Source organism: Anopheles nili, chromosome X (assembly GCF_943737925.1).
Source record: "Anopheles nili chromosome X, idAnoNiliSN_F5_01, whole genome shotgun sequence".
Classification (NCBI taxonomy): Eukaryota; Metazoa; Arthropoda; class Insecta; order Diptera; family Culicidae; genus Anopheles; species Anopheles nili.
Genome location: NC_071293.1, coordinates 6587218 through 6725477, shown reverse-complemented (window position 1 = coordinate 6725477; position 138260 = coordinate 6587218). Strand labels below are relative to the sequence as shown.

At 47.6% G+C, this 138260-nt stretch overlaps 9 protein-coding genes across 9 annotated transcripts; 4 read left to right on the top strand and 5 right to left on the bottom strand.

Moving 5' to 3' along the window:
• Window positions 1-17239: 17239 nt before the first annotated feature.
• Window positions 17240-54229, top strand: LOC128728580 (G-protein coupled receptor moody). Its single transcript, XM_053822208.1, has 7 exons — window positions 17240-17623; window positions 24670-24849; window positions 29698-29789; window positions 35824-35949; window positions 42551-42802; window positions 52233-52367; window positions 52801-54229. The coding sequence occupies exons 1-7, from the start codon at window positions 17240-17242 to the stop codon at window positions 54227-54229; spliced, it is 2598 nt and encodes an 865-aa protein (XP_053678183.1).
• Window positions 54230-64826: 10597 nt separating this feature from the next.
• LOC128728579 (probable basic-leucine zipper transcription factor Q) lies at window positions 64827-68093 on the bottom strand. Its single transcript, XM_053822207.1, has 3 exons — window positions 67875-68093; window positions 65161-65478; window positions 64827-65084 (listed from the first exon to the last, which is right to left on the bottom strand). The coding sequence occupies exons 1-3, from the start codon at window positions 68091-68093 to the stop codon at window positions 64827-64829; spliced, it is 795 nt and encodes a 264-aa protein (XP_053678182.1).
• A 6022-nt stretch (window positions 68094-74115) lies between these two features.
• LOC128728828 (pupal cuticle protein G1A) lies at window positions 74116-75444 on the bottom strand. The gene is made up of 4 exons (XM_053822477.1): window positions 75392-75444; window positions 74763-75024; window positions 74441-74672; window positions 74116-74368 (listed from the first exon to the last, which is right to left on the bottom strand). Exons 1-4 carry the CDS (start codon window positions 75401-75403, stop codon window positions 74284-74286), a joined length of 591 nt encoding a protein of 196 aa, XP_053678452.1. The 5' UTR covers window positions 75404-75444; the 3' UTR covers window positions 74116-74283.
• Window positions 75445-90041: 14597 nt separating this feature from the next.
• On the top strand, window positions 90042-96088 carry LOC128729281 (cytosolic purine 5'-nucleotidase). Its single transcript, XM_053822948.1, has 5 exons — window positions 90042-90220; window positions 93012-93299; window positions 93371-94640; window positions 94725-95158; window positions 95229-96088. The coding sequence occupies exons 1-4, from the start codon at window positions 90042-90044 to the stop codon at window positions 94938-94940; spliced, it is 1953 nt and encodes a 650-aa protein (XP_053678923.1). The 3' UTR covers window positions 94941-95158; window positions 95229-96088.
• A 158-nt stretch (window positions 96089-96246) lies between these two features.
• LOC128728578 (programmed cell death protein 4) lies at window positions 96247-104770 on the bottom strand. The gene is made up of 4 exons (XM_053822206.1): window positions 104032-104770; window positions 103582-103964; window positions 103229-103482; window positions 96247-98370 (listed from the first exon to the last, which is right to left on the bottom strand). Exons 1-4 carry the CDS (start codon window positions 104768-104770, stop codon window positions 98298-98300), a joined length of 1449 nt encoding a protein of 482 aa, XP_053678181.1. The 3' UTR covers window positions 96247-98297.
• A 6800-nt stretch (window positions 104771-111570) lies between these two features.
• Window positions 111571-113156, top strand: LOC128728577 (uncharacterized). The gene is made up of 2 exons (XM_053822205.1): window positions 111571-112491; window positions 112554-113156. Exons 1-2 carry the CDS (start codon window positions 111571-111573, stop codon window positions 113154-113156), a joined length of 1524 nt encoding a protein of 507 aa, XP_053678180.1.
• A 434-nt stretch (window positions 113157-113590) lies between these two features.
• LOC128729282 (transferrin) lies at window positions 113591-115309 on the bottom strand. Its single transcript, XM_053822949.1, has one exon. It carries the CDS (start codon window positions 115290-115292, stop codon window positions 113679-113681), a length of 1614 nt encoding a protein of 537 aa, XP_053678924.1. The 5' UTR covers window positions 115293-115309; the 3' UTR covers window positions 113591-113678.
• Window positions 115310-119825: 4516 nt separating this feature from the next.
• On the bottom strand, window positions 119826-121197 carry LOC128728703 (MICOS complex subunit mic25a). The gene is made up of 3 exons (XM_053822338.1): window positions 121001-121197; window positions 120398-120660; window positions 119826-120320 (listed from the first exon to the last, which is right to left on the bottom strand). Exons 1-3 carry the CDS (start codon window positions 121122-121124, stop codon window positions 120105-120107), a joined length of 603 nt encoding a protein of 200 aa, XP_053678313.1. The 5' UTR covers window positions 121125-121197; the 3' UTR covers window positions 119826-120104.
• A 562-nt stretch (window positions 121198-121759) lies between these two features.
• Window positions 121760-128417, top strand: LOC128728575 (anaphase-promoting complex subunit 1). Its single transcript, XM_053822204.1, has 5 exons — window positions 121760-121783; window positions 121868-123135; window positions 123200-127330; window positions 127402-127759; window positions 127848-128417. The coding sequence occupies exons 1-5, from the start codon at window positions 121760-121762 to the stop codon at window positions 128415-128417; spliced, it is 6351 nt and encodes a 2116-aa protein (XP_053678179.1).
• Window positions 128418-138260: the final 9843 nt, after the last annotated feature.

Sequence of the window (138260 nt, the reverse complement as noted above, 5' to 3'; positions counted from 1 at the left end):
ACTCACCGATCCACCTTTCTCCATTTCTCTACGTGTATCGATTGTGTGCAAACAAAACCGTAGATGTGGTGTTTGACTGTGTTGCCTGGTTTGTTCAATGGTACATGTGCAACTGGATGTCCTTTGTGTACTGGATATGGTATCACTCAACCTCCGAGGGAGTTTTTTGTTTGGCACATCTTGATTATGTTTTTTTCTGCCGATCTTTGGATGCAAGATTACAGAAGAAATTGAAAATTTTCCACGCTCACAACCAATTTTATTCACAATTGGATCTTTGGGACCGTAGAACGTTTGTTTGATTCATCTTTTGTTTTGGATAGTTTTGAGCAAGTGCTCAGGCGGTGCTTAACGCTCTGACCAAGATGGACGTATGATGCGTCTCGTAAAACATGATACACGATCTTAACTATAAACCCAAAAAGGGCAATTTCCATGCGCTATCGATCGTCCTGCATTCTTGCGCCCTCTTTCTGCTGTAAGCATTATATTTGAAACGGAATGTGAATTTAATTAGAATATGAAATTTATGGTGGTACTTTGGGATATTAAGTGGATAGTATTTAGCGGTTAGTTAGATCCGGAAGATTCTTCTCGCTGGCAGCTCTCATCCGTCATCTCAGCTCCTCTTATCGCTCTGTTCACTATTAATGTCTAAGACATCTCGAGTTCAATGGTTACTTCGGTTTACGCGTGTTATGCGTTTATATGAAGGCTATTTTCGTCATTCATACATTCACTCATTGACACAAACTCAATTTCCTTCCTTTAACCACCCATCCATAGTAATGAGCGAGAGTCGCTACTAATCGAAGTACATCGTTACAGTTTACTCTTGATTATCGTGCGGCTATAATAATGTATGATTATTACTATTATTATTAATATTATAATTATTATGACGAAAATTATGATTATTCTACCTTGCTAATTGTATTATCTCTGCGGAATGTGAATATTGAAGGAAGCGTATAATATATACATATATAACTGTAAAAAAATATGCATCGCAATCAAAGTGTGCACGTATTTTCCGTGTTCATTTGTGAGCAGTGCGGTTTACTTTGTATTACCTATATTTATATCCGAAACTTACTGTTACTTATATATTTTATACCGACGGGTCAATTAGTTTTTCAAATAAATAAAAATACAAATAAAGCGTCTGTTATTAAAATGGTGTAATATGGTAGGATTTCGACATAAGGCAATTTTTCTCAAACAGTCAAACTGTCTCTTTGATGATAGTGTTACCCTTCGGGGCAGTATTGAATTATAGGTTGGCTATAAAGTAAATAAAGCGTTTGTACTTAATATGGTTGATATGGCTTAATGTGGTGGGTTCAACTGGAATGTGCTCATTTGTATTTCGATTAGTAATACACGCCTTTTGTTAGCAATGATGGGAGGCATTGTATTGTAAATTTACCAAATACAGATAAAGCAGATGTAATCAATATGGTTTGGCTTTGTAGGTTATTGATGAAAGAAAACTGAATGTTTATCTCATAGTAAGACAGATTTTGGATCGTTGAGCCCTTTCTCAAAAGCCATCTTTTTGCATATTACATTAGTTACTTTTTGTGTGGAGCAAGTGTAGTTTATTATGGAGGGTTTTGTGTGTTAATAATTTAAATTCAAAAAAGTATTTTTAATGATGTAATTCAATCGGTTGGTAATTCGAATGACACACATAACATAACATTTTTGTTATGGATTGTAGATTGATATTTGAAAATCGTAGTTGAACTGAAACACGCGTAATAAATAATTAATAATACAATAAATTCAGCTATGTAAACCAAAAACTGACAAATGCGCAGATAAAGCGAAATTCCTTCAAAAGGCCACCGAAATTGATATGATTTTGAATATCGACCGAGCGCACGTATTTTAAAATTCGGAAAATAATAAGCTCGTGGCGCGTGACAGGATTTTTGCCGTCGGATTTTGTCTACCAAAAAGAATAACTTTGAATTCATAAGTAACAGGAGATCATGAGTCGAGGAGGCTACAGGTACCAGTACCAGTTATTAGCTTTCTCCTTCCAATGTTATCAGTTCATATTGTCGATCCTTTCGGCACATGATAATCAGCATTCCATCTCGTTTGCTTTCGATCGTATTGTTCTATGCGCACTGTAGGATCTTATTGTGCAAATACTAGCCGGTCATAATTGGACGTTATTGTATACATAACATTCATTTTTAATCCGAAATAAAGCAGAAAAATGTATGAGATAAATTTCCATGGCTTAAACAACTGTTTCCTATACCATTGAGCATCTTGTTAACACAAACCTATACGAAAATAGCGTGATGAACAAAAACGGTGTCCGGTCAGCACGCATTACTCCATAGTGCAAGCAAAGATCGACAGGGCCAATCACCACGCTCGAATAGAACAATGTTCTTTGTCCTTCTTGCTGCTGGGATTATTTGTATTTAAACCGTTATCCGAAATAATCATCTTCGAGCCCATGCCTCACACAATCTATCGCCAATGCTAAATGTGACGTCGTCGCGGGTGGTTAATGCGCACGTCAATTTCACGACATTATACCGATAAGCCACCACGAGCTGATGATGTGCAAGCAAATTGCAAGAAATTCGATCATTTCAGCTATTTAATCCATGTTAAATTGTATGGAATTGGAAAAATACTATCCAAAACTCATATAGACGCACGCAGATGACGTGAAATGGAATATCGACGGAGCGCACGTTGCTCCAAACTCGGAAAAGAAGGCACCTCGTGAAACGCGCCGCTAAGCGAAAAAATTACGTCGCCGGATTTTGGCTACGAAAGCGGATGATTAATTCGCAAGTAACAGGAGATCATGAGCCGAAGAGGCTGCAACTACCAGTCGGCTTTCGTTTCTAACATCACTTGGCATAGAAAGAGATACCGCACGTGCTGTTGCAGCACGTGTGCGCAAGAAGGACAAAGAACATTGTTCTATTCGAGCGTGGTGATTGGCCCTGTCGATCTTTGCTTGCACTATGGAGTAATGCGTGCTGACCGGACACCGTTTTTGTTCATCACGCTATTTTCGTATAGGTTTTGTTTTAACAAGATGCTCAATGATATAGGAAACAGTTGTTTAAGCCATGGAAATTTATCTCATACATTTTTCTGCTTTATTTCGGATTAAAAATGAATGTTATGTATACAATAACGTCGAATTATGACCGGCTAGTATTTGCACAATAAGATCGTACAGTGCGCATAGAACAATACGATCGAAAGTAAACGAGATAGAATGCTGATTATCATGCGCCGAAAGGATCGACAATATGCATTGATGACATCGCAAGGAGAAAGCCATTAAATGTGTTAACCTTTCGATGACAGGTGATGTTCGAAACGAGATCCGACTGGTACCTGTAGCCTCTTCAGCTCATGATGATCCTGTTACTTACGAATTCAAAATTATTCTTTTTGGTAGACAAAATCTGACGCCGAAATCCTCTCGCTTACGTCGCATGCCACGTGGTCTTGATTTTGTGAATCTGGTTAAACGCGAGCGGTGTGAACAAAAAGCATCGGACGGATGAAGTCGAGTTCTATTTGTGGGGAGTTTGCAGAGGTTTTGTTTTATGTGTATTTATATGTATAAATTATATAAATAGGTTTGATGCAACCTAAATATATCTGTATATCCATTTGTTTTTAGATTTCTCGTGATATTTCACTTCATAACAAGTTTTTGGGCAAATATTTCTTTTAATATAAGTTCGTGTAATTATTCATACAATTAGAACTCTTAAACAAATGCCTTTAGCTAATCAAAGTGATGAAATGGTCAACTATGCCCCTACCGAAAACAAGAATGAAGAGGAGAAGGACCTTTTCTACGGTCGCCTCGCAAAAACTATTTACCAGTGCCCTGAGCATGATTTAAAAGGCATCTTTGAGGACTTCAATGCAAAGGTCGGTAGAGAGCCAATGTACCGCCAATACATTTTTAATCACAGTGAGAGTGAGCACAGTAATGATAATGGTAAAAGATTAGTCCAGCTTGCAGCAGCAAGTAAACTGATTGCAGGGAGTATCCACAGAAGACCAACTTACATCCAGTTCGACCACATGTTGATAAACCGCCGAAGAGTGTCGAGCCTGCTAAACGTTAGAATTTATTAAGGAAGCCAACATTTCACTGCCACCTAGCATGGATGAAAAGTGAAAAGCTATCCGTCGGTTGAAGAACAATAAAGCACCCTGTAATAACGGAATATCGGCCGAAATGATAAAAAACGGAGGTGGTTGGATGCTTGGTATCATCTGTCCCATATACATGAAGGAATTCAGGCTACAGTGCAGGAACTACAGGGGTATTACGGTGTTGAATACCCCCTATAAGATATTATCATTGGTCTTGCAAGACATACTTGTCCAATTCGTAGAAGAATTAGTTGGAAACTATTAGAGAGTTATCAACTTAGTTGTTTTATGATCAACGTCATATGCCAGGTGATGGTAGATGAAAAACGATCTGCGTCAAGGCAAAGGACTTGTCTGTCTTCTTTTCAACCTAGCGCTAGAGAGGGCCAACCGAGAGTCAGCAGTGGAAACCTCGGAAAATATCTTCTACAAGTCAATCCAGATCCTGGCATACGCTGATGACATAGTCATCATTGATTTGTGACTCTACTATGTAGCAGAAGCTTACACACGGATTGTAGAGCCTGATTAACGCGATTATGTTGACAAATGTACAACCAGGTATCATATGTCTCCATTGGTGAAAAATGTCATGCATGCATAGGTTCAACCATCCAAAATCAAGAAAACCTGTTTGATAAAATTTGGTTTCTTCATTAAAAATGAAATTTCTAAATTTAGAGCACAATTTTTATGAATTAATTTTTTTTTGAATTCACGTGGTATTATTTCATTATATCAACACATGTACTACCAGGTACCATGCGTCTCCATTGATAAAAAATCTCATACATGTTGACATTGTTTTTCAAAAATGAAAAAAAACTTCTTTGATAAACTATGTTTTCTTTATTACAAATTGAATTTTTTAAATTTGAGTCCAAAATCTTCTCAAAATTTGAGTCAAAATTACTTCTCACGGCGGTCATATTTAACTATTTCACCAAATATACCATCAGGTACCATGCGTCTCCATTGGAAAAAATTAATCATGTACATGTGTCTTCATGTGTTAAAAGCGCACATGCAAAAAGCATCTTATAACAAGTTAGTGAAATTATCTTTGATGGAAATTTGGCAGAAGTAATGTAAGATACTTTTTTTTATTCATTACCTAAGTTCAAAAAACATTTATTTCTCACATTTCCATCTAAACATATGCAGGTTTCAGAATGTATACAAGACGATACGGATAATAGAAACATGATCTCGTGTAAGTTTTTCAACAACATTTATTTTTGTGCGATTGGCTTATTTCTCTAAAGCCACATGTATAAAAAATTAATTTAATTTGTTTCTTAATTGTGCCAGCTAAGTACGTAAAATTATTAAAACTACATACGGCTTTGTTGACGAGAGTAGAATACAAATAACGAGCACATCTTTGGCTAAGATAAAAGGATGAACTGCATAACGTGACATACTCATTGATGAATAAATGATCTAAAAAAAATCAAAAGTCGTTAGAGACCATCTTTCACAAGTCGTTTTAAATACTTACACGTGAGTTATCACGAACCACCCTTTTATTATCTATCTAGCAGTAATTTTTCAGTAAAGACCGAAATAGATTCTAACAGATTTACTCCTAAATAAGCACAATATGGGGTACTCAGTGATTCCGGCCAGCCGCGCCTCAGGTGATAAAGTTGCTCGTTCTCGTGTGCTAATGCAGTACCTCAGTTGTACCGATAACTTTTAATGCCAGAGCAGCATATTTATAAAGTGGAATGAGTGAGAGAGAAAGAGAAAAACATTTACAAGATCGGTTATCCTTATCACAAAGTACAGGTATCGTTTTGATAGCGATAACATGCATTATTTTTTTAGGCATATAAATCCACTCCAGTGCTCTACAGAGAAAGTGAGAAACATACATAAAGCAGAATAACGAGAGGGAACGAGAAATGATGGTTGGAAGAGCGAATGAGAGTGAGATAATCGTTTCGAAAGGAAGCGATAAGGGAGAGCTGGTTCGTCCGGTTTTCCCGCGTAATGTTCGTGGGAAAGTTTTTCTCCATCCTGCGCTCGGTTTTCTCTCTGAAACGAAATTTGCCGAAAGCGTTCCAGAAGCGTGTGGTCGTTACGCACTATGGGGTTTTAATTAGAAATAGCATCATGAAGTCTATGCTCATATGTAAATGTGATTCAAAGCACCCAAGCTACAATCTATAGTTTTCGTAGTCAAAATGACGTTTCCATAAAAATGAGATGGTTTATGGAAAGAAGTACGATAGGTTTACAAGCATGGATAAAAATAAAAACTAATACCAAACAGGTACTTACAAAAGCTTTGTTATGGCAATTTTAAGTTTAAAAATATTTTCAGATAGTGTTAGAAGTTACTATAAGTCTGAAGAGTAGCTAAAAGATGTTCAGAATTCATTGAACACCTTCTGACATTGAGTATCTGATCAGGAATAAAATCTGCTATTAAATCTAGACATCGGTCCGAGTAGAATGTTAAAACTCATATTGTACATTTGAGCTGCAGGGAGATCAAGGATGCTCAGAATAATAACCTGATTGGGTAGATAAGAAGTTTAATAAAAATTTGCATTACAAGCTTGATGAAATATAACTTACAAAGTGAATTTGGTGAAAGAGATTTTCATCTTTTAAACAATGCAACTCAACATTAATGTAATTTACTTTGAAAAAGTATATAATCTAACACCTTTCGCCCACTGTGCGCGCCTACACCCGAACAGCCGATCATACCACGAGAGCTTATGAGCGCTTACGAACCGGCACCGTACAGAAGGCGCACGAGCCTGATAGCAGAGGCCAGATAAAAAGCGTGCCCGTCACCACTGGGAAAGCTCAGTTGCTGTCAGGCGGCTGCCAAGTGTGCGTGTGCTTTCTTACTCACTCTTCCTGTATCCAGGTCGTGTGTTTCGACATCGCGCACATCCCCGTGTGGCTCGCAGCGAACCCATTTCGGCGCGCTTTTCCACTCGTGAACTTTCCGAACGTGCACGATCGCAACGCGACCGACGATCGCTCGATTGCTTAGTGCGTTTATGAGAGTGTACGCGAGTGTGTGAGTGTGTGAATCTGCGTGTGGACTGTGTTACTTTTGGAGATCCGTGACACGCTCCCACTGAAACGTCAAACGGCCGGCTCAAGGATTGACAATCAACCGCGTAACGGCGCTGCGCCTCTCGATTGCCCTACCAATCGAAGCAATCAAATAATCGAGCCTAAGTGAGAGTGCACAACGGAAAGGGGACATCCTGGTGGACATAACAAGGTGAGAACAGGCACGGGGGGGGGGGGATCTCCTCCACCATGATCGTCGTTGGATGTCGCATTTTGGTTGCTTTTTTTTTTAGTTTGCTAGATCCATTTTCCCACTTCCCACTCGCCGTTGAGCGGCCCGTTAATGTCCGGTGGGGAATCGATAGTCTGACTTTTGCGCCAACCATTCCCACGGGCCGGCGAGTTTGCCGATAAAAGCATTTTGTATGTTCTAAAGTTGATACTCAAACAGGGTAGCCCTGCAAGAGAGCTTGTGGGAGTAAAAAATGCACTTGTTACAAAAAAAAAAAACAAAATTGCTTCACGAAAACTTTCCACTGGGTGGTATTATATTTCCGTTTCCTTCCCTTCTGGTGAAGAAATGCCGGGAAGTTTATTTTCCGCTAAAGGCTTCATAAATGTTTTATCGCGCTATTCATTCGAGCGTTGGGAAGCTAGACGCAGCATAAGATTGAATTCACGATTTGACTTTTTTTTTCTGCCAGACGTTGAATCGCAGCAACCAGAACATTAAGCGAAGCAGTTGGCCCTAATTTATCTGTTGCTATTCTATTAGTGGCGAAATAGCGCCACTTTCTTGGAGCTTTTTCTTGGATACTTTTTCTTTGGAAGAAAATTATCAAAACGATTTCAATGGAAGGGCTTACTGCGATCTGCGTCTGTGAAGTTCAAAGGGCACGCCGCGGAACTTCGCCGTGGTGATGATGCTTTCCAAATGGTGTTTTAGGCAAAACGTGTTTTTGTGAGGGGCCTGCGGTTGGAATAGCGCCACGAAAGTGAGGCAGTGTAGCAGACCCGTTCCGCGTACGAAGAAAGGAAATTTTTCAATTAAACTTTTGTGAAACAAGCGAGCGAGCGAGCAAGCAAAAAAAAAGTACACTCACTCACTCGTTTAAATTCGGTGGGTGGGATCGTGTTTTATTTGACGCTAGCATTTTCTTCTTTCTTATTTTTGTTTCACTTCTTCTACCGAACTGCTCGACGGCAAGCGGCTAATCTTATTAAATTAAGGAGCGAGTTTTGCTATCTCGCTGATGGTGCGCGAAATCGGGAGGAGTTTGGCAGGCAAAGAAAAAAGAAGCAACGAAAAAAAAACTAGAGCATAAAATCATCCCTGGGTGCGAGTTGTTTAGCACCGGGAAGTATCTTTCCATCGCTTAAATTGATTGCCCGTGTCCTCGGCAGCAGCTGCAGCACTTTTTTCGACATTTTGGGATTGCGTTTGGGCGGGTCGTTTTGAATTTTTGCAATTTTTTGTCCAGCGTCTGTCCTCGGAAGGATAAAAATTTCATCAAACACTGCCGGAACAAATAACACCCGCGTTCCGGTGAAAACGAACATTGAAATATTGAGATGAAAGCCGCCCGCCTAAATGCGTGTCCAACACCGCACACTAGGTGTTTATCTTGTCCCCATCGCAATCCTTCTCACCTTTAGAGTGAGTGTGTGTGTGTGTGTGTGTTCAGGAGACGAGAAGGAGAGGAAAAGTAGGAGAGAAAAAAGAAACTGAACCGGCACCGAACACGAAAACAAAAGCACCACGTATAGCATATTTCTTCGATTGGCTAAATCGAATCACATCCGTCAGCAATTGGCACCCGGGCGCTTGTGGTAGGGACCCGAAAAAAAAGAGCCAAAGGATTAGGCTGGGGGTTGTGCGAAAAAACGGGATCCAAAATCAAAATCAAAACCAAACACCGGGGCTGCTGCGAAACGTGAGCTGCCTCCCAAAAAACTTTTGCCACCCGGGCAGCGTGTTCGCATAGTTTAGTTTCGGTCCGGTTTCGGTTCCCCAGCCCGACCAGCTCGCCCGTTTGCAGCGCTAAACGGGGTCTACCAAAAAGGGGCTTTGGGTGGAAAATATTCACGAATATTTAATCCGAACAAATTCCCCACACAAGGTCCCGTGAAGCGGACCCAGCTACACGGAGCGTGTGTTTTCGGCGATTTCGAAATGTAAAGCCCCCAAAACTCGTGCTGCATTCGGGCGACCTTGCGAGGGGAAAGTTATGATAATTTAGTGTTGCCTGCGATTTGGGGGCGATGGATCGGAAATGGGAAGATTATCGCAAGGGGTCAACAGTAATTTTGGGCAGCAGAACGAAAGAAATATCAGCACAAATAAACGAAACCGTGCACACGTTCGGTTGCCTGCGCCATTCAAACAGATCGTGCGCCCGTGTGCCGGCCAGTAAATGGCCAAATTGCAACCCAACGAACAACACCGAGAGCTTTTCGAGCGCACGATGGTTTGCTGCTTGGGTTCTCCTCAGCATGAGTGGGTGATTTATTTTTATGTGCTTGTTTGCACACCATCTCGCTGAGTGGTGAGCGGCCGAAGCTGGCCGATCGATCGGGCGGTGCTCACGATTGTGACCCGACGATTAACGATCGTCGGTTGTCGTGAAGATTAGCCCCAAAAAACAGCGCCCTCTACTGGGCGAGGGTTCGATAATCGTTAACGCTATGGAGCGGAAGTTAATTAAAAATAAAACACCAACAAAAGCCCGAACCCGAAGCGATTGGGCTGGGTGGATTTGCATCGGCCTCTTTGCCGATCGTTCTGACGATCCATCCGATTGTGGGGCGTTCCGATTCGCTTCGCTTCGACCTGTCTTGCCCGGCGGTGCAGGAACTAATCAAAGCGCCTGTCATCGGCAGCCTCCGAAGGAATGGGATACCGATGTCCTTGGGCGACCCAGACCTGGGTGCTGGGTATCGTGCGCTTTCTTCACCGCCCTGGGTTGTATCTGTTTACGAGCACTCCGGTGGTTCCGGTCTATCGGTTGCTGAAGCGGGGGAGGACTTTTTTAGAGGAACCCAGCACGAGAGATGGCAAAATAAGAACGGCCTCGGTGTGCTGCAAGGAGTCTTACCATTCGGCCAGGAGCCGACCGATGGTCGTCTTTTGTTCACTTGCAATTTGTGTTGACGCCAGCATGACGGCGGTGTCAGGAACGCCCGACGTGACCTGTTTGGAGCTCCATGGGGATGGCAAGATGATCCGGCTGGGAATAGCCATGCAGCCAGTGCAGCCGATGATGATGAGACAACGAAAACAAAAACAAAACTGATGGCTACATATTCTGGCGTCTTTCCTTCGCGCGACGTGACACCTCTCTCTATTTTGCTGTCCTTCACTATGCAGAACGTTAGACATTTTTCGTTTTTTTTTTCTCGACGAATTCACCTACTGGGAATCTTTCGCTCGCTATTTGACAGCTCTTTGTTTGCTGGCAAATTGAAGAAATGGGTAAATAATTGATGGGATGCAACAATATGTCTTTCGCTGGAAAACATTTCCAATAGGACCAGGAAGTGGGGTGTTCTGGATTGAAAGAAATTTGATAAACCAGTGCATGATTCATGATACTTTTTTGCTCTCTCTGAGCAACAGATCGATATTGTGCATTTCTACTCTAGGTTCTTGAGATGCCCGCCCTAATTTCTAAGAAAAAGCTGCTCGTAGAGAGTGATATTTATTTGTAGCCATTCTGAATCACCCTTGAATTTTAATCTGCTTGCCTTCTCAGCACTTCAGTACCAAGTCAGTTTTATTACAAAGCAGTTTACTGCTATATTGCTCTTGCCTCCACTAGGTGCCCTTCTCCGGTAGTTCTGCAATCAACTATCAACCTGCCCGGAAGTCGTTGACGATCGCAAAAGTGGTGCATGTTTCTAAGTGATATCGTCGATGTGATAAAGTTATGCTCTGAACAGTTTTGCCTGGCGTGCATTAGCCTGAGTGTGTTTGAACTTCTGCAAAGCGAGAACGAGAAAAAAACATTAGCCTCATATTAGTGCGCTAATAGCGAATGAACAACGTGTACCGGTGATTAGAGGTAAATTCTCAGCTGCTGTGTTATTTTTGCCATTCCATTAACATCTTCGGCAGTGGCCAAAAAGGCGTAATGTTGCTGAAAAAGTGATCATCTTACGAATGCGTTCTTTTGTACAGGCCCATTGGACGATAGCGTGTCTGTTTCTGTTTAAGGCCGACCTTTAGAGTGTACCGCTTGGCTTTTTCATGTTCGTGGGAAGCTCGGTGACCTTTCATAGGGTGTCGGTGGCTGCCTCCTACGAAGCTCCTCCGGAGTATCGGCCACCAGCGCGGATCTTTCGTGCCTTTCGGTGACTTTCATCAATCAATCTTGCCGCAAGGTTTGCGCACATGTACGCTCATATACGAGCATACCTGCCTGGTGGAGGTCGAAGCGGTTCAATCAAATCCAATCCGCTGGCATCCGGTTCGATTTTTCGCAACTGCTCGAATGGTAGCACAAGCGGCGTAGGCATGTTGGCGTGGGAGGGTGTTTTAGGTAAAATTCATCCGTGCCAGCTTGATGGAGCTACCCGAGCGGATAGATCGTGTAAAGGAACGTCGTGCGAGCGTTTCCGGTGCGAATGAAGGCATCGAGGCGTTCGGCGCTATTTGCTTTATTTTGTTTGTTCGCTTTGTCGGGTTATGTAATATACCCTCGAACCTACCGCAGGCGATGGAAAGAGGAAGCAAGGTGAAGGAGGTATATCGTCGATGTGAGCGAAAGAAAAAGGCGGAAAACCTTATTACCAAACAGTGGTAGAGTTTTGCTAAGCGCGGGTGATTGTGGGAAAATAAATCTTGCACAAGAAGCTGTAGGAAAGCCAGTCGCTCAAAATTCACTCATCGGATAATTGCATTACGTGTCGGAAAATGCTGCACGACGCCATAAAAGCGTGAATCCGCAAAGTAAGATTATGAATATAGAAAGAATGGATTTATCATTATCCGAGCTGACAACTGCATGGTATTCATCTTTACAGTAAAATATTTCCCCCCACCCCTCCTCCTCCCACTCCCCATTGCACACCACGTCCTCTGGTTGGAGTGCGCGAGTTTTCCAGAACAGTTTTCCCACCCAGAACCCCCGCCTGACATATCCGAGTGCAAAATTTTTCCAACGCAAATCCGTCGTCCGCATCCGTACAAGTGATGTGGGAATATTTTTATCCCTTCACCGCCACTATTCCTCCATCACACGTGCGCTCACACACAACCAGGCGTCTCCATGTGGTCCCCGGGGGCGATGAAGCGAGATGCAAAACGCCACCTTCCGGATTATTGTGCGTTTTTTTTTACCTGGGTCTGCAGGGGAAAATTTCCTTGAATTAAATTGCAACAGTTGCGGCACGGCTCGGTCATGGGGTGGTTTTGTTTTTATTCCTGACCAGCGCGGTTTGAATGCAAATCGAAACAATGGCCCGTGCACCAATGGAGACGCCCAGTCGCTCACGGTGAGCCGCGCCTGTATAGGATAATGTTTCCATATGGGCGTGCGGTTGCACTGGGAAAAGTTGATTTCCTTGTTTTTCAGCAGCGCAAAAAAAACAACTTTGTTCAGAAGCGACGCCCCCGAGGTGCGACAAAAACGTCGCTTGAGTTTGAGCGAGCTGCAGAAAAAAAACAAACAAACAAACAAGAAGCAGAAAAATGAGCAAAAAATGTCCCCTTAACGCTCGGGGATTGGGAATTGATCCCGTAATAACATTCGACAGTTTATACGGCCGTTTGCGGTGCCGCTCGAAAGATTGAGCAACGGAAAATAAATGCGCCCTTCGGAAAGCGAGAACAACACACACACACACTCATACGGCGCCCGCGCGCGTAAGTGAGAGAGAACGAACGAGCCGCGAAAGGACCTCGCATCGGGTTGGCGGTATCTTTTATCCTTTATCGGGCGGTTTTACGGCCAGTGGGTGGCCGGTCCGTGTCGTGGTTCGTTACGGTAATTGCTTTCCCAGCCAGGGCTCGAGGAAAACTGCTCCCGAGGACCGATCGACGGGCAGATGTGCGGGAGTTTATGATGCCGGGATCGAGCGCTGCAGTTCGGATTCGGCATTAGGATGAATGCCTCCCGAGCGTCTGGTGGAGGTGTGTGTGCTTTTTTTTCTCTTTTTTCTTCACTTCTGCTTCTTCATTTGCACGCGTGCGTGCTTGCGTGGCGGAGTGCAGCTCGTGAATCCCCGATAACGTTTTGGGGAAAGCACATTGCCTTCAAAAAAGGGGGCATTACCATGAGACCGCACGGAGGGCCATAAGGAGGGCGTTATTTATTGACTCGGTCGATTGAACCGATTCCGAGGTTGCTAGTTCGAACGAAATCCAAGGTTAAAAAGGGCTACAGAAGAGAGAGAGAGAGAGAGAGAGAGAGAGAGGCAGCAACCCGAGCATGGGTGGGAAAATTTGATATTAATTAAATCCTTGCGGTGAAGGTGTTCCGTATCGTATTGTTTCCATTTCATCCGAACCCCTTTACGGATCCATCATAACACAGATAGGCGGAGAGACGTTCCCTGCAGACGTGTGACCCCATCACTCACTAATTAACATCACCATCAGCTGGTGCAAAACGTGAAACTGCAACCACCTGGCCAAAAAGAGTGCCTTGGTCGGAAAAGTGCCCTTCAAACCGAAGCTCGACCGGAGAGTTGCCGCTTGTGGGTGTTAAAATGTCGATAATATTAGGCAAAGGGTGTTGGGTTACAGAGGAGGGGAGGGGGGGGGGGGAGAGGTGGTGGAAAAATCAACACACACGCGCCACATACGCCTTTGGGCTCGTTCGGTCAGATTGGCTTACTATTAGCCGGATATTGTTAACAAGACATCCGGCCGAGCAACTCCTTCTAAATTGGATGCTCATATGAGCGGAACGGCATCGGAAGTGACAAAGGGCTGCAGGTGAAGGGCGGTACTGTGGGGGAGATGGGTGGCATGTGAAATGTTACCTATTGTCCTGCCCGGTGGCCAACGAAGAAGCTGTCTTGAGAGCCCTGGTGAGATGCGAAGATGCTGTTAATGTTTAACAAATTTCGACAGCATAGCACCGCCATTTTGCGTACATGATTATCTAGTTAGTGATATTTGTGTAGGTGTTCCATTGGTACCTCGAACTTGAGCTCAAATGCATCAGTTTATAACAAAATGTATATATTGAGTGCTTATTACCTGGAACACAAATAAAATACAATGCCGTTTTATGTGACAGCTGTCAAAAAAGTTTTTTTTTAAATACATAATTCTGGTTTAAATTTGTTTTAATTACGTACTCTTTTAAACCTGTACTGTTTCTTGGCCATTTACTTACTTTTTGTGCTATAATTCTCTACTTTATTTCAACTTACTTAACTTTAGGCTAATTATTTGTTTCTTTGTTATTTTATTTCATTTGTTATTGAGCTAGTTGTCTTTGAGTATTTGATCAGTTCTTCATTAAATGTCAGTAATAAGTGATGATTAATTAGATTTTTGTTGAGTTATTTATCTTTGGAGCATAGTTTGACAATATAACAAATCACCTGCTTGAAGTATTTCAAAAAACCTTCTTTTCCTGATGCGGACTTATTTTCCTGTTGATAAATGTGATTACTATCGTGAAAGCTATTCACCCGCATGAACTATCACTTTTCATGTTCATAAAATGGCCGTTGCTTGGAGAATTTCCACGAATGGACTCCGATGTAGCCTGATGCGTTCGGTTGCGTGGGAAATTATGAAAAAAAGCACCCACTGAAGGCTTGTTGCGAATTCAGCCTGCCAAGGGCCTCCTATCCACCCTCCCCCAACTCTCTGTTCCACCTCGTATCGCTCGAGCCCATTATGTGCACGTAGCTACGGCTGGAAAGGAGAATGTTTTTTTTTGTTCCTCCTGTAACGACCACAAAGTCGATAAAAGCCACTCCGCGCCGAGGCGCAATTGATAGAGAAGAAAAAGAGAGAGAGAGAGTGGGAGAGCTGGCCGCTGGAGGGTGTGAAGAAAAGGGACAGGAAGTGGGTTGCGTGGGTGGAAATAGCAAACACACGTACCTTTCCATGCAAACATGATTGAATCTGACCGGGAAGTCGATTAATGTCGCCGATAAATAGCGCCAACTTGAGGCAATAAATGAAGATCGACTGATGGCTTGCTTTATCTCTCGCTCACGCAACATGGAGTGCTACTTGAGCCGCGTTGACTGGCTAACCAATACCACCACAATGTGTGCCTTCAGTGAGGCGAAATGTCCCAAAAGTAATGCGTTTTTTTGTTGTTAAACATGAATCTACGTGCTTCAACACCGACACTTAGCACCTACGATAACTCACCTGCAAGGATACGCACGAGCGGGCAAGGATGCGCAAATACAGCGGCCGTGTTGGTTTTCCCGCGTGCTGAAATTGCATTTACTGTAGCCGCTTTTCGCCGCTCGGCACGAAGAAATAATTGAAAACGCTCCTCCCGAAGGGGAATCGATAATGAAGACACTCAACCTCGTGCGGATCCGCTTTCAAACGGATCGCACGTTCTCGAGCGTTTGATTTTTCTTTTCCTTTGTCCTGTTCTTTTTTTTTTTTGCTCGCCAGCGAAACTGCTCACAACAAACTATGCAAGTGAGGCGGCGGCACACCGGCGGAATAAAAAGATCACTTTCGGAAACTAAAAACCCTCACGCTCAAAGTGGACGCTTTTATTGCTGCTTAAGTTGTCGGGTTGCTTTACGGGTTATGGTGTTCTGTTTTGTTTTTGGGGGGTGGGGAAAAACGCGTGTCGAAAGGAAACACCCGACTGCCCACCTCTCTTACCCTCCCCCCCCCCCACTCCCCGCACTCCATTTATCCACCATTCCAGGGCGAACCGGTGTTGGCAGCTTTCCACCGGAGTTTGCTTTTTCATCTCACTGTTCTACCATGCGATGGGTGAAGTGAACCAAAGAGGTATGGTTGGAGGGAGGAAGAGAGGGTGATCTCGTGAGCAGGGGGTTATATTTATTTTCCCACCCTTCCACCCATGGCCCAGGTGTGGACGTAAGCTCACATAGGTGAGTGGATTTGCGTGTTCACCTGCGGCGTACGCGAGACGTCAGGGTGTTGGAGTCGATCCAACCTCCGAGGGTGAAGTGCACCCCTAAGCTCAACCCTGGCCAACTTCGCCAATTAAGAGTGGTTGCTATTTTTCTTCCCCCACCCAGCGTGGGTGGAACTGCGAATGTGTGTGTGTGTCTTTGTGCCGCAGGTAAGCTAATGTAAGACGCGAGCGAAAAAGTTCACCCGCCGCGGGAGAATGGATTTGGCAACAACGCGCAGGTATCGAGGCTCAGGTTCGTAATCAATTTTCGCCCGCCCCAAATGCCCGAGCTCGGTGGCAAATAATGCAATCAAACTGTTCGCCCCTCGCGTGAAGGCGTGAGATAATTACGTTCGGTGGTGCCGAATTCTTGTAGGTTTTTGTGGGAGTCCTCCGTGAGGGACACGAGAGCTCAGGTCGAGGATCTGGTCGAGGGAACATGGTGAGAAATTGCCTTTCGGAACACACGGGCCCGTTCGCGAAGGTAAATCGGTGATCGGGGCGATAGCTCGGCAGTGTGCGAGGTTTCAGCAAGCCAAAAATCCCGATTTATTGGCAGGGTGGGAAAATTTTTGCCAAACCGTTGCACGAGTCCGCTTTTATCTGGATGTGTTTTTGCAGCACGTGAACCCCTCTGAGATGCGTATCTGGAGGGTGTTTTGCGAGTGAGACCTCGTGGGAGTACGATCGAGTAGCGTGTGGCCATAAATAAGCCTGAAAAAAGCAAGCTTCCCCAAGTTAAAGAGCCGTTTTGTGGATCCGGTTTCATTACGCCTGCTTCATTCGAGTACATCGTCGAAAGAGGGTCGAAAAAAGTCCCCAACTCGACCCTCGAGCCGCCTAACGTATGCAAACCGTGCACTAAATTCACGCTACACCTCACCAAACCTTTCTCTACCCTCGTTTCTCGTGCAGCCAGGCTGGCAGGCGGCGGACAGCCCCTGGCTTCAGCCATGCGGTCGCCGGCCCTCGCCGACGGGAAGGTCATCCCGGACGAGTTCCTGTCGGCGATGATGCAGGTGCTCGGCGTGAAGAACTACAGCGCGAACGGCGACTACAGCGGCCCCTATCTGAAGCCGGTCGTCGCCCGCATCTACCCGCTGTTCATACTGCTGTACGCGATACCGGCCGCCCTGGGGCTGACACTCAACGTGCTGATCATCGTCTACATCACCAAGTACAAGCTGTACCGGGACGTGACGCACGCGTTCCTGGTCAACCTGGCCGTCTGCCACTGCGTTCAGTGTGCGTTCGTGCTGCCAATCACGCTCATGGTGATGCTCATCCACAACTGGGTGTTCGGCCAGTTTCTGTGCTTCTTCCTTCCACTGCTGCAGGTAAGTACGTGCCTTTAAACAGCTCCTCTTCTGTTATGCGTTGAATCACGTTCTTTTTGTGTTTTTGCGAACACTGGTTTGGTTGTTCTTTATTTTTTGTGGCACACCTTTACCGAATCGCTCCAAGAGCGCAATCCGAACAAACAATCCTAACAATCCCCAACCGTGTTGGGGGAGAAAAATCGCATTAATGCGAAATGAAAACGATTCTCGCCGTGAGGAAAAACTCGCACCATCTGCAGCTGTTTGACGTTGGGCTGCGGAAGGATTGTCGAATGAACTTTCAGGGTAGTGAGCGTTACCTGTGCCCATTATGGATTTTATATATGTGTGGTATTGCTCTCTCTCTCCCTCTCTCTTATTCTCTCTATGATCCCCAACAAGCTTTCATGGCAACGTGGCACGCTGGCTGGCGGACAAGAAACTCATTAACCTCGACCAGCAGACCCACGTATGGGAATTGAAGCCGCACGTGTTCGCTTATCGTTTGCACAGAGCCTAAACCCAAACCGGCCATCGATTAGGCCACCGAAGCCGCTGGAAGGTGATCGGTTCGGTTCGATTCCACGCGGTCTAGAGATGGCACGAGAGCTATTACTCAAGTGCACGCGGCCCGGGTGGAGCTTATTAATTTATATTCATTGTATTTCCGAACACATCTTCATCCCGCGTTTTGCAGCCCACTCGCAGCTGCACCACCATCCATCATGGGCCGAAACTGCTGCGTGAAGAAAAACCAGCCCGCGGGGAAACCAGTGGGCCTTTTTTTTTTGGGGGCAGTAGAATTGAAACCTCACGAGTAAACGCCCGCGAACATCAGAGAACGAAATGAAGGACGAGAGAGAAGCGAAAAAAACAGCCAACCTCGACCATTTCTTGCTCGCTGGGGAAACCCTCTGGCAGGAATACGATATTTACGCGTTGCGAGCCTCGAAGCCTTCCGCTTCTACGCATTCCAAGGGGTTTTTTTTGTTGTTGTTGCGTCCACTTTTACCCTTCGCTTCTATAGGGCCGTTTAATGAAAGGTCTCGCGTATGCGCTACACCATCAATCATCGGCACATTTACGGCTTCGAAAAAGGGAGAACGGAACCTTCCATGGCTCGGAAATGGACGAATGTGGGCGAAGGTGTTTTGGTCTTTTTGCAATGTGCGGGAGAATTCCGCAAGAGCCAGGCGCGCTGGTACTTATTTTTTTTGAGGTTAGGCTGCACATCAGTTCCGCGGGCGTCCAAGTGCGGGTTTGTAAGCCCTAAACAAATCGCACTGACCTTACTCGGGGCCATGTAAACAGGTTCGTAAACATGAGTTTGCAAACAAAGTAACCACTCCCTGTTTTCTTTGTCTCGCTTACCTATTTTCCCGTGGGGTGTTGCGGACTTATGGGACTTGCGGAGTTTGATTTATTTGATACACTTGCACGCACTATACTAGCACGCAGAATGACTAAATGGAGACTGAAGCTATCTAGAAGCATCAACCATGTGGGTGTGTATTTCTATTAACCATCATAAACGACAGTGAGATTTGAACATGCGCCATTGCGAGTCTGAAATAGCCACATTATCGGCCATATTTAATCTTGGGGTCTGAAAAACAATAGTCAAATTCATACTGCTTTAAAGTCGTTGGCAATGAGTTCTGATACATTCCAGAATTTTCACTTTTAAAGGAGCTCAAAATATGTTTTTGATTTTGTTGATTGAAATCATTTTGCTCTCAATCTTAAAATATATCAAAAATGTTATAAAATTTGCATCAACATTCTCGATGCTGATTCCTGGCCCCATAGGTTATTTGACTCTATCTTTGAGCAGTTTAAAATCTTTTTGGACATAAACCGCCACCTTCTGAAATCGTTCTCTTCATGGATGAAATAGAATTTCAAGGTTTCCAATTTATCTTTGAAGGATAATGATGCAATAGGATCTGACTTTAGTTTTGGTTTGAAGTTAAGAAGAAACCAAGAATGCAAGAAAGGCACTCTTCATTATTAAAATCTAGATCCAGAGTCACAATTGCATCCACGTGCATCAGATCCGTAGAAGAACACTGTAACCACTTTTCTGCTTCAGAACTTCTAGCTGAAAGTGCGACAAACGTGCGACAAACTCTCATAATACCGCTCCATGTACCCGGCCAAAGGTTTCGAGGTTCTGGAGCAATGGTTCCCTCGCCGCACCAAGGACGTGCTGCTGCTAATTTACAACGACTTGGTCGTAGAACATCGCCACAATGACACACTTCAACGGCTCCAACGTCAGCAGTTTGTTTGTCGTGTCTCTTTTTTTTTTATTTTCATTTCTCACCCTTCTTAAGGACACCTCAACTCACGGCCCTTTGCCAGCTTCCTGGGAGCGTCCTCCCAAGATGGCCTTCGTGCGAGATGGCTCATTTCATTGGCACCATTCCAAACGAACCCAGTCAGCATTGGGTGGGTGGCCACCAACCGCCGTTTGGCGGCGATGTTAATTGATCCAATCGTGCAAATATTTAACCGCAGCGCTCGCACACCGCGAGGCGATCGATTTTCGCACCCCTCGGCCGGTGCCCTTTCACCACCCACACGTGGCCACCGAGGGGAAGAGTGGGCGAGAGGGGGAAGGGTGAGGGGGTGAATCAAGAGCCGTTGGGGTGGAAAAAGTTAAAATCATTAAATCTTCGCCCCCACCGACCGCTCTTCACCAGCAGGAGCTGAAGATAATGCGCCACGAAGGGTGTTGAGGGAAGAAAGGGAGGAAGGGAAGTATGAGAGAGGCAGCGAGGGGAAGGAGGGAAGCAAAATGGTGGGTGATTAGCGTGTGGCTTCGGCGCTGTCGATCGACGGCGCCGAGGCGATGTGATTATTTGCAAATCATAAATTATCGGCCCGTTCGGGAAGTGGGGCGAATTTTCCGCTATTTTTAGTTCTATGGGAAGGGTAAGGGGAGCTGGAGGTGATTGCCAGAATTTCGATAGCCCTGCCCAACCGCGGTCAATGGTAGCTTCCCGCACGATTGATGGTCGAATTATGCGTGACTTTTTTTTTGCAGGACTCCTCTTTCTGTTTGTCCCTGCACGCTAATATCCCAGCGTATTAGATTCGGAAATTGAATTTGACCGCCAGTAGAGGGCGCTTTAGGTCAGGTTTTGTTAGGCGAAGTCAACTACTGCTATCAGTGAGGTTTTGGGGTGCTCATTTCTATTCGTTGGCCTGCAGTAGCTCTCAATTTCACGTGAATATGCACCAAAAGTCGCGTGGAGGACGTGAATTGATCATTCGCGACACGTGCTGGGTGGAAATTCGCGCAAAAAAAAGCACTACTAAGTTAAGAATAGCTCAGAAATGAAGGTGTACAACCCCTCGGAGAAGGCAATCTGTGGAACCAACACTCTTTTCGGGCCATTTCCATACACCCAAGTGCAACCAGCGGAACCAAAGGTTCTCACCCCAAAACCGGCGATGTTCGAACACCCTCTGATTGGCGCAATTGATGCCGGCACGTTCCCGGGCTCGGCGGACGTCAAATCAAGCGAGTGCTAACTTTAAACAGCGCCAAAATAACTTCATTAGACATGCTAATTCAGCCGGACCGTTTCGTCCGGCAGGTGGCAAGAGTCGACGTTCCGGACCGGACTTGGGCTCGCTTTTTTCCCCATTTTTGCTCTCTTTCTCTCTCTCTCTCTCTCTCCTGTCGCACTCACCCAGCAGGCTCAAAAGCCACCGGACGCCTGCCTCCGGAAGGTCCTGGGATCCTCGCGAAAAAGGAAATGGAAGCTCCAGGCAGTTGGGAGGAAAGAGAAAGAGAGCGTGCAAAAGAAAAAAAAAATAAACCAGCGGGACAAAAATCACTCCATCATGGCGGGGTTTGGCGTTCGCTGTCGAGAATCTGTCTCGCAATGCCTTTGCGCGATATTTCACCAAGCGAGCAAGGCGAAAAAGGGCACGCGACGCGCGCGGTCGGTCGGAAATGGGTCCTGTAATTAAATTATTGCGTACGGCGACGATCAAAGGTGGAAAAAGTTTTCTCGGTCACCGGTGGCGGCCCATCTCGGTTCCCAGCGTGATGAAGTTCCACCGATTGGAGCCCGTTGGCTGCGCTAAGGACGATGCGGTCCTTACCAAATCGGCGCAGTTCCGGTTCTATGTGTGTGTGTTAGTGCGCTCGTAAGCAAAAAAGAGAACCATTGCTGTTTTTGGGTTTATTTTATTGCCATTTTTTTCCCGCTAGCCAAAAAAGCAATATTTATGCTCCCATAATTTATTCATTAATTAATTGCTCTTGACCGTTTTAAAGTGGCGTTAGACTGTTTTTTTTCTTCTTCTTCTGTTGCGTCTTCTGCCTCACTCTACGCGCCGCTTGTAACTGCTTGTTTCGGTTGATTTTAGCCGCAGTTCCGGGGAAAACTTTTTGGGACGAGTGCTTTTGGCGTACCTTTCGAAAAGGAAAAGGTGTCTCTCTCGCTGCCTTCGCCCAAGCCACTCCACGTTCCGCGGAAGGCAGTTAGCCATCCCTATGGGGAGGGCTTCCCGAGCTAAGGGTCCTTAAAAAAAAAACCCGCCAATTCGCGCAAGCAACGCACCCACCGAGCGCTTGCAATGAAACCCATCATTTGCCGTGCTGACGACCGCGGCTAATCGGATGATAAATGGAAGTTTCATGCAAATGAACAATTCGCTCGCAGGCCGCTTTCATGTCGGCGGATAATGGTGGGAAATGGTGGGAAATGGTGGGTTATTGTTGTTGAAGCGTTGCGTTGTGACCTTCGTGTGTCAGTCTTTTTTCTTTCTCCCGGCGCCATTTTCCCACTTAACGCGAAGGCCCATTTGATTCGTGCCGCTTATGAAGCGGCGAACTGAGCCGAAGCTCGACAAAGGATGCATTCGCGACACTGTAAAAAAAGAAATGGGGGAACTGATAGGGCTTGAAGGGTCTATGATGGGATGTGCTGAGTCAGCGCAATGAAGCTGCGCTCTTACGGTAGCGAATTCGGGCGATTATTTTCGCAATTAGTGCCGGTGTGATGATGCTGACGCTTATCCTAATCCCGAGAGAGAGAGAGAAAGAGAGAAGGAAAAATGAAAGAAAAACGTATATGAAAAGCAACACTACGAGTGTTACATTAACACAGCACGGCTGCAATCACCGGTGGCGAGATGCGATTAGAAATGAACACCAAATAGTAGCACGAGCGTTTATAGTGCCGCATCGTTGGCTTGAGGGCGTCTCTAGTTGCACCGCTCGCTTAGATCAATCCGTCCGGGTGTTTATTTACGATCCGACACCCGTTTATTGGTTCGTGCCAGCGAGAATAAATTGCTGTTGACTCGATACACAAAAAAACCTTCTCCTCTGAGCGTCCTTTCGAGTGGTGGGATTTAGCGGGTGATCCTTATGTTTTTTTTTTCAACGAGCATTAGATGCAAATTAGAAGCCTAACGAACGTAATCCATATTCAACAACACCGCTACGTGCTGCCGATGCACGATGCCGGCATGATCGAAGTCTGAGTAAAGGATCTAACAACCTTCTGCTAGCCGCGATTGGGGGGGTGCATCCACCTGTCAAATTGCCACAATCGTTCAGCACCTCCATCCAAGTGCCAAATAGGCCACACCCGTGCCGCTGTGCGAAAGGTCAAACTGTCAAGCCGCTTCACGCGACACCCGACAGATTGCGAACATTCATTAGGGCGCCAGCTGCCTCGCCACATCTGCGAGCGGTTTCCACGCCTCAACAGGTTGCAAATTGGAAGCTTCTCAGGAACGCTTCCCGGTTTTCGGTTACGCGCTTGCTATGGCACCCGCTTCGTGCATAAATAATTATTCCCCGAAACCAATCGACGCTCGCGCTCCCAAGGTCGGGGCCTGCTGGCATCGGAATGGCAGCCATCGTCACGATGGTATCGAGCTGGCGTCCCGGGTCGCGGAATAAAACAATAGCCTTCTTCTGCTCCTGTTTCTGGCAGGCAGGGGAGATCTGGTTTTGCTTAAAAGTTTCCAACAACGCAAGGACCCGCGCCCCGTGGATCGAAAATCGATTCCCATCGCCATGGTTGCGGCCTGTGCGGAAGGGGGTGAGTTGGAGGAGGAGGAGGGTGGGGGGGGAGGGGAGAATACCACTTCGGTCCGCCAGGGGGCGCGCTAATCTGCGGGGCGTCTTGCGAACGCGAGCGGCAACTGTTGCGGGTGTACGAAATTAGTTATGCTTTTCTCCAGCAGCAGTTGCTTCATTATGGCGGCTCACGTGAGAATGGGTGGTTTTGAAGGGGCAAGAGGGAAGGGAGGGTCGATTTCGGTGAAGATTGTCGAATCAGGCGGGGTGAGTTAAAAGGCGCACCGTGAAGCAACGAGCGAGAAGTTGTTAAAATCCTCAAGCACGTAATTATTCCCGGATGGAAAGCACCCGGGTGGGAAAGATAATATTGATGCTCAGCGTTGGGGCCACCGGTTCGACGTCAGGAGCAGAATGGATTAACATAAGAATAATATTTATAAAAATCCTGCAACGAAGGATGAGCTTGCTAAATTGCACGGACAGCGTCCTCCAGCGGATCCACGTCATTAACTTCATTACGGTGCGAGCTAACTGCTCAGGGGTTGCTCAGGACACCGTTCTCGAGCGTTGGAGAGCAATTTGTGGAGCCTGATTCGAAAGGCGCCGTTTTTTTTAGTTCTTTTTTCTCCTTCAACCCTTCAAACCGGCTGATAAATGAGCTGGAAATCGAACTCAGCAGGAAGCTGTTTGGGCGTTTGTCCTACTTTCGATCCGTCAACTCCGCACCCGGAAGCTGCCCGGGACGACCACTATCCAATTTGTCGCGTAGCCCGAAACCAAGATGGCTAGATGGTGCCCATGTGAGCACGCCCTGTTGCTCAGCGGGTGTTGCATGTGCGCTACGTGCAGCCTTCGGGGGAAACTTATTAAGATTAATCGCGTAACATACGATCCCGTCAATGTCTGGGTTCGGGATTGTACGTCACCCTGCCGCAGAGTTGGAATTCGAAAGGAACGTGTTGCGCTGGGGATTCATGCTGAGCTTTTCCCATCTTTCGTCTCTCAACAGGACATTCCGCTGCACGTGGCCATGCTGTCGCATCTGCTCATCGCTTGGGATCGCAAGCGTTGGCTCACCGATCCGCTGAAGGTACGTCTGCCGGCGTTCGTGTGCAGTTGCGCGTCGTGGCTCGCCGGTCTGGTCATCGCTCTACCGTACCCGATCTACACGACGTATCTAGACCTTGAGGTGAGTTTGGGATAAAAGATCTTCGTCTAGATAAACATCAAACACCCAAAAAAAATGACTTTCGAGTCATCAGGCGTTCGAGCTGACCAGGAAACCAACGGGACTACACACAAAACCCAGCGAATATGTTTGTTACGGATGTTTTCTCAAGCTAGATTTCCTTCCCCAACAACTTCCCGGAACCGGGGGTTCCAGAGCCAGCCGTAGATAGGATAAGAATTCCAGTAATTTCAGTAATTTAATTTTGCTGGCGAATAATTCGTCGGGCGACATTTTGACACAGTACAGATTAGATGCAAGCCCGATGGTCCCCACACCAGCAATAGTAAACGACCATTGATTGGATCTATGCTGGTGCATTCAAAACGAGCGACTGGGCTGGCCCTTACATGGAATGTAAAATTTCGGCAAAATTCAATGGAATGTATCCCGGCATTCTGCTGACCAGCAGCATCCCCAGCTCGCTGATTGTCTCCTGATTGTGCCTGTTCCCGGCTCCCGGTAGTTCCTTTTTTTTATTATTTTCGCCGACTTCTGACAACGCCACCCCTGAGCTGCTTACATCGAGCCTGTCAGCATGAACGACCACGATGATAATGGCTGATGATGGTGGTGTCCCCGTCAGATTCCCCCAATACACCCAATACATCACGCCTACCATCGCTTTCCAGTGCCAAATATTCGCTTCCATTATCCGCCATTCCTTCGGTGGGCGGATGTTTGAACGGGTGTCCTTTTTTTTCGCTTTTTTCTCTTGATTCTGGTTTTTTTGTTCGTTTCCCGCTCCGTTTACAGCTTCCCTCGCAAATGAATTTTCCACCCAACCGAGGGTGCCCGAAACGCGCTTTCCTTTTCTAACCGCTCGCTCGCTGTTTCACTTCCATCTTTTTTTTTTTTTTGATAACTCTATACAAAGTTTTCCCCGGCGCTCATGTGTTTGGCTCGAGCACCATAAATCAGCTCGCCCGGGACGTGCTGGTCGGTTGCGCGAAAATTTGTCCATCCCGTCCCGGGGCGCATTTATCTCGTCACCTCAAACTGCGCCAACGTATCCTTCGCTGCCGCTGTTTTACCCAATCGACAGGTGAAAATTCGGGGAAATCGAGCGCAACACCCAGCTCTACGGCAGGGAGGTCGTATTTGCTCTCGATTAGGGACATTCTTCGGGCGTTGGTGGGGCCGGATTTTCCCATTTTCACCTCGGAAGTGGCTCGTGTACGCTTCATCCGGCATGACAGGTTTATTCATTTGCTTTTTACATGCATTGGTTTTTACTGTCGAATTGAACGTGCGATTTTGGGAGCGGTTTCGTGAGCGGGCAATGAAACGTCAAGCTTGCTCAGGTGGTTTTATTTATTTATTTTTTTGGGGGAATGTTCGATTAAATCGCTCCCCAGTGGCAACACCCATTTCCAGCTGGACGATTTCCAACGAACTGACCGCTGGCATCGAAATCGAGGGCTTCCCTTCGCAGGCTCCTTATCGAAACGCTTTATCCTTCGCTTGGCTTCGATGCGCAGGATTCCCGTAAACGCGTGGGCTTCAAAGTGCGGCCTCACAAACCGGAAAATAAATAAAAACCCTACCGAAAAGGCCCTGCAGGGTGCCGATTGCTCAATCCTTTGCCGAAGCATTTCCACAAAAACCCCAACCGATCGGTCACCTTTCGCGCCCAATTAGGTTTGCCCGGCAAGCGAGCTTTTTTTTTATGTGAAGGAGCTTTTCTTCGTTTTGAAGGCCACACGCCCACATGCACGCAGCGTCACAGTTATTATCACACTTTCCAGCTGACTATCAACCGTAGGGTTAAAGGGTGTCCTGTCGCGCGCTGATGCTCATCCCTTCGGAGAATCACTGATTTGGCAGTAATATTGCGATGCTCTCGAAGCGTTCGACCGATCGCAGGCGCCGTTGTTTGGAACTAAAACCAGCGCTGCCGACCAAAATAGGTAGCAAATGGGGTTCGGGCAGACTTAATGTTTACCCAGGAAATGTAAAAGCGCAAACTAAAGCCTACCAAAGGACGGCTTATTCATTTGCTTTTCTATCATACCTATAACGTTGGGTGTCTTTTTTTCTTTTTTCGCCTCAAAAACAAAACCATTGACTAAAGCAACATGCTCCGGTGGGCGATGTTATGCGACTGGCGCGAGCTCTGGCAAGGGTAGAAACCCTTGAAGGCAAGTGTATGCGGAGAGTCGCACCGGTTGTATTCCGAGAAAAAGGTCCTCGAAACGAGGCGGTCTCGATTCTTGAGCAAATCAGCAGTCTTTGTAGCCATGGTGCGGGAAATGTGTCGTAGGTATTTCCCTATTTGCTCGAAAACAAACTTATTGCCTGGATGGCAGCGGCAAACAGCAATAGTGAGGTTAAGAGTGCATGGCGTGGTGATTGGAATTCTTTGTGCGTCGTTGGGTATGAAACACATCCGCACAGTGGCACCCTTTTCGGGGCCCTTAGTGACTGAGCGCTTGCAATGTTGTGATTTAACGCCAGACTGTGAAAAGAAACCCAGAACCTCCGAGGCAACCCTCGGTGCTGTGAAGCGCGATGAATTAATATTGCTCCCGGGGTTTGCTTTATTGCCCTAAACACATGCTGATGTCCTTAAGCAGCCCGCGGCAGGGCGTCCCTTGTCGACATCACCTAATTAGCAGCTGTTTCTGGTCCGCTGTTGAAGCTACGAAACGAGGAGCAGTTATTCGAGGGTGTAAGGGCTAGTCTTCGTTGCGGTTTACAAGTTGCTCCTCGATCGTAGCTAGTTTGTTGGGACTGGGACGTACTTAAAGATGCTAACCGGCTCATTAAAGCTGCTATGATGTCAAGGTCAACGCTTTAAAGGTTTTGTAAAGGGCCCATCGAAGTTTTGGCAAGAGCGAAAGTGAGACTGCAAGGTGGTTTTGAACCTCCAGACCGTATCCTTTCCCAAATGCACCACAACGGTAAGACTTCCCAGCGACTTTCTGGTAAGTTCACGACACTTCAATGTCTCTTTTTCTCACGAGACCAAAAAGGAGAAACCTTCAAAACCCCAAACACGCGCCTTTGCCCGAACTCGCTACTCTGTTTGCTAACCGTTCGAATCTCGAGCTCGAGGCGCAACAGTTAACGGCACCGAGGACACCGCCATTTTGTTGGCCCTTCGTACGCAGGATGGCCAAAACCCAAAACCTCAGTACGTGCATGTTTGATTTGAATTTGGAAATCAATGAACAAACAGCCAATCCCCGCCGGCAGAGCGCGCTAGAGATTGGTGGCCTTAACTTTTTTCTCTTTCTTCGGTTGGCTACTGGCAAACAAAATGAAAATTTATAGCATCCGCTTGCCTGCGGGACGTACCGCGACGTCACACCGCCCTGACTTGGTATGTGCGTGCGTGTGAGTTGGTTGCTCCCTTCTGGCGCCCTTTTTCGGGTGGCATCATCTTTCACGCTTCAGGGCACGGCCCGGCTAAGGCCGTTGCGTATCTTTTGCTCCCGATACGGCGCTGGAAAAACACACCCCCGTACGAGCCACCCAGCCAGGAGTTTGCCGGGTTTCCCGGGTTTGCCCTTTGGGCGAGCGTGAGCGTGTGTGGGGGTCGGAGCGAATCGCGAAGCATCCGTTGGGCGGAACAAACAGCGTGGCGAAGCGTGGGAAAAACCCAGTCACCCGGACGTTTTAGGGGTTTGATGTGTGCCCTGAAGGGGCCGGCTGGTGGGCGTTAGGTAAACAGGTAATGAATTTTGACCCCCTCCCACACAAAGGTTGGCCCGGGCACAACGGTCGGAGAAAACAAAAGCTGACCAGTCCGCCGGCCGTCGTTTGGAGTTGTTTTGATTCGAGCGTGCGAGCGATTCGGGAAACCACAAAACCCCAAATCCCGGGAAAACCCGGCCTTGAAGCTTGCATTCTTCGTCCACGGAAGGGTCTGAAGAGGTCCCAAGGTGGGTGGGGGCCGGTTTCGCGTAAAGCCGCGTAGCTTTCAGCCCTTTCGCGGGAACGCTCTTTAACGCGGCCACCTTCTGGAGGCTTGGAATTCGCCGGAGATGTCGCCGAAGGGCGTTTCATGGACCGAGATTTAAAGCTCGAGTGAAGCCGGCTTGTTCGGGTGAATCCAATTTCTGCGCCCCCGCAAGCAAGGACGCCACCGAAACCGGAAACCCCCGTCTGTGCGTCTTTGCGCCCTTTAGATGCCTCGTCGCCTCTGGACATTCGTACGTTTTATAGCGCGTTTTCCACGCCGCCCAGGCTCGCTTTGGTTGCGTGGAATTAAATGGGAAGTGAACAACAATGCCCCAAACCCGTGCCGGATTTGTGACCTCGGAAGATGCGATGGCGTTACGATGGTGAAAGGGGAAAAAAAGATGGGAAAAAAACGAAAAGAAAAACCCAGACAACCCTATCGCGCCGGGCGGAAGTTGACTAACCGATACGACTGCTCATTCACGGTGTGTTTTATTTCCAAGATTAGGATCTCGTCTCCTGTGGGGTTCCTTCGGGTGCTAGGTTCCTGGGCCCACGTGGATTCACGTGTTTCAAGCCAACGGACTCGCACTTCCGGGGAAATGGCCGCCCCGGGAAGTGACATCGAGCATGGATTTTTTTGCGATGCTGCACCGCTTGGTGCCTTTTTGAATTTTTTTTTCTGCAGCTTTATCACCACCGACCAGCGAAATTTATGAACCAACCTTCTCTGCCATTCTGGTGGCTTCCCTTTTCGGAATCTGCCGGGTATGTTTAATTTTTCCGAGCCTCGTACGGACGGCTCGCGCGCAGACACCCTGCGCCGGAACACCTCCACCGGAACGTGTGTATTAAATGCCGCTCTATTCATGCTATATTCTTTTCCCGGCTTTGTCTTTCCAGTACTATCTGCCGAACTTTGCCGGTGTCGGTATTTGTGCGGTCAACCTGGTGGACGACATGCAGGAGTACATGCGCGGACTGTTCGTGATCATGTAAGTGTGGTACTGCTGTTAGTATGCGTTATATTTTATTTTTTTAAGCGACTCCTCGACAACGCGAATTCATTTAGGTCACCGAATGATAAAAAAAAACGGTTGCACGATCTCGGAAGCTGGACGGAAGCTTTGTCAGTTTTCCGAGCGCAACGTTTAGGGATTTTAAGACATTCCAGGAACCAGCACAAGGGAGAAGTCTACGGTTTTCAAAATTCGCAAAATGCTCCACTGTCTGTCACGCCGGTTTGTCAAGAGTTCCAAGAAGCACAATGAGCATTGCAGACGTGCTGTCAAGCACAAGCAAGCAAATCTCTGTGGCGGTATTTGGATTTTTAGGGACGACGCCCAAGAAACTCCTAGTCACCCACACATAGTACAACATTATATCCAAGCCTTTCTCTCTACAAATTGCATATTAATCTGCGGCTCATAGCGGAAAATGGTTGCTATAAATTGAGCAGTTTAATTGCGCTAACAAACCGCTATACTAGTGCACAATGGACGTATTACTGCGCTTTTGGAGCCACCCTATGGGTGTCCCCGGAATTGGACGCTTTTTCCACCAATTGCAGGAGTATGAGAAAAAATTGTCATTTCGCGAATATCTCCCGGTAACCAGGCGTGCGATTGAGCGATAATTGGCTGGAATAATTAAATTCCATCCTCCTCGACCGAACCAGCCCAAGTGCATCCGTTGGGTGATTATTGAATTAATTCCACGAGCTGCAAGCCTTAGGGTCGCAATCAGCTAAATGATTATTATAACCGTGGATTTTTTTTTGCCCTCCCACTACGGCGCAGTAATTGACCGAATGGGAACAACCCTTTTTCGCAGGAAACAACCCCATTTGTTAGCTTCACGCTACGCTTTCCGTTTGATGGACGTCTAATTGAATGGATTGCTCGAAATGCGATCGCGGCTGAATGGGCGGGACGGATTTTTTTTTATTCCTTCCACTTTGGTCGTTTTTTTTTTGCCTCTCTCTCGGTTGTTATCGTCCTGCCGACGGCGCGCCATCAATGAATTAATGCCCACCCACCCGCCTGGGGGCTTGGATGGATGGATCCAGTTTCAAAAATCAAACAACACCGCGAGCGAGGCGTGCGACACCGAAAGGGTGATGTTATTTTCCACGCGCCCTAGCCTGGGCGAAGGATGGATCCTGGCCCACGCGTCCTGTGGATGCAAACGAGCACGCTTGACTGGGTGTTGAGGATGATGAGGATGATGGCTCGCTATGCTTGGCAATCATGCGGAACTGGTGGCCCCCCTGGAGGCCGTTGCCGGAAGCCCAAAGGCAAAAGGGACTCGAAAGGGAGCCACTTCGCACGCGCGCGCTCCGGTGGTGTCAACAACAGGGATACACGGAAGCCTTGTCCTGTCTCCTGGCACGATAAGGATGCTCGGGAGGATCGTGGATGTTGTGGCAATAGAGCGTGCACGATAAGCGTGCAAGTAATCAAATAAAAGGGTACCACTGGGGCTCTTGTTAGGGTACAGCTTTTTTTTTAAATAAAAGTAAAAACGATTCATCTCCTTGGCTCGGGGTTGTCGTTTCCAAGGACGACGCGTTCTTGAGATGCATTGCTTGGTCACTGTGAGGGAGACTTTCGAGCGGTGGATTTGGGGCTATAAACGATCAGCCCTTTTTCAAATATTTTCGTCTAGTTTTGACGCTACTATTTCAAACTACTCGGTTTTCTTTGAGTTCTGCTAGAGATAGTGAAGGTTTACTAAACAAAAAAATACCACACAGAAATATGGGATTGAGCGTGCTTTTGCCGTCGGTTTGATTCCCTTGTGGCTTTGTTTCGTACACCTTCGGGATACTCAAGCGTGTCTCTATTTTGAACGACCTTCTTACTATGGAACTGGTCAAAACGGGTTAGACATAGCTTTAATGTTTCATGAAAATAGCTCAATTCCATGGAAAATGTATCAACCATTTTCCGCTAGATCTACTAGAAAAAGTTTATTGAGGTTACAAACCAGTTTTCTGTTTTAAAAAGAAATTATTCAGACAAATATTTTAGGATATTCTGAGCAATGTGTAATGGACAATATTTTTTTCCTGGTTTTACTAGTTAGATCAATAAATAATAAACAAGTTTAACTTCCCAACAAACAAAAAATCTGTTATACTATGCACCATTATAGCATAGATAAATTTTACTAGTTATGCGATATAAAGGCATCTTGACATCGCGCCATTATAAGGACGATATATAAGGGCTTTAAGATAGCATGATAAACCAGAATGCAATTAGATGATAGCCGGAATCAAGAACGACGTTCGCCGTTTTTCGCATGAACGAACAGCACACTTGTTCCCATTAAAGGACAAAGAAATCTCGATACATTCCGCTCTGTTATCGATTCGCAGTCCTTGTTTACTTGTTATCCTCGTCTCAGACGTCGCATTAGTTGTAGAAAGGAACACTCCAAACAGCTGTTATTTGAAGCACTATCGAAAAAGCGAAATAAATTCGTGCTCACCGAGTGTTTGCAAAACGAGACGTCAACACGCACCACTGTTGCTGAGCAGGAAGATACTTAGCACGGTATCCATCTGACCACCTCCCGCAGGTGTTCGTTGCGAATGCGAGCAAACAATTTCCGCGACGTGTAAATGGTGTCGCAAGTTTATTGTTTTCGCATGTCGCCCACCACCCGAGCATTCCTGCAACCTGAAGCGATGTCCTTGCAGCAGGAAGGTGAAAGAATGAAGAAAAAACAAAAAAGAAACGCATCCGCATGTTTGTCCGTTTTCCAGCTGTACAGCTTTGGTGTCTCAGGTTTCTGCCGGCGTTTGTATTAGCTGTCCAAACGACCCGCATTCCATTGATCACCTGGCCTGCTCGGTGCGTGACTCGTGCGACGTGAGCGAATTAGACTCAAGTGGCAGAAAAGGACCAGGAAAATAGGTCTCGCAGTCGAACGAAGAAAAAACAACAGCCCTCCCGACGGTCCAAATCCCAACCTCCGCTCGAGCGACCTGTCTACAGTGTAGGCCAAACAAATGGCAGATAATCGACCACCGGCCATTGTGCCAGCGGCAGGATGTCAGCTCGCCTGCCGCAATGTGCCGTGCCCGTGCGCGATGGTGAGGAAAATCAATGGCCCGGTGCGTCGAGTGGTGCACCCGCGCACGCCCGAAGGGTAATTGATAAAATATGGACGAGTCGCCATTTATTACAATCGACCTCATTACGGTGCGAAGGGCTCGGAAATCGAGCACACGGGCGGGCGCTGCTCGCCGAAATATCAATGAAATGTGTACGCCTGATTGTGTCTGCTCTCGAGCAAGCTCTCAAGTGAGCACTCCGGATTGACCTCTGGTTCTCGAGCAGAGCGCACCGCGACAAACGATCTTAAAGGAGACGCTCCTAACTCGAGCGCCATTTTTGGGGCGCGCTTTAACTTTCGGTAAAACCGCGCAAACCCAGCTGTGACCCAGCTTCGATTTGCTTCGGCGGACAGTGTGATCGTTAAATTAATCCGCTTACCATCGCAAGGGTTTACCGGGGGGATAAATTATTCATGCCAGGGCAAAAGGCGCTCGGCGCGGTGGCCTTTCTTTGCTTTTTCCACGCCGCGGGTTTTAAACGCGCTGTTTACGCTGGCGGGTCCACTGGCCGAGTCGGTTGTGCAAGCTGGCCGTTAATCTCGCTATGAAGCTTTGGTCGATAAAATCGAAGCTTCAGCTTGTCAGCTGGCTCGAGCGAGACAAATTGCTCGTCGGTGGGTGAGTGTGGGTGTGTGGGTGTGTGTGGGTGTGTGGGGGTGGGTCGATAGGGGTCGAAGAATCGCTCCCGTGGGAACCATCACCACCGGCAGCGGTGTGGCTGGTGGCGAGCAGCGATTTGCTCGAATCGATGAGGCGGGTTTAGTTTCTTCGAAAGGGATTGTACGAACAATGTGCACATTAGCTGCCATATGTCGCTGCAGGCACTTGCACTTGAAAAAAAAAACCACTCCTATTGAAGTAAAGACAGTGTGGTGTCCTATCTGAAGGTTTGTGGCGAAGATGAGAAATTGTTTCTAAACTTTATGTCATCAAACAAATGCGTAAAAAACGGAAAAGTAACAAAAGCTTCTACCACCCGGACGTCACTTTCTGTTCCGTGGTGGAATTTATGATGCAAAAATTATTTGTACACTCTACCACACGAGCTGTACCTCACCGCGTCAGGTTTGACTCTTCCACCGCAACAGAGGTCGAGCATTGCATAGCAGAAGTCAATCGATGACACCACTCTGCAGATAAACTCATCAAACATCCATGATCCATCCATCCATCCATGGTTCAACACCCTTCCCCTAATGGTCCACCTGCACACGCATGCTGCCACGTGGTGTCAGCTGTCAGGGATGGGGATGCGAGCAGCTTTTTCGCATTTTTTCTTTCTCGCCTCCCTATCCCCAACCACCTGACATCCCGCTGCGGTGGCCTGCTGACGGACGTACATCGCCCAATGGACGCGGCACCCGGTACGGGCAATTTGTATGATTTATTTATCGCCTCCCGCTCGTGTCGGGTCTCGGTTCCGGATGTGGATTGGACATCAGGCACTGGGGTGTCCACGATGGAGCGCTGTCATCAGGACACCAAACGGCCATTGGATGGAGCGCATCGTCCCTGCGTTGGACGATGGAACGTGGACTAGGAACCTGTTGGTTTGGAACGACGAGTCTGCCTGCGATCGGTACCAATATCGCGGATACCGAGCTATCCCCGGCCACAAAAGAACCGCCCTCCTGCTGGGTTGGTGAGATTTATGAGGCTTGGTTCATGCGGGCTCAGGGACCTGGTCTATGGAACCTAGCGAAATGGAGCACTTCTGGTCGGTTTCATTGGCTGGGGCACACATTTCCGGACCAATTTCCCGCTCGGGCTGTCCGCTGCAGGTACTCCAGGTCCGGTGGTAGTGACAAGTACGCGCGGGTTCTTGGTGTGGCTTACGTAAATCAATGGTCAGGTTCTTGTGAAGCACGCCGATTTAACGGTTTTCCAGAACGTGCTGCTCGGAGCAAACTGCCGACACTAAAGTGTGGCTTGAGCCCTACTACGACATCTCCCGGCGTGTTAATTGCCACTCGTTGGAGGTTTCGCCTTCTTCCCGAGTTTGCTCATCTAGTTCAAGGTCACCCGGCCACGTGAACCTCAAGCACGGGGAGCAAAAATAATAATTGAAAGCGAAAGGAAATCTCGCAGAAACGGTGCACCCTAATTGAAATGCTGCCCGTTGCTAATTGTTCACCGAGTGCGGAAGCACCCGCAGAACCTCTGAAGCGTCCTCCTCAATGACCACGAAGAACGCAAGATGGCCGCCGGTGCGATGCAACTGTGCGGAACCGCAGCGCGCTCGAAAGACGGCGGAAGAGTCGGATTTAATTAGCAACCGTACAACACGGCCACTCCGCAGGGCTACCACGGTGGCAGGCTCTTTAGCTGTGCAAACGAAGCTGTTGGGTGCAATTACACCGCTTTACAACGCCGGTGGCTCGCCTGCCATGGTACGGTTGCGAAATGTAAACGTCAGGCTCTGCTTTGATCCAAAAACCGGCGCCTCGTGGCGATTTACGCCAGCGTGACTGCGGAGGCGTACGCCGACGGCTCGTTCCGATGCCTAATCAAAAATGAATTAATAATAATTTATTAACGGCATCGGATTGTCACCGCGCCTGGACGGTGGCCTGACAGAAGCGCTCCAGGGCTTCTTCGGTAGGAAAGCATCGACCCACGAGGAAAGCCCACCATTACGGACGCTGATGCGTAATAAATAAACGTTTACTATTATTTTCACATTTCTGCTAATCATCTACGCGACGTTCACGGTTCCACGGGTCGACGTCTTCCGTGGACTTTGGACGTCCAGGATCCGGTGGAACCCCGACGAAAGACGTCACGAATATTTTGTGCTTTCGCTTCGTTCACTAACGCACGTTCCTCTTTCTGCTCTCTCTCTCTCTCTCTCTGTCTCTCTTTCGCACGCTGCCCACGCAACACTGGGACGTGATTTACAACAGGTACTGCGCCCCGATGACCCTTCTTGGCTATCTCTACATCCGCACGTCGCGCGAACTCCGTCCGCCAGATGGGCCGCTCTCAATAATGATGTTCGAAGCCCGAGCCGAAGCCCGGAGTCGCCAAATGTAAGTATCCCTTGCGTTATCAGGTCCCACAGTTTGTGGGGTACGTCCATACGCCCTCTGCCGGCCCGTTGGTGAACTCCTAACCCCTTGACGGTTGCTATCGATGAGCACGGCCTTTTGCCGATGTGCAATAATTTATCGATTACCGGCGCGTATCTCGCTTCACCTCGCTACACCGACGGATCTTGGGGAGGTACTCCTACTCTAGCACGTCTCGCCTACTCCTCTTCCCTGTATTGGGGGCGTTTGATTTGCTGATTCGACGAAAGTACGCTAATAAGGTGGTTTCTGGTGCGGATCGTCCAACCGAGCAAACGATGGATTCTCGGTATCTCCTCCGTATCACCTGGGAAGGAATCCACTCGAGTGGTCTTCGTTTTTTTTTATGCTCTTTTCATTTTAACCTGTTCATTTTAACAGATGGAAGGAGATGAAATGGATAATAAGTTCGAAGTGAGAAACCGCACTATTTGCAGTGCATTCTTGGGACTCTTGCGATCGCCATCTTGCCATTACGCGCCAGTGAGTCCTCTTTCATGCATCCTTTTGACCGCCTGCTAGATAGGTTTATGTTCAATTAACGTGTGACCCAAGCTGCCATTTAACACCACCACCACACTCGAGATCTAACCTCAAAAATCTTATCACACAAGCGATGGTTTGCGTACTTCGTTTCTGATGTCACCACCAACACTCTCGGGCCGAACTTCTCCTGGAACCATCTGCTGTCAGCTAGGTTGGAAATTTTCCATATCTCATATCTACACGACCCGTGGCGCCTCCTCTAGCTCCAGTAAAAAGATAAAATGGCGCGAGGCGCACACCCGATAGCGGTTTTATGGTTTCGATTAGATTGGCCTGCCTCAGGAGCGAGTCCGAAATCGATCCGCGGACAGTCAGGCCATCTCCATCCCTTTTGCGGCAATGAGTTAGCGCGCCAGCTGGTGTGCTCATAACTAGACCCCATGTCCTTAATATATATCGCACTCTTTCGTTCTCTCTCTCTCTATCGTGGTTTTGTTTTGCGCACCTCGATAATGCTTTACTCTTCCCAACCATCCTGGAGGCCCTCCACAGCTCGAGCGCGCCAAATATTTCAATCACATTACACTCTCGCGCGTCACGAACACCTCCAGCTGGTGGACGTTTCCAAAACCAACGATACTGCCAGTACGGCTCGCGAATAAACCGTTCGTGCACGGAGTTTCGGTGGCAGGTCCTTTTGCGCGAGAATTCAACCTCATGCCTGGCGTATGTGTTGTTTTCCGATCGTGTTTTTTCCTTCCCACGTAGGCGGTGACTCGCCGGAAAAGCATTTACAAACCGAGGTTTACATCGAACGCGTCCCTACGCAAGGATACCGGGTGGTTCTAGGGTGGTGTTGCGAAAAACCACGCTTGAGTGGTAACCGATGCGAGGCTTTAACGCCACCAAAGGACGGCTTTCGATGCCGAAACCGTGACGATTTGTCAGCCAACCGGCGGTAGAATGAGGACCGTCAGGATAGCAGTCAATAACGCAAGAACGAACAGAGAGGCGTAGCGAACGTCCCCGGAGGTGGAAATGCTCTCTAGAGACATTAATTCTATCAAATAACTGCACGTGGCGTGGGTTTGCATGTGGGCTTGTTTTCCTATCATCCCACGGTTTGTGAAACTTATCAGAAGATCGTATCGACCCAATGGTGACCGATGTAAGCGATAGTTTCCAAGCCAGTTTTGGGTCCTTTTGGTATCACGAATCCTAAAGCGCGATTAATAGACAGTTAAAGTTCGCTAATGAGGAACCAACATCGACGACCCAATCGTTAATCGTTAACAGTTGAAACTCATGTTCGGAGTTTGAACAAAAAAATACTTCTCCTTTTGAGAGCGTCCCACGAATCTTTGTTCGTTTTCTTCTCAGCACTTGTACAACAAAACTCGTGGGAACGTGGGAGGAAGCAAAAATTAACAAAACGTCCTTTTTCTTCGGTACGAAACATTGACTCATTGAAACTGTAACGTGGCTCATAACGCTGAGTGGGCGTTTGAATAGAAAACGAGCAAAACAGTAACGAGAACTATGTAGAAAACCGTAGATCCTTGAGCAGATCCTTCTATCCTTCGGGGAACCATAAATTTCTCACAAATTTGGAGCGTCTCTTCTGTGGTTCTTTCTTAATTACTAACAGCTTATCCGGTAGGGTCGAACGTCCGACTGCATGCTCTTTAATGCTTGCTTTCTGCGCTTAGCTGGCATTTGGAGACTCGCCGTATCGTAACGGAAGTATTAAACGAAATGAGTGGTCCTGTTGTGGTGGCCACTGAGTACAACAAAAGCCCAACCTTGGTGTCAACGAATCTCGTTTGCCTTTCTGCACGTGCGAAACTACAAGTGATTCCCCCACCCACGGAGCCGTTGCTAGTTCATTGTGAAGAAACAAGGCACAAGATCGTTTCCGAAATCGGCGCCAAGTTCCAAGTTCTCGGAAGTTTCTATTCCCACTCGGACTTACGCTTTCATTCGGAAAACGGGCTCACCGTGGACTTCTCGGAAACCGCTCAACGTTACTCCAAGATGCTCGTTACTCAGGCAAGTCTCTAACTGACAGCCTACCAAATGGCAGCCATCTAGCGGTCAACGGAACCAAGCATTCCCACGAAGACCACTTTCCCAGCGTGTCCACGGTGAAAACATGAACGCAACAAAACAACCTAAAACTCGCGTATCTCTTTTGGCTCTCTTCAAACAAACACTCGCTTTTCCGACGAAAAAAAAAAGAACACGTAATCTTTTCGCAAACGGCCGCTGCTCTTTTTTCGGGCTAAAAATGACAATGCGATGAAACGCCACCACAAGGCCTCACAATTCTCACCACTGGTTCAGCTGGGCAGGTCCTTTCCGCAACAAGTCGCATGTTGTCCGGGCGCTAGGTTCGTTCGAAACAGGATTAAGGGATCGCGAGTAAAGGCGGCGCTCTAAAGCTGGCGCTTCGCTGGAAGCCAAGGCCCACCAGTGGTCTAGCTCGGCACAATGGGGGCCAAATTATGCCCGCAAAAGTTGCGTCCTCAGGGTTGCGACGGTGCCACGGTGAGGCTTAAAAGCGAACCGAGACGAAACCGACCGGTTCCGGTCTCACGAGAGTCCACGACGGTGGGAGGGATGAGGCCCTTTTAAAGATTAATCACATCAAAAAAGTTGGTCTCGCTCGGGAAGAACCCCGCTCGGGAAGAGGCCTTCGAAAGTGGACTTCGGTGGTGGAGTCTGGTGCGATTGCGCAACATCGCCAACTGCCGGTGGTGGTTGTGAGGGATAACTGGGCTTAATTTTAGAGGGTATCCTCGCGAGGGTGAAGCAAAAAAAAAAACGTGACTAGTTTATCAACCTCCTGAACCCACCGGGACCAAGGCTAATGGCGCCGGTATGATTGTGGCCGATTTCCATAGCGTTCTTTGGTCGACCGGGTTTATTGGTAGCGCTCGTTTGCCCGACATATTGCTTCTTTCACGACCGCGTAAGCCATGTCCGCGTGAAAAGATGCACAATGAAAAGAACCACAGTGCGTAATTATTGCGCCAACTGCTGGTTCTGGTGCCGACAAAGCGCCATCTAGCGAAGCGGGTTCGAACTACATCCCGAGAAGACGAAAACTGTGGCATCTGGCAGAAGGTTGCACAACTTTATGGGTGCTTAATTTCGTGCTGCATCCGGTACCAGTTTCGGCGCGATTGTGGACCAATCCCGGGGGCGTAAAGTGCTGGCGTAACGACAAGGCCACATGTTCATAAAATTGTCCCCTCAGAGAAAGACATATCTTCAATCGTACAGCTGGAACGGCACGTGGATCGCTGCTGGCCAGTGCCATAAATACCCTCACCACAAGGTCAAACGGTGACACCCGGGGAATTTCCTTTGTTGCACTTGCATCCACCGGAATGCCCGCAGCTGGATGGTCATTACATTCCGGTGTGAAAAAAGAAGTTCTTGCGATACTGACCTTCTGAGTGTATGCGTCCAATTGACGAGATGCACCACGATAAGCGGTACTAACCCTGGAGTTCCTGATGATGGGTTTACTGAGCACTGTTGAGACTTTATACACCGTGAGCTCCGTGGCACATCAGTCACACGAGCGGGGATGGGCCAGCCGAAGGGCGAACTTTTATTATTTCGCTTTACGGCGGACGTTATCGGTTAATAACCGTAGCGGATCTTCGCAAGCGGACATCTTCGGTGCAGTAGAGCAGGAAACCTGCGAGCTGTTAACAGACAGCACGTGCCGGAACGTTGACAACTGCTGGTGCCATCTGGTGGTAATGGAGGTGCGAACTGCGATGTTGGATGACGTCGTAAGTGACAATCGCAAGTTGGTTTGAACGATTGTGGAGCTTTCTTTACGATCTCGGAGATGATATTTTAATTTTATTCCATCGCCTTATGGCTATGCAACTACGTGGTTAATATAAAAGAGTTAGAAGAACAGCTACAGCTACAAAGCTGTCTGAGAAATTGTCACTGATAGAAACTAGATAAGTTTATATTTTATCATTTAAAAAATAAGAAGAGTTTAGGTGCCCAACATTTCATTCACTCTATGGATTAACGGATCTGCAGATTAGGCAAACAAATCCTCGGTTTCTTCATGGTTGCATCATCATAAAGGGGTTTGAAATAACGAATCAGGGAACGATAAAAAACAGACGCTCATAACCAATTAAATCGAATAAATTTCAAGGTGTCCTTACTATCGATAGACTCACTAAAATCTGGTCAAATAGAATCGATCTTCCTCCAACTAGCACGTTTTATGATCGCTTGGAAAAAAAATCATATCTACAAATTGTTTTCCAACCAACCAAGTGAACTGGAGAGGCGCAAAATATGTTGTCCACAACCCGAGCATAAGTACTGGATCCCATGAACTAAACGGACCATTAATTAGTTGTAAATCAATCCCCACTCAAAGGGCTAGTGTTTCGCTGGAATAGGTGTCCACGCAACAGGTTCCTATTTTTTGTCCATTTTCCCACCCCCCCCCCCCCAGTTCCGCTCCATTCCCCTTCCGTCCATCTACCTCACTTTGAAGGGTACAACGTACCCCGCGTAACTGATCTCAACCAACCAATGCGTGCGTATGGGCGTGATTTTCGAGATTGTTTCCACGAAACTGCTGCACCGTTGCAGCGCGAGCTGATGGGATTCGTTCCAGCGTGCTTTCATAATTGGTACACGAACGGGGGAAATTTTTTTGTTCGTTCATTTCCCATCGAGGAGCGCACACCAAAAAAAGGGATCTATTTCCACGGTGAAATTGAAGGTGCAGGTGAAAAAATGCAAATTACAAAACCAATATTGTTCGGCGAACGGTTTGATGTGCGTGTGGGCTGGAGTTTCATGCGAGAAGAACAATAAATTTACCCCGAAACACGCTCGCCAGCTCAGGGGTGCAATAAAGGGGTGCTCAGGGGTGCAAACAATACAAATAAAACCGAAACAAACCACCAGGAATGAAGCCACACGCTCAGCACGCTTGTTTCGCGTCCTACCGATGGGTTGCCTCTTTTCCGGCTCTACCCAACACATGCGCCAGGGGTGATTTTCTGAATAAATAAGCAGATAAAATCTACTAAAAAACCCCTTTTCGCCGGTGGGTGGGAAAAGTTTTTCGACTCGCCACCCAAATAAAAAACCCCTTCGCAAAGCGTAACGCTGACGAGAACGAGTTTGGAGGTGATGTTTATTCGCATCTCTCGACATACATTGTAGAGAGATTATTTAATAGTGCACGCTTGACTATGGACGCTCAAATAGAGCCCAATAAACAGCGCCTCTAAGAAGCTTTCGTACGCTTTTGTCGGACGAACTGTGTGCTATTGGGTGGTGCGTTTAAAAAGTATCCATCGTCCTGGCAGGATTCGGGTGCAGCCCTGCACAAGGCCCGAGTGCAGCGCACGAATGCACCGCAAAAAGCCTGAGGCAGGATGAGCAGAGACGAGCAGCAAGTTGCGCTATAACTCGCGTTGTTTATTGCCTTCCGTTAGGTGCCTACGGGCAGGCACAAAGTACTCGCACCATGGCTTGCTGCCAGAAGAAGGCCTGGCCCGTGTGGTGTAGTAAAATGCGAACACGAGCACCCTGCGAAGGCGGAACCAGAGTGGGCTTCACAAGTGGTCGTAAATAATGATGACACACACTCGTACACGCAACCGAACGTTGGCTCCATCACTGGGCTGAGGAGAGAACGAGAAGGAAGGAGCGTATAAAAAAAAGGGGACAAAAAAACCTAGAGCCACTCGTCACTCTCCAATGTCCTGCGAAGGACACTTCCGGACGGAGGAAATTATCGGCCCCCGGGACCGGGTTTCCACGGTCCGGCAAGTGCTTGTCACACAAATGATGACAAATGTACATACGAGACTAGAAAATAATGGATGGCGTGAAGGTTCGATAGTGCCGGAGTGTGCTGTTGGGAGGCTGAACTGACGTGTGAGGTGCTCTGCTCGAGTTACCATTAGCTCGCGATTAGTGGCAGCGTCCTCGCGGTGTCCTCTGCGCGGTCGATTTGCTTGATGGTTCTGATTTCCTTATGCCGTTTCCTTTCTTTGGTTCCCATTTCCAGACGTCTATCTACTGGAGGCCGTGGCGCAGCTACGAGCGAAGGAACGCGCGACGGCAACGGTGAACAGGGTGCAGGTACAGCGTCAACGACATCGGCAACTGCTGCAGCCCAAGCCAACCAGGCTGGTAACGCGCGAACGTATGATCTGTACGACGCCGAGGCGGATGTGAACCGCGAAAAGCGCACCCAGCGCCACCTGGGAGCGATGGCGTCCTCGCAGGTCCTGTGCGTCTGTCCGCTAATGATTTTGAGGTAGGTATTCTGAGGTAGGTTCGCTGACGGGCTCAAGGTGAGCAAGGAACTACGTCTTGCTGGTGTTTCTGGGGAGGTACAAAAGAGAAAAAAAACGCGCTCAGGAAGATATCGAGATGGTCGAGAGGCGAAAGGAACCTCTTCAGAGTGTTGAGTAGGTCGAGGAAGGAAGTCGACGATCCATTAAGAGTGACCACCCAACCAACTCTCCACCAACCGCGCGTGTGACGTAGAGTAGGACGTCCAGCATTCCCCGAGATCCGCCCAACAAGAAGGACTGCTATGGATGACAAACGGAAAGGACGAAACGAAAACCAGAAGAAGAGAGGACGCAGGATGTAAAATATTCATTATGAATCATTCACTTTTCCCACCCTACACCGTCCGGTCGCTCGCTCAAAGCTTGCGGACCTAAGCAGTAACGTTCCGGTCCGGAATGGGCAAAGAAGCGCACTCTCTCGTGCACCGTCACATCCGGCCAGCCTCTTTGCTTGTCGCCAGAATGCCTGAGGCTCAGCCAAACCACACACAATTCAATTGTGAGTCGTTCACCGCCTGAGCACCAGGCTGTATCACACGCCCGGCGTAATACGTGCGCTCTCCAAGTTGTCTTTATTTTACCACGACTCCATCGTACGCCGGCACCGTATTGTATCTTGTGTTCCAATTACGGGATTGCCTAGCGTCCGTGCGGGCTCTATTTGTCGGACGGAAATCCTCACAACTCCGGTGTGGGAAAGCGAGCCCGGATCTAGCAGTCACTAACCTTGACGGGCTCAGCGACCAGAGGATGCTTCAATTTTTAATCGAAACTCCATTCGCGAGGCACACTCCTTCGGCAGTTTGTGGTGGGAATTACGCACGCACCGGAACTTCCGCTTCTGCCTAAATTCGAACGTCCCAAGCTCACGATCGGAGCTAAATATTCACCTCCACCCGGGTGGCATTCCATTTCCATTTCCATTTTTCTTTTTGATTCGCTATCAAATATTTGATTACGAACGCTCCCGCAGCCGTACGGGTGCTCAGGAACCCAGATTAAGGTTTGCCGTGCGTTCGAGGCGGACGCCGGCGCACGCAAACTCATGAATCATGATGAGGTAAAACAAATATGATTATCTCTAAACCGGTGAAATTCTATTACCCCACCGGCTCGAGTACGGCTCGGGCGCCATTTTTATGGGTTTTCATTTTCCTGCCGGCTCGTTTTATTGTCCGGTCGGGGTCTTCTCGGGTGCCCTCAGATGAGCGCCTGGATAGTAGTTTAGCTGACCAGGTTTGTGGAAGGTTCAGCTTTGTGGGGCGGGAAAATAAAGCGGAAAGCCGATTCCGAAGAACGGCTGTACGGTTTCAACCTTCCATTCCCGTAGACCTATTGCGTGGTTTGGAATTCCACGTAAAACCTTCCCTACCCTTTGTTCAACCCTTGTTACATCCGCGCCAGTGGTTTTGGGAATCGAAATTTAATTAGGGTTTTCCGGGGAGAGGCCAGTGAACTATTTTTCAGCTCTACAGGCTATTGCCCGTCCCGGCGAATGCTAATCTGTTAGTTTGTTGTTCTGCAATCCGTCAAGTTCATCACTTCCGGCGAAAGATTTGCTCCACGTCACAAAGCAGGCATCCTAACCTCACTAAAGTGTTGCTGCAAGCGTGCCACTAAACTGCCGCTCGTAAAAGGCAAATATTAACGCGTAAACCCTGCCAAAATAAATCCATTTCCGTTTCGTGTCTGGCAACAATGCACCACAACAGCCACCATTACCGTTCGCTTTCATCCGGCGATGCGTAAATGTTTGCTCCATCGTCCTGGTTAGGGCATTTGTGCGAACTGCACGCAACTAGCGGTGATTGCACGCGAACGCGCACAGGGTAAAAACCTCCACGCAAGGAGGACCCGTGGGTGTGAGAGCTTTATGGATTTATAATCCACCTGCATCCCGCTATTTGCCGCAGGATCGCGAGCTTCACCATTGTAATCCTTGCGCTGCCCGTTGACGGGCGCGGATTCGCGTAATGCTCGGAAAAGCCGCTCATTTCACTGGCTGCGCTGGGTTGGAAGGGGCACGCGCCATGACATGGGGTGTGGGGGAGGCCGGAGGGAGGAGGGGAGAATCCTCACCCTCGCCCGCATGAAGCGCCATCTTTGATTCTAACCTCAAAAAATGGCTCCCACCGTCTGTCTTGTGCGATCAAAATCACACCGGTTTTGCCGCGTTTTTTTTTTCTCCATTTTCATGCCACACCCCGAAGGGACACTTGCTCGGTGGAATGGTGTGGTGCGTTTGCCAAAACCAGCCCACAGGGTTGGAAAAACAAACCGCCCGCAAAAGTTGGATTTGGAAAAGCCAAAAAAAAGGAGACAAGAAAAACAGGGGGCCCACAAAACACACCGCGAAATGGTCCCGTGAGTGTGTGAGCGCGAGAAAATTAGCCCGAGAGATTAATTAGCGCCGAGCGGCGATAAGGACGACGGGGAGGCCGCCGGCGCCGCCGAAGGACGATCCTTTGGCCCCTTCACCGCCCGTGTAATTGAGGACCCGCAAGTGACGGTGAGTTTATTTAGCTCACCTGGGCGACATTTAGCGGCAAGTGGCGTAGCACAAAACGAAAAAAAAAGAACGATCACAACGGATGCTGCGCGTCACAAGCCGGTTAAGGATATTATGTTAACCGGTCCCCCCTCGCCCCCCCCCCCTTGGGGGTGTATTTATTTATCATCTCCTGCTACCTGTGCTGCTGATTAGTGAGCATGAAACAGCTCGAAAAGGCTCGCTCGCGATTTGGTGGGTGTCCTTTTTTTCTCGTCCTTTTTGCGTCCTTTTTCCTGCCGCACAACGGCGGCACATTTCGTGGCGGCTTGATGCGAGATTTAACGAGTTCCCCGCATGGGCCGCACGGCGTGTTTCGGATCCGACTTTTGGCTTGCTTCGTGACACCTTGCGGGAAAGGTTTCATCAGGATCTGGGTGGAAAATTCGGCCACCCCGAGGGTGGATCGACGGTGGCCGGCGGACGGGTGGGTTTGAAATAATTTTCCGCTCCACCTTTGAAGTGCCGCGGCTCGCGCCGGTTTTGGATTACACTCGAGCTCGCCGGGAAATCGTGAAAAAGGAAAACCCTTCGAGCAAAAGGCCCGGGGAAGATTAGCTTAAATTTGTGGCATCCAATCACACACGCTGTACGAGCGGCCCACGAACGAACGCGTGACTCCGTCACGACGGGTGACGATGGGTGGAAAATGGTGGAAAATCAGGGGGAAAATAAAAGCAGCAAAAAATCCACACTCAATCTATGGTTGCTGGCTGATGGGAAAGCATTTTCGCGTCCTTCGCCTTCGCTTTTCCGTCGCGCGCATTCCACTTGACTTCAGATGCACGTCTGGCAAGGAGTCACCTCGTCCCCCTCCCCTTTCATGCCCATTCACCCTTCCAACCCTATCGCGTGGCAACATTTCTCTGCAACCGGCAATTTTCCTTTGGTGAAAGCGATGAAACCGCTCGCCTCCTAATAATGAGAATCCCGTTGGGGTTGGGCGTGTGAAAAGGAGGGCGTTGTGGTGGTGGCGGTGGTGGAGACAAAAAAACAACACAAACCATCCTTGTCCTCCTCCCACTCCTACTCGTCCTCGTTCGTGTGAAAATTCACCGGCCGAAAGCAAAAAAAAAACACACACAGTCCCAAACGTCGGACGACATGAAAGGCGGGTCCTTTCGGCTGGGAAGGCCCCTTTTTCCAGAGCAGATTGGAACCGAACCAAACCGAAGGGGCGGTACTTTGGGGGTTTGTATTACGGATCCAATTAATTAACCTTTTCGGTCATCGCGGCCCTGCGTCCTCTAGCGCTGAATGGTTTCACTGGGGGTTTTTGACTTCCCGACTCCCTATCCTTGTTTGCGAGGACCAGTTTGTCATCCGGATCGGAAGAAGGACCTGCCACAATTCGGGTGGCACTTCATTTGTCCTTCGCAGGATCTCCTTCAAGGATGCGTCCGGGCCTAGTTGCACCTTTCGCTCGGGCAGGTTTTTGTTTGGTTTCCCTTTTTCTTTTCCTTTGCTTTCGCACTCGTTGCGGTTGATGAGTGATCAGTAAAGAAACCGGAGATGGAGCAATCTTGCGCTCGAGCGTCAAGTGGTGCGACGCCATTTTGTTTCTCTTTTTTTGCAAACTCCCTCACAGGGCTGTCAGCAAACGAACAAATTCATTGTTTGACGTTTGGTAGCGTCGCATATTGGATGTGAAATTCAACGAATCACCTGGATAAATGTTTAAGCCTTTTTAGGTGAAGCCTTAGGGTGCTGAAAAAGCTGTTTGAACATATATTCCCTACCACGCTTAGTTAACGTTGCTTAAGCTGAAAATGTTGGCTTCGGTGCAATGAACATCAAATGCATGTTGCATTAATCCGTGGTTGTAAATGTAAAATTCATTTTTGAAATTAATGCAATTTTGCAATCCCTTTTTTCCTACGCGCCAAAGCCCACCAAGCATTCATTTAGTCCCTCGGCACAATAAGGGACTAAAATCACACAAAGCCTTTCTCGTATAGCGCCACAATCAGGCATTTCACCCCCTGATTAAACTGCACTGTTTTAGCATTAAATACCGAAGCGCGTTGTCCGGCTGGTGAGCATATTAAATGTGTGGATTAATTCGCAATCGGATCGCGCATTGTTCGAAGCCCGCTGGAGGCATCTTATCGTGCTATTTCAAACTCCCCACGAGCTTCCCATACGCTTACTTTGAAGCAAATGACGCCAGCAATTCTAGCAGCGGCCATTGTGTCGCGGATGTTGCTTTCATCGCAAAACTAATTGACCCACAATAAGATACGAGACACAATGCGGCCTTCCCGCGGGAAACGCGCTAGAAATTGGAAAACCCCCTTACGCGGGGCGCTTAAAGCCATGGGAAAAGCCGAACCGAAAACGGTGGCCATTCGCTTTAATGGCTCGCCCGCGTCGCGATTAAAACCCGCTCCAGTGCCGGCACGAAAACGCGCACCGGTCGGATGAATTTGGCAGATAATATTGGTCCTTCGCTGAAAACCGGGTGGGGGGTGCTCGAGCCAACGTGCGAGAAGGAAGATATTAAAATTTAATATTACCATTGAGTTCGGGTACTTACCGAGCCGGTTGGGTTGGGCGCCGTGGAAAAAAGCCGTGGAAAAGCTCCCAGGCACGAGACGGAAGCCGATATTCAATTATCATGTTCGTTATCAATTTTTTCCTTTTTTTTCTCCCTTTGCCGAAGCAAAACCCCCCGGTGGTTCCATTAGCCCATCCTGGGATGGGCTAAAAACGCCGCTACGTCGTGGAGCTGCGATTCGCTAATAGCAAAGCGATTTCGAGCCACGCGTCGACACGAATTAAAAGTCACCAATATCCGCGAGCTGATCGCACGGGGATGGCTTTTCCTGCACGCGATGCTAATGTTGTTTTCCATCCCGAGCGTCCTGAGACGCGTGGTTGCGTTTCCTTTTGGGCGTATTTGTTCATCTTCTATTTTCGCTTTCCGCTTTTCTACCGCGATTTATTTTTAACCCACACCCAGGCCAATGATGGCTCCAATGGTACGCAATTGAACCGACGGGAAAATTGCTACTTCCTCTTCCCGGTTAGCAAACCACACACACACATGCACTCACGCTCGTGTGCGTGCCGATAATAAAAAAAAGAGTAGCGAAAAACTCCCACTTGAGCCACTAATGGAAAACAGATGCGATGAATGAACGAACCACGGCACGGATCGAACCCGCCTGGAAGGGCTTGAAGAGGCCTGAAGAGAAGCCGGAGGTAGCCGGGGGAAGGTTGGCTGAGGAGAAAAAGCGAAAGGGAACATGAAACCGACCTGGCCGTAATGGAGGACGAGAAAAGCGTCGTGGAAACTCGCCACACAGGCTGCCATTCAAAAATATTTCCCGGGTGTTGGTTCTCTCTTTTTGCCATTCTTTTTCCTTCCTTGTTTCTTTCACCCATCGCCGCAAGGGTGAGCCCTTCACACGGGCGTGCTCTCAGCGCCACATGACAAACGGGCGCAGGTTGGGAATATTTTTACACCGAATTTTTATCTCGCATTTGTCGAGCCCAACCAAACGCGTGGCTCTCGGCACCTGCCGTTTTTTTTTTGTTGGGAAAACGGAAGAATGAGTGGAGTGGGTTGAGGGTGAATAAATCGGTACTTCGGCGTGTTTTATTTATTCCGATGTGATGCACGGTGCCGGGAAGCTTAACTCGTCACTAATTTTGGCTCAATAAAATCGAACAAAACTTCCATCCGAGCTGCAGTTCGAGTTTGGTGAAAAACAACCCCATCCCCTATGTGCCAGGAGGGTTGTTTTTGGCCGCCATCGGTCGCCAGAGACGCTGCACGAAACATTGTTTGCTATGTACAAACCCACACACATTCACGGAACACACTCACACCCAGTTCACGGAGCGCTATGGAATTTGCTTCGCAGTTTGCCTACCTTTCGGGGGCGTAATTGGCGCGCGTGATACGACTCCGGCGGCATTCGCGTGAAAACGCACCACCCAAAACTTTGGTGACAGCAGGAAAATCCCACCCCACCGGGGGGGGGGGGGCCGGAAAACTCCAGCACTGGATGCTGCACAAAACTTACAAATTTGAAGCTTCATCAAGGGCCCCCCCCCCAGCTTCCACGCTGGTCGCTTGCGAAAAAGAAGCCCGTCACCGCGGTGGCGCCGTTTGGTGGGGATTATTTGTCGGCGAGTAAAACCGATCGGAAGCTCAACTGGCGCCACCAGGTATGTGCAGGACCAGTCGATCGAAAAAGTGCGCGTGGAAAGCGCCACCGATGGAAAAGCGAACTGACACCGACCTGGCTGCCGGAGTTGATGAGTTTTCCACCCAATTTAGTTTTTGCCCCCCTGCCCCCGTCGTCGTTTTTCCACCCGCAACGCACACCCGAGACGTTTACGCGTAACGAGCGGGCCCGTTCCATTTAATTAAAATCCCATCCATCCCTGCACTCGCAAAATGGACCACTAATAGGCGTGCTAATTGTCCGGCGTTGCGGGAGGCTGAGGCGTTGCATGTTAATAATTTTGTCAGCATCACGAGGGGGAATGGGAGAAGGGAGAGAGAGAGACATGGGGAGAGGGAGAGGGAGCTGTCAATCGAGCACGGGACAAGGCAACCTCCCAACGTTCGATCGTTCGCCAAATCTCTTCGCAACAATTCGTCCGCGTATCGGAATTTGACGCAAACGCGCGGCGTGCTTCGCGGGTTTGCAAGGGCACCTGTTGGTGTGGGTGAAGGAAGATTGAGGAGAGGGGAGGGTGTTGCGCCAGGGAGGGTGTATAAATTATGCTGCATAAATTATACGCCACCCAGGCCGCGTAACGTTCACTTTATTTGTCATCAGCTCGAGATGGCTGGGATTAGGGATGGGGAAGGGGGCTGCACGCGGGGAGGGGGGGGGGGGAGGGGGAGTGAAAAATGAACGCCCTCTTCCACCAGCTTTGCCCACCCCCCACCCCCCTGCACCCCAGCTTTCGATTGGTGCCAATGTTCTGCCACCTGCGAGCGGTTCGATGGTGGCATATATTTGCACTTACTTTCGAGCTGGATTATTTCGCTTTTGTCGCTAGGCCGCGAAAATGCCTCCAAAATCCACAATGGTAGGGCCGGAGGGGGGGGTAAAGGAACAAGGAAGGTGGATGGGGGAGGGAGTTTCGGAATTTCGAGGCAGTCCGACCCCCCATCTCAAGCCGCGACATGATGAATGATCTCACACGAAAGCGCCCAGAAACGCGATCCATTTCCCTAGCGCGAGCTGCTGCGTGATTATTCATCCTGAATAATTTTGCCTCCGAGCAGCTCGGTGTCAGGTGCGATCTATTTGATAATTCGTCACCGCGCTCCACCAACCCCCCCATGCTGGTGCAGGACACTTTAGTTCGACAGCCGGACACCAGGGGGCGTCCGTTTGAAAGGCCGTTCGCGAGCCGTGAAATTTTGGCTATTTTCCGGCCGTCCCAAAAAGCAGCCTTTTCAAGGAAGTTCACCGTGCCTGGAGCACTCAACGTTGGATGTTAAACCTCCGTTTGGGTGCTGCAATTAAAGCCAGCGTTGCTCAGAATCAGAGGAAACGAAATATCATAACGCCGTTGGGAAAAGCCGTTGCTCGTAATTGACAGTCATTGGCGTGATGGAGGATGTCACTCACCGATCACAACTGGCTGCCTGCAGGCTGCGTGTTCAACCCTACTACTCATAAGCCAATCAAGATCATAAATCTGGAAATCCATATATTATTAAAAGAAAAAAATAAACAACATTTATATACACAAGGGCTTCTGCATCGGGGATGAGTTGTGTCAAACGCAACATTACCAGCTCGAAGCACGGGTTTCGATGCAATTTCTCGACCATTGGGTTTTTATTACCCTCCTCCCACCGGGTTTTCCAGCTCTACATCTCTCAGGGTGGGGGAACATTTCAAGGAAAACTTATTCCATCAGACACGGAAGCGTCAGCTGAAGAAAAGCGAACCAGAAAAGTGAATCAAACGCTGTCAATATCTACCGAACCCCACCGTCAGCCTCTTGCTTGCAACTTTGAAGGAAAATGAAGAAAAATGCTGCATCTGCTGGATTCCCGGTTCCCCGCAAAAGGGCCCCGTCAAAGATCCGAGCCGAATGCACACCGCATACACAATATTTCCCCAACGGGGCCCAGCTTCGTTCGCAAGAAAATGGAACTTCATCGGAAAAGTCAAACCCGGCTTTGGGATGCAAAATATTGCGAATTATATTTCGAAACGCAAACAAATCGGGCGCCGGGTTCGTTTTTTCCGGTAGACAAGAAGGGACTGAACGTGAGCAGGCTGGAGAGCGAGCTAAGAGACCGCATCGATTGCAGCACTTCTCGAGGAGGCGCTGTCCAAGCTACAGTGCCGCGCACATTAGTGGTTACACTTCGGTCAGCGTTCGTTACGGTGGAGATTAAAGAGGGCATCTCAAGCGTTTCGGTTGAATTCTTGCGTGCGGGTGAATCAACCGGATGAACTTGCCCGCTCTGCTGCCGGGAAGGTTCCTGCGAGAAAAGAAGAAGAAAAGAATACCCCCGGTTCGGAAATCACGAAGGACGCAACCGGAAGGCCTTTTCGAGGAAAAGTACACCGTTTTGGACGTTCGTGCAGGCAAGCTTTTTCTGGAGCTTCCCGGAATGGAGGGTCGCAAACTTTGAGCCAGCCGAGTGGGTAACTCGTGGACGTTTTCAGGGTTTCCCGGGAAGGCTTAGGGTTTTGTAGCGGACAATTTCGTTAACAAGACATAGTGTTCTTCGCGCGCTCTCGAGAGCCCTACCGTGTGCATGATACCGCCGTCTTCTGCTTTAACATTTCGAGATGCCACTCTGCTCTTTCTCTCTCACACACACTCTTGGTCTCTTTCTATTTCGCTGATAGACTCGCTCGGATGACGGTGGCGGAGACATACGAGAATCAGGCGCACTACGACATCACCTTCCTGATGTTTGTCTGGATTGCCTTCCTGCCGACCATCATCGTGCCGTGGATGTACGCCTCCTGGGTGCTCTCGAAGTAAGTACCACCTCAACAGAGCTCCCGCACCACCCGACCGACACCTGTCACCGCGCGCAACAATGTCAAGCAGTTCGTTAGGTTAGAAGGAATGCAGTTGGAGACTCTCCGAAAAGCCTCCTTGGGCGGGATTGATTGACCGATAGTTCAGTGCTTGGCCGAAACTCGAGTTCTTTAGAGACAGATGGGATTGATTTAACTGCTCTCTTTCTCTCTCGAAGTCAACGTTTTTGGAGCCGATTTCCTGTACGTTGAAAGATCCTATAAGAGCTCTTAAGGTGTTAACGACGGTCTCTCGAATCGGGGCCCTGCTTCTAAAGAAGTGCTGCACCACATTGCGTAACCGGTGGCAGGTGCATCGATGTTCTTCGTTTGGTTTCAATCGACTTGACCTAATGGTTCACTTCTCTTGTCTTTTCCTAACCACAACCAGGCCTACGAAGGAGCGACTGCGTGGCTATCTGCGGCTTTCGTCGCGTCGCAACACCAACGTTCGGTCGGAGCAGTCGTTGGATGAGTCAGGCGAGGTAATGTCAGGTTCGCACAGGAAGAAACCACTCACCTCGTCTGCGACCCCATTGGCTACCGTAATTCCACTAAAGCCCTCAGCTCTAGCTTCCCCTCACCGACGTACAGCTTCTGGCCGCTCTAGCCATCGACTTTCAGACGCAGCTAACTCCGGTAGTGGTACTGCTACGACCTCTATGAGCGAACCCACAAAGTCACCGGCTGGAAATAGTGCTCGAACCGTCGAAACCACCATTTCCCGGCAATCCTCCGTGGGACGTCCTCGTCGCCAGCTTCCACCACCTCTGCGTATCGAAGACAGCAACTTCCACAAAACACCCTCAGTGAAGTCATCCAGAACTCTCGCCTCATCAGCGCATAACTCCTCCATCCGTTCAACGACAAGCCGAACAAGTAGTGCTGCCCCGCTTTACGCTCGTCGCTATAGCGCGCATAGTCGACGTCCCTCTTATGCCTCCCAACCAGCTCGGGGGGAGGATGAAGATGACGTTGGTTCACTCGTTGGAAACAGCTCAGATATCACCTCGAGCACGTACTGTGGTACAGCAACTGAAGGTAGTTACCAGGATGATCCTCTGGGGGCTACTACGAGACGTCCACATGGTGGGCCTCTCCCAGGCCCGCTAGTGGTGCCTTTCCGGAGACGTGGATCTACTCTCACACAACCCACAACCCACCCGACTGGACCGGAGGTGGACGATGACGAGGAGTCAGAGATCTTTAGCTCAGTCTCACAACCATCAGCTCGCAAACGTCCAGTTGGCATCCTGAAAGCAACACCTTCGATCCTGTCGATCAGCGAGAGTGAGTACTCCTCTCGCAAGGGTTCCTTCAGCACGCTATCACGCGATCTTGAGATCATCGATCAGCTCGAGCGCGAGCGCAGCATGGACATCCAAGAGATGATCCAACGTGAGAAGTCGTACGAGCAGTACTTGGTGAGGCAAAACTCCAAGCACAAGTTCTCCACAAATTTTGACGAGTACTTCGAGGCGGCTGCGGCGGCCGCTTCTCTCGCCGATCCTGGTCCACCCTCGCACTTGGGTGGAGGAGCTCAGCTCCCACCACCACCACCTGGTGCAGGTCAGCTACCAGCACCTTCCCCGGAGACAGGCACACTGTCACCTCGACGCTCCCGTTCACCAATGCATCGACGTCCGAGTCAACTGCCGGCAATACCCATCACGCACTCACCTGGCGAGCGCCCTCTAGCGTTCGGTCCGCGACGCTCTATCGAACTTGACAAGCGTTTCCACCGGACGTACTCCACGAGTGGGTCAACACGCAGTTCGACCAAATCCCGCGAACGGATCACCTTCCAGGACGATGTCTGAGTGTTGGGTGTTGGGTCGGTGGCGAGGGTTCGCACCGACCGCGGCTCAAACCGCGACGTTCTGGTGTAGGTTGGAGGTGGCGCTCTGTTAATTAGATGCAACAGCGCGCCGAGGGACCCTCTTTGGAAGGTCCCGCGGGATAGAGAGAAGCTAGAGCTTCACTAGGCAGGTGATAAAGGGACACTTTCTCCCGGCTCGTGTGCGTGTGTAAGAGCGCTATTTGTGTGGCTTATCGTGTCGATGTCTCATCGCAAGGACCACCACATCCCGCGACTTCATCTGCGTGTTGTTCTGCGATAAAGCAGCCCACGGTGAAGGCGACACCACACCCGTGCGGTGAGTGAACACACCCTGTTGGCTGGCACGTGGGACGTGAGATGGCTCCTGACCTAGCCCAATGGTGCCTGTTCACTAGCCCCCTTTCGGGTGAGTGGGTGGCCGGTTCGTTAAGCTTATTGGTTTCAGGTTCCACCTCAACCAGGGTCTCGCGAACCGGAAGCCTCCCACCCGTATCCCCTGGAGGGTTAATGGGAGGGTAATTGTGCGAGCATAAAACACGCTCCTTCGCGTTGATGGCGGTGGCAGCCTGGCGCAGAGTGTGCCGTTTAATCCAGCCCGAACGAGGCGGCCAGCTTTTATCGGTCAATTCATCATGGGCGGTTTTCACTCTATTAACGTTTAAAGCTCATGTTCCGAGGGTGGCGTGTGACCTGTGTGGGATCTCGTGTCACGTGCCCTGGGATGGTTGGTTGCGCCCGAAAGGTAGGCAAGCCGCTGCGCAAATGTAAACACCCGCTCCACTTTTCATTTAATGCCCCCCAGCGTTCGGGCTCGCTTTGTAACACGTGCGAACTCATCTCGCTTACGGTGCAGCGTGCGTTACGCAATGCCATTTCGGTCGAAAAGGGGACGCCCATCGGTAGGGCGACCGAGAAACGGGAGTAATGATTCTCGAAACGGACCCGCTCTTGGGCTAATTATCGTCCGCCAATCGCAGGGAACAATAGCCGGTAGCCCTGCAGGAACGCTGAGCTCTACCAGCGGTGAACCAGAACAGGGAAAGCCTGCTTTAGTGGCGCACGTGCTGGCTGTAGCACGGTTCCGATGTTGCGCTGGGGTGGCTAATAACGAATGAATTGCGAACTTTTCCAACCACCTACCATTCAACCACCGCCCTGCCTTTGATCAGAATATTTGCGAGCACAATAGACCGCGCCCCGGAGGTTCATTCGATGGCAACTCCCCGTTGGCGATGCTTGCGGCTGCGTTCAGACCCGAGCCGGATGGACTGTTTCGATAATTTCGCACAATTATTGCCAATCATTACCACCGACAACGGGCGTATGCAAATTCGCTCGCACACCCGATCGGTAGTGGTGTTGCTTTATCGCGACACACGTTAGGGATGGCAGGAAAGCCACGGGCTGGTACGGAAGAATACCAGAAGTTGATAATACACGGTGTGATTTTCCTTACCCAAGCACTAGGCAGATGGAATCGTTTCGCAGGAATTAAAGGACTCCCTTAATGAGTAGCGTTAAGGAAGGCTTTTGTTCTCCCCCTTTTTTTATATAAGCAAGTACTCAGTCAGCTATGAATGTGGCCATTGTGGCGTACTCTCCCACAGACCGGATCGATTGCCGAAATGCATTTTTTTTTAAACCCTCTCCTGTCCAGCCAAAATGGAACAGGAAAGCAACCGGTCTGTGGATGAATGGATGCCATTGCAGGACTGGACGCGCATAAAACCGAAGCCATAACTCGTATCGATGTCAGTGCCAACCTCGCGGGCGAAATTTCCGCCCGAAAGGTAGGCAGCACGGTTAACGCCGACCAACTGCCGATAAAGGACGCCGTGCTCGGAAAATCGGAACGGAAAGCAGTGGCTACGTTTTTGCTCTTTTTTTTTTCTTTGGTTTTTGATGCAGGAACGGTGCATCGCTCTGTCCACTCTGTCCTCCCAGCGGGACCTCAGATTTGGTGTAACTTTGGCACACCGTTTTCAAATCGGTAAGCGAACGTCCGCGGATGAGACAGAGCGGCGGATTTAAGCTGCATCATTTCACCGTTGGTAGCAAGTAGTTTCTAGAACATGGCGCTAAGCACAATGGTGTCGATCGAGGGCGCAATAAGGGGATGATAGTAAGCGAGGGATAGGGCATTAAAAATGAATAAAAAACCACCGAGGGCGTGTGGATTAAAATGCACCCAGACGAGAGCGAAAATGGAGCACAAAAAGCGCACCACATCCACAATGTGCCAGCATTTGGCATTGTGTATGTGGTCATGTGCGCATATATGTGTGTATGTGTGTGGGAAGCGAAGAAGCTTCAAAACCTAGGTGTACTTAGAAACGTTGCTAGTGGATGCATGTTAACCTAACCCAGCTCGCTGGAACTTGTTGATGTTTTTTTTTCATTTTTCATACGAAAATGGAGTAGTTTATATTGTCCGATTCACCGGAAAAACACCACCGCGCTCGGGGTAGCAGGCCGAGTGCGCCGTGTAACGAAAAATTGACAACCTAAGCTCATTCTAGTCGTGTTGTTCAACGTTAGCATGTAACTGTACTTTCTCTTTCGAATGCAGAAGCGTCAAGAGGCAACGAATAATCCGCACACATTTACCCGCACAACCCCACTACACGCGCACAAACACGCAACAAGCACACACTCCCGCGCGTGCAGAGGTTACATCCTGCGTAATCTCCTCGAAAGCAAATCCCCTTTTGCGGTGATTTACGATCGGTAGCATTCCTATTCTCGATAGGCCGGCCGTGGAGGGAGAATCTGTCAGCACGCGGTGGCAGGACATTGTGATTGCGGTAAGCGGATGAAGGATGCTTTCTTTTGGGTATCCAATCCGCCTGCAGGCAGCAAATAGGGCACATGAACACACACACACACACACACCCTCACAGAATCTTACACACGTACACAGCCGTCTTCATATCCGTGGTTTCAATGAAATACTTATGTAACGGTTTATAGCATAAATGGGACTCGAAGCTTCCGTGGTAACCGCTCGGGTGATGTTTGATGTTTGGTGTTACTTGTGTTACCGGAGTTTAACGTAGCGTAACGAAGTACGGCAGCAAGTTTTCTATCGCAACCAGGCGGCTCCATTTTTCTCTACACGCGACTGGGCGCCTCCATTTGGGCAGAGTGCACAAAAGAGGTAATCAAAAATAAAATGGAAACGATGCCGATTACCCCCGGGGCCGGTTTTCAACCGGCACACATCTCGGTAGGCTTCTTGCAGGTGCAACCCACTGGACCTACTAAATGTGGGTGACGAGATTTAGCAGCATATTTGTAGTTGTAAGACATTTACAGTGCCGCAATGGCTACGCAGCGCTCACCAGGGCGAATTCTTTACACCTAAGACAATATGTTTCCAACTGAAAATCACACATACACACACAATCTCACACATACATTGACACACACATACGCACTGTATGAATAGAAGTCCATATTTTATCTCTAACAACAACAAAAAAAAAGCTAACAAACAAACATTCGAAACCGTAGATATAAACGCAACTGTACGCGGAATGCGCAGATATGGCAAAGCAAAACGAACCAAAATTGTGATCACTATTAACTTTAGAAAGCCGACGCCACTTTGGGCGGCATCTTTAGCGGACATAATTAGCTGGTAACTTAATCACACGCTAAAAGCGTGACGTTCAACGTCCGCTTCCGGTGATGTGCAACTGTATGTTATCGGTGTAACCATGACGCGGAAAGGAGAGCGGTGTGCCACACAGCAAAAGGCGTGAAAATGAACCGAAAAAGGAGTCCCACAGTCAGAGGGGGAGGCAGAAGTCAGTGTCAGAGTGGTTGTCTAGCGGGTGACGAACCGTTTCTTTTGGTCGAACCGCAACTACACGTTTTAATCAAGAACTTCAAATACGCGTGAAATGGGATTGCGCCGAGTGTTGAGCGCGTTGACACCAGGCCAGGCTGGTTTGGTATCCTGCTTTTTCCGGAAAATCCCACCCCCCCCCCCCCCTGGCTTACGTTAATCGATAGCTGTTGATGATTCCCGGCTGATGGTTGTCCCTAAATATGTTGCAACCGTCGGTGGGCGTGAATTGGGATGGAGAAGCAAAAAAAAATGGCAGGTGAAGCGAAATCCAACGAACTGTGAGGCACTTTTTTCGAAAGTAGCAAGGACTTGCGGAGAGATTGGGCAACAATACGTAATCGCATTTGAAGCAGAGAAGCAAACAAAAACCCGCATACAAAAGTAATCAACCATTTTCACATCGGTTTCATCGCCACTCAAAGCCGTGCCATTTTGGAGGGAGAGAGAGCGAGAGAGACAGAGAGAGAGAGAAAACACGTGCCGTGCCCGTTATTTTGGGACCGAATGTCAGCGCATCAATAGACCTAGCATAATTGTATTCTACCGTCAGTGTGCGTAATGTGGCCAAAAAGCATAGTAACCGGAAACTAACAAAATCCCGTGCCCGCTTCCGGCCGTGGAACCGAACCGATGCATATTAAATAGTAAATGAACTAATCCGTGGTAACTAGAACTTTGTGCAAAACTAGAGCAAAACTTGAATGTTCCTTCATCGCCCATCTTTTACCTATCCTATCCGTGCTTTCTAGCTGAGTATCGATTTCCCGTGCGAATGTCAAGAACAAAAAGCGGCAAACACGAGCGCACGTGTTCGTACTTCTCCAACGTGGCAGGCACTTGACCGAAACTAACCTTTCGGTTCGTTTCGGCCTTCTTTTTTATTTGTATTTAACTAGGAAACGATTCGAAGTTGAGATTGAGTCGAGAAGCGAACATAAGCCAAATTATATAAAATACTAGAGACATATAACCAAAATAAATTGTGAAGCAAAAGCCAGAAGTGGGCAGCTAAAGCTGGGTAGGAGCTTGATCGGATCTGAAAGAGGATAATAATTTAACTATTAGATAACCGGACGGTCAATGATCGATCAGCGAATGGCGAGCAGAAGGCATCCTATAAGCCCCAAATGGAAGGGTGTAGAAGAATGACAGCTAAATATTCAAATCTCTTTGTAACTGAGCAACACCTGCGGCGGGAATGTGGCTCGTAATCCCGTGACTCCACCGTGCAGTTCACGAACGGCCCGATGTCCTTCCCGCAATGGTGGACCCATCCTTTGGAAACATGTTTGAAGCAAATTAGTGAACCTTCGTGTGCGAAAGGCGCCATGACGCAGCTGGCACTCTTTGAATGTATCTGAACAAATAAAACCCGTGTCTGACCACTTTTTTTCGGCGATCATCAAATGCGATGTGTTTTATTTTTCTTCATTTTTCTTGATCTTTTGTGATGACGCTCTACCATATTGTTACTCTACACGTAAGTTGATGACTAGTTTATAGTAGTTTAGAACATTTTGTTTTGTAGCACCCATCATTTAAGTTTCTATCTATCTTTACAACTTCTGTAGAATGCCCTGCTTTATTCATAAATTGAAATCGAATAAAAACTAATATTGATTTTTATATGAAATCAGTCACTTTGAATAATTCTTCCAAATAATGTACTCCATATTTTCTGATTGTTCTCTCCTTCCCTATTGTTTTTTATCCTTTTTTTCGAAAAAGGAATTAATCATATTACTGTAAGGGTTTAATTGCGGCATCTTTTAAGTCGACAAAACGTTGTTCGAGTTAATATTCATTCTTTTGTTACTTCAGGTATGAACTTGTAATGCAGTTTTGGCTTATCATTATGCGTACGATAAACTATGAAAGCGTTCATTGGAGCGTATTTGATAAAACTGTCAAGTTTTTGCACCTTTTAATAGATTTTCTTAAACTGCTTCTTTAGAGGAAATATAACAATATGCTGAACATGTTCGGTTTCTGCCAGTAATATTCTTTAATAAGTATGCAATTTCACCATGGGATGCCCGAAACAATGCACGAAGCTCAGTGATAAACACTAATATAACCGACACGCTAGCCAAACAACAAAGAACACCTGCGAGAAAATGAAATGAACTTTATTACAAATCAGAATCATTATCTCTCGGATGTTGCCGGTTTTTTCGCCCTTCCTGCATCGAGCAGAATAGGTCCCCCCGGTCGCATTTATCAACATCCAGTTTCCAGCCTAGAATACGATCTATTAAACCTTTTTCCCGGGCCCACTTTTTCTTCAAGCCAACGGCCATTTTGTTATCATCCCACAATAGACCAGCTACAGTTCGCGAGCTTGGCAGAATCAAAGCCAGCCGTTGCATCATGAGCCACCAGCAGACGTCGGAAAATTCCCCATTTCGGTTGCATCCTGATCCCCGAATGGTTCGCGTTCACTCGCATCAACGTAGCGAAATGCGACTCTTAATAGCGCGCTTTTCCGGCATCGAGGGAAAACCGCCCTCACTTTGTCACCAGAAGGGGATCGCATAAAAACCGAGAATGGCAACAATAAAAACCGGCAATAAAGCACATTTTAACGGCAAAGCACGTACACCAGATGAAAATGCAATTAATGGCTCGGTTGTGTTCTGTTTCTCTTGTTTTTTTTTTTCATTTTGGATTTTGTTTCGTTTTATTTCTCCCTCCGTGCTCGTCCGTGGGGTTTCTTTTTCCCTCTCTCACAGGTGCAGCAGGAAGAAGGTAGGCGTACGGGGGCGAGCACAAAAAAGGCACAATTCCAGAATCCCGGAAAACTTCTAACCTAACAGGATACAACCGTTTGCCAGTGAAATCCCAAAACGCTAGCGAATACGCACGCACCAGCACCCACACTAACATGACCCATTTGAGGTAGACTAGAGGGTCGAGCTCTTCACCGGTTCCTCAGAAGAGCGCTAGGCGCTCGAGAGCTCCGGTGAATGATATTGCCTGATATTTTTAGAACTTCAGCGAAAGCCTCGCATTGGTCGCGATAATCCATCCCACGACTGGTTTCGTTCCCGTGTCGGGATTACCGTTTTGTTTCACTTCCATCATCCCTTTAGGACTAACTGCTTGCGATCTGGTCCCTGTTGTTGAAGCACCTGTTGGGAAAACTGAGCCGGAAAAAAGCCGGGAAATCAATTTTAACCGATGTTTTAATTTCGAACGCTTAGCAAGGGAACCGCCAAAAGCAGTCAGAAGATGGACTTTTTTTCTTTCTTTTGTTCAATGCCGTTAAGTCTAGAGGGAAATCGAAGACTCTACCCAGCAGTAGTTTTCTCCCTCGCATCCGTCGCTTGAACCGCCTAATTTTCTTCATCCGACAGCCGGAAACCCCTGCTGTGTGTTTTATTTCCCCACGTTTTATCCTGCCATCCGTTAGTTACTTTCTTAAATTTCCCTCATTCATTCTCGCTCCACGTCTGCGGCGCTTTACGAAAATAATTTAAAAACAGATGTTTGAAACCATCACCTAATCGCCCCCTGCAACGAATGTAAGAAAGCTGTCGGAATTAAGTGTGGAATCAGCGTTCAGTGCAGCACGAAGAAGTGATAGACAATTGAACAAAAGTCGAACACCAACCGGTTCTCGTACCAACGGAACGCAGCTGAGTTCATCGAAAGCGAAATGAACGAATCTGCTCACGAAATGACACACAATGGCCGGTCAATGGTCAGTGGAGAGCTGTCAGGTGCGAGCAACTCTCGGACAGTGGGACATTCAATTATTCAATCCACGGTCGCGCATTGGCACGGAACGGGTTAATCTGGCTGACGGGAACCATGGTACAGTGGAACGAGTGAACAGTGAAATCGAATGATTGGAGAGAGAGTGTTATTAGCCATGGGGAGCACATTCTTTTAGTGGCGCTTTTGCGAACACTCGCAGCAGAAAATGAATTTAACGAGGGCGAGTACTGCACCGTTTCGTTAGGTTGCGTCATGATAGTTTTTGTCTTTTAATGTAAGGTATTTTTTTATAAAACTAGCTTTAATTCTTGTATCTTGGTTAACAATTGACAAACTTTTCCATTGGCTTTTAATGATTCTTGATACAAATTAATAATGTACCTTTCACGATCCATAATAGAGCTTCGTATTCAGCGACCTCAGTAAAGTTAACTTTATAAGCATCCTTTCTAAATTATCTCTCTTATTATATTGCTGGTATTGCAGCAGCAGATCGATGCCTGATTTGTCTCGATCATAGTCTTGAAAATCGCTTTCCCTAGGGATCGGAGGAGGCACGACTCAATCATTCTCTGGTGTCTCTGCCCCAGATGAAGCCGATTGGCAAACTGCCTTAATTCATAACATTGCTCATATTATCATAAAGAGTTTCATTACAAACATATTGCTGCATGACCAACATAAAAAATATTTATAAAATAATGCAAATAAGATATGTGCTTGTTATAAATTAATGATTTTGTCGGTATCAAAATCGGTTTTTGGAACATTTCAAACAACTTTTTTGATTCTGGCGCTTTATATGTCGGTAACCAGATTTTAAAACATTTAAATTTTCTTTTTTATATGTTTTTTTTTTTTAATAACCAATGTTCGTTACAATCAGAGAGACTGTTAATGGTGGTTGAGGCACACCGTAAGGAAGCGCCTTCTATCATTGGATCGAAATAGTCTTGCCAATCACCCGGGATATAATCGGATCTTTGCTCTGTTGTATTTCTACGACTCGAGCAAACCAATCTCGAACACAAACATCGAGAGCCCAGGCTCAACAAGTGCCCCATCTTTGCATCAGCCCGAGGCTGTTTGTAAATAAAAATCTGAGCAGTCTACTTTTATATTGTTTAGTTAATGTTGGTTTGAAAGGTTGTTTAAATAATCATTCGATGGAAACTTGATTTTTGCAGCACTCATTGATGGTTCAGTATGTCATAACAAATTCGAAGCAATTTTAACTCACCTACTGAAACGAATGGTAATTTACATACATGCAATCGTTCCACTGCTTAATTATTTTGCTAGCCTTAGATGTTCTGTGATTTCCCCAGCGATTTATTATTGAAATTAATAGGACGACTCTCAATATGTAGCTTACTATTTACTTATTGAATTTTTGCAATAAAAAATATCGTATTGAACTTATCGCATAGAAAAATGAGAGGATAAAAATCATTTTCATCTATTCATTACATAAACAAAGAAAATCGTGAAAAATCTAAGTGAAAGATTGAGATTTATCTCGCATATAAAGTTAGATAAATATATAGATTTTCTAAATGTGTCTAAACGTTCTAAATGATTTGCTTTATTCTTTTCTAAATAAACTTCAATTAAACAGAGCGTAAATCAATCCCCCTGTTTAGCTTAAACCCCTCTTATCCTGTTAGACCTGTGTCCTGTGTCCTTCCTCTTAGAAAATGAAAATAATAAGAGTGTTTATTTGTTTTGCACTACAAACGAGGCCGCAATTTGAACACATACCAGGCGTTGATTTCTCTAAGTCCTAGATTTAGCAGTCAAAAAAGTGCCACTGCCAACCAAATTCCATCCCAGACTTTCCATCAACAACCATCACCACAACGACGACGACACCTCATCAACTGAGAGCGCCTCCATTTTGTGGCTGCTTTATTTGTCTGTAAGTTAAAAACTCAACACCGAAAAAAAAAACAACTCTCAATCCTCACCTCCCCAGCTGGTGGATGTCTCCGCTCAGGGACTCCCGGGCGTAATTAAAAGAGCAATTTAAGAGCCCTTAGGAAAAGCACCCCATCCGCGCGTACCCAGGGGCTCGATGCTTTTAACTAATAAAATGTGCCATTTGTTCCACCGGTGGGCCGCGTGGGACGCGAAATTCATTATCACCATCATCGCGCATTAAGGGCTCGACCAACCGGCTCGGGCGTAGCTCCGGGCGCTGATTGAGTTTGCCAATAATTGCTTCCCAGGCGCGGTCTTGCCATCTTTAGACTGCCAGAACCGCTTAACCCAACGCCGATTATCTGCTCGTGCCAGTGGAGAAAAAAAAACACCCTTAGAAACCGAAACCCCAAGCGGCCCGATTGGGTCGCTTCGGTGCATCGGAACCTGCTCTTATCGAGCTTCAGGATCTGCAGGACGTTCCAGACCGCAGGAACCGCGCTCAGCCACCGAGGGAGAAGACTTCGGAGATGCTGATGGGTGTTGACAGCTGCGGGGGTTGGGAAATGGTCGACCTTCGACGTGGGATGCTAATTAGATGTGACCGTTAGGGTCGGTTGGTTTACTAAAGCCCGGTCAATTGGGGCGCATAACCTGCTGTGTGTTACTGCGTCGTGCGGTTTTTCGGTTCCTTCGGGAATCCAATCAAATCTTCCTACTGACAGCTGCCCGACTCCTTCCTGGCGGCCGGATCGAGCTGATAGAAGGTGCTATCGTCAGTCCGCTTTACTTTAGGTCACGTCTAGAGCGACTCGAGCCTTGCAAACTTCAAACATACCTACGTAGACGAGCGAGATTCTTCAAACCAATCAAAGACCAATAGTTTGGGTACATTTAAACGTGTTAGAGTCTCTGAAGCTGATACGAACGAACTCCCCAATCAACGCAAGGACTGACCTCCATCATCCTAACCCAATACCAGACATTGATGTTTAATATAAAATGGCGTTTTATTGAACTGTTCGAGCTTCACACAAAGTAAAATACCACACTCCTATTTGCTACAAAAAAAAACCGGGACGTTTCAGAAGTTGTACTTAAGACCGGCACTGCTGAACTTTACTTGCGACACCTCGTTCGAGGGTGAAAAGGCAACACCGATTAACTTTGCAGCTGTTGAGGCATCTGTCGCTGAGTTTCCCTGATGCTGTTGCTGCTGGAAGTGACCTCGCTGTCCGTCTACAGGTTGGTACTGCTGCCCTTTAACCGGTTGTTCCTGTCCAAGATCAGCTTCTGCCCCGGTCGGTTGTTGAGTGTACTCGTACTGCGATTGTGGCTGTGGCTGCGGCAGAAGAATCAGGAGTAGGTAACCCTTTAGTACATTGAACACCTACATGAGATGTGGTCGAGTTACTCACCTGATTTCCGGCTGAGTAGACACTCGCATCCTGAGCGGTTGGGGCAGGCTGTGCACCAAGACCTTGATAGTTGTTCAACTGCTGCATCTGCTGCTGAAGAAGCCGCTGTTGTTGCTGCCGCAGGCGAATGTTCGGGTTGATGTAATTCTCCTGCACGGTGTAGTGTGGCTGGTCTGGGAACTGCGCCACATACCGGTTGAGACTGTCGGGTTGTGGCTGCTGTTGTGCTTGCTGCTGATAATATAGAGGCTGCTGTTGCTGCTGCTGTTGTCGCTGTTGATAAGCTTGTGCCTGGCTACCTATCAAAGATGGCTGCATCTGCTCATAGCGAGAGAGAGAGAAAAGAGTATGTAAGAATTTCATAAAAGTAACATTGAAAAGAACTAAAATAAGGCTCTAGGACAAAAATGGTCCACCTTCTGATCGGTTTGTGGCTTTAAAAAACGCTACAAAAAGTAATGCAAAATTAATTGCACAGAGTAATCGAAATTAAATCCCATTTCTGTGGCTTTATTGACCTTTCCATTGCTTTTCCAGCAATTTCCTCGCACCACTCACACTCGGATTGCAAACCTCGATTACTCGGCTGATTAACTTGACCAATTATGAAATTGCAGCTACAAATGAGCTGAAGGATAAATTAATGTTCACACACGCACACACAAACCAACAAGCATGGCTCCTCATTGGTGGGAGTTTTCATGAAATGCATGACGTATCAATGGGCGGAATGGCGCCCGAAACCGGAAGGAAAATCAACCCCTCGGAACGCAATGGCGCAATCCGACATGCACCAGGGGAAATACTCGAGCTCCAGGGGTTGCAGACATGCATGATATTATTGGAGCATAATTTTGGGTGCACACAACCGGGAAATCAACCAGAAACATTCCCGTAAAATGGAACGAACCGGGATCGTTCATTTCCTGGTCGAGGAAGCACCGTTACCCAACGCATGGAGCGGAAAAAAAAGGATTTTAAATAAACCAGAGCCAGAAGGGCGCGCTTGCAGCATGAAAGACCGAGAAAAAGAAATAGCGCTCCCTAGTGCTGGGGGACAGGCACCTGGCGAAGGGAATGTAGGAAAATCGACAATTTATGCACCGTTGCTAGAGCAACAGGACGCGCATCAGGCGACTGCCAGTTTCGGTTGCAGCAGAATAACGAGACACCCGGTGGTGCATTCCTATTTATTGTACCCGGTTCTCAGTTCCCACTGGCAGCAGCTTGCTACTGGTCTCGGAAAGCTACACTGGAAGCGACGCTAAATGAATGTGCATTTCATTACCGGCTGCAAGATGGCGCCCAACCGGCAGCTGTCAAGTAATGGTGGCGCCATCTTGCAACACAGACGACGCTAGAAGTCAACGAGCTGCAGCGTTCGAGCGGGCAGGATTCGGTAACAGGTGCGAGGAGAGAAAAATCACCGGAAGCTGCGGTACAGGTAGATAAAATTTAAGTAGACACAACCCGCATCCTTTCGCTTCTCTACCTGCTCGGTGAGAACGATCCAGGTTCTTGTTTTACGAGCAACATTCGTGTGGGTTTTTTTTTCTCTTCTCCCTCTCTTTTTTTATGACAATCGATGTTTACTCCTTTTCGTCCTGGCACGAGGAGACGAGATTCTTGAAATCACGCCCGGAACGGTGATGGTGATTTGCAGTGAAGCAGTCAGCAGAAGCTGCTGCACCTGCGGGATCCGCCATCATCGCGAATGCCAATCATTGCTGGTGAAAGGGCACGGGTTTATTTTAATTGAGCTCAAACGGAGCTCATCTGCGATACCGGTAGCAGGTAGTGTGTGATCTTCGGTAGGGCAATTCTACCAATGGTTGGTATTCCGACGCAGTGCCGGCTGTAAGTAATCATAAAATGGAAAGCGGCAAGAAGGATGGAACCGCGGACCTTTGTTCAGGTCAGCTTAGAAAGCATACACATAAAATCAAAAGCTGGATGAAGGACGAAAGCGAGGACTTTTGTGTAGGTCAGGTTAGAGGGATTCTAGGTATCATTAGAGAAAATTCCCCTAATGAAATTTAGACTGATTGCGCTCGCAGGAAAACAACTAGGCGCATCCAATTAGTTTACAAAAATTAAAGAAAATGAGGATCATGAGGATGAGTCTCCATTTAGTTTTATCTTCTAGGTTTTCAACTTGTTCAAATCCTCATACCATATATTCAAAGCCATCACCTGCATATCAAATCACAGATAGAAATGCTACCAACTTTTATTATGTAATTAGATTGATTTCTGGCATGCATTGAAATTTAAACAAATTAAATGCATATTGAAATTTTGCGCAATTATTTACGACAAAAAAATCTGAAACAATTTTCATTCAAATACGCAATATAAAGCTTTTTTAGTGCATGTCCTAAAAATCCCTATTTAATGGTTTTCATAATGCGAACTGCAACACATTTACTGGATTCGTCAACGCATCTTTGAAAGAATGTATCAAACGTCGTTCTAGTTGCGCATTAACTCATCCATCAATATCGAGACTTTCATTAAACATATCACGAACATTCGGTGAAGAAAAATCACACAGAAATAACGCGATTTACATGAATATCGAAGAAACTAATACCCCGTTTGAATAGGACGTAAGCCTGGCAAAGACATGCAGCATCCGTGACCGTCATGATTCGAGCACGTGAACGAACATTTGAATTCTCCACCAAACATACAGCAGCTGAGCAGCCTCTTACCAGCGTGTTCGGAAGCTGCTGTTGCTGCTGCAGCAGCGCCCCGTGTGGTTGATTGCCGAAATAGCGCGTAAACGTTTGCTGGAAGGCGGGCAGCTTGATCGAGAAGCTGTTCTGCGAGGGATCATTGTGAAATGACAGCTGACCGAGCGTTCCACCAGCCAGAGCCAACAACGCCACCAGCACTTGGTAGCGACATTGCCACACGTTGACAGTCGACATACTGCTGAGACACTACTACTGACAGCTACTAATACGAAACGCGGCGGGAAACGATGTCAACAGCACACCACGTGCGGCTAAAGAGACACCAAACGTCACTTGATCACTGCACCGAACTGAGCTTCGAGCCGGTACCGGTGGGTGATTAAATACAGACCAAACCTTTTTCCACCTCCATCGGGCAGTGCTACACCTAGAGAAGGGTAGCTAGCAGTTGGGAGCATCTTCACCCGGGCGGGTGAAAAGAAAAGCGAACCTACCTATCGTGGGCGTTTCAGAACCGGTGAAATGCCAAGGTGTGCACGTTCGGGTTCGTTCGACATGATTTCCGGCTCGTTAATACAATTTTAATTTGATTCGGTTCGATTCGGGCCTTCCAACATCGTCTCACGACCCTGCCGGACCGGAATCCTGGGATTGTTGATCTTTTTCTCTTTCTTCTTTTGGTCGTTTTCTTGCTTTCAGTTGCTGGGAACAAAATAAAAAGGCAAGAAAAAAACCCAAAAACCTCGACCAGAGCACATTGACGAAGGGGCGTTGTCGTTTGAGAAGGTTTAAAATTCACCACCCGACTCGTGCCGTGCGTGTGTGTGTGTGTGTGTGCTTTTTATTATTTTACTTTTTTTCTCTCCCTCACACTCACTTTTCCTCCTCCCCCACCGTTATGTTGCCACGCGCGAGTACGTGACTGAGTTTCGGCAATCGAAAATTTAACCGTCAACTCCATCGCCTGAGGATGGGCACTAAAAAGAAAAAATGCACACACACAAAAAAAAAGAAAAAAAAACCCCACCCAGCTGGGACCCGGGAGGTGTGCGGCCTAATCTGCCCTTCCGCTTTCCGTTCGGCCACCCAACCCCAGCCAAAGGCGATGATCGATCAGGCGAAACTTTCACCGGCACGGTGGCAAAAAATCATAAGCCAGGTCAGAGAAAGAAAAAAGAAACGAAAAGGGATTTATATTATTTTATTTTTTCGCCTCGGCCGGAAGCCCGGTCGGTGTGGCTCCCGCATGATGAATCCGTAATCGCTGCGCAATGTTGGCGCGAAACGGGGCGGCCACGGCGTAAAGATGCCAACCGAAAGGAGGCGCATTGGTTTGCATTTAAATTTGCACACACCAAACACCGCGAGGTTCTTGGTTCCTCGGTCAGCTGTGGCTACAGCAGCAGATGCTCTCGGAATTGGCAAACCCCGTACGGTTTCACTTTCACCCGCCAGGGGGCGCTCCCGGTGAGGTGGAGTGAAGTAATCCTTTGCAAATTTAATGCCCACCGAGAAGCGGGGATGAGAACAGCCATGTCGGGGGGTTCTTTTGCATAATTTACGCACCATCGGTGGAAGGACGAGCCCTTTTCCGTTGATGCAAAGGAGACGGCGTCCTTTAAAAGGGCGCCATCTGATGGGTGACGGTGGATGTTAGGGGTTTTTTTTTTGGGGGGGATGAATGGCAAGGACGATGATGTTTACCCCTGTACCAAAAAAAAGAGGGCGATAATTTGTTCATCATCCAGCAACAACCAACGCTGATCGCACACAGACTCGCTTCTCTACTCATACGTCGACGTCGGTCGTACGTTCAATAGATCGTTTGTAGATTTTGTGCACTTGACTACACGTCGTTTAATAAGGCTTTAGTCACGCGTGTTTGGGAAACAACTGCAGCAGGGATGGCTGGTGTCGATGGCAAAAACACATTTCATTTAAATTTCGAATGTAATCGAAAATGTTTGCAATAATGAGTACAAACACCAGGAAACGTAAATCGAAACCTTTCTTACAGTGGATTCAACTGAATATAATTTGTACTAATCAATAAAGTGAATGTATTATTTTATTGTCAAAAAACCAATTAAAATGCTTTAACGAAACGAAGCAATATTCTTGTCACTTTGAGGAACACGTGCGTAGATTTGAGACCATAAATCATACGGTATTTTATCATATAATTATATGACAGATAATCCGGATGTATGCAAAAGCTGGACACCGGAATAATGTAAAAACATTATCTTCTTCTTAAGTGGCTCAAAAACTTGTGTACGATCAAGATCTGTCTTGATAATTTAAGGCTTTCTATCTCTTGAAGTATTCTCGTAGCTGGATAGTCAGTCTTACGTGCAGGAGAGGCTCAGTTGAGATTCAAAAATAAATAAATATATAAATAAACTGTTCTAAAAAGCCATCCTCCTGATAACACTCATATCTAGGATGGGATATTGAAGCAAAGGCAACAATGATGTTACTCCACTTGTTTCTTTCCGTAGCAGCCATTTCATTCAATCAACGAACGTCTCCTCTGATGGAGTATCAGAAAATGATAAATGCACTTGCAAATTAGATCAATGCACTTCTTTTAAATCGAAAATATTACTCCGTACTTCGGTGGGAGCTTTAAATGGGGAGAGAAATTTAATAAGTTTCTTTTAAGATACCTGGATGTTACTTATCAACCTACATATTAAAAAAATGCTCAATTTTCTTATAAAACAAGACTCAAGCAGTCAGGAAAAACGATACTTCGAAATATAATTTTATTTGTTCTTTTACAGACATAGCGCAACCATCCTGACCAAGATCTGTTTTAAAGATTTTAATGGTTTTATATTCCATAGCCAAGCTACTCGCTACTTCGCTCTTATGCGTCCAATGTCAAGCTCATCATTCACATTTAAATTCAACATTGTCGTTCGTGCAGTGCAATGTTTGATAAGCATCTCTGGTGATGCTGCCGTGGCTGATGATACTGAGTAATATGATGTTTAATATGCATCATCAGTGCTCTCGGAAATTCTACGCTAGTAGTCTCTTGCTGACGTGTTATCTTCACCGGTGTTGTGCTATCACTGATAACTCTATAATTGCATACTTTGAAGGCAAACATCCGAGAATAAACACGATGTATTCCGATACAGGACAGATGCCTTTAGAAACCTGATCAACAAAATTATGCCGAGATATAAAATCATGCTTTACTACTTCGCTTTGTAGCTAATCGTTTTCGATCGTTTCAGGATTTTTCTTGCTTCAAACAACTATCCTTGAAATTATTCAATTTTCTCATGTGGCAGTTTTATGCAGGCGTAAAATATGAATCTTACTATCTGAATATAAATGACTACATTTATCAGAAATAAGACGATTTTTCGTGCAACATAGAGTCAAATCTGTTATGTCGAATATGTATGAAATAAATCTTGCGAAACTAAAAGCGATTGAGTGTGTGTTAGTATGTTTTAATAAAAAAATTCTCGAAAAGGAGGTTTCGTTCAGCTGGGAAAATGACATCAAAAATGTAATACAGTTTTTGTTGTTACACGTTTTCAAAAAATGTGTTACGTAACCGTGGAACATCTGTTAGCTGTAATTTGAAATTTATCGGCTGTTTTCTTACTTTTCCCACGATCAACTGTGAATAGAATCTACTATGTTCTATCCTGTAATTCATCCAATATTCAGTAGAAGATACCATAAACATCATCAAATGAAGTTTTCACGCTTCGTTCCGCATATTATTGTTTGCATTTTAAAAACTTTGTAGAAAAACAAGCTTCCATGAAGCAATGGCATCGATCAACCGTCGAAACTTTGTCATCTACCTTTCATTCACATTGACACTCTCATTGACTATGGATTAGTATAGTTTTTCCTCGAAATTCACATGTTGTAAAAAGCGCAGTGGTAATCATTTGTTGAATTGTAATAGTTTGATTTTAAAAAATGCATGCTTGTGTACTTACAGGACTGTGCTTAATACTGTAGCAAGTTAACGATATTAAATTTCAAATTGACTAAATTAACATAGCTTGCGTTGTACGATGAAATGATATTCTTAAGCTTTAAAAGTGATTTATTTTTTGCTGTACTTGTGAATGCATAATTGTGTATAAACATCAGTTCAGCATCACAAAAGTGTACATTTCTTGGTGCACATCATTGCATGCATCAGAATGAATAAATTGTTTTCGTTTGGCACCGATGGACAGCTTCCAACACACAACGCTGCCCAATGATATCAACTTTCAGGATGTAAGTCTGTCATGCAATTCTGCCAGTTAAATCATGTTCAATAATGAATCAGTTGGAAAGTGAGATGAAACCAACCTGTCTAAAAAAACATACCAAACTGGAATTTAAAACATTGAAACACACTGACAAAGAAACCTTTTTGTTTGGAAATTCCTAAAGGGTTCGTTAATATGATAATCGAGTTTCTATTGGAAGTACAACACGCCATTAACGTTGCATGTGTTACGATAAACAATAGGCTACGTTCCTCACAAAGTATCGCGCTCTACAGAAAGCGGTACTGTAAAATGAAATTTGAGAAATTATTTTTTTACCTCCCATTACCTGATAGTATCATGAGTCAATAAATTGCGGTAGTATCATGAGACAGTTTTACAATAATTCACGGTTTCGGAGCAAATCAGAATATTCAATACATTACTATGTTAAAATTACGAATATTTGCATTAACTTTCACCATAAAAATGGTAGCAAAATAAGAGAAGCCTATAGCTTATTGCAACAGCTCACTAAAATGAGGAAAAATTACGGGGAAAATTTAAAACTACAGGGAATATTTTAAAATCACGAGGTAAACGCCTGCACGGGGTTAACACTGATGTATCTGAACAAAAAAAGCTTTATATTCGGATAAATTAATAAAATATCGTAAATATCGATGGAAAGTAGTTCTCATGAGAAATATATTAACATTTTCTCATGCCAAATACCGAAAGCTATTGAGGCAGAAATTTAATCACACACCTGATGCTACTGCATTAACATAGCGGTCACCCTCTATCGGTTGATAGAACCGAAACCCTCACAGGACCCTTTTGCGAACCATCTGCGGTCAGTTGGCTCCCCACAATTGCGCACTTTTCCGATGCTTGGTCGTGAGCTCGAGCGTGTCCTTTCTTCCCCCCCAAACATTGAAGCGGCGCAGATGTCAACGATATTTTCACCGAATGTGATTAAATTTCAGCTCTCTCCCAAACGCTCGTGCACTGTTGGCGTTCGTTCAGCTTGTGCCGCGCATAAAATTAGCTTGAAGTGAACAACTTTCCCACGGGCACCCACGGACCAAATGGAATTAAACTGCTCTGCGTCGTTGGCCGCAGTCGCGCGGTTTTTGGTGGGTTTTCTCTAAATCGCAGAGGACCTTTTTTTCGTACTTTTGCTTGTTTCGAAGCTCTCATACCACCACTGGGTCGAATGTTCCATAACTGCAGCGTTTGTTGGTTGGGTGGGTGTAAATATGGGGTTGGAAGCGAACAAAAAAAAATATTTAAAAAAAAAAATCCACCCCATTACGAGCCGAACATTGCGGTTGCGAAGGTCAAGAGAGCAATTTTGGGTGCGGGATGTTCGTCTTTTTTGTGTTCTTCTTCTTCCCCACGCTCGACGGCCCCAGGCGTTTGGATCCTGATCTTGTAAAGGTCCCTTTTCCACCACACAGTGCTCTTTTTTTGTTGCTTTGCCTTACTTTCGTCCGCACCTTTACACATTATTGCGAGCTGTCAATGGAGATTTCGGTGTTCGGTTCGGTTGGTACCGGTGGCTTTCCACGGTGCCGTCAAAACGAGGCAAATTTCCCGTCCTTCATCGTTTGCGTTATTTAATCAGCGGTGTTCGAGTGTCAACGTTGCCCCACCACTTGCAAGCAGTTCCCAGAGCCTTCGTTTAGCGCGGTCAACGGTGGTTAAACTTGACTGACAGAGCGCTCCCAAGAGTGAGACCCCAATTCCGGTGCTGGACGTGTTCGGATGAGGATGAAAGCTTTCACTTTCCGTTCTGCTTGTCGGCAGGCTTTTCTTCCCCTCTATAGGCAGTGGGTGGAACGTTTCGGATTGGATGCTCCTGGCGAGAAATTCACGCCTACGCCTTCACCAATGAAAGCCCGCCAAAAAACGCGATTGAGAGATTCCTTACGCCCGTGGCGCCCTCTACCGGCGCGACTTGGCATTTATTCATGCTCGGCCCTTTTTCTCGTCGGCTCGTTCATATGCGGGGATCAAAGTACTTAGTATCTAAACTGCTGCTAGCTGCTGTGAGTGAGTGTGTGACTGTTGATGATAAACCTATCGTTACTGCCAGTGCCAGTGGCATCTCGTTGTTTCGGCTCAGTTCGGCATCAGTCCGGGGGGTTTGTGTCTGGATAGTACACACGAGGCATAGCCACTTACCAGGCGTAGCTGGCACCGAGTCCGGCGAACTGCACGACCGAACCTCCGTGCACAGCGGCTACAGGAGCGGCCAACGGAGCCCTTGGGAGTGCAGAAGTACAAAGAACGATGCGATAAGTCGACAGATGATGACACCCAACACCTAGTACTTACTTGTAGGCAAGCGGGGCAGCAAGACCAGCGGGGTAGGCGGCCTTAACGATCGGGGCGTGGGCAGCGTAGTGGACGGCCGGGGCGGCGTAGTGAGCGGCAGCTGGGTAGTGGACAGCTGGGGCGGCGTAGTGAGCGGCAGCTGGGTAGTGGACGGCCGGGGCGGCGTAGTGGGCAGCGGCAGGGTAGTGGACAGCCGGGGCGGCGTAGTGGGCAGCAGCCGGGTAGTGGGCAGCTGTTCAAACGACAAGGATACCGCGTTTACTGAAGAATACCTTCACAGCTCCAAACCCGATAGTACTGCTGCAGGTGTACTAGCACTTACCGTAGGCTGGGGCGGCGTACTTAACAGCTGGGGCGTAGGCGTAACCATCGTTGCTCAGGCGCGAGCTGTGCACACGCACCGACGAGTGTGCGGAGTCGACGGCCTTAGAGTACTGCGACAGGACATTCTGACCGTACAGACCCTTGACGGTGTGCTCGTGCGAGGCTCCAACCGAGTGGTAGTCGACGCTTGGGGCGGCGATGGAGTAGGCAGCTGGTCCACCGGCGCTGACGGCGGCGACGAGAGCGGCAAGGATGACGAACTGAGCAGAGAGGTGATCGGAGAAGGTTAGAATACCTCAGATGACAGGACATTGAAATTGCTGCCTGTAAGCTACTGAACACTTTGGATCTTATATCTTCTTCCATCTTCTTGGACCTAAGTTATTGCTTAGAACCATTACATCCAGGTACTTGGTAAACTTTAATATCTAACGAAATCCAAGACGTATTGCTAGAGCTCAAATACTTCGATAGCCTGGTAAACTACGTTGACACTTTGGATCTTGGACGTTGCGAGTCTCACACAATTTCCAAAATTAGCGGCAACACTTTGGTGGTTTAAAAAGTCAAGAACAACCGCCGCAATTCGCGCAATAGATCACCCAACGATCGTTCTGGATCGCTTACCTTGAATGCCATTGTTTGCTGTGGTGAGCAGTGCGTTGGTCGGAGTTGATTGGAGTTGATTGGAGGCTGCTAGCGTACTGATGCTGCCAAACCTCGCAGCCAGCCGCTTTTATACACCTCGACGATTCGCGGTACGGTCGCCTTCACGCCAGCCAATCCGCTAGATCTCATCGCCCGAAATCCCACCAACCTCCACCGGTTATCACAGACCTCGTCGCGCGACGAAACGCGTTCTCAGCCCTCGATGCCAGACGGAGAGCAAGAACTTATCTAAGCACTCGCACCAAACCACCCTAAACACGTTCACTTTCATTCCAGGCGACAACGCACCGACATCAGCAGAGGTTGTTAAGCCCGCAAGGCAACGCCTCTACGCAACGCACACGCAATGCGACCGTTGCTGAGGGCGTGCCGGAGCCCAGAGACCCGGCGTGTAGAGGTCAAACGGCGCGTGGCCAAAACCGGCTCCAAGCCGGCGCAATTGCACACACCGGTCCGAAATTGCACTCGAGCGCCGGTTGATGCACGTTCACTTTGCACACGAGGCGCGGGCCGCGAAAAGTGCACCGACAAAGTGCACGTGCAGCGGATACCGAAGGGGCCGCACCCTGGTTGGGCCAGAGCGTCCTAAGTAGGTCATCCCCGGTTTCGCTGGATCGTGGTACCGATTCACCGTATCAGGCTGGCACCCGTCACCGATTGCTTGAGTTGGTGGCACAAAAATGGGGAGAACAAAAAACAACACCTCCCCGAACATGCCCATTTTAGGACGTCGGCTGATAAGCGTGCGATGTGCTTCATGCTACTCACCGCAAGAGGGCGCCCTGCGGAAGGTCACATTCTAGGCCGCTTCTTGACCCAACTTGCCGGTATTAGCATCCGTCCATAAATCATGCGGCGTACTTTCACTTTTAAATGCCTGCCCTATCAACGTGTGGTCGGTTCTGATTGTTGATTTATTTATTTTCCACGCGGGGTTTCTTTTTTTTGCATCTTTCATTTTGAGCAGAAGTTTTTTCTTTTGTTGTTGTCGCTCGCCCTACGCCCGTTGAGTGTCATTTGTTTATTCATGGCTCATACATTCGCACCCGTTAGCGAATGATAAATCACGCCGAAATCCGACTGGCCATATAAATATTAAAATCACCCACCCACACACACCCACTGGTAATCGATGGTGAGCCGCAATCGCGAGAACCAAAAGTGGTATAAAGCGTCCCGTTCGAGCTTCCAATTCGAGGGCAGAAAAATATCCCCGACCAACTAGACAAGCCTCGTGGAAAGAGAGCACCCGGGAACGTTGCTGAACCGAAGCACAGCCAGATAAACACGTCGAGACGTCGAATCTGAAAGAAGCCGCCCGAAAACAGATGCAAAGTGGTTTGAGCGAGGGTGCCGTCGGTGAAACGAGCGCCAAAACACACAGTTGGGGTTAGGGACAGGGAATAGCACTGCGTTATGCACCACACCGATGTCCCTATTGCCGCAAGGAAGATGGATATCGTTTGGACGCTTTTCTTCATCTGCGAAATCGGAAGGGTCGACGACGGGATCGGTGGGTGGGGTTGCATATTTTCCAATCGCAGCCCTTCATCGCCTTCCCGACACCTAACCCCCTGCTACCGGCGTGAAGCAGAGCCATTAAATGTCAACCGGTGTTTGGCAGGCTCTGACTAACCGAACGCCACTTTGGGTTGGGTTTTTGCGCTTTGACTTTGTGCTCCTTTTTTTGTGTGGGTACTACGAACTTTTTAGATTTTTTATCCTATCCTCGGCTCGGCTGCTTGTTTTCTGTGGTTGTTTGGGTTTGGGTTCGTTTTTTTTTCGCCTTCACGCTACCACTTTTTGCCCCTTCAGCAGGTGTACTTTGCGTTTCAACGGTTCTGTTTTGGTGTGTTAGATTACACCCCATTTCGCATTCAAACGAACGCGTGCGGAGTGAACAGTTGGCCGCACTAAATTGCGTTGTTTTCGCGTTTAGAGAGAGCCACGACATGCGTAGAAATGTTTTGTACTTAGACCTGACTCCAATGTACGGTTGGCATACGCCATCTCAAGGTGGTTTGCATTTTAATGCATCGTACCAAAATCTGCTTCATTCCGGACACGCGGGCAATGGACGCGTTTGTTTGCGTTTGGTGACGAGATTAATTCAGAATTACGGTTTTTGGATCTCTTTTTTTACTAATGGTGTCTGTAACAATTGTTTAAGGTTTTTTCTCGTTTGTCAAATGCACTTTTTGCTGAAGTTTAGGCTGCAAAATAAGAAATGCATCTTATACAAGGATACGATTTTTCTTCAATGCACATGCATGTTACAATATCTACAAAAATTATAACAAAAAGGAAAAGTTAAAGAATTTAATCGAAATTTTGAATTTTTCTTTCTAGTTTTTCTTTGATTTTTTATCATTCAAACTATTTTTAAAATCACATGAGTGTATATGCCTTTAAATATTATCCATTAATAGCTGAACTAAGTATCTATTATAAACAATAAGTCTTGTAACATATTACTTACTATAACATCCCGACAGTCAGGCTTTAGCATTTATGATAAGAAAATGTATATTAAATATTCTACATCCCAAACCGATTCATAGCGTGTGCGTGATGAATATAATATCGAATAGCTGAAAAATTTGAGACACTAAGAATTGGAAAAGGCCGACAGAATAGAATGGTGTGTTTACTGTACGAGAATTACAAATACACAATGAAATAAACCTAGAAAAACCTAGACTGCTGCGATTGGCAATCGCTAGCCAAACGACTCGAGGCATATAATTGTATATTTCCCGATATTTGCACGCACAAAAAAACACCCTCTCCATACGCATGTGAGCTCATTTCCAACCGGAATCGGGCAGCCATTTATAAATTAAGAAAAAGAAAACCCCTCCAGCTAGAAAGGTACTATTGCCAACACCTGCCGCAAAGTTCGCGAACTCGCCGCTCGCCGCTAAAAGCTGGAGGAAAATCGGCAAATGAATGATTACGAGTAATTACGGTCCGCACAATTACGGCCGCCCTGCCCGCGATACCGAGCGACGTGAACGAGCCTAGAAAAGGGCCCTTCGCGCCCTTGCACAAAATGGAGACGACGGTTTTGCGGGCAGACCCCGCAAGGGCCGATAATGAGATAATAATGGAGTGCCAACCCGTGGCAGATGGCCACGTCCAAAGCTTCACCCAAGGGACCGAAGGGAACGGTCACTCTGAAACCTTCCCCCCACAGGTTGCCCTTTTGCGGGCTTTGATGCCGAAAATTAAACGCGCCCTTTTCCGCGAAACCATCCCAAAGCGCCTGGAAAAACCGTGGGAGGTAATTAGCGGGACCGGATGCGGTACACCTTCAACGCAAAACCCAAAACCGGAGCCATGGGAATGCAATTTTAATCATACACTGTTGTGTTTATTCTCAACTCACCTCTTGGTTGGTCAGAGAAACCGATCGAAGACCGATTGAAGCAGCTAAGCGAAGGTTTCGAGTGGTACAAAACAGGCTTTGCTAGAGGTAAGCGACTCTCGTGTGTTAGGGCGCAACAACTGCACGCTCCCACCAACCGATCGATGATGCAATTGCTCACACTTTAGCCCTTCGTCACACGCGCCACCGCAACGCAAGCTGCATTATTCATCACGCCACGTGCTTCGTCATCAAACGGCGGGAAACGGAAGCGGGTAAATTCAACCCCCTCCCACCATCCGGAGGTGTCGAAATAAAGCTTGCCATTTCCAACACCTCCCAGCGGGGTGTTGACAAATGATATGGTTTTTATTTCCGTGCTCTTAGACGATGCCAGCAAAGCGGCCACGTGTGCGGGAGTTCCTTGCGTACTGGAGCACTTTCCCGCCAACGAAGATGCGCCCATTACGTGATGGGTTTTACGAACCCGTCCTGATGTCGTGTGCTCAGCCACACCGAAAAGTCATCCTATTTTTTTTTTTGCGCCATCGAGAGCGAGAGAAAGTTCCTGCCCAATTGATAGCGGTGATCGATTACACATTGCACGGTGCTACCTAACCATGGAGCGTGACATAAGCGGGTCACAAAATTTACAACCCGTACGGGAATCGATTGCGTCACCACGTGCACGCACCGCGCACTTCATCGTAATGGAGTTTGTTGGGAGCGAGGGTTTGGAAAAAGGGGTAGTGGAAGGGAAATAAAGACCAGCAGGAATGGAAATGAAATTGAGGCAACACGGCAATACCGTGACACTTCTCCCGAGTGTTGGAGGCTAGAGTACGTGAAGGCGTTGTGAGCTGTCAGTGCGTGCATGAAGGCGATCGCTTTCGCTGGCGAGCTGAATAATATCGAGCGATTCGCTGGATCGGGCGTAAATTGTAGCGACAAAAGCGGGACGAAGCGAGGCTGTCCAAAGGGTGGGCCCATCCGCCCGAAATGTCTTCCTTTATCGGGCTCGACATGCTCGGTGGACTGCAGCATGGAGCATGGGTTGCCGTTGTTGTTCAAATAAAAAGCGTCGGAGGAGATTTATTCATTCAAATAGCCCCCGTTCTAGGTGGCACGCACCCACGTGGTACGGATGGTTCGCATGCTCGAAGGCGATTTAATTGGATGTAGAACAAGAGCCAGGTGGATTGGGGTTGCCCTTGCGAAGACGCTTATCACCTGACAGAACCTTACGCCATCTTGTATTCATGCTCGCGATCCCCGAAATAATTTGCAGCTCCAGGCACCCGACCCAGGAGTAGGCAAAATGGAGCGTTTGCGGTGGATTTTAATATTCAAACGCGACTTAATTAACGGCAACGAAAACAACCTGTTCGCGTGAAAACGCCGGTTCGTGTGCGACTAGAAACTGGCTCCCAGGGCCGCATTGATGAAGGGTTTCGCGCCCTTGAGTGGGCGTCCAGGGCCGGTGCGTTATCCGACCGGAACCGTCAGGATTATCGAGATTCGTTCAAGAATTGGTACTATCACTGGAGCAAGCGAAACATGCTCATCAAATGTAAATTTCGGTACGGCCTTTCGCTGGTCTTGCGCTGCGTGCAGTGCGGTTTTGGCGATTCAAGATAGTAAGTGCGCTCTTTTGGGTTTCATTAGCTGGGAAAAAAATTCAAATTCAATAACGGTCACGCTCCTGTACGCTTTTCTTTTGCACTGCATTTTAACCGCATAGGCATCTCGCTCATATTTTGTATTCCTAAGAGCACAGGCCGCAAGGGAGCAAACTATAAAACAAATAACCAATGTGAGTAGATTTTACCACGCCAGAGCGAGACTGCAAGAAATGCATCGCTTACCTTCATTCGTATTCCTTACGTGGCGGCGAGAAAATAGCACGTCTCAAGAAAACTAATCATCCTTTGTTGTTAGTTGATTGTAGCAAATCACATTATCTTCTTTTATATCTTCCTACAATCTTAACATCTTATTCAAAATGAATTATTTTACAAAGTGCAGTGATTTTTTCGTGAGAATATTTTACAAAATAAGTAAAGTAAATAACGCTTCTACGCTTTTGTATCGAGCTTAAGTTCACAGCATAACAGTTAACATTGTGTTTTAAATATATTTACAGCATAGTTGATGTTTTAAATCCTAACATTTCTTTAAAAAGCGCATATCAATACGGTTGTAACTGTCAAACGCCCTCGTGAATTCAAATGCCTTCGTGCCGGGTGTGCGCGCGCATTCCACACGAACGTCAGCAAATGTCAAGCACTATAGCAACGGCTGTAAACGCGGCGCTCGATTGTTAAAATGTAACTGTTTACCATATGACTGTCAAAAAAAGGTTCAGTTTCGAAGCAATCGTACGTAAAAGTTAAAAAAACAAGAAGCCAGTAGACTGGTGAAGGTAAAACCGCATCCGCGATTCGCTCTGGTTCGGTCTTGTGTCACAGTTTTTATAATTCAGTAATAATCAGCTCGGCGAACCGTAAGAAGCTAAATTCCCGTAACAACCCGTGGCATAACCTCGCCAAACGAAGGAACAAGGCTGCGCCTCCGGTGTGTCTGGCGTGTCGTGGCTTGGTGTACTTGAATACCCGTGTGTGTTTGTGTGTGCGCGTATCCTGTTTGTGCCGTCACAGCAGGTCTGAGGTGTTCCGATATATCCTTTCCCACATCAGCTCAGGGTTGTGGCCACAAGGTACCAGGGCCAACTGCCGGGGACTCGATTCTCGCGAGGCCACCCCAACCGGCAGTTTGCGTCCATAAGGAGCGTGTGCCATCCGTTTGACGCAGTGTCCTTCGCGAATGTACGTGTGCTGGTCGACGCGCGCCTGTGCGTTTCCGCGTACACATCAGGCTGCGGTGTTGTGTCCGGCGCCCTAAGGGCTACCGTGGGTTCGCGTAACATACCGAGTCCGCGTGTCGTCCTTTTCCGGCCATCCGTTCCTTTCCCAATACGATCAGCTGTGTCCGCATCGTCTCGACCATCAACCATTCTGTTTGAACCACAACCACAACCCATCTCTCAGCAGCACACCAGCAGGTATTTTTTTTATCATGTTTTCTTCATCATCCCTTCCCCCCAAACGCTTGCTTTGTTTTCATCACCATTTTTCGTTTGCTTTTAGTTCATCTTGGTAATTTGCTTTGCTTGCTTTGATCGGCGATTCCGAAATGTGAAGGAGAATTGGTCCAAGGGCAATCGAACGTGACACATTGCGAGGGGCACGCGAACCTACGGGATCGATTTTACCCCAAAACTGGCACGGCAAGGGCAGATAATTGCTCACATCTCGACATTTCGGATTCACCCCAGACTCGGTCGTTTTTTTGTCTTCCCATCTCACCGCCAGCCTGTATCATGGCCCGACGGAATAAGGTCACCATTTCTATCCGACGCGTAGAGCGCGGCGTATTTTTAGAAAACCGCGTAAAAAGTTACCAAAACAAAAACGAACCTCCTCACAGGAGAACACACTCATCGTTTTTTTTTCTCGGTTCGCGCTCCATAAGCGAAGGTCCCCAGCGATGACCCTCGGTTTGTGTGAGGTGTTGGTCAGGAAAAGATTTATAGTATGCGTTGCTGCCCTTACCCGGAGCGGCCTCGTGACCGGGTTCAGCAATGGAATGGGAAACCATCTTTTGGGAGACTTTCCTCGCTCGATTGGTGGATGGACTCGTGCCAAAGATAGCGCTAATGTAGTCAGGAAACGTCCAATGTGTGGACTAGGACGGTCGATACCGATCGATGTGTTCATTGCTCAGGTAAAACAAAACCCCTGAATACCGTCAATTCCACACAAAAATACCAAATTCGCTCTCAATTAAGCCTTGTATGACGGCAAGTTGCACTAATTAGCACCGCTTACATACTTGAAGAGCCATTCATTCCTGAAGCTGCCCGCGCAACGGGGGGCGTTGCGGAATTTGTTACCATCATAAGAAAGTTTTTCTTCAAGTTCTAACGAACACAAACCCGTGGAAAGGCAAATTGAAGCGAGTTCAGACCGCGCAGCACTCCCGATTCTTTGTACGCGTTCCTGGTACGTGGCACCACACGCAAACGGTGCCTTTTGGCATTTATGCATCCGGTGCTCCCAAACCCATCACCCGACCGTCCTTTCCCGATGGCTCCGAAGACGCGGGAAATGGCAAAATTTCATTGCGAAGTTCAGGCCAACTTTGCGGCAATTTCTTTACAAACAAAGAAAAAAGAACGATCGGTCGTCTTGAGTAGGTTGTGGTTTGTGTTTGCGTAACCGGATCTTCGTTGGTTACGAGAGTTGCAACGTGAGTTGCTGCACGGAGATGTTCCGAGGGCGCGTATAACATCCCGTTCGTCTCTAAGCATTGGCTGGAAGTGGAAAACGGCTAGTTGAAAGGAAAACCAACCGCATGCCGGAGTGTGGAGCGATAAACCAGCACATATAAACGAGGCTTTAGCGGCACCGGACGTGCAAAACGACCTCAGCAGCTTCGAGCAATGCAGCGGGAAGATGTTCGCACGCTGCCTGCCCTTGAATACCGGTTGCTTGTCGACGTCTTCCAGGGGTTTTCCTAAAGCGGCTTATCAGTCACTCAAACTCGGAGGCGAAGGAGAAAAAAAAAGACGCATCCCTGAGTGGTTCTCGCCTGGTAACCAGCGGAATGAAACGAACACGGGATACGGATTACGTGGCCCTTCGACAACCAGCGACATTCGAGCGAAAGCAACCTTCCTTTGGCACTGCACCAACATCTCGACCCGATAACAAGCTGATGATGATGACGCCGGAGGTGGTTTTTTACTTCATTTTTCCTGGTTGTCATATTTAACTCTCCCCCTTCCAAACGTGGCCAGGCTTGCGGGGTGTTTTCTCGAGACTTCAAAACCGTCGGGTCTTCACGTACGTGCGAAAGTAAACGCGAACATATCGCACCGAGATACGCCCGGTGGAGAACAAATATGTGCACATGTTATCAACCACAACTAGGGGGTGGCTGGGGACGTTCCTTTTGGGAGGGTAAAATTATTCTACCAGATTTAATCATTGCCCCGCACTGTGGCGTGGATGCTTTCAGGTGTTTGCAAGCGAGACCAAAAAGCGTCACCCGTATAAAGCCGAAACGACCTCGGCGTTTGCTAATGGATCAAAACAGGACAAAAATGACATGGCCGCCGCTCTGGTGGCCAATTAATGAAGGATTAAAAGGCCGCAGCATGGGCGACCGTTGCGCGAATCCACTGCCTGTTTCCCGGGCATTAAAATGTGTATATATTTTTATGTTCTTTTGCTTTTTGAAACCCATCAAACGGACGAGTGCACAGAAACAGGATTACACCGCAGAAGCGTGCCGGATCCCAGCTTAAGGCTGTGGCTTAGTAACCGAAGCGTGCCCACCGGACCAGGCGATTAATGCCATCGCAATGGCAGGACGAACGAGAGCTATTGCCGGGCTGATGAATGCAGTTCTTTTCCTTTTTTTTGCTCTCTGGCCAAGCTGCGGAACGCGCTCTGAAGGACGTTATAAACGACTAGCAGGAAAGCTTAGCCGTAATGAGGATTAGCATCCTTTCCGGTTATTCATCGAACGGCCACCCCTTAACGGTGCAAAGGCATGTTGAGCTTGGTAACATGCTCGACGAGCTTTTGAATCCGTTTGTTGCCTACTGCACCTTTTGCGATGGTGAAGATGATTCCACCCACCAAGACGGCTCTTTTGGGAAACAGCTGCGTCGAGAGAGGAAGGATGCTTCTTCACGTGTTAGCGTTCCTTTCTGCAGCATCCGGGATTTCGGGACGGTTGGTACGAAACCTCCAACATGCTCATTATGATGTCCTAGGGAATCATTATCGACCAGCGGTAGTACTCGAATCCGGAAGCACTCATCCGTGAGCCAGCTGGAACCTAGAAGCTTTCGAACGAGCTGCCCGACTAAGCTCGCAAATGCCACCACATATCCTTTAACCGCATCGAAAGTACACCAGTCTAATGATGCCGTTGTTGGTTGGTACGATGCCGTCTTTGCTATGAAGTGGGCACCGTGCGAGTTGGAATCCTGTGCTCCGTAATGCACCCAGGACACTCCTAGCCGACGACTGGACATTGCTTGCAAGCACCGGAAGCGAAACAAATCTTCCAAACCCCCAACAAGCTGCCTTTTTTTTATTTGAGAGAGTCCCGAATGAACCGTACTCCTTGCCGAACGAGCTGCCCTGGTCGATGTCGAATTACTCGCAAACTAAATTGACTAACGCTAGCGTATCGTTTCCCCAACCCGTTCGGGACATGCACCAGGGCAGAATTTATTGGGCACGTTCTTGCTGATTCTTCAATTACCACCCGAACGGCCTCGCCCCAGGGCTTTGTTCACCGGTTGAGTGTTCACCGCGCTGTGGTTTTTGCCATTTCGTCCCCAACCGGTTCCTCTTTTTATTTCGCTTGCGCCTCTTCTGTGCGCCGGTGGCAAACTGCAAGCTGCCTGCAATTACGGTCCCCCACTCCCGTCTGTGGCCACTCACAGATCGATCCTGCACCCGATGGGAGAGTGTAACCAGCAGCAACACGTACACCATCACCAATTGCTCAGCGTCGGTGCAAAAGGACGATGAGGATGGCGCCGGAAATGATTTATAATAACGGTTTGGGTTGCGCGCGTGTGCAGCGAACGCCTGGATTGTGGCGTGTGGCCCAACATTCGATGGGGTTTCTTTCAATCAAGCACACCCAGCATTGGAGCGCCTTTTTCCTACTTCAACGGGCACGAGCGAGCTCTCTTTGTAGCTGTCAAAAGGGGGGGCTGATGTATTTGCGCCTGATGGTAGGCAATCCGCACAGCAGACGGGCTATTTTTAAGAGGGTCTTCCAGCACGAAGGCTCATTTCTGCTATCAGCTTTCTTCCGTTACTAACCGTTTATTTGCTTGCTTGTTTTATCTTTGCAGCTCCATACGACCGCACAGGAGAGTGTCATCGAATAAAGAAAGAAAATCCCCAACGCTAGACGAGCATGTACTACGCGATGGCGGATCTACCGTCACCGCAAACCTTTCCCGACGGTGCGCTGGCCACCGGCGACAATCACGTGAAGAAATACTACCGCAAAGCCGAACACAGGTGAGTAGACGAATGGTTTTAGAAAGCGAGCGAGGAAAAAAGGCGGCCCCAAACGACCCACGTGCCCAGTGCCTTTCGGATTATGATGTTAATTTTCTAACTGTCATATTTTACAACCCAAACCCACCATTCCGGTCGCCTGCGTGATGATGATAGACCCAAACAGTTACGGGGGACGGGGCGGATTACGTTCCTGCCGTGATTTTGTATCTTTCTCGACGGGCGGGAAAAAGAAATACCCTTTTCCCTTTGGGAGGGTTTTTTTCCCCATGCATTTTATTCACTCTCTTTTTTTGGGACGCTTTCAATTTTCCCTCCGGTTCGGTTCGGGCGTTGTCTGGGGGGTTTTGGGATGGGGGATGCAAAAAAAAAGAGACAAATTAAGTTGCGACCGGTCGAGTACCTTGAGAACGGGTTGGATTCGAGAGATAATGTCGATGGGGTTTTTTTTTTCATTTTTATTCCTTTTGCTCACCCTTTCAGTTTCCCCGTAGCGCAACGATCGATCAATCGAACCCTCGTTCAGGTATCGTTCCGGTTTGAATTCGGTGCCTTTCCCAATAGTTCAACAGAAAAAATAGGGGGAGAGTTTCGCTAATTTGAAAATCGATATATGCACACATTTTCCAGCCGCAAAAATCGCCCATCGTTCAGCTTGGGATGTTTATTTGCGCCTGCTCTCTCGCCAGGATCCATTCAGGACCTGCATGAAGGTGTTCCATGAAACGGGCGGATGAATTCCCATCCCTTATGGTTCCGTTTGCCTACCAGGAAAACGGGATGTACGCCTTTCCGTTTCTCCGAACGCGGGCGTATCCTTTCACCACGCGGAGGTCCTTCACGCAAGCAGCGCTTCCTGCTTTTCCTCTTTGTATTGCTGTTATTATTTTTCCTCCTGTGGCATCCCACCCTCAAACACGATCACAAATGCTCGAATCGTCCGATCGAAGCAGGGCACGTTATCAGCAGCTGACCCTGCGCCACAGAGGCTGATAATGTTCGGCCTTACCCGAGGGCTACGGCAAACAGGAGCAAAAACCCAGACCCAGATCCTCTGCCCAGCGCATCCGCTGCACCTTGAGCTGCGAAGGATGCGAGTTAGCAGGTCGTTTTCGACACGAAGCAGCACGCATTTTCATTCGCTCGCCCCCCTCCCTTTTGCTCGAAACTGAAAAAATAATAAACTGCTCGAGAAAAGCAGCACATTTGACGCGCCAAATTGGTCGAGTCGCATGTCCCCGTTCGTCTACGTTACGGCACGCAATACTGCCTACTTGTTTTCGAGGGCATATTACGATGCAGGTGTCGCGTGGGTTTGTTGATTTGTCTCCCTCACTCTCTCTCTCTCTCGGACACCCGGCGCCCCCGGGTTTATTGTATCTTGTTTCACTTGCTTTATTGCCGAATGTATAAAACGCCTGCGAAAGGGAACATGTGGGGCGCTTTGTCTGTGGTAAAAAATAAAACAAGCACACACCCTCACGCTTTGTTCATTTTCCCGCGGGTGCATCTGTGGCGTCGTGTGGTTTGGGGGAAAATAAAAAAAATAAAAGATGAACCGTGTTGCGGGACACGGAGGCTATTTATTGATTGCAGGCGTGCGCGCCCGCCCGTTAGTAACGTGCCGCAATAAAGGTTAAACAAAACCGAAATCCCACCATTTTGCGGCAAACGTTCCTCACCGATCGGGACGGGCGATAAGGGTGCACTTTTTAAAGATTATTTTACGGGCTGGGGTTGGCAAGCAAACACAAAAAAAAACACTCAAATCAATCTCCGCCACCAGTCGGGCACACCGATAGCTAATGTGATAGCTTATCAGGCGTACACTTTGGCTGTTGCGAGGAATCGAACACGTTTTTCTATTTTTTTTTAAGCAGAGGGAAGTCGTTATTATTTAAAAAATATATATATATAACGCGTCAGCCGGAAATGACGGGTATGGGGCATAGAAACTTGAAGCAATTTCACCCGAAGAAAGGGCAAAAATTCGTTAGATCTCTTATTATGCGCGCGAGACCCTTTTGCGGACTTTGTTCCTACTGCTGGTGGACGTCGTCACGCGAACGTTCCCCACACGGCAACCTGATAACTTGCGCGTAGGGGTTTCCAGTTTGACAGATAAAGGAACTTCCGGAGATAACTTCACTCGCTTGTTGGCTTCATCGATTTAGGTATAAGCGTGAAAATTGGCTCCTTGGGAGAGGTAGTGCAGCTTTTTGGGAGGAGAAACTCGCAATCGATTGAAGATAACAGGTGCTGATAACAGCTGATAAGCCTTACTGTGTGTGCAGCGTCATACCTCAACATGACGTCAGGGAACAAAGAGAAAAGCAGCAAGAGCAAGCGCCAATCAAACTCGCGTCATCATTCGTTTATCGTCGCGCTTCTTCGAGAGCTGCTCATCCTGTCAGTGCTTTTGTTGACGCTCCGTTATCAGGTTCTCTCCCCCAAGCTGACACAAGCATTCATTCGAGCTGTCAAACGTCGATAGCCGATCGCCATTGCGCTCACCGAGGTAGTACCGCGGCGCAAAAGCGGGACAGGTTGAGCAAACAAAAAAGAAAAGAAAAGCACTAGCATTGGACGATCGCTCGGGAACCGGATTGGAACCGGACCACCCGAGGCTGGGTTGGTGGAGGAATTTTCCCGTGGGACGACCCCCTCGTTGTCATGTTCCCCAAAAACCCAATCCCCGGAGTTGTAAGCGAAATGGGTGTCGAATGGGTGTTTGGTCGATTGCGAGCTGGAGAACAGTAACATTTACAGCAAACCCCGTATAATATCGCTCTCACAACGGCACGCGACTCTCTCACTCGCGCGTGTCATCACCCAATCGATCAATCACTTCAAAGAGGACACTATCGGAACATGCGGAACATCCCTCTCAGCAGGGGTTGCGAGATATCTATCTCTGAGTCATCCACCCTCTCGCAATGGAAGCAGGCCAAAGACTCCATCAATTTGGGTGTGCGGGGGGGAGGGGGAGAGGTGGAGTAGTCGTAATTCCCCTCCCCCCTCTCCCCCCCTCGCTGCATTCTTCTCCTGCTCCTCACTCACTTTCACCCTCAACAAGGGCAGGGCGCTGTGTATGGCGGGTGATTCTCGAACTACTAAGGGTGTCTGAATAGCGCTCATTCATTGGCGCCTGTTGCAATGGCTAACACGCACGAAAGTTGTGGCCTTCAAATCGGTATAGCTCTCTCTCTCTCTCTCTCTCGCTCTCCCCTTACCGGCCCTTGAACACCGCCTGCAGGCACATTCCCTACGTTCCAAGGGAAAGCGTGTCCCCTACTAACGTTTGCCAGCTATCAGCCACCCTTTGATGAGGAGGAGGAGGGAGGGATTGAGGGAGGGATCTGCAAGGTTCACGCATGGCCTCTCGTGCACTCTCTCTCTCTCTCTTTCTCTGGCAGGTCGCACTTTCGCCACCATTGGAAGCTCCATTCCGCATTCCATGCATCAGTCGCTCTCGATCGAGCAAATCTCTCTCTCTCTCACTCTCACTCTCACTCCAGGTCTAGCGCTGGAGTGTGATAGTGATCTTGTGATGATCATTTTGACAGACGTCATGCAAACTTTTTGGAGATGGCTATTCAGGATTCGATCGTGCCCACCGAGCGAATCGCTCTCTTTCTCTCGAACAGATTTCGCTCCCAAACACCAGAACACGCTCCAGCCCTGCGGCGTTCATTCCAGCGCACTCTCAGCCATGATCTCTGCCTATCTTCCTTCCCTTCTCCCCCACCTTCCCCTTCTCGGCTCTCAGCGAGCGTGTCGTAATCACGGTGTAAAAGCCCTCGAAACCCCAGCCCCCTTCCCAGGGTTGGTTCGGCCGAGCGCGAAGCGTGTGTTCTCAGTTTCGGTTCAGCTATTGCGGCGACTACAAGCTTACCGTGTGCGTTGCTCGTCTCTTTCTTCACCAAATATCTACCGTCAACATTTTTTGTGACATTCGCTACCTCCTCCACGGTCACGGTGAAGTTGTGAACTCGCGCCTCTAACCCCCCATTTGGCGTGTGTTCTTCGTGTCTGACGTCACTGACGTGCGTAGGTGCATTGGGACCGTGCTCACCTAAGAAGAAACCACCTGCCAAATTGCTGCCGCACACACAAAAAACACACCATGCCGGAGTTGTCGCAGGATGAGTTCGAAGCCAACCTGCCCCATCTGGCACCGGCGACAGCGGCTGAGCTGCGCCAGCGGGCAAACTCGGGTGGTTCCCGTTCGGCGCCCTCCAAAATTGCGCGAAATCCCACCAATCAACCACCTGCTTATGGGTATAAGCGCGAGATCAGCCACAGGTACGTTCAGGTGCTCCCGACTGGCTTAGGATCTTCCAGAAACACGCACCTCAGGTGTCGGGAACGGGACTTGTTGAGCGGAAGTTCGAAAACCCCTACCAAACGGGGTCTTTGTCAACGAATTAACTCTCCCTCTCGAAGATCACGACGGGGTCCGCATGATACCTTAGCCGCTCTATCGTACTAACCTTGCCCTATTGCCCTTCTCACGAAACATTGAGTCAATTCCTCCTCCTGAACCTCGAGGTCTTTGTGGTAAATGAAATGCGTCTCTCTGGTCGCTTCGGACGTCTAATTACGGTGACACCCGAAACGTCCAAAACGCAATGTAGCGATGCATAATTTTGAACACCCTCCAAAATGGGAGGCAGCGGATGGTCGATGAGACGTGTGTGACCGGTTCTGACACGTGCTGGAAGTCATCCACGTGCGGTCAGGTCTCAAGCTTCGAGTTCACTCTATATGCAAATCAGCCAACATTTCCAGACCGGTGAGAGATAGAGAGTGTACCCCCTTTCTCTCACTTTCCCCACCATGTTCTTCATCGAGTAGGCAAACCAGACCACTCTGTTGCTTAATTAGAAACCACGTTATCTGTCTGTGTCGCTCGTCGCTTGGAGCTTCTTCAAGAAAAACGCTGCGAAGTATTTTAAGTCTGCCTTTTTTTTTGTGCTCCTTTTTGTCCCCCCTCCCGCGACCGGTTAGGGAGCCATTAGCAACTCCCCCCTCAGGTCCGGCTGTTGCCTGGTCTTCATCCTTTATGGGAATAGCTTGATCTTGACCCGACGGCGTGATATTGCGGTCGTGTAATCAAAAACCTCAACCATGTCGGGCTCTTATCACCCCATCGCTCATCGACATCGTCACCCCGTGCGGCCGAGAGAGAGGGGGGGGGGGGACGTTAATCCCAAACTGGCGGGACTCCACAAAAAGGGCCACACAGGGGTGCTGGGGGTTGTTTTGCCGTTGGTCGGATTTTTGTTTGTTCGCTCCGCCGGGACGGTTGGCTTGGCGGGAAAAGCAAAACACAAAACGTCCGAGCGCGCGGCCCTCACACAACCAGCCTACTGTTGCTGCAGCTGACGTCACAGGGCTGGTGCAGCGAGGTGAGTGTGTGTGTGTGTGTGTGTGGGATGGAGCTGTTGATGCAGTTTCATGACCAGTGGTTCGATCCACTCGGAGATTCAAACGTTTTGGGTGGGATTTCTGTGAGCGATCGTGCGATTAGAGCCGCTTGCGGTGGGGGAGAGAAGGAGGAGAAGGAGGGGGAGGTGGGGTCAAGATAGTTCGCGCAGCACCCGGGGGTTGGTGTTGCTGGCGTTACAACAACAATAACAACCCACTTGTTGTCGTTTCCGACGATGGGCGCGCAAATGTTGTGCTTTGTCGCTTGAACTCCCCTTCGAATTGCGCTGGAATGATGTCGATGCCCATCCACACACACACACCCATCCACCCACCCACCCACGGGTGGGTTATGAAAGGGTCGTCCGTTCACGCGACTCACCATGGATCACAAAAGTGAGCACTAAAACCCCGCATGGGGATGCGAAACGTTCCGGTAAACCGGCGCGCTTGATTTGAAATGCCTTTCACGTGGTCCCCTGCTAACGGTCGCGGCCACGTTGTGAGTGGGTTTTTTTTGTTCCTTTTTTCTTCAATTAACCGAACCGCCAATGTGTCATCATAAAATTTCGACCTTTTGTCGTCGACTAAAAATAATTTCTAACCAACATAGGGCGAGAGAGGCAAAACACACCGGCGGCCCTTTTTCTGTTGGCTCGTAAAAGGTATAATTAGAAAGGATTAAATAAAATTATTTAAAAAAAAAAGCGATGGGACAATTATTGGGCGTGTTGGTGGGAATGGAATTACATCGAGCAAACTGTCGATTGGTCGTGTTTGATTCGAACACCTTGCAGTGGTTGTCGCTATTTCGAGCACTACGCGATCTGCGCAACCCACCAGAGGAACCCCGACCAGGCCGTTGAAGTCGCTGGGGGGGTGGGTTTTTTTTTTATTGGCAGAGAATCGCTCCAAAATTGGACACCAAAATTGGAGGAGGGCTATTCTGGACGTTACCCAGCAAAAGCGGCGTGGTACTTGCGCATTTCGAACATTATGTGCACGTGTCTTTGGGGGTTTAGTAAATGAAGTAGAGAGAGAGAGAGAGAGAGAGAGAGAGATCTCTCGGGGCAATTCGTCAAACGATCGATTTGTTCTAACCTCCTCTAAACCCCCTCCATGAGCACGGCATGTTACCATGGAAGGGTCTCCAAAGTTTCCCCACCCCAAGAAAAGCACTGCAATGTGACGCTCTTCATCCGCACCGAAGGGTTTAACGATCGGCGCGCGAGAGTTAACTTGCGGCGAGAAAATTGCCCACTTCTGCCAGATCTTGCCGATCAACCGTCCGGTAGCGTGCTCTAGCGTAGTTCCCACCACGATCAACAATGGAGACACTGTACTCTGACGACAGCTCCGAGGAGGACCTGTTCGCGATCGTCGAAAGTGAAGCTGTCCCCAGCATCCCGCTTGGTGACCATCACCAGCAGGCGAAGTAAGTGGCCCGTAGCAAAACACCCTGGAGTTTCAACGCAACCTGGAGATTCAATTAACAAAGCTGGTGAAGACACTGGAGAGACTGGCGAGATGGGTGGCTTCATTGGAGAAGGGTCTTCAAACGACAAATTGGGGCACAATGAGAGCACAATCATTGCGCCCCCAAATGTCCGTGAACGTCCGAAACTGTGGGCTAATTTTGTTTCCATGTTCGTTTTCATCCGTCCAGAATCTTCGTCAACCGCTCGATGCACCTGGAGAACATCAAGTTTTACGGGTTCGACATGGACTACACGATCGCGGAGTACAAATCGCCGCAGTACGAGCAGCTCGGGTTCGATCTGGTGAAGGAGCGCTTGGTGAGCTTGGGCTATCCGGCAGAGATTCGTCAGTTCGAGTATGATCCATCGTTTCCGGTGCGTGGTCTTTGGTTTGACTCACTGTACGGCAACCTGCTGAAGGTGGATGCGTACGGGAACATCTTGGTGTGCGTGCACGGCTTCGAGTTCCTCAAGCAGTGAGTAATGGTTGACAGAAGATGGTGGCTGCTAGATCGCATTAACACCTGTCAACTATCTCTCCTTCCAGCCACCAGGTGTACGAGCTGTACCCGAACAAGTTCCTGCAGCTAGACGAAAGCCGGGTGTACGTGTTGAACACCCTGTTTAACCTACCTGAGACGTACCTGTTCGCGTGTCTGGTGGACTTCTTCACGCACTCACCGCAGTACGCGGAGCAGGTCGACCGAACCGGCGTCAAGTACGGCGAGCTGTTCATGTCCTTTAAGTCCATCTTCCAGGACGTGCGGGGTGCCGTCGATTGGGTGCACATCTACGGTGATCTCAAGAAGAAGACGCTCGAGAACCTGGACGAGTACGTGAAGAAGGACGAACGGTTGCCGATGGTGTTGTCCCGCATCCGCGAGTCCGGTGCCAAGCTGTTCCTGCTCACGAACAGCGATTACATGTTCACCGATCGCATCATGACGTTCCTGTTTGACTTTGCGCATGGTGGCAAGCCGGACGAACCGCACCGTGACTGGAAGACGTACTTTGATACGATCGTGGTGGATGCCCGCAAGCCGTTGTTCTTTGGTGAGGGCACCATCCTGCGGCAGGTTGATACCGGAACTGGTGCGTTGAAGGTTGGCACCCACATGGGACCGCTGCAGGCGAACCAGGTGTACTCCGGGGGGTCGTGTGACGTCTTCACGAAGCTGATCGGTGCCAAGGGCAAAGACGTCCTGTACATCGGTGATCACATCTTCGGGGACATCCTGAAGAGCAAGAAAATTCGCGGCTGGCGCACGTTCCTCATCGTACCGGAGCTGGTGCAGGAGCTGCACGTCTGGACGGACAAGTGCCAGCTGTTTGCGCAACTCCAGCAGCTCGACGTGCGGCTCGGCGATCTGTACAAGAATCTCGACTCGAGCGCGAAGGAAAAACCCGACATCCGGTCGGTGCGCACCGCGATCCGTGACGTGACGCACAAGATGGACCTCGCGTACGGTATGATGGGTTCGCTGTTCCGTTCCGGCTCCCGGCAGACGTTCTTCGCCGGGCAGGTCGTCCGATACGCGGACCTATACGCCGCGACCATTCTCAACTTGATGTACTACCCGTTCTCGTACATGTTCCGGGCACCGGCGATGTTGCTGCCGCACGAATCGACCGTCGCACATGAGCAACGGTTTACGCTGGACGCACCGATGATCCAGCGTACCCGGCCACCACGTGCGGAACCGGCCCGACCGGGTCCCTCCCGCGAGCCCGACATTGACGATGACGAGGAGGGAGGAGCGGACGATGAGGAAGGACGGGATCGGATGGGGGGTGATGATTCCCGGGAGCTGGGGCGGGTAAGTTATTCGGCATGCGAAATAAAGGAAAACCAACCTCCCCGTAAACGTGGCTAACCTCACATTCTAACCTCACTTTTGCAGCTGCTGCTCAGCCAACCGTCACCGTTTGCAACGTCCGGACCGGAACCGGGTTTGAGCGTGTCCGTGCCACACACACGCCCCGAAACACCCCGTTCGGTGACGCACACACACGACGAGGATTACTCGGACGAGGATAGTGACGATCAGAAGCGCACGCGTACACCCGGGGATGCGATGGAGCTGGGTGTGGAGGATGCGGACGAGGCACAAGCGTAAAACCCAGCCCTCCCTTCCTCCGTTCCTCTTGCCCACCACCGACCGGCGTGTGTCCGATTTGTCCCTCACACGAGCAAGCGGCCACAATTGTCGCAGCACAAACACACAAGCTCGTTTCCACATCCTTCCAAAGGGAGGTCCTTACGGATTTTCGTTGGAGAAGGGAAAGGAGGACGGGGGGGGGGCCAATCACCATCGGTTATGGTTGCGTTGTGCAGGTATGTGTCACCCACCGGGGTTTTAAGGATCTTCAGCACAAGGACTCACAAGGCTTTTTTCTTGTTTTAGGACCCACGTCGAGGTGATGATCAAACAAACAAAAAAAAGCAAAGCAACGGAACATTTGCAGCGCTGGTTCGAATCCCAAAGCGAACAGCGAACTTTTCTTCTTCTTTTTCCCTCTCTTATACGTTTTTACGCGACATGTTTAGCCGAGCGGCCCTTTGGCGGTTGGTTGTTGCTGTAACCCCTTTAGCTGTTAGAGTCTTACATGTGTTTTACAGGGAATATACTAAATATATATATATACATAGATGTTATCGGCAACGGTAGCCGGGATTGATAGGGAAAGCTGAGAGTAGCCGGTTTAATAGATGCGTACAAACGGAAATTGATACACACACACAGACACACACTAACACATATATATCTACGGAATGTCCGGTACCGGAACCAGCGTGCAACGAATCTCTCGGAACAGGGCGAGATGTAGTGCGTAGTGTTGCCCTAGCCCTTTGAACTGTAATTACTAATAAAACCCCAACGCCACGTGGGAGTGTAGTTTGCATTCGTTGGGATTTTAGTTAATTGGTTTTACTAACCTCCTCAAATCGGAGGGCGAGAGAAATAGAGCGATAGAGAGAAAATGCTGCAACCTGCGATAATGCTAGCGCGCCTAATGCAACCGCTATTTCCCGCGTACGAAGTGTCCTTTTGTGCCCACGGAAAAGCCAAGGAAAATGAGAGAGAGAGATGATGTATGTGATCGTTATGCTAGTGTCCCCTAATCGCAATGCTAGCCGTATGTTTGTAGTTGCGTTTCGAGTCGCGTTTCACCGTTCCCTCGTGAGAAGGGCGCGTACGAGTAGTAGAGAGCGTGTTAGCTTCTGAGAAGATGATGCAATAAAAGTTACGTGAAAAACTCACCCCTTCCAGCTCTGTTGTGTTTTCTCTTGCTTTTTTCTTTCTCAATCAAAAGCTCAAACACAAAACTCCGCGGCTTGCGTGTATGTATATATAGTTCTTGTTTCTTTATTTCACTTTTGCTTGCTTAATGTCTAGTAAGAAGAAACGCTCTTCATCTTAATTTCCCCCCTTCAACGGTTAAATCGTGCTCTTTTGTTTTTTTTTTTTAATTATTTTTCTTTTGCTTAATGCTTCCTGCCCGCCTAGTTAAGCGCACGTCCTGCTTCGTGTAAATGAGGTCAGGGGTTGAGCCAGGAGCGGAACATGAAATGGGGGTGGGCGGTTAGGATATATGTTAGGATATACTCTTACGCTAGATGTACGGCGAAAACACAGTTGTTAACGTAGCTGTTTAAGAGTGCGATTTTATAAAGAGAAAAAGGTCTGCAAACCCCGCTGTGCCTTTTCTTTAACGTGATGCTCCGGCTGTTCTATGTGTGGGTAAGTCACCTGATCAGCACACACTCCAACAGGTGGGTGAAGAGGAGCTTTAGTCCGAAGTACGGGACAGCTAAATGCCGTTTAAGAGGAACCTCATCTGCCTGCAGTGGAAGCTGACGCGAAAATGAGTGCGATGCTCGAATGATGTACGAAAAAGTGAGATGTTCGCGGGACAGGCAAATGACAGAGGTTCTGGATTGGACTACTATGAGGTCAGATGCTTTATGGCAGGTCGCGGAAGTCCGGTAATCTTGCGTTACTATTTATCTGACAAGAGCGAAAAGAACTACCTCCACAAACCGCTTGTTGCATTGTGGGTCTAGAGTTAGAGAATTGTTGCAAAAAATGTTCACGGACCGCCGGTTCAATATAACTGCGCAAGTTTATATGCCTGAGAGTGTATGTGGGGGGGGGGCCCTTTTCCACTACATCTAAATCCGTTAAATGCACTATCTTTCCAAACACCCAAGGGTTGTGTGAATCCTTTTTCTACTCCCCCCATCGTCCTCGCTTACAACTGGCGACCAAAAAAAGAAGCTTAGCAATCTTGGCGGCACGTGTCTTGCGTCGGTTAATTCACGCGCAAGCAGGAAAGGAACAAATGACTTAATATAAAACAGAAAAAAAACGACTTGTTAATAACTAAATGACCGTGCGCGCGCGCGTGTGTGTGTGTCTCTCGTACACCTTTTTGCTCTTCGCTGAAAACGCTACAGTTCGTTTAAGAAATGAAATGCAAATACAAATTCTGCCCTCTTTTTCGTTCTATCGCTCGCGCGTCTCCCCCCCTCTGGGCTAAAGGAAGGTGTTCCTTTGTCTCTTACATAACTCGCATTAAACGCGGTGAAGGATGGGGGGATAGATGGGTGGGTGAGAGTGGCATGCGGAAGATAACCCACAAAAGTCGCCCGTTCCCGTCCAGTAAATGTTGCATATTTATATGTATATATTTTATGTTTCTTATGCGCCGCAATGTACTCAGGTGACTTCGAAATGCACCGTGAGAGAAGAAGCTGGTGCTGCTGTATGTCTGTATGTGTGTGTGTATGTGTGATTGCTGCTGCACACTAAAATTTAGCAGAGCGCGATGGGGAAGGATGAACGGGTAAATGGCAAAACGTGTAACGCAGACACGCAACATGGGAACTCGTCCATTCTCCCACACCCTCTCAATTTTTCGTCCTCGCTGTCCACTGTCCTATCCTTCGTCCTTCCAAACCAGCCGAGGGTAATCTAAGCCAAACTATCTGCCTTTTTATCTCGTTTTCGTCCTCGCAGCTTCCACAGCACCACTAAGAATTTGTCTGGAACCCTTACATGCCTTGAGAACACCCGCTGTCGTGGTTTTCAGAGCTACCCAGCTTCACACAAAACGCGCTTGAAGTGACAAACTAAAAAAGAGGGATAGTATCAGGACCTCGCCCCGTCCCTAAACCGGTGGTCAGTCCCTTGGCACATTGGCCACAGCAATTGCTCGCACGCAGCTAATTAAATCTCTTCATTATCGATAAAAGCGGTGGGGGAGAGCACGGCGGCGATTTTAAAAATTATGAAGAATTAAAGGAGAGAGAGAAAAAAAACTGACATATTCGCGCGCTTCCGGGATCGACTTCCGCGGCTGCTCCCAAACAAAAAAAAACCATAAATGTTAATGCACGGCCGGAGCTGATGTTCGTAGCGGCCGTGTGTCCTTCTGCGCCAGGTTAGGTGATGAATGGCGAGCGAACGTTTTTACATGTCACGGCGGAAATTGACCTGCTTGATCAGGCCACCGTCGCCCTCGGAAACGAAACGCTTGCGTCCACTAAAAAGAAACAGAAAAAGGGTGAAATAAGCACATTAGTATGAGCAATCAATTCTATTAGTATGAGCAATTAAGTCTATTAATGTGGCGAATATTGTGACATATTCTTTCTTGTGACATATTTCTGATCGGCCGCAGGTGAGTGTGCCAGAAAAGCAGCCACCGACTGAACTGCCTCGAATAACGCTGTTTCTTTTCGACGATTTGTTTCTTATGGCAAAGGTTTTAAACTGCTCGATTTGGGGCATCTCCCGGAACGTCTTTATCTATCGCCTACCGTGTCGCTTGACAGGGAAATGAAGGCCAACAATGCGCTATCTATCACGTGTAGTGATACGAACTTTTGGGGTGTTCTCGTCAGTTTATAGACGTGAGACACAAATAAGTGTACAACGTTTCAAGCGACTAAAGAATTTCAAGGACCACATTACCCAACGCATCCTCGATTAACGTGAGGCAAGCAACTTCAACGAACGGTTGATCGATTACAAAAAGGGACTCGTCCAACTGTCGTCAAGATTTTCACCTTTTTCCCGGTTTTGAAGGCATGGAAATCCGAATTTCATCCGCTTTGAATACGGCTTTCGTGTTTCAGGAGCTCTTCAACCCTCAAAAAGCACGGGGAGACTTTTGTGACACACATTTTTCTCCCCCCAAAAAAAGCTGTAATAATATAAGTCAATGAGACTGGAGACATTTTTTTTTCAAGCACCACCACTTCACACGATTGGACGGGCAACCTGTGGACATTTACTGGAAATAAAGCGAGCTTGCAAAAGCAGCAAAATGCTTCATTTTTCGGCAGCATCCGCGTGTCTTTCGGCTTCCAAGAAATGCTTTAACGATTCAATGCTCCATTCAACCGTGTTATTCCTTCAAACAGCAACATCCTGAGAATGCCTGTTATTTGCTGAAAAATCGCATCCCTGCCTTTTGGGCTTGTTTTAAGCGTTTAGCAGGGCTGTTATCGGCTCGATGCGTTGGTATATTGCGTCGCAGCTGAATCAGCATTTTCACTTCTTTAACGCTTGTCTCTGCCTCTCTTTCCTTCCGTTTTCTTGCTGGCTTTGGCTCGCACAAGCGGCCCTTTCTTTTTGCCCTTCTAAACACGACTCTCCTCTTTCTGCCGGTTTCATCAGGTTTGGGGGGAAGCAAAAAAAAAAAGGAAACAGGTTTTGGAGACCAGAAACGGAGCGCTTATGCAAGCGGGGTGATGGGTGTGCGGAGGCAGGGAATGCATCTCGCGGGGGCCGCGGTTTTGGCCCATTTTCTGCGCGCCGGCAAAAGTGGATGGGTTTTCCCTGGCCGTTACACGAGAGATTCCAAAACATCCGGTTTTATTTCGAAGGGTTCGTGTTTCGCTTCGATACCGGCGTTCCCTTCTACGCTGGCAATCGTTCTGTCTCTCTCTATCTCTCACTCTCACTCTCTCTGTCCCGCACAAGGCACGCACTTAGCGTGCTAAAAAGGGCACACATTTTCCGTTTTCGATCCCCCCTGGACAGCGTGCCGGGTTTATGCGTGTGTATATGTGTGTGGCAGCGGGAATGAAATAGGGCATGAGCGAAAGAGGCCGATTATTCCAAGGGCAGGCTGACCTTGAAATGCAACACCAGGAAAGGGCAACTTTTGGGTGCGTTTGCGGCGCATGTTTTTCGACCCGTTCGGCTCATTCTTTCTCTCTTTCGCTTGTTTTATACGCCACAACCGAGAGTGGTGTGTGGGTGAAGTTGTTGTGGGTTTGAACAACGCAACACACACAAAAAAAAAGCGAAAAAAAGGTTAACTCCAACTCCGTCGTGATGAAGCCTGAGCTCACGCACGTACGCATTTTCATCACCAGCGCATGCGGGGAAAAGCGAGAGAATGGGGAGGTGGGGATGTGGGGGGGAGAACACACAATAACAATAACAAAACAACCCCCCTCCGGGTGGTGAAAAAGGACGGAAAGGAGGGGGGGGGGGCTCGCAGGACGAAGGGAGTGGAGCCACAACGCGCAGGTGCTGTGTGGCCGGTTCCGTCAAAACGGATCGAATGACAACCCACACACACTTAAAAGGTTGTTTTCGTACCGCATACACCGGGGTACGAGGAAGAAAAAAAAATACCGTATCGATAAATGCAAGGGAGTGTTTTGAATTTGGTATGTTCAAAAACAAACTTTATGAGCTGATAAATGTACGCCATTCGCGATGAAGGCAAAAAAGAAACCAATGCGGAAAAAAGGAAAAGCAAATTCCATGTTTCTACTCCGAAGGTACCAAAAATCGCCTTCTCTAGGGTAAATAATGCGGCCCTTCTTCAATTTGTAGGCAAAAAAAAAAACAAAAACCTCAACCACAAAAAGTCAACAAAGTCGACATTGAGCCGTTAGCGCCTTTGACAGTTGTTTGTTTACGTTGTGCAAACCGCTCGATTCGAGGCAATGTTTATCTGCGTCTCAGAGTGCGCGAATAAACAGAGAACGGAGAACTGCTCCAGAGCACAAACCGATTTCGTAATCCCAACGTGCGGGTTAATCTAATCATCATTTGACCGGTGGGTGATTCCAACTGCAAGCGTGTGTGGTTGACGAGTCGAAAAAAGAGGCTAGAGATGGAAGGAAATAGAAGACGAAACGAGGCAAACTGGAAGCGGGAATCCAGAACCGGATTGAACGAGAAATTCGAAATCTCACCACCAGATAAAGCCGCAATAACCAACGTTGGCCACCAACCGTTGCCGGTTCCGTTTTTATGGCTCGCTTTTACGAAACGAAACGAAACACGCCACAACACAAACACCCCGGCGCACGATGGTACCGCGGTGTGCGTGAGGGCAACTTTGTTGTTGCTGCCACGATGAGGCGATGAGGGTGCAGAGAAGCTGTGGAAAGGGTGAAATTTGTTTTGATTTTGCACAGCCAGCGAAACCGCACTGGGAGGGAGGAATCATTCATATACCGCCCTTAACAAAAACAAAAAGCCCTTAATAGATTGTTCACGTGTTCCCCGGGAGATGTGGAGGGGTGAATCTGGGGCCCTTTTTCACGTTCGTTGGAAAATCACACGCAACGTTTTCCCGGGGCGCGACTCCAAGGACTTGTGAATCATCTATTTCTGGACTTTCTCCCGGGGCAGTGAGGCGACTCTGTTGGAATGCATTCTCTACGGAATGAGAGCTGCTTTTTGCTCTGGACGGGTGTTTTGCGGATGCCGATGGTTGGTTTAGGGAGTGAGGGAAAAAAAAGCAACGGAATTTTATTGTTTTTTTTGCATGTGTTTCAGAACATTCAGAACATATAGCGAAGAATAGGTAAACAAATTCACCCACTTTCGATACACCAAAGGAAGGAAATCAACAAACAGACAGAGTATTGTCTATTTAAAAAGTATTTCATATTATTTGGTGGTTGCTTATTTGTGTAAGTAAACCTCTTATTTATGATATAACCATTTTAGATCTATCCAATAAAAAAAATCGACGAATTCAGCACAACAGTAAGAAGTAAACTTAAGCCCTACAAAATTATATCTCAATTGATATGAGCATGAGCTCAACAAATCGTTTAATGAACAATACCGGCACAATTCCAATCAAAATGCCGGCATTGTTTTTCAAAACAAATACATCTCAGGCGTGTTTTCACACAATCATGAACAAATAAGGGATTCTTATACGGGTTTCTATACATTCACTGTTTCTAATACACGCCTCTCCAAAGGCGAGGACTTTTCTAGGATTTTTCTTCGCCAATGCTAGGCATTTTCTCGAAAGACATTTGCAATCTGGACATTTGTAACCCGCCGTTTCATCCCCTGCACCCTCCGCGCTTTGTGTCCTGCGAACTCCTTCTCCCCCTTCCCTTCCAGTGGGTGGGTGGGGAGTGGCGATTATTGCGCCTCTTTGTCCCAATTATCGTCGCGTGTCAGTTGACCTTCAACGAAAGAGCCGGCTCTTTGCCGGGTTTGGCAGTAGCGAGCAAGGAGGAAGAAGAGGTGTGTGTGTGTGTGTGTGTGTGTGTAGTAACACACACACTTCCGCCCGCTCGCCGCTAGGGTGTGACCTTGGGCGAGAATTTCCGTGTATGAACGCAAGGCCAACAATTGCGCCGCACCGATATCACCCGCTTTAGGGGACTGAATTGGGCAACCATAAAAATGGATTCGCTTCTCGGTGATCAGGGGGCGGGGACGGAGGAGAGGAGGAGCCCCAGGGAGGGTTTGCGAGAGTCAAAACAAAAACACACCCCAACGCACACCGGAAACGCAAAGAAGCAACCCCCCGAAAACGCTGAGTGCGTGTGCGAGAGCGAGACAGACGACGTGGTGTGTTTCGCAAAAACATGAACAAACCTGAGCCTGAGACTTTGCGCAACCACGTCGTTCACGCTGCATGTGTGCGTACCCTTCGGTTGGCCCGCTTGCCTTCGTAGTGGTGTGCTTTCGCCGAAACCTCGAACCGGGACATGAAATTGCGACGCAAAAAGTCACCCCCGGAGCCTGGCCGTGTTGTAAACATTGTGTGACACCATCACCCCCCCCCCCTCTTCCCTCCCCCTTCTCCACCCCACCACACCACCCAACCAACCAGAGCCATCTCTAGCTCCCATTACATCATCGTGGCGCCGCCGTGGTCAAACGCGCACACGCACACCACCGTAGCGCTCGTTCGCCGCTTTCGATTTCGTTCGCCCGTGAGCGCGCACGGGTAAAAGGGTGCGGCGAAAAGTGAAAAACAAAAACACACGCACGCGCCCTTCCTCCCTTCGTCGGTTCCTCCTCCCCCTCCCCCTCCCCCCGAGGGTTAGTTGGAAGGAAAACGCCTGAGCAAACGCACGTACGCCACATACACAATCGTCACCCGACAGCAGACTCACCGCGTGGGAATATCCTTAATGAGCGCTTCCCCGAGGAAGGAACCGTTGCGCTGGCAGCGCTGTATGAAGCGATCGAGGATCGAGTACGCAAGCGGGATGTCGAGGACGATGTCCGTCATGTCCTCGTAAACGCGCCGGAAGCCCTGCTCCATCTGTTCCGGCGTCACGATGCAGGTACTGTCGAGCGTACGGAACAGCTCGCAAATGGCCACCTCGGTGGACTCGTTGAACGCCTCCAGTGTCATAATGATTGCCTGCCACAGCGTGGAGGAAAGAGAGAGAGAAGGGAAGGGGGGGGGGGTTAAGAGCCATGATCGGAAAACCGGAACAACACCCCCCGGCACCACGCTTACCTCATAAATCAGTTCGTGATGGAAGTGCGGTACCTCGAGCTCCTTAATGGAGCGCTGGGCCTCGCTGAGATCGCGTGAAAGCAGGTACTCCTGCAGAAGATATGACATCTGCTGGGTGATGGTCTGCACCGGACGTAGCGCCCCACCCACACCCCACACGTTGTCGAGCTGTCCCCAACCGTCGTGCATCGAGAGTAGCGTCGTGGCACGCACCAACGCCGCCTGACCGTGCTGGTCCAGATCCTCCCGGTCCGATTGGTAGGCGTACTTCGGTGGGATGCAATCGTCCGCGACGGCACGTGCGATGAAGTTACCGAGGAGATGGGGCGCTTCCGGTGTGTCCAGCATGATGTCGGGCAGGTTTGCCAGCAACAGATCGAACCCTGGGTTTTAAAGGACAAGATGCGTTACGGAACAATCTGTTTGTTTGCTATCGGAGCACGCACTTACCGGCACAAATGTCATCCCGGGTGACGATGCGCCCGTACAGATCCGAGATGAGAACGGAAGTGAGCTCCCGCTGGGATTGTTTGTGATCAAACGCAACGGCCACGACGGTTTTCGTGACGAGCGGCTTCATGCCGGATGGCAGCAGATCATCGAGGGCGTCTGCCACCTCGTGCGTGTCACCGTGCTCGAAGTACTCGAGAATGATGGCCTCCAGCTTCTTCACCACTTCCGGTTCGGTCAGCTGCGGTACAATTTCCTTCAGCTCGACGTTGTGCGTGCTGTTGTACGCGTCGATATCGAAGTTGGGATCGTTCGGGTCCTCATCCAGCTCATCGTACACCTCCGAGCCGGGCTTACCCCACACGCCCTTCCCACCGGCACCGCCCTTCTTGGGCAGCCCGCGTCCGTAGCCGTTCCGCGAGCGGCGGCTGTTCTTCCACTTCCGGTGCGGGGACACGAAATTCGGCGTACCGGCGACTCCCAGCACACCGTCCTTGCTGTTCGAGCGGGACAGCTTGCGGATGCGCTTCTTCAGCTTGTCATCCAGCGGACCGGAAGGTTTCCGCATCAGTTCTCCGGCGCCCGCAACCGCTCCGGCGGTGCCCTCGCGCACAACCGCTTCACCACCATTCGGTGAGCCGGGTCCACTTCCGTCACTACCGGAAGTGGTGCCATTTACCACCACGGCGACACCGTTCAGCTTCTTTCCATTCTCCACCACAGCCTGTTCCGGATCCATGGTTAGTCGATTATTCCCAACGACCAGCTGTCAAAAGCCACGAAACGGGCACACCTCACTACTACTACTGCTTCTGCTGCTGCTTGATGATAGATTGGACGAGAAAAGAAACGAATATGCACAAACGATCGTGGAAAAGTGCCCTTTCTCAGGATATCCAAAAAAAAAGGGCTCCCCACCACTTACCTGTTGTACGAAGGGCGAGGCACGCCTCTCCTGCTGGCTACCCCTGGCAAGTCCGATGCTCCAGTGCACGCAATTCAACACAAACAAGTGCGCAAAACAAACACACGATTCGGATGAGACGCCGTGCCGGCAAACCGCCGTTTATCACACCTCTGCTTGAGGATCGAGGTTCAATCACAAAATGTCTGCGCGCTTACGGGCACTGATAGTGAGTATGGTACCCCGCGAGCTTTCGGTGTGTATTTGTGGTGGTTGATACGAAGCCGAGAGATCACAAGAAGTGGGCTTTCTTTCTATCGCAAGCTCAAGGCGCACATTTAACCGCTCCCGTGGTTGATCTCCCGGGGGTTGATCGTGATGTGATAATTTGCGTGGTGTGGCGGAATTTCACCAGCAAAATCCTTTATGTTTGGGATTCCTGCACCCGTACAGGTTCCTGCAAGAACGCACCCGCACGAAACACTCGCACACCGATCCGTTCAGCGTCGGCTCAGGTTTAGGTATGTGCGCTCGTCCGCACGCTTGTACGGTGAAGGCACACTTGCGAAGAGTTCGAACTGCGTAATAGATTGTTGCAGCGCTCGGGCATCCAGCGCTTGCTGCGGATTGGTTGCTCCACCAGCGCGCGACGCACCGTGCACGCACACACTCGCACGCCCGTTACTAGGGAACCCGCCCGGCTGAGATGGAAGCACACGCACGGGCCGTCTCGCTTCGACCCGCTCGGGGGGTAGAGCACGTCTCTCACTCGCACACCCAGGCCCAGATGGAGTCAATTTTCGATCGCTTGGACCACACGGCTCGCGGGCGGAAACGAGGATTTTGTTCTGAGAAAATGCCGATAAAACGCACAACACGATGCTGGTGGAGCTCGCTACAAATGTACGGCGAACAAAAGAGGCCCTGGGTTTCGTTTTGAGGCTCGCTTTTGCTGCACACAACGCGCGGTGGGAGGTTATGGCACGAAATGCCGGCTAGCAGCCCGCACACTAGCGCGTTTTGCTTGAGAGTTCGAAAGGAAACACACGCCGGTACCGTGTTTTAACCTGGCTCACCTGGCACACCTCGCACAGCTATCAATATCGCACTCGAAATGGCACTTACAGTTCGGAGAACAATACTAGAAATTAGAATTCATTAGCAGATGCCTTATTTTTCACACAGGAAATGATTCGCAGCACACACTGACAGATCCGTTACCGTCGACAGTTGATGAGAGAATGAACGACAAATGCCGGGCAGCTGCGATTTGCAAGCGTGCTATCTAACGTTTGAAAATGCGGAGCCGGATGGACCCTGACAGAACCCTGAGCGTTTCGATTACCAGACGTTTGACATGACGCAATGGATGTATTTCAATCGCAATTTAAAAAATAGCACCAAATAGTACAGGAAATGCAGATTTTAAAGCAATATAAAAAGGTACATAAGTTTTACATTTAATTATTTCAAATAGATAAACTTTAAAAACTAAAGTCTCATGATGTATGCATACATTAGCGAAAATTTGGTTAAACTTTCTAGATGAAATTAGACGATTAAGTTTATTTCAAGATGTATTGGAATAAAATTTCTAGCCCACCCCAAAAATATTGCATTGTAAAAACATTGCACTTTTATTCCTTAGCAAAATATTTCTACCTGAACCGTTACCTTGCAAAACAAAATAGCTCGAACTGTAGTTTGTAAAACTGTATGGTTTATTTGGAAGGCAAATTTCAAAAACGGATTAAAAACATACATGTATTGTTTTCTAGCATTATTTTTTATATTTACATTTGTTCCTCTTATATTTTATAAAGCGAAACACGTGTTCATAACTTATTTACACAATAGTAGTTCACAACGAAGTACATGGTACCATTTTATTTCTTTATGCATTGTTGCTACTTTTGCTGCAATTTGAACCAAAAGATCGTTTCTAAATCATCTAATGAGGATTGATTTTCTTCTTTTTACACGCTGGATGTACTGGTTTGGATGATCCAGAACAATCTAGAATTGAATTTTGTTGTGTGGAAGAATTATAAGTAAAACGAATGGTGCAGAATACTCCAGAATAAAATGACGTTAACTATCATAACAAAAGTTTAAATCGAGAGTTCTAGAATATGGTGTTGTTCTTTCACGGCAGCGTAAAACTGGAGCATATGGTCCTTTTTTTCCCTGCAGATACATTTGGTGATGAAATGAATATAATGGATGTTAAATGAAATTATTTTTATCACGATTTTCCAGTATTTGTACGGATGGTACCCCAGTGCAGTGAAAGTAATACTGCATTTTGAATAAAAATTTATATATTGCATTTCAAAATTTTAAAAGGTGCTGCTAATAATCATAATAAATTGTATGAGATAAACTGTAAATTTAAAATAGAAAAGACATATAAGGAAAAGCGCACCAAGAAGCAATGTTCAATAAACCACTGCTGCATGAAACGAAGCATAAACTTTGTCACAGCCCTGATGATGAAATATTATGTAAAGGAAGAGAGAGTCACTATGAGCCACACAAGTTCATAAAACATTATTCATCAATAAAATGAAATTATACGATATTGTAAAAATTCATAAAAAAGTTCAAATAATCAAACGTCAATCGAAATTCTCATAACTTCTATTTTTCTAATTGTTTTTAAAAATAGTTTATGAAAAACTTTGATTCTTATGAAATATGCCCATTAAACTTATCCAGTGTGCATTTGACAAGGGTAAAATTAACTCTTCTTTGCATGATTTTAAATCATGTTCCTTTCTTCCAGTCCCATCAAAAAGCGGAATGACTAATTCTAGGCCTGGTAATTCACTTTTGCGCGTTTTGCTGTACGCAATAGTTGCTTAAAGAGTTGCCAGCAACAACAAATTTACAGTGCAAGGGTTCTGAGTACCTTTTTTTGTTAACTTAATATTATGATGGAAATTTCCATCACCATGCAAAGAAGGGTTAATCATCAAGGCGATTTTTGAAAATGTATAAGATATATCTTTAACTGAATAGTTCGAAATTTTGAGGACTCAGCTGAAGTAGAAATTGGCCATAAGAATGGAATAACCATATGTAATTAGCTAGAACATTTACTGTTCTCGTCGGTTCAATTCATTCTCTAAGTCGCTCAGATTTAACTATTCATACCAAATGTTAAACGATGTTTCAACGGTTGGACCATTCAGTTATATATCAGCAAAACAAAATGCTTTTTTAGCTATCCACTATATATAATTAAATATATTATGCCAATGCTAGAGCATGCTCTAGAGCTTTTATTTCCAATTGTTCTTGGCTTATTTTTTTTAATACTTGCAATAACTGCAACCACTGTTTGCCTGGTTGCAGTAATTGCAAGTGTTTTTGGCTATTGTTAGCCGATACGTTTCCGTTTACTCCATCGTGTGTAATGTAATACTTATTAAACTGTCTGTATCGGGTTTCTACTTGGCAGTGATAAGAATTTATATTTATGCGATAGTCATCTGTTTTTATGCTATGCAATCTTTTGTATCGCCAAGATGCAGTGAATGTATTTTTCGGATCGCGCAATGAACTTCAATCATAGTGAGTGAAAGGAATTTTATGAACTTAAGTTATGCTTTGATTGATTGATTTTCTCCTGATGAAACGCTTTTACTATAAATTGCGATTAGAAAGTGTATTTTCACATCTGCCCTCAGTTAGCTGGAACTGCATGACAATCAGTATCTGAAACCGTATCCGTTGTGATTATAAATTTCTTTTGAAAGTATGGGTACATCAATATTGTTATTGAAAATATTGTTCGAAATAATAAATTTTCATTCAATTTTCAATGCTGTGCTGTTACGAGAATTGATCTAGAACCTTTAGAAGGACCTCTATTGCTACTCAATATGCCGGTGGAGAATCTAATTCAATCATCACAATCACAATTGGGACTAGAGCGTTTCACAATTTCTTTATTACATCATAAAGATTTTTTAGCATAAATAGGAAATAAACAATTTTAAACATTTTTTATTCATTCATTGAGATTTGGATAACTTGAAGAATTTTCAGGTTTTTTCAGTTTGTTATTGCCCATAGAAATGTATTTATATAAAAGTTCAAACTTATGTTTTATGCTTATTATATTGTTTTATTCTATTAATGATATGTGATGTATTCTATAGATCATAAGATGATTTAATATGTTCGCTTTACAATACAAAATACTACTCAAATATAAAATTGAAGCATGGGTGCAGAACCGACCAAATATGCGTTTTTTGACGGGCTGTTCAAGTTTCAGAGCTTTTTCAAGCTTCAGCTTGATTAAATCAGCTTTAATTATACTACAAACTTTTGAAAATATTTCGTTCGATTTAGCTCGTTCGTCAATGAGTTAATATGTCAGAAAAAAATGTTTACTATACCATCAGTTTTTAGTATACGTTTGTCATCTGTTTTACAATCCAATGCTTGGTATCGATTTCATTCCTTGAACGATTTGAGCACCTAGCTGATTTTCTACGACATTTCTTTGCAAACCATGTAATACCACATGATACCATAAGAAGTGTGCTTGTTTTTTATTTAAAGAATCCTAAAAAAATTAAAACAAATGAAGCATCAAATGATTTTTGAACACTTAATTTAGTGTAAATTTATTATGGTTACCAATATTTGATTATAAAGTATTCTTAAACATCCGTTTTACTGTTATTTCTTCCGCACATAAAAAAAATCAATTCATTAATGATGAATCATCCGATTTAGTATGTAATCACGTTGAGGGTGTTAAGCGAAAGTTAGTTCTTGTACTTAGTTTTGAACTTTTACTATGTATTTCAGTTGTGAACATTAGAATAATTTTAAATTAGTGACACAAACAAATAAATAAAAATATATAGAATATCTATATTAGTGTAAAACTATCACACCTTCATACGTTAGACCACGGTTTTCAACACGATGATCTTCTGTTTACATCAAGGTTGGATGGAATAATGTATCGGATATTATTAAGCACTATCGATAGGATAGATAGAGAAAAAAGCTTTAAGAGACAGGAAAAACAGGAGTGGGTTAAATGCGTTAAATTGAAGATGGTAATGTAAAAGTGGAAAGATCATTTGAAAGTAATTAATGGAAGGGGATTTTTAATAGTACAGATAGTATATGTGTTAGTACGATAGAAAAAAGAGAAAATAGATCCATAAAAAGTGAAAAGGAAAGGATAAGGCATAGCAAATAATTTTTCCGGTTTGATAAGGGAATGAAATGTGGACGAATGAATAGCAATCAGATACTAATGATAATCGGATGGGCAAAGAAAACAAATATAATAATAGTAGTAGAATATAATAATGCTAATCGAACGGTGGAATGAATTTCAACAATATGTGATTTTTTGTGATAAGTACAATCTGTTAAATTTTTTAACAGCTCAAAAAAGAAATAGAAGAGAATGATAGAGCGAGAGAGATAGAGAGAGAGGACGATTTTGAAGTTATACAGTCGAGCGTAATCGTTCAACTCAATCCGTATATTAAAATAGTAATCCATGGTTTGATGAATTCCACAGCCCTAAATTTTATTTCCATGCCACTCATTTCAACCCATTGGTTGGATTTTGAATATGTTTTGAGAATTTTAGAAAATCATATCCGTTTCTGAGGGGCATTGACCTAATTATACAACCGGAAGTAATAAACCAAAGTAACAGGACGCGTATAGTCATACCACACCACCTTGTGTTCTACTGGAGAAGACAGTTTACACTTTTTATGATCGATATCTCTCAGGCATCAAAAATCACTATCTGGCGTGTTATTTATAGAATCTTTCGACCCCGGGACAACGTGAAAAGAACCTCTTATCAACCCGCTGAGATAAAGATCGCCATTTTACGGTTGTGATAAAATGAGGTTATGGATAAAACAACGCGTGCCGATTTCACTTGTTGGTGCGTACAAAATTGTCTGCGAATGTGGATCACAACCGTAAGTTTGCAAACCCGCCAGCCAGCTGGTGGTCATGAAAATGTGAGAATGTAAAATGTAAATGATCGATCCGACCGGTGGATCCCTTATGACGGCATCCCTAATCCCTAATCCCATTTAACGCGGCTAAACGTAAGCACAACGTCTCACGATGGCCACCGAACGGGTTGCCGGTCGTAATCGTGGCGTAAATCGATTCAAACCAACCGTGAAGCCATGCGGTGGATGTTGATGGGGACGATTCAACTCAGCAAGAACGTGACAGACGTTCGATACGGGAGTTTGATGCGTCAAAACCAGCCGCATCGTTTCCGTCGCAATGGCGGCATCGGGCATGATTGATAAGATAAATCAGATCCGATGTGATGGCAAATGCCTCTGATACCATTCGACGTCAGGGTTCGCAGTGTGGCCAACAAAACCAACCAGAACAGCATTTTTTTTGTCGCCACCCTCGAGCCGATTTGCGAAAGGAGGTGTGAAATGGGCTTATTGCAGTACCATAAGTCAAGTGATATGGTTCACTGCAGGTCTCGGGCACGGTCTACGGTCAGTACTAGCAGTGGCGTCGTCTAGTACAGTTCGTTCGGTCACGGGTGTTGTTGGGAACCGCTTTCTTTCTGCTGCTATAACGTCAGGCATACCAAGAATACCGAGATGCACAGGAGCACGTCGCATGAGGAGACCGAACAGGCCGATCTGGAGTTGGCAGTAGTGCGTGTGCGCACACTGGAAGAACCTCAATCACCAAGCATCCGGTCGGATGGATCTGAGGGCCGAAAGTCGTCGGTATACGTGTACGGAGATGGCCATTTTAACATCACCCTCAAACACTACGACAGCATCGTGAGCGAAGTGAAATGTCCGGGATGTGCGGAACCTATGGATGGCCCTATCACGATGTGTAACACCGGTCATAGTACGTGCGCCCTCTGCCGTGCCAAGCTCGCGTCATGTCCACTGTGTGGTGATCGCTTGACAGATCTAAGGAACTACACGCTCGAGGCGATCGTCGCGAAGGTGCAGTTCCCATGCAAGAACGCTGGCAAGGGTTGTGCGGTGCGATTGCCTCTACAGCTGCTGCGTTGGCACCGGGAACGTTGCGACTACAAACTGATCCAGTGCTTTATGGGCAAGGTTTGGGGTGCTTGTGGATGGCAAGGGTGTGAGCGAGACTGGATGGCGCATTGTCTGGAGACACACGCCGATCACGTGTACTCGGACCCGCAGGTGACACTGCGGTGGGACTACGGCACTGACGTAATCCAGCGGACATCCGAGCTGCAGCTGGTGGTGGCGTACCATCTGCTGCGAGTGTTTGACGAATCGTTCAACCTCTACCAGGTGTACGACCAGGATAGCCGTACTGTGGTGTGGACGATGATCTGTGCCACCAAGGAATCGAAGGTGAGTGCACGGTTCACGTTTGAGCTGGAGTTATTCTCGCCGGTGGACAATTGGAAACTGCTGGTGCAGCGTTTTCCCTGCCATTCCGAGCTCGATCCGGAGTTCCTGCATGACGGACATTGCGCTAAGATCAACCTTGCTGACGTGCAGCGTTTCATGACTGAGGATAAGGTACGTTGGGTACGATTCCGCACAGGTACTAGCCTCCAAAGTACACTCTGCCTTTCTCGCAGGTCCTCCACTACCGGGTGCGTGTTCTCGAGGTCGGCCCATCACGCTGTCAAAGCCTTGCAAAGCTGAGCACCACCGATGGCGTCCCCAGTGCCATCACGGAAGCCCCATCACACTTACCAACCGACTACAACTGCAAGCACATCGAACACGTCAACATGAAAGCGGTACCAGAGGGCAACATTATCTGTCGCAAACAGCAGAACTCCAGCGCATCTGCTGACAACGATAACGACGACGTATTCTTGCCGTACATAGACGCTAGCGTAGATGCCAATCTGCCGCAGTCTCGAAAGAGTACACCGGCTCGGTCGGTCAGTATTAGTAAGCCCACAACAGAGACATGTGATGGTGTTCAGGAGGCGGTAGAGCTACAACCGATTCAGAAACTTGTCAGAGTGCGAGTTGCGGAGCGAGAAGAACCTGTTAAGATGCAAGCCCAGTATGTTTCGCGAAAAACACCGGTCAGTGGAAATGGTGATGTCAATCGGCAGGTGTCTACCGAGAGCCTCGCCAAACCTGCGAAGGGATCTGGCCTGTCGAAGTTCTACAATATCACTATGTACAAGGCAGCCAAGTTTCTTGACAAGAAAAGTATTAAGTGATCTCCCGCGAAATCCCCTCGCAGTTAGCACTGACGGTAGCGCGTTTTATGCTGCTCTTCTTCTTTCTGCTGTATTTTACTTTCTGCTACATTATATACTAGTACCTTCTGTAGGACTGCTACTACGTCAACATAGCATACAGACGGTGATCTTTGATTGACGAGACTATACCGTAACTTCTGGATTTGTAGACCGACACAATATCATCAGACACTATCAACCGTTCGCACCTGTTGGTACTTAAGAAGGAAGTCTAACGTGACGGCGCAATAAACGAAATCAATAAGTATGCCGAAGCCTGGTTGAGCGATGTGTTGCTTCACCTAATCAGTTGCAGCCAAGTGTGAAGTGCGGCTTTAGCCGATATTGAGTCCGAAATAGCATCATCACTGAGCTTCTTGTTTCTTTCGGCAAATAACAGCCACAGATTGGGTGCTGCTAACTATCGATTTATTTCAACTCAAGCTCAAATCACCAAATCAAACCGCACCTGCAACCGAATCAGTCACGCAAATTACCCGTTCACGACTGTTTGTTGATTGTCAGCCCAGTTCCGTCATCGTGGAACAGAAGATTTGATTGCTGTTCGCCATTCTGCAACCGGAACGGACCGAACAAGCGGAACACCTGCTCCTTCGATTTACCGCGTCCGAACGCATCCGAAATGCCGGTAAACGCGTGCACGATGCTGTCCTTCAACGCATCGTTTACGTCGTTGCGAACGTAGATGGCGGCACGATCTCCGTGATGTTCCGAATCTCCAAACGTTTCCCACATGACAGGCGTCAGAAGTACGCTTGGTTGTCGCAGTACTGTTGCGTCAGCATCTGAGCCATCACGGACTGCTGCAACACACGCGTCATCTCCTCGCAGAACACACTGCAGAGCCGGTCGAATGTCCCGAGAGTACGCGGCCTGGCGCAGTACCTCGCATTTCTGCCGTTCGGCTTCGGACGCCACGCATACTCGCAGCACGTTGCTGTAGCGCCCCTCGCGTTCGATCACTTCATCGTAGTGGGCACGTGCCAGGTAGTCTCGTGGGGCCACCGTCTCTGGTCGGTCAAATAGTGGTGCGTTGGCTTCGATCCCGAGGCGTTTGGCTGCTGCACGGTCTTCGTCAGACACCTTAGCGTCTGTCCAGAGACGGTGAAGACGCTGACCGAAAGCTTGCAGCTCACGAACGGCATCTCCGGAGAGGTCACCGTTGCCGAGCAACACCTGCCAAGGGCGTTGAGCCCACGAGCAAACCGGTGTTCCATCGGCAATCGGTCGAGTCGTGCCATCCTCACACAGATATGCGTAGTCAGCAGCTCGTGCGTCTGGATTAAGTGCTGGAGCGGCAGTACCACCGGGCGTTACTGGTAGACCGAAGTACTTCCGCACGAAGATGGTCTTGGTAAAGGCGACATCGCCACCATTCTCTACAAGACACCGAATCGCTCCACCATACCCAGCGTATTTGTCGTCCTTGGCGCACTGTTGCGGGTTAGAGCAACGTTGGCACAGGCTGGAATAGCGATCTTTCAGTAGGCTCTCAACTCCGGCATCGGTGGAGTACGTTCCCGGTAGACAGGATGCACTGAACAGCTCCGAGAGTCCTGCAAGCTCACGCTCTACCGGTGACAATGCGTCATCACCGACTGGCAGCTTCAAGATGCCAGCTCGCAAAAGCCGCGCGACAGGGATTTTGTAGCCCACGTTCCGACCGAAGCCGGTATGACACGAACGCTTGCCTCTCAGGTCCGCCAGACTGGTGAAGCCGTCAGCCACACGCACCAACATGATCCCCTCATACCGGAACGGAGCTGTAGGTTCTTCAGCCGAACGCACCTCACTAAAGACGACAAAATCCTGGTTGTTGAAGTGTGACGCCACGTACGCGTCTTCGGGATCCGCCAGCACGAAGTCCGCCTGACGATTCTGGACCTTACGCAGACAGTCGATGCGATCGATTCCGGCAACACACCCAATCGGCACCAGAGCGACAACCGTTAAACGGGTACAGTCGTCGAGAAGTTCCTTGGGAACGCACCACCGAAAGGCGGGTCCGTTCTGGTCCTGCACTCGTCCAGTTGGAACACCAGCAACACTGGCCACGACCACCAACACCAGGCCCAGACCTGCGAGTACTCCCATCTTGAAAAGGGGGAATATCTCCGGGGATGCTGTAGGTCAAAAATGCTCCTACAACAAATCTGTTTCGTGCTCTTACAGCTGATTACAGCTTTACTGGCGTCGCTTTCACAGACAAGCCCTTTTATAGTGCTTTCGCACGTTACATGCGTTGATAATGCTGGGTGCACTTTACTCGCTCATCTGTTCTATCTCGTTTCAGTGAAGTTCGAAGAGGTATGCCGGAGGGAGAACACAACTTGGGGAATACCAAACGTTCTCGAAAAATAATAAATCTTGAAGCATACATCCACCCTAGAAACAACATTCTTATCAAGCATGAAACGTACTCTAAAATATCTAATGGCAGTCAATTATCATCGCCCACAGAACAGACTCCATGTCTTAATGCATGTATTGACAAAATACACTAACAGATTAACAGCCACCCTGTATTATCTGGAAAAGATTAATGCTAGGGGGATTTTTCTATGCGAAACTGTGGTTTGATGTAAGTTTATTATCAGGCAGTTGAGCATCATCATTAGTTCCTTCATTCTATTGACTAGCTAAATAGTCCCAATCATATATATATATATATATATATATATATATATATATATATATATATATATATATATATATATATATATATATATATATATATATATATATATATATGTATATATATATATATATATATATATATATATATATATATATATATAAATATATATATATATATATATATATATATATATATATATATATATATATATATATATATATATATATATATATATATATATATATATAAATATATATCGTAATACAAGGCAGTGAAATGGCATGCCACTGGCACAATTACACGTCTACCCGGAGGCCACTTGTCGTTTGGAAGAGTTGCTACTTCATACGTTAACGTACGAATGATGGAAGTAGAATGATTTGTTCCGATATCGAATGATCAATGCATAATTCAAGATGCGAGGAGAATGTGAAATTTTTACGTACAGAGCACAGGAAAAGAAAAAAAACAGACATCGCTGAACATTATTACTTTTGTTATCAAACAGCTCATACAGAAACTATAGACATAAACAACATATTATTAATTCGATGTACAGGATTGTTTAACATGTCATCTTAGAATAGTTAAACATTGGTATTCATTACAAAGGAGCTGGATGAGCTGAGAATCAATGGTCCCTTTTGAATGATTAAATTTCGATTGATAATAAAAATGGTGAGTTGGTATATAAAATCTAATCTAATCTGTCTAATCTTTCCAATAGTTATGGTGTTATAAAATTTGATTTTTCCATTATTTTCCAAAAGAGCACTTATTAAATTTAACAATGTTTGCCTAACAATGTAAATTGAACAATACTCTAAGAAAAAATATTTTTCTTGTGTTTGTACTGATTTGGAGTTCTTTCCCTACCTACAGCGAGTTACTAAAATCTGACACAAACCATATTCTCACTGGCCAGTTTCCGACAATGTAAGTATGTGAATTTGAATGAAAGAAAGAATATAAATTGTTCAATGAGTACAATAAACATGTCAAGTGTGTTACTTGTTGCAAATTTGCATTACAATGACGATTCGAAATTCAAGCTTTTATGCAACTTCAATGAATTCTGCTGACCAATTATCTGCTGTAGCGCTTGATTTGCCTAGAGAAATATAATGTATTTCCATTCATTTCCTCGTCATTGCTCGTTTAGTATATTTTCACTTTTAATTATAATGCTATTTGAGATCACTTGCATTCAATGTATAAGTGTATTACTTATATAAGAAATTTTTAAATCAAAGTCACATTTACTCCGTTACCTTCTAAAAAGAGTGAAAATACTTTATACTAATGCAGTATTGTTAAAAATAATTTTCCTGAAAACTAGGTCTAAAACCACATCTTTCTTCTAGGATATTACTACTACCACCCTGAGTTGCCGCACGGCTTTGTTGTCTGTGAGATTTGCGTACATGTTCCTAAGATTTGCGTAAAACATGTTCTCCGTGAGGACTATACATCCGTTCCTTCCCACTGCCGACTGACGCATGCATTCAAATTCGACAAAGCTGATTTATACGTACCCTCAGTAGAAGAAGCTTTCGCCAGCGGTTGCACGACTTTGCACCTTTCACTATCTGTCGTATTGTACAGCGACGGTGCCACAACCCTATTAGTGGAACCCACAGCTGTTATCTTCCTGTAGTAGCCTTTACGAATACTAAGCAGTTCTGCTGCGTGATCATCTATATACACCGCCCCTGCGTAGTTAGGCATGCAAAGCTGCATGGATGTAGAAAAGTAATGCCGTATCGTTTCCAATAGATTTGCAAACTGGCGGGACATTGTTCCCATCACCGCTTGTTGCTCCAGTGCAGGCTGCTTCAAATTACCAAGCCCTGCATGGTTCAGTCCGCTGACAGCTTGCTTCTCTTCCGCAACCATCTGCACCGTTTTGTGGCCTGGTGCTGCCTGTAAGTGGCGCTGCATGCGACGGCCTAGGTATGTTTTTCCGCACGTCGCGCAGATGTGTTGGTCCGATATTTTCCGCTTCCGTTTGTTCAGATTCGCATTGCAGGGTGTGGTTATGCTCTTTGCGTGCTCGGCAGCTGCCGTCGCAGTCTGTGCAGCTTGGGCTGCTACGGTGGTGATGTATTGACGCGATGCCTCCGACAATGAACATTGGCGGTCTTTATTTGGCTTCGAGACGCGCCCAGAGCGCGTTTTTACGATAGAACATTTACCCTCGGGATGCTGCAGTGTTTGAAAATGCAGCTTACCAACTGGCTTTCGTTTGTTCGGATCGGTGGTCCCTAATGGCGCTGTTTCCAGTTCTTCTAAAGAGACAACTGAGTACACTATCATTTTTTCGTGCTCATTCCTGCAAATAGAAGAGTTGTATAACCAAAATCTCTTGGCAACACATTATTTTAACTCACAATTCCGGCAATGATTCTGGCAATGAAGCTGCGCCATATGAACTAGTTGGAACATTTGTCTCATCGTCCTGCTCAACGGGATCCTCCGGATGAAAAATCACCTCTCTGTAAAGAACGATTGATTCCACGCTGTCGTCATCGTCACTCAAATACGTTTTTTCTGGTTGACACCCTGAGTTTGTACCGGTAGCAAACCTTCATGGTAAAACAAAGCATTTAGTAAAAAAAAACTATTCTATTTCTAAGTCATTCACTCACATGTTTTGTGGGATTTCGTCTGGAACAAAATCGGTCAGCTCGTGCAAATGCCATCCTTCCGGTTCCCAGATCGGTTTGGTAGCGACCGGAAGCTGAATGTCCACCTGCTGCCCGTAGTTTACAGTATCAATCTTCGTCGATGTATCCAATGTAGGTTGGATAGTAAACGATAATGTTCCTTGCCATTCGTGAGGCGGAATGGAGTTATCCAATAGTGCAATATCCCGCAAAATATCGTCGAGCTCGCCGGCATTCGACACGACGTTTGAATTGTCCGCAATACTCATCGCTTTCCACCATCAGTTTACAGATCGGCAATTATTGAGTGCAGAATATGGCTTGATAATTCTGCCGGTAAGCTATTTGAATTTCACTTTGTAATCTTGATCAGAATTTCACAAATATATGTTGATAAAGTTATAAATGCACGTCAGCTATTAGACAAACGTTACGATAAAGACTTCACATTCCGCTCGGCAAGGGCTGGATAGTGTGTAGATTAAATTGAATTATGCCTTAAGATAATTCTGTTTCATCGCTGTTGACAACTTTAATATTCAACTGACATTTCTTAACTTCAACTTTTATTCGTCATGACATTTCGTGCTTTGTTTTGCGTTTGTTTCAGCAACTGCAAAATAAAATAAGGTTACACATGGCGATGAGCTTATGCTGAGATTGGAAATATTACCATATGATTCTAAATCGTAAACCCTAGATAGAAGTGGTTAAGCTTTGATAATATTTAATATAGCAATTAGAATAAATAGTAGATGATGGCGAAGAAGAAAAATATCAATTTGACTCACATTCAATTTTCAAACTCAACATCAATTTCACTAAACTGTAAAGTTGTTACCAAAAATAAGTCTTTTAACATATGTCATCCCTCATCTAAATTTTATTTTATAAAACCGAGATATCTAGAAATTCCCTCGCGAAGAACAATAAGATTTGACACCCTTGGACATATTCAAATGTTCCCGTATTTTTTATCCGAAAAAACAAAATTATGTTGCTCCGTTGAAAACATTCTCCGTTATTTAATATTGCAAACATTTCCGTTTCATTAATGGTATCGCCGCACATATATAGATAATATATGATGAATAGACTATAAATCGTTATATTTAAATGTAATCGGTACATATATATGTATATATATATATATATATATATATATATATATATATATATATATATATATATATATATATATATATATATATATATATATATATATATCTTTTCATATCATGTTGAAAGGTATTCTTGAGTAAATCAAACTAGCATCTTGGATAATCTACAAGCAAATAGTGACACCACTTTTTAATCGTTTGAATCTGGGTTTTATATTTACAAACGAATAAGTTCGATATTTTACTCTCTAGGCAGACATTTGGGAACCACAACTAGAGTGCTACAGGTCAAGGCTCGCCTCCACCGGACAACACAGAAGCGGCATAAAAACATCGTTGGAAAATCTTAATTGCGATTCATTGCGGATATTGCGACCTCACTTTATTCTCCAGAACAGAGCTAAGAGAAAAGAAAGATCTGTGCTCCGATCTGCTTACGGGTTGCCTCCTGCACGCACAACGACCAGTCACAAGAGGGTGATTATTTTTTCTGGTTCTCGCCTGTCATACGCTGCTGGAGCAACTGGATACGATGCAGATTGACGCAATCGGCGAACTGTTGCACATCTTCCGCACATCGCAGCGTTTCCTGTGGGTGCTTCCGGTAGCACGCAATTACCTTTGCCTTTAGGTCCTGGCAAGGAGGCAGCTGCTGCTGGACGGCGGAGGTGGCGAATCGTTTCTTCACGTCGGCAACCTGTGAATCGGTGTGCGTTTTCGTTACAGTGAAGCTAAGAAAAATAACCACCCGACAAAAAAAGCCCACGGACTTACCGCATCGCTGTATTCCTTCTCCATCACCTGGTTGGTTTGGGCCAAGTTCGCCTCGAGTGCCTTCAGCCGCTGGGTCCAGTATACGTCATTCTCTCGCAGCTCGCGTTCTTTCTCCTGACGCACCTGCATCGAGGTGAAGGGTAGCTCATCCTGGTACATTACGGACGGCGGCACCGGCGGGTTGGGATACGAGCTAGGGCCGGAACCGGTGCTGCTGGGCACGTTGCTGTTGGCTCCACCGGACTGCTGGGAATCGGTGCGACCTGGTTGATTGGTGTGCGGAAAATTGAGGTTTACTCTTATTTATGACGCACGACGATGCACCAACGGTGACATATTGACTTCGCTTGAGCGTGCAATTTCGCTTGATGCTTATTGCATAATCAATATTTTTTTAATAAAGCACACCCAATGAAGCAATGAACGCTTGGTTCGTGCATTCGAGAAGGCTGTGCCGCACAGAGGCCTAATTCAACTAGCATCACTAAAGGCCGGTATGTGGCCCATTATTGACCGATATAAAGTGGGCTTTCTCACACCGAGCATTAGCACCAGCCGCACGGGATTTTGGTGCATCGGTGGCGGAGATAAAATCCTACTCACCTTGTGCCTTAGACGGTAGGCCACTCTTGAGCCGCTGCACCACATCGTCCGATATGTCGATGAGACCGGCAGGTGAGTCGTTATTCACGACCAGCGTCCTCGGGTTGCTAGATGCGGCCCCCATCGTACGGACCCCCAGTTAGCGAAATTGCGTTTGGTTCACTTCTTGGTTTCGATTTTGCGGTTCGTTTTCAATGTTTTTTTGTTCCCTACTGACACAAGATTTCGACATTTCTTTTTTTGTACGGCTGACAGCTGCCTTTGATATTTCTGACATCCGGATGGGGTGCATATAGTAAAGGTGTGCGCGTCATTGGAGCCGTTATGCGGTACAAAAAATATGGTATAGTGGAATTAAAAATCTATGAGGACTTCTGCTTGCAGCAAAACCATTACGATTTACTTAACATCAAAACCGGAACACTTTACAACCAGGTTGCTGTAGCACGCTGTCAGTTAGGTTCAAACTGACAAGACATTTATAACGCGCCCAACATCAAGGCTAACTGGACAGTTCTTTACTTGTGTTATTAACTTGTGTTATCCGAACGATATTTATTGTGCGTCTATCCCAACAATTATCACTACCAATATCGCCGAATTCCGGCTCCACTCCAATTTATCAATACTCTATCAACGACGCGTGCAAGCGAAGCGTTTTTCTGCGAATCAAAGCCGTTGCGTTGAGTTTTGTTATGTTTCCACCGTCGTCATCGCCGGTTCGATAAGTTCGCAAATCTGGATGATAAAAGGGAAATCATGATTACCGCCACGGAACCGCGGGTAAGTAACTGACCCCACCGAATAATGCAAGTTTGCACTTACCCTGTGTCTGCGTTTTTGGTTTGTTTTCCATCGCACGGATAGGAATTTATTCCACGAGGCCGTCAGGTGGCGGGCCACCATCCAGGACCGGCTGTTTTTCAAGAGCAGCCGTATTCCAGCTACCCGGCAGACTTTGTGCTGCTGCAGCGCATGCAGAATGTGAACATTTCGCTCAACGACGAAGATCCGGTTGAGTTCTACCGCCTGCGCGAAGTGCCGATCGAGCAGGATGACGCCAAACCGGCTCAACAGCAAACCGGACCGGCTCATCTGGCCATGCCGTACATCTGCACCGAGGAGGAGCTGTACGTGCGAGGCCGTTCGGCCGTTTGGACACGCAGCACCAGCGAACACTGTACGCTTCCACACATCTCGTTTACCAGCGATAGTCCCATCAAGTTCGCTTTCTTCGGTCCGCGTCAGTTTAACGTACCGGACACGTTGCCGCCCGGCACACTTGAGGCCAACCGCACCACCGTGTGTCTGATGGATAAGGATACGCTGCACGTGTACTGTGAGGGAGGCGAGACGTACAAGGCGACAATTCAGTGTCCGGTTTCGGCCGTGTGGATTGTACCGGATGGTATCGTGCTTGAGCGGGAATCCCTGCAACCGCAAGGAACGTCAACCGTGCAGGAACGAATGCCGCGCCTTTTCACGCTAACGTTCCCGCTAGACGATATGAAGCCGGTACTACTGGCCGCCGGCGCTAGCGTTAGCTACCTAGACGATCCGGAGTGCCACGTGGTGTTTACGAGCGAACAGCTCGCGCTAGTGCTGCTGTACTCCGACCTATACGGGAAGCATTTCATCTGTCGATACCGGCGTGTCACGAAGGAAGAACTACAGGTGGTGAACAACATGCAGGAGTCCACTGGCGGAGAGCAAACCGATGCGAGCTGTAACACCGCGAATGAGAGCGTGTTTGCGTCGGCCAATTTGGGCGAGCATTCCGCGACGAAACCGACCATCCGCACGGGCTTGTCCTCCGCAAGCTTGCAGTCGGTTGGGGCGCATTCCGAGCGGCCAAATCTGGCCAGCGCAAATTCGTCGATCAACTTGGGTCGGTTTGGGGTCGCCGGTGCACCCCAGTCGCTGCTGTCCCCGTTCCAAGCGGGGTCGTATTCGTTTAGCGAGCATTCGTCGCGGTTAGGCGAGGATGTGACGTTTGGGATGGACCGGAACGCTACCACCGAGCAGCTGGATCCACGTGGTTTCGTAATCGAACCCGAGTACACGCTCCAGCACGTGTGGACAGATGAAGGACGAACCGCTACCGGACCCGGTGGTGTCCCGATTCAGTTGTGGAGGTAAGCAACTGCCTCAATCCGACGATCATCGGCTTAACTCTCACATCCGCTTTCTTTCTTGTAGTGCGGCAAACGGCGAGAAAGCATCGGAAGGGTTTCTCCACACGGATCTGGTGGGTAACAATTACCTCTGCTATCTGCAACCACGTGCCGCCCGGCTTACCCTCGTACAGTATGACGCGGAAAGTCTTGAAATTCATACCACACGCACCGTACCGGCTCGATCGGCCGTTTCACTGGAGCGCCTTAACATGATCGTGTTGCTAGACCTTCACGGGAAGCTTGTTCTCTACAGTGGCCCAACGGCTGTGGGCAAGCTACATCTAACTGGATTGCCAACTGCTGGTCTCCAGATGCCCGCCACGTTGCAATCGCAGTCGGTCAATTCCGGTCGCCTCGCAACCGGTACACCCAGCGCGAAAACATCGTCACCGATGGTTGGTGCAACGGTGGGTGAGGCGCTTCCACGCCGCAGCACATTACTCCCACACGTGTCCGCTGGGGATGGTAAGCTGGAGGAACAGCTGCATCAGCTCTCACCTGTCCGGCCACTATCAAGCGGATCAGTCGGATTTTCACCGCACAACACGACCCTCGACCACAGCCCGATCGTGAAGCTGCGTGATGCTACCGGTTCCCGGTTTACGCTGGTGCTTGCTAACGAGCGGATGTTCCGTTTAGCGCTTGCTCCAGTTGCTGAGTCACGGCTTTTGCGTTGCTGCCTCACCGCACTGTTGCAGGTGGTTCCGGGTACGGTTGCGCATGAGTTTATCATCCGCTGGTACGGTACACGCAACGTGCCAGGTACGCAGGCTGGTTTTAGCGCACAACAGGAGTGGGTTCTCTTTCGTCCGCTATTTTTTGCGGCGTTAGGAAGGCCAGTTGGACCGCCTGATCTATATAACTGCCAGTCGACGGGTTCGAGCGTTTCCGGTCCCGCCGGGGTTAGTTGTGCCGGTGGTGAGGAACCAAAAAAACGCCGGCGTGCTGAAGATTCCAGTGGCGAAAGCATCGACTGGGAGTATTTGCTGCATCACACCGAGATGACTGATGTGACTGGAATGACATTTACAATTGACTTCGCAAGAACCGTGACTAATGGACCGCACTACCAGAACCGGGATCCTCACAGCCTGTTCCCATTTATCCTGGAGTTGATGCAGATATTCCATCTGCTGTATGAAGACTGCAAGCTAGATACGACTCGTGCCGAGGAGCAATGCCTTCTAGCCGACATCCTGCTGTGTCTCGCCATCGACACTCGGTTGAAATCCTACCAGCTGCACTATCTGACCGACTTCCCTGAGCTAACCGACCGTTACCAAGCACACAAACGCTGTATCATTACGGATACGGCCCTTCTCGAACGGCTGGCGCAAGTACCGGATCCCCCACACGTGTTTCGCTTCATCGAACGCATGCTAAACGGATTCGACGTAAAAGCGCCCTTTCCAAATCGAAGCGGCATCAATGAGCGAACTACCGACATGTTAACACTTGTGGCGCTTCTCTACCGTGTGGAGTCGGCCCGTGGATGGGTCCAGAAGCGGCTTGTGGACGTGCTGACGCAGAAATTCTTCGATGAGCAGAGTACGCGCAGCCTCTGTTTGCGACCATCCGAATCCTCGAAGCTGCATGATGTGACGGCTGATACCCTGTTGGCGTTCCTTGTCGAGCGTGGCTACACGCGGAAACACCTTGAACGCCTTCCGATCGGCATGCGGTTCGTGATGATGCAGTGTCTCGAAGGTTACCGGGCGTTTCTGATTCACGGACAACGTGCGGCGTACTACGAGCTGTTAATGCGACCGGAACTGCACGCACATGGGCGGAGTAGTGGCCTCAAGCGGTGGATGCCGAATGGTGGTACCAATACGAGCCCGGAATTGTCACCAACGGTCAAGCTAATGCCACAGTATGGTCCCATCATGCAATGGCAGCACGAGATGAGCGACATCGAGGTACGGAGCGCAACCGGAACCGGTGTTGGTGGTGGTACCGGTGCTGGAGGTACTGCCGCAGGTGGTGGAACCGGTGGGACTGGCACTGGTGGGACGAACACGCAAAAAGACGGCCTCCTGCGGCAGGAGAGCGAACCCGGGATGAGTGGGCTCGACGAGGAAGTCCTTGAATTGCTGTTCCCCGACGACAAGCGGATTGAGGACGTGCGCGGATTCTTGAACAGCTCCCAGCGTTTGCTGATTAGCGTACCCCAACCATCCAACATGGCCGACCATGACTTCCAGGAAGAGCAGGAGCGCCGTTTGTACGCGCTCTGTCTCCGCGCGATGGCACTTCCGGTTGGTCGCGGAATGTTCACCGTCAGCTCGAGCCGGCCAATTGCGACACAAACCGTGCCGATGCCACTGCTTTGTCTCGGCGGACGTGACACGATCCGTGGCGCAACCGTCGAATTCCTGCAGACTGAAATTCCCGCCAACTTCTGGCTGTGGCCGTCGTTTCACAATGGCGTCGCGGCTGGGTTGCGCATCTGTCCGGACACACTCTGGCTCACGTCGTCCTGGATCACGCACAATCGGAAGGGTGGTGGGGAGCGTAATAGTCACTTTCTCGTGGTCCAACATGATGGGTCTACCGAGCATGGTGGATTTTTGATGGCCCTCGGACTCAGCGGACACCTGCGGAAGCTGTCACTCTACAGCACGTTCGATTACATGGTCCGTTCGGAAGAGATGGTGCGGCTTGGGTTGTTACTCGGGTTGTCCGCGGCGTACCGTGGCACCTCGGATCTTCTCATGACGCGGTTACTTGCGGTACACGTGGAAGCGTTACTCCCACCGACCGCGGTGGAGCTGGATGTGACACAAAACCTGCAAGTTGCCGCCCTGCTGGGTGTCGGATTGGTGTACCTGCGTACCGGCAAGCGACATATGGCCGAGGTACTACTGCAGGAGATTGGCCGCCCACCGGGACCTGAGATGGAGAACTACGTCGAGCGGGAATCGTACGCACTGACCGCGGGTTTGGCGCTTGGATTAGTCACGCTGGGCATGGGCGAGGAACTCTCCGCGTTGCATGATCTCGCCCTACCGGATACGCTCTATTACTACATGAACGGTGGCTTCCGGCGTTCGAATGCTGGCTCGCAGAAGGAAAAGTACCGCTTACCCTCGTTCCAGATCAAGGAAGGTGGCAACGTGAACGTGGACGTGACAGCACCCGGTGCCACGCTCGCCCTTGGGCTGATGTTCTTTGCCACCGGCAACGAAGCGATCTCGCGCTGGCTCGAGCCCCCAACCACCAACTATAGCCTCGGCTTCGTACGTCCAGATCTCCTGCTGCTGCGTACCATCTCACGCAATCTCATCCAATGGAACGCGATCGAGCCCACCCGGGCCTGGCTGGAGGAGCAAGTACCCCCAATGTTGCGTTGTGCGGCCACCGACAAGCCCTCCGGCGAGGCAGAAGAAACCATGCACTGGCCACGTGGTGCACCTACAACCACCGAGCGGCAACTCTACGGTCAAGCCTACTGCAGCCTCGTGTGCGGAAGTGCGGTCGCGATCGGGCTCCGGTACGCCGGAACAGCCGATCAGGATGCGGCCGACACGCTCGAATACTACCTGCACTACTTCATCGAGCAGGGTGCGAGTCTGTTAGAGGAATCACGAGCCTCGTCCACGCTCGTGGTGCGTCTTGCCGGTTGCCAGGCGATCGAGAACTGCACCATGATGGTGTTGCTTGCGTTATCTCTCGTCCTTGCCGGCACCGGCAGTCTGCGGGTGTTGCGAGCCGTACGATTATTGCGCGCACGTATCACTCTGCCGCACGTTACGTATGGTTCGCAGATGGCCATCCACATGGCGCTTGGGTTTGTGTTTCTTGGTGCCGGTCGGTACACGCTGTCCCGTACACCAACGGCCATCGCTGCCCTGCTGTGTTCCATCTTCCCGAAGTTTCCCACCTACAGCAACGACAACCGGTATCACCTGCAAGCGTTCCGGCATCTGTACGTGCTCGCCATTGAGCCACGGATCTTTCTGCCACGCAACATCGACACCGGTCACTTGTGTTTGTGCCGGGTGCGGTTTGCCATGCGCCACCGGAAGGAGCCACCGGTGGAGCAGTTCGCTCCCTGTCTGCTGCCCGAGCTGGACACGCTCGAGTGGGTTGAGGTGTGCGATGAGAGCTTCTGGCACTTCCGTTTCGATCATTCCAACTGGGAGATCCTCGAGTACGTATCGTTGAGCCTAGCGTCGTGTTCGATTGATCGTGTTTAACTCATGTTTGCTCACTCACTTGCAGGACACTCTTGAAGCGGTGTGGGCGCGTGGATGTGAAGCAACATATCGGCCGGTTGTCGCATCAGGAAGATCCCTCCCGGCTCATCATGAGCCAGATATTGTCGATCGCCACCCAGGACCATCCTCAGTGGCACATCGTCGCGGATGATTTGCTGCAGCTGGAGGGCCAACAGGCGGTTATAAACACCACGCGGAAGCTGCTTATGCCGCCGGACACGCATTCCCTCCGGTGCCAAGTGGACCCGTTCGGATTGTCCGAGAACGAGGAGGTGCTAATCGAAGTCAGCACCCTTCCCGTGGCGGACTGCGTGATGAATGACCATCTTCACGCGCTGCCGTTCTACCTCGATCTCTTAAAGGTTTGGTTTACGGTGTCCTTGCTCCCTGTACCCGTCTTTCGAACGCTTGCTCTATCGTCTTGTGCTTCTTTTTTTTTGCTATCTCCAGATACTGTTGCACGTTTGTTTGGAAGATTACCCCATACCCTTGACCACTACCTGGCAACTGCGGTTGCTGCAGGTGGTTCTTGGCAAGCGGCATCGACCACACGCCCGACCCGATTCCCGGCCGCTGCTCGCCATCATCCCGTTTCAATCGCTAGTGCAGCGCATCGTGCATAATCTCGACAAGCTGCGTTTCCGCTACGAAATTCTTCTGCGGCGATATCTGGGCGCGGATATGGCCCCAAACGACGAGTTGTCGCTGGTCGAGCAGCTGACTATGCTGTGTTTCCGCGGTAACCAGCAGAACCAAGCTGATCCGTCCCATGACCCGTTGGAACTAGCTGAGCTGATGCAGCTGATCGTGGTGTACGATCTGCCGTACTTTCTGATCCCGAGAGGCACGTGGAATCTGTGGGATATGGGATGGACAAATGACGAGCTTCGTATGCTGATTTTGAATAGGTATCCGGACATGATGCCGCTCACGGTGGAGTACATTATCGAACTTATCCAGGCGCACTATCATGACGAGATCACCGATGTGCCGTTCCCGATACTTTACCTTCATCGATAATCGACGTTCCATTTACGGGGAAATATTCGATGTGCCCTATGCATGACAAGCTCTCTTTTCGTTCCTTCTTATTGTTGTTTTTGATCTTGATACTGTAGCTGAAAAAAGCCCCCAAATAAGAGCGGCCCTCTAAATTAGTGCGTGAACCGGAAAGAGTGGCCCCGCAAGCGGTATTGATGATTTCACGTCGAACATTCATTCCAAACCGTATATTACCTCGAAGGAGTTATTAACCGTAGCAAAAACCATCGCTCTGTTCAAGCGCAAGCCTGGCGAAATAAACAAAAAAATGGCCAAACGAACCATCTTCATCGCGTTAATGTCTGTTCTGAACATGCTAAGACTTGCCGCTCAGCATGTTTAAGTGAGAAACGTTTTGTTGAGTTAGTAAGATCATTAGTTGAGTTCTGTAGTCTAGCACGTTGAAAGCTGGAATATCTATCATAGTCTGAAACATATATTTTATTCAATACTAGCTGATTGACCGGCTTTCATTCGGGTCGACGCAGTGTACGTGAATATTGAGCGGCATATTTACCAATGCTTTTGTAATTCAAACTTGGATGTGTCTATTCGTCTTATTTTTTGTTGCTTTGTATTGATTCATTTCAATTCTCTCAATTCCTAGCTTTATCTTTGAAGGTTTACTGTTTCGTAAACCAGCCCATGCTGTCGGACGAGTGCTTCAACACATTTTTGATCAAACTGATTGAATACATCGATTTTGACCTGATCGAATGATGAAAGTACAATTCTCTCTCATTTTTTCGGGAAACGAGCGAGAGAGTTTTCCATCCAGCATCGGCTAACGGAAAGGACTCAACAGGTGTGCTGCCTCCTTCCTAGAGGGTAAGTAGTAAAGAACGAACTACCCAAGTGGATAGCGTGATGGAAGGAAAACCGGGCTTTTCCAGGCAGAAAAAACGGTAAAAAAGCTAACTATGAGTACTTCGATAATAACGGATTCTGAATTTTCCAACTTCTAAAACAACGAAAATTTCAAAATGCAACTTATTTCCATTTCATTTAAATGTTTAAAGCTCTTTATTCGGTAAACGTTGCGAACTACTAATAATTTAATAAGAAACTAATTCGGACTAATTAATTAAACTAATTCTAAATTCATGAACATGGAACAACTTGTGAATATATTAAGAAAATGTAGAATGAAAATTTAAATCCTATCCACCGTCTGTGTCAGTTACATTAAAAAAGGGCAAATACGATGAGCATGCGAAGGTTTTGTTCCGAATTATGACACAACTTTTACGATTAGCTCACCCATGACGGCAAATTAGGGGCATAATTTTCACATCGCACTTCCTCTCGAGTCTATACAACAATACTAACTACCTAAACCATACTATTGCAATGAAAATTTTTAAGTGAACGGGAAGAAATATGCGACATCAAAGCAGTTTTATGAAATAAATGGGTGGGAATAACTTGAATGTTCATCATCTCAGTTTAACGTCTGTGGTGGAGTAACTTGGAAAGAAAAGAGCACCAGGCGGAAGAGTGACTGATACTCGTAAGTATAAGGATAGTATGATATTACTGTTACAAAAGTAGTTACTGTCATACGAAACCCTTCAGCAGATTCTCTCTATTTCGAATAACCCAATAAGGCCAAGCTGAGATGATGACGAAACAAGCTCTTCTTGCTCATTAAAACATACTGCTTTAATGGCCATCAACTCTACCACTCAGGGGTATACATAATTCTTTACCCATCTGTTAGAACATTGTGAAATTTGTAGCAATATTTAGCTCCCAGCTATTTTTGCAGATTAATCTCTGGACGTAAAAAGGAGGTGCGATTTAAAACGTATGCTTCTTTCCCATTGCCCACAGGTAGAAAAGCCTCACCTAAGAGTTGTGTCATAGGAAAAATAACCTTAATCGATGTTTCTCGCCAAAAATCTAATTCTTTAACCACCATACTCTACGCTTACTAATCCGAATCAGAATCTGTAATCCAATTCATCAATACGTTGCGTCGGAGGTCCTCGTCTAGATCTATAATACGGTGACGTATAGTTTCGTTGAGATCACTGTCGCTATCATCACTGTCATCGGAAATCACAATTGGGGATGCGTTATCACCATCTTTCTTTGAGTTCTGGCTGCTACAACCTGCGACATCTCCTTCAATCTTCGTCTTCCGATTGTGAGAAGCTGTCTTTCCGTCTTTCTCCACGTTCTGGTTGAGATGGTTTCGTTCCGGAGGACGATCAAATGAATCTTGGTCAATCTCCAGCGATTGTTCGTTGCTCCTCGCCTGTGAATGTTGTATGATGAGGAATATGTCCCTCACCTTAAACTGCTTACTTTTCCAATTGTATTGATTGCTCGGAATCACAGAGGCCCATCCCCTGTGCTTCACGAAAAATGTGGTGTTGATATCCACTTCGAGAGCACGCTCCTGTTTGGACGGAGGAATGTGATTTATCAGCATCTAGTAGCTAACAGAACACTTAATGTAACTCACAAAGACCTCATCAATAAATACCTTGTCATTCTCGTAGGAGAAGTGCACCAATATCTTTTTAGGAAATCGCTGGGTCGGATCGTAATACATGGGAATGATACGGTTTGCCACCGCCTCAATTATACGTGTACCCGGAGGCCAATTCATGGAGGCCAGATTCATGCAATCATAAATACGCGGATACAGATCAAGCGTGTGATGCATGAGCGGTGAAAGTGCAAGAACATAACTTCGGCAGGCTTCTTCGGAAGGAACCATAACAATCTGGATGGTCCCCTGGCGATGTCCTACGACTTCTTGAGGTCTGATGGCCCAAGAATAAATTTCCACACTTTGTCGGTTGGAAGAATTGCCTCTTCCTTCTGTCGTCCTCGGCCTTGTGCCTGTTGGCTCTTTAACCACTACTCGACGAATGTAACTCATTCTGTAAGCAATTACTCTGTAATTGTAAACAAGAGAAGCAAAATAAGTGACTTAGTAGCCCCGAGTACACCCAAATTATGAACAAATAAGATGAAAAATCACCCACTCAAATGTTTTAACAAAGGACTAAATTTTCTTGTAAATGATGAGTCGTTCTTACTCGTCTTTTGACAACTGCGGTCACACACTATGAGAAGCACAAAGGACTAAGCCTACTACGCAGGACGGACAGTTTCTGTAGAAGTAACTGCTGACGTAAGCAAGCATATGAATAGTTTTATTTAGTTGACAATATTGTTGTTTGCTCTGAACTGACATTAAAAATAAATATACAACACGCGAAACATTATTTTTTGCCTAAATTTCGTCGTACAAGAACTAAACTGCCTGATCTAAACGCGTGCGGCAAATCCTGTTTGAACCAACACGAATCCATTACTTATACCTCATACAACCACCACAGGTTTATACAACCAGCAATACGACTCACCAATACACGGCTTACAAACGCCACAATGTTCTCCACCGGGAAACGTTTTATAGTCATTATTAATATTATCCATCTGCAAGATTTTTTCTTTTTCATTTTTTAAGAAGGTTTTAACGTGATTCAATTTTGATGATTTAATGAACCACCTTGTCGCGCAAATGTCAGTGACAGTAAATTTCGCAGTAGGCCACACACTTTTGCGTGACGGCATAAAACGCAATTTTAGAATATTTAGAACAGTTTATTATTCACAAGTGTAACGAACTATAACAAACCACGGTCGTTAATATCTTTTCATGGATTACTTAAAACTTGTGTTGCTGAATGTTTGCTATCTTGAAAACTGGGCGGGCAACAATCTGCCGAGGTTGAGGTGTGCGATGAGAGCTTCTGGCACTTCCGTTTCGATCATTCCAACTGGGAGATCCTCGAGTACGTATCGTTGAGCCTAGCGTCGTGTTCGATTGATCGTGTTTAACTCATGTTTGCTCACTCACTTGCAGGACACTCTTGAAGCGGTGTGGGCGCGTGGATGTGAAGCAACATATCGGCCGGTTGTCGCATCAGGAAGATCCCTCCCGGCTCATCATGAGCCAGATATTGTCGATCGCCACCCAGGACCATCCTCAGTGGCACATCGTCGCGGATGATTTGCTGCAGCTGGAGGGCCAACAGGCGGTTATAAACACCACGCGGAAGCTGCTTATGCCGCCGGACACGCATTCCCTCCGGTGCCAAGTGGACCCGTTCGGATTGTCCGAGAACGAGGAGGTGCTAATCGAAGTCAGCACCCTTCCCGTGGCGGACTGCGTGATGAATGACCATCTTCACGCGCTGCCGTTCTACCTCGATCTCTTAAAGGTTTGGTTTACGGTGTCCTTGCTCCCTGTACCCGTCTTTCGAACGCTTGCTCTATCGTCTTGTGCTTCTTTTTTTTTGCTATCTCCAGATACTGTTGCACGTTTGTTTGGAAGATTACCCCATACCCTTGACCACTACCTGGCAACTGCGGTTGCTGCAGGTGGTTCTTGGCAAGCGGCATCGACCACACGCCCGACCCGATTCCCGGCCGCTGCTCGCCATCATCCCGTTTCAATCGCTAGTGCAGCGCATCGTGCATAATCTCGACAAGCTGCGTTTCCGCTACGAAATTCTTCTGCGGCGATATCTGGGCGCGGATATGGCCCCAAACGACGAGTTGTCGCTGGTCGAGCAGCTGACTATGCTGTGTTTCCGCGGTAACCAGCAGAACCAAGCTGATCCGTCCCATGACCCGTTGGAACTAGCTGAGCTGATGCAGCTGATCGTGGTGTACGATCTGCCGTACTTTCTGATCCCGAGAGGCACGTGGAATCTGTGGGATATGGGATGGACAAATGACGAGCTTCGTATGCTGATTTTGAATAGGTATCCGGACATGATGCCGCTCACGGTGGAGTACATTATCGAACTTATCCAGGCGCACTATCATGACGAGATCACCGATGTGCCGTTCCCGATACTTTACCTTCATCGATAATCGACGTTCCATTTACGGGGAAATATTCGATGTGCCCTATGCATGACAAGCTCTCTTTTCGTTCCTTCTTATTGTTGTTTTTGATCTTGATACTGTAGCTGAAAAAAGCCCCCAAATAAGAGCGGCCCTCTAAATTAGTGCGTGAACCGGAAAGAGTGGCCCCGCAAGCGGTATTGATGATTTCACGTCGAACATTCATTCCAAACCGTATATTACCTCGAAGGAGTTATTAACCGTAGCAAAAACCATCGCTCTGTTCAAGCGCAAGCCTGGCGAAATAAACAAAAAAATGGCCAAACGAACCATCTTCATCGCGTTAATGTCTGTTCTGAACATGCTAAGACTTGCCGCTCAGCATGTTTAAGTGAGAAACGTTTTGTTGAGTTAGTAAGATCATTAGTTGAGTTCTGTAGTCTAGCACGTTGAAAGCTGGAATATCTATCATAGTCTGAAACATATATTTTATTCAATACTAGCTGATTGACCGGCTTTCATTCGGGTCGACGCAGTGTACGTGAATATTGAGCGGCATATTTACCAATGCTTTTGTAATTCAAACTTGGATGTGTCTATTCGTCTTATTTTTTGTTGCTTTGTATTGATTCATTTCAATTCTCTCAATTCCTAGCTTTATCTTTGAAGGTTTACTGTTTCGTAAACCAGCCCATGCTGTCGGACGAGTGCTTCAACACATTTTTGATCAAACTGATTGAATACATCGATTTTGACCTGATCGAATGATGAAAGTACAATTCTCTCTCATTTTTTCGGGAAACGAGCGAGAGAGTTTTCCATCCAGCATCGGCTAACGGAAAGGACTCAACAGGTGTGCTGCCTCCTTCCTAGAGGGTAAGTAGTAAAGAACGAACTACCCAAGTGGATAGCGTGATGGAAGGAAAACCGGGCTTTTCCAGGCAGAAAAAACGGTAAAAAAGCTAACTATGAGTACTTCGATAATAACGGATTCTGAATTTTCCAACTTCTAAAACAACGAAAATTTCAAAATGCAACTTATTTCCATTTCATTTAAATGTTTAAAGCTCTTTATTCGGTAAACGTTGCGAACTACTAATAATTTAATAAGAAACTAATTCGGACTAATTAATTAAACTAATTCTAAATTCATGAACATGGAACAACTTGTGAATATATTAAGAAAATGTAGAATGAAAATTTAAATCCTATCCACCGTCTGTGTCAGTTACATTAAAAAAGGGCAAATACGATGAGCATGCGAAGGTTTTGTTCCGAATTATGACACAACTTTTACGATTAGCTCACCCATGACGGCAAATTAGGGGCATAATTTTCACATCGCACTTCCTCTCGAGTCTATACAACAATACTAACTACCTAAACCATACTATTGCAATGAAAATTTTTAAGTGAACGGGAAGAAATATGCGACATCAAAGCAGTTTTATGAAATAAATGGGTGGGAATAACTTGAATGTTCATCATCTCAGTTTAACGTCTGTGGTGGAGTAACTTGGAAAGAAAAGAGCACCAGGCGGAAGAGTGACTGATACTCGTAAGTATAAGGATAGTATGATATTACTGTTACAAAAGTAGTTACTGTCATACGAAACCCTTCAGCAGATTCTCTCTATTTCGAATAACCCAATAAGGCCAAGCTGAGATGATGACGAAACAAGCTCTTCTTGCTCATTAAAACATACTGCTTTAATGGCCATCAACTCTACCACTCAGGGGTATACATAATTCTTTACCCATCTGTTAGAACATTGTGAAATTTGTAGCAATATTTAGCTCCCAGCTATTTTTGCAGATTAATCTCTGGACGTAAAAAGGAGGTGCGATTTAAAACGTATGCTTCTTTCCCATTGCCCACAGGTAGAAAAGCCTCACCTAAGAGTTGTGTCATAGGAAAAATAACCTTAATCGATGTTTCTCGCCAAAAATCTAATTCTTTAACCACCATACTCTACGCTTACTAATCCGAATCAGAATCTGTAATCCAATTCATCAATACGTTGCGTCGGAGGTCCTCGTCTAGATCTATAATACGGTGACGTATAGTTTCGTTGAGATCACTGTCGCTATCATCACTGTCATCGGAAATCACAATTGGGGATGCGTTATCACCATCTTTCTTTGAGTTCTGGCTGCTACAACCTGCGACATCTCCTTCAATCTTCGTCTTCCGATTGTGAGAAGCTGTCTTTCCGTCTTTCTCCACGTTCTGGTTGAGATGGTTTCGTTCCGGAGGACGATCAAATGAATCTTGGTCAATCTCCAGCGATTGTTCGTTGCTCCTCGCCTGTGAATGTTGTATGATGAGGAATATGTCCCTCACCTTAAACTGCTTACTTTTCCAATTGTATTGATTGCTCGGAATCACAGAGGCCCATCCCCTGTGCTTCACGAAAAATGTGGTGTTGATATCCACTTCGAGAGCACGCTCCTGTTTGGACGGAGGAATGTGATTTATCAGCATCTAGTAGCTAACAGAACACTTAATGTAACTCACAAAGACCTCATCAATAAATACCTTGTCATTCTCGTAGGAGAAGTGCACCAATATCTTTTTAGGAAATCGCTGGGTCGGATCGTAATACATGGGAATGATACGGTTTGCCACCGCCTCAATTATACGTGTACCCGGAGGCCAATTCATGGAGGCCAGATTCATGCAATCATAAATACGCGGATACAGATCAAGCGTGTGATGCATGAGCGGTGAAAGTGCAAGAACATAACTTCGGCAGGCTTCTTCGGAAGGAACCATAACAATCTGGATGGTCCCCTGGCGATGTCCTACGACTTCTTGAGGTCTGATGGCCCAAGAATAAATTTCCACACTTTGTCGGTTGGAAGAATTGCCTCTTCCTTCTGTCGTCCTCGGCCTTGTGCCTGTTGGCTCTTTAACCACTACTCGACGAATGTAACTCATTCTGTAAGCAATTACTCTGTAATTGTAAACAAGAGAAGCAAAATAAGTGACTTAGTAGCCCCGAGTACACCCAAATTATGAACAAATAAGATGAAAAATCACCCACTCAAATGTTTTAACAAAGGACTAAATTTTCTTGTAAATGATGAGTCGTTCTTACTCGTCTTTTGACAACTGCGGTCACACACTATGAGAAGCACAAAGGACTAAGCCTACTACGCAGGACGGACAGTTTCTGTAGAAGTAACTGCTGACGTAAGCAAGCATATGAATAGTTTTATTTAGTTGACAATATTGTTGTTTGCTCTGAACTGACATTAAAAATAAATATACAACACGCGAAACATTATTTTTTGCCTAAATTTCGTCGTACAAGAACTAAACTGCCTGATCTAAACGCGTGCGGCAAATCCTGTTTGAACCAACACGAATCCATTACTTATACCTCATACAACCACCACAGGTTTATACAACCAGCAATACGACTCACCAATACACGGCTTACAAACGCCACAATGTTCTCCACCGGGAAACGTTTTATAGTCATTATTAATATTATCCATCTGCAAGATTTTTTCTTTTTCATTTTTTAAGAAGGTTTTAACGTGATTCAATTTTGATGATTTAATGAACCACCTTGTCGCGCAAATGTCAGTGACAGTAAATTTCGCAGTAGGCCACACACTTTTGCGTGACGGCATAAAACGCAATTTTAGAATATTTAGAACAGTTTATTATTCACAAGTGTAACGAACTATAACAAACCACGGTCGTTAATATCTTTTCATGGATTACTTAAAACTTGTGTTGCTGAATGTTTGCTATCTTGAAAACTGGGCGGGCAACAATCTGCCGAGGTTGAGGTGTGCGATGAGAGCTTCTGGCACTTCCGTTTCGATCATTCCAACTGGGAGATCCTCGAGTACGTATCGTTGAGCCTAGCGTCGTGTTCGATTGATCGTGTTTAACTCATGTTTGCTCACTCACTTGCAGGACACTCTTGAAGCGGTGTGGGCGCGTGGATGTGAAGCAACATATCGGCCGGTTGTCGCATCAGGAAGATCCCTCCCGGCTCATCATGAGCCAGATATTGTCGATCGCCACCCAGGACCATCCTCAGTGGCACATCGTCGCGGATGATTTGCTGCAGCTGGAGGGCCAACAGGCGGTTATAAACACCACGCGGAAGCTGCTTATGCCGCCGGACACGCATTCCCTCCGGTGCCAAGTGGACCCGTTCGGATTGTCCGAGAACGAGGAGGTGCTAATCGAAGTCAGCACCCTTCCCGTGGCGGACTGCGTGATGAATGACCATCTTCACGCGCTGCCGTTCTACCTCGATCTCTTAAAGGTTTGGTTTACGGTGTCCTTGCTCCCTGTACCCGTCTTTCGAACGCTTGCTCTATCGTCTTGTGCTTCTTTTTTTTGCTATCTCCAGATACTGTTGCACGTTTGTTTGGAAGATTACCCCATACCCTTGACCACTACCTGGCAACTGCGGTTGCTGCAGGTGGTTCTTGGCAAGCGGCATCGACCACACGCCCGACCCGATTCCCGGCCGCTGCTCGCCATCATCCCGTTTCAATCGCTAGTGCAGCGCATCGTGCATAATCTCGACAAGCTGCGTTTCCGCTACGAAATTCTTCTGCGGCGATATCTGGGCGCGGATATGGCCCCAAACGACGAGTTGTCGCTGGTCGAGCAGCTGACTATGCTGTGTTTCCGCGGTAACCAGCAGAACCAAGCTGATCCGTCCCATGACCCGTTGGAACTAGCTGAGCTGATGCAGCTGATCGTGGTGTACGATCTGCCGTACTTTCTGATCCCGAGAGGCACGTTACCACCATACTCTACGCTCTCTAATCCGAATCAGAATCTGTAATCCAATTCATCAATACGTTGCGTCGGAGGTCCTCGTCTAGATCTATAATACGGTGACGTATAGTTTCGTTGAGATCACGGTCGCTATCATCACTATCATCGGAAATCACAATTGGGGATGCGTT

What these genes read in the sequence shown, in the direction of transcription:
- LOC128728578 (XM_053822206.1), bottom strand. Translation starts at nt 104,770, where the DNA reads ATGGATCCGGAACAGGCTGTGGTGGAGAATGGAAAGAAGCTGAACGGT. An exon ending in ATCACGAACTGATTTATGAG is followed by an intron (nt 103,483 to 103,581) that starts GTAAGCGTGGTG and finishes ACGCTGTGGCAG; the next exon opens with GCAATCATTATGACACTGGA. An exon ending in ATTAAGGATATTCCCACGCG is followed by an intron (nt 98,371 to 103,228) that starts GTGAGTCTGCTG and finishes GTTTCTTTTTAG; the next exon opens with TGGACGCAAGCGTTTCGTTT.
- LOC128728579 (XM_053822207.1), bottom strand. Translation starts at nt 68,093, where the DNA reads ATGTCGACTGTCAACGTGTGGCAATGTCGCTACCAAGTGCTGGTGGCG. An exon ending in AGCAGCTTCCGAACACGCTG is followed by an intron (nt 65,479 to 67,874) that starts GTAAGAGGCTGC and finishes CGCTATGAGCAG; the next exon opens with ATGCAGCCATCTTTGATAGG. An exon ending in TCTACTCAGCCGGAAATCAG is followed by an intron (nt 65,085 to 65,160) that starts GTGAGTAACTCG and finishes CTTCTGCCGCAG; the next exon opens with CCACAGCCACAATCGCAGTA.
- LOC128728577 (XM_053822205.1), top strand. Translation starts at nt 111,571, where the DNA reads ATGCACAGGAGCACGTCGCATGAGGAGACCGAACAGGCCGATCTGGAG. An exon ending in GTTTCATGACTGAGGATAAG is followed by an intron (nt 112,492 to 112,553) that starts GTACGTTGGGTA and finishes CCTTTCTCGCAG; the next exon opens with GTCCTCCACTACCGGGTGCG.
- LOC128728580 (XM_053822208.1), top strand. Translation starts at nt 17,240, where the DNA reads ATGCGGTCGCCGGCCCTCGCCGACGGGAAGGTCATCCCGGACGAGTTC. An exon ending in GAAGCCCGGAGTCGCCAAAT is followed by an intron (nt 35,950 to 42,550) that starts GTAAGTATCCCT and finishes TCCCATTTCCAG; the next exon opens with ACGTCTATCTACTGGAGGCC. An exon ending in TGTCCGCTAATGATTTTGAG is followed by an intron (nt 42,803 to 52,232) that starts GTAGGTATTCTG and finishes TTTCGCTGATAG; the next exon opens with ACTCGCTCGGATGACGGTGG.
- LOC128728828 (XM_053822477.1), bottom strand. An exon ending in GTACGCCGCCCCAGCCTACG is followed by an intron (nt 74,673 to 74,762) that starts GTAAGTGCTAGT and finishes TCGTTTGAACAG; the next exon opens with CTGCCCACTACCCGGCTGCT. An exon ending in GCTGCCCCGCTTGCCTACAA is followed by an intron (nt 74,369 to 74,440) that starts GTAAGTACTAGG and finishes TGCACTCCCAAG; the next exon opens with GGCTCCGTTGGCCGCTCCTG.
- LOC128728575 (XM_053822204.1), top strand. Translation starts at nt 121,760, where the DNA reads ATGATTACCGCCACGGAACCGCGG. An exon ending in TTACCGCCACGGAACCGCGG is followed by an intron (nt 121,784 to 121,867) that starts GTAAGTAACTGA and finishes TCGCACGGATAG; the next exon opens with GAATTTATTCCACGAGGCCG. An exon ending in GTCCCGATTCAGTTGTGGAG is followed by an intron (nt 123,136 to 123,199) that starts GTAAGCAACTGC and finishes TCTTTCTTGTAG; the next exon opens with TGCGGCAAACGGCGAGAAAG.
- LOC128729282 (XM_053822949.1), bottom strand. Translation starts at nt 115,292, where the DNA reads ATGGGAGTACTCGCAGGTCTGGGCCTGGTGTTGGTGGTCGTGGCCAGT.
- LOC128728703 (XM_053822338.1), bottom strand. Translation starts at nt 121,124, where the DNA reads ATGGGGGCCGCATCTAGCAACCCGAGGACGCTGGTCGTGAATAACGAC. An exon ending in CCTACCGTCTAAGGCACAAG is followed by an intron (nt 120,661 to 121,000) that starts GTGAGTAGGATT and finishes CCAATCAACCAG; the next exon opens with GTCGCACCGATTCCCAGCAG. An exon ending in AGAAGGAATACAGCGATGCG is followed by an intron (nt 120,321 to 120,397) that starts GTAAGTCCGTGG and finishes ACCGATTCACAG; the next exon opens with GTTGCCGACGTGAAGAAACG.
- LOC128729281 (XM_053822948.1), top strand. Translation starts at nt 90,042, where the DNA reads ATGCCGGAGTTGTCGCAGGATGAGTTCGAAGCCAACCTGCCCCATCTG. An exon ending in GGCTTCGAGTTCCTCAAGCA is followed by an intron (nt 93,300 to 93,370) that starts GTGAGTAATGGT and finishes CTCTCCTTCCAG; the next exon opens with CCACCAGGTGTACGAGCTGT. An exon ending in ATTCCCGGGAGCTGGGGCGG is followed by an intron (nt 94,641 to 94,724) that starts GTAAGTTATTCG and finishes TCACTTTTGCAG; the next exon opens with CTGCTGCTCAGCCAACCGTC.